The sequence below is a fragment of the Oryzias latipes genome, chromosome 6 (genome assembly GCF_002234675.1).
Source record: "Oryzias latipes chromosome 6, ASM223467v1".
Classification (NCBI taxonomy): domain Eukaryota; kingdom Metazoa; phylum Chordata; class Actinopteri; order Beloniformes; family Adrianichthyidae; genus Oryzias; species Oryzias latipes.
Genome location: NC_019864.2, coordinates 29147656 through 29286296, shown reverse-complemented (window position 1 = coordinate 29286296; position 138641 = coordinate 29147656). Strand labels below are relative to the sequence as shown.

Here is a 138641-nt window from a genome sequence, read left to right as displayed (position 1 = left end):
GGGAGCTTCTGCATGAGGACTTGTGTTGGTCTTTCCTCCTGCGCTCTGTGCTGCCTCAGCATTTAGCCAGGCAGCCAGACAGACGACTAGTCGCTGCAGTTTGTGGATGCGTGAGCAATCCGACAGTTATTGGACATGACAGGCTGTCAGAACTGGGACTGAGTCGAGCGGAAAGTTGGGATTAGCAAGTTAACGGATCCTCTCCTCTTATTTCGAGCTTTTAGACAAAAACAACAAAAGAAAATAATAGAAAAAAAAGGTCCCCAAAAGTTCCCAATTGCTAGAGTCTTCTGGGCTGGACTGCTTTTATCCTCCTCGCAGCATGAAAGCATAAATAACTGAAGCCAGAGTGAAGTTTCACAGATTTCTCAACATCAAAAAGATGAAAGTGAAACAGTCATTTCCCGTTTCCTCAACATGTGGGTAAAACCTGTTCAATCATCTTGTATTCCTGAAAACAAAAAGGGTCCAAATAAAACCAAACCTGGCTGAGCTTAAGTCCTTAAAACGTGTTTTTATGAAAGGACTTTGAAAAAGGAGGAAAACAGTCTGGACTCAATGTAAAGACCTTTTACCCCTGGCAATGCTAAAACGGTCTCACCCGTCTTCTCCAAGCACTTCCATGCCAAAGTAAAAGAGCGCTAAATCGAGCTGGGAAACAGGTGGCTGCATGTCTGCACGCTCCCCGTACACGTGCACGCGGCGCCCACAACGTTTGCCTGCACCACAGCAAGAGTCTTCTTCTTCCTCACCGTCCTCCGTGACCGAGGCCTGCAATCTGCCGACGGGCGGCAGTCCAAGGTAGCTGAGCACCACGTACTTCGTTTCATAGCGGAAACCCTCAGGCACAGAGGCGGTGACGGAGGCACGAGAGGTGGAGGCCGGCGCAGCCATTTAACAGACGTGGGTCAGGCTCTGAGGCGCATGAACTCTCACAGTGAAAGATGGACGTCTCACCTGCAGGAACACAACAAAAACAAATTCTACATACTTATTACTATGGATACTTGCTTTCATATCCACTATTTTACACTTGAGTCAAACTTGGTGTTAATTTACATCATAAACAGAAGTTTATGGAATAATTACTATGTCACGTCCTTCACTTGCCATGAATTTAAACCTAACAAAAGCATTTATCAATGAGTAACAGTTCACCCTTGAGGGATAAATGAGAAAGTCACACCCATGAGGGGAGATTTTGTCCCTACCAAACACAAAAAACAGCACGTGAACAAAAACCTTTCAACTGACACTTTACACGATTATCACATTCTAGGAAAACACGCAAGAAAACCAAAACATCACTTGTTTTAGATCAATTCTCTCGTTTGACATTCTTTTGCGCTCATGTGGACAAAAAGTTCTCTCGTGTCAAGCTAGCCAAAAAAGAACTTCCGGTTGAAATGTCAAAATAAACAGTTCCATATGAAGTGGCTGATATGAAATGACAGTTTTTTCCGTTACAATACTCCTTCGGCTTCTGAAAAGTAACGCCTTTAAGACGCATTTGCTTTTTTATTTTAATTCTGGCTGCGACAGACATTACTATATGGTAGCCGGAGCACCTTAGCTCACGTGAAGCTATGTTAGCAAGATTAACCCGTGACGCGTATGGCGCTGTCATGAAAAAATAATAAAGGATTTCATTATAAGTTCTGGAGTTCTTACCGTCCTGGTCCAAAGGCCGCTAAGTGTGGAGAAAAGACAAGAAATGATGCGACACGGTTTCATGTGGCGACGGCAGCAGCTACAGAGGGCACAGCAGCACTGTGGCAGGCAGCAACAACGTGCTGTCGGTGGTTGAAAAGCGCGCGAAAGTCATGGCGCGTGAGTTCCTTTTTGTTGTGTCAAAATAAAACTTGTTATGCAATAAAATGAGACAACCCTACTAAAGTGGTTCCTGAAATGACAGTAATAATAATGATAATAATAATAATAATAATAATAATAATAATAATAATAATAATAATAATAATAATAATAATAATAATAATAATAATTAGCAGACTCTTTTACGAGTTAAAATGATGATTTAATAAAATGTTTTTATTTTTAAATCACCATTGTTTTGTGCTGAAAAGCAACGTTTATACAATTAGTAAACAAAGTTGAACAAAACTAAAACTTTCTCCAATAAAAGGCTAATATTTGGTAGAAACTAATTACTTTTCATTTATGTTTTTCCACGAAAAAGAAAAAAATTTAAGTAAGTCAGTTTCTGTATTAAACCATATTAAAAATGTAAAAACTAAAAATGATCAATAATTAACAAACACAAAGTTGAAATAAATGTATTTATTTAAAATATTTTTATTTGTATGTCTATTTATTTAAGAAAGAAAACAGATGGCACTTTTATACAAAGGGAAAAACAATCGATTAGGCAAAGGGCATCTGTTTTCTTCCTTGAATTTGATTTTAAGTAAAATCTCACAATGTGTAATGACAAAGGTTAAAATAATTTCAACAAATCAGTCCATCGCCTTATTTAAGGAAGGGTCAAGCTTTAAAACAATAAGTTTTTTATTGTATCTTTTTTAATACCCATTAGAGGGATAACTTTTATTCTCATGCACCACTTGAAAACCTTGACCAGTGTAAAAGTTTTCAGTCTGCGTGTTGCCTTTGCAAACATTACAATTTCTAAATCACTCCAAATGTGATGAACTTGTGGCAGCGTCAGACTAGCAGCATTTCAATTGTATTATAGTTAAAATTCTTATAATTGTTATATTTAGAACAGATCTTACAAATTAAAAGCATAGAAGTGCCCCTTTCTGTTAAAAAACTGCTGAGGCTGCTTTTATTTTGAAGGTTTCCGGCGGATGTTGAGCTCCAGCTTTGCTGTTTTTCTACCAGAAAAAGAAAACGAGGGGGGTTTGTCTGTCCTCTGACTCCACTTTCTTTAGACTTTTTAAATATATTTATATATTTGTTATTCAGACTCATAATAATAAACCAGGCATGGCGCTGACCGACGCGGACGTTCAGAAACAGGTAAAACCTTTAGTGTTTCAGTTTAAACTTTCAAACTCGACAAAAGCTAACGGAGAAAACTAAGTCAATGTGATTTTAAATCATGAAACTGCACTAAGATAGTTAGTTTTAGCACTTTTGAAAAATATTTTTACTTAAATTAAATTAATTCCATTTAAATGACACGACTGTAAAAACCTTTATCTCTAAATACAAATTATGGGGGAAATGTTCACACATTTGTTTACTTTTTTCTTTACAAACTAAAAGTCAACAGTGAGAAAATGTAAAGGTAAAATGAATAAAAGAGTTTCTCCTAACAGATCAAGCACATGATGGCGTTCATTGAGCAAGAGGCAAAGGAAAAAGTTGAGGAAATCAATTCTAAGGTAATGGACGCGCGCGCCCGTTGCTCCGAATTGATTGTGTGATTGATCAGCGGGTCACGAGCCGAGCGCACGTGCGTCTGTTTTGCAGGCGGAGGAAGAGTTCAACATCGAGAAAGGCCGCCTGGTGCAGACTCATCGAGTGAAGATCATGGAGTTCTTCGAGAAGAAGGAGAAGCAGATCGAGCAGCACAAGAGAATGTGAGTTGCTGCTCATTTAAGGACAAACCTGAGGGGAAAGGAAGGGGGTTTCTGTTGAAAAAGTGTTTTTCTGGAAGTCAGTTTGTCAAAAATGTTTATAGGATAAAAAAAAAAAAAAAAACAAGCAGAACAATAAAAATCTTTGTCCAGAGGCAGCTTTATTGGACGCATCACCTCCTATCATTGCCACTCCATTATGTCAGAACTGAAGATCCCTTGTTTTGTCATGAAGAACGTCCTTCCTGCTGGTTCCACCACCTCTGTTCTAACCGTAAAGATAAACAACTGCAGAAAGGAGAACAGGAGGGTTTTTTTTTTTTTACCTGGACTCACGCCAGAACACTTTCAAGGTTCTTCTGTTCACTGAAACGTCTTTAAAATTGTATTTCCCTCCCAGATTTCTCATATATCCCTATATATATATATATATATATATATATATATATATATATATATATATATATATATATATATATATATATTTAAAAAGGTTTGAGATAGTGTTGTAGTGGTTGGCAGCTCCACCACACAGCTAGAAACCAGAAAGGGGATGAAGCTGGTGAGGGAGGGGGTGTTAACTGTGTGTGATCACTTCATTTTCATATTTTATGGCTGTTTTATTTGCTTTTATGTTAACCGTTTCTGTGTTTTCAGTTTGAATGAATGGCGCTAAACAAATAAAGTTTGAGTTTATGAATGGAGGGATGGAGTCCAGGTCTCGTCCTGGACTGTGGCGATTCTACTCATTTCAGGAATTGCGCAATCGAGGCGTTCTTTCACCTTGGAATCTGCGCCGTAAAAGTATAGGAAACACAACAACAAAAAAATCCTCCGTTGCTACGGACATTTTAAAAATTACTTTTGCCTGTTCTTTTAAAAAAATAGATGACAGCAAGATGACATCAACATCTAATGGTTGCTATGGAGATAAAACCAACAGAAAAGCAGTTGTTTTTTTTCATGAATTTGTCACGAGCAGCTCTGAGCAGGGGGTGAAGGATGTCAAGGGGTCACTCAGCCAGTGAGGGCAGGTAAAAAGAGGGCAGGTAGCGCCTGCGGGCCAAACAACACCACCCGTGTTTTTGCTTTTTTTGTTTTGTTTTGTTTGCTAGAGCATCTGTTTAGGCTCATTAACAGGTAAACGTACACGCCTGTAATGGTAACTAAACACGCCTGACCTCAGAAAACTTCTGCTCTCAGCCAGACGTCCCACTTGATGAATCAAGGCAGGCTGAAGGTGCTGAAAGCCCGAGATGACATGATCACGGTGAGACATCCGTCTTCATGACAACAAACATTTTAGGACTGGAATTCAGTTAAAAAAAGTTTTTTTGCACCATAATTCCACTTCCTTCCTGATCAGGATCTGCTAAATGAAGCCCGTAAAAGACTCTCTGAGCTCGCCAAAGACCCTGAAACGTACTCTAAACTACTGGACGGCCTGATTCTTCAGGTAAAATTCAACAGTCGTCGAGGAGAAAATGCCGTTGATCCCAAAAGGTTGGTTTATTTTTTTGTTTTTCCAGGGACTTTACCAACTACTGGAGCCGAAGGTGACCATCCGCTGTCGCCAGCAGGATGTGGAAATAGTTCAGGTGGGGCAGCGTTGATTTATTTTCATTTTTTTATGAAAGCAGCTGTCGGTGTGACTCTGTTTCTTTGGTCTGACCCGGCAGGCGTCCGTCAGGAAGAATATCCCCATCTACCAGGAGGCTGTGAGGAGCAGCATCGCAGTCAGGATTGACCGGGATCTTTTCCTTCCTCCTGACATGTAAGGTGGTCTCATTGATCCCAAGTTTCTAGTGTTTCTGTTCCCAGAAATACTCCTTATGTCAACTTTAAGTTTCTCTTTTTTGTTTTACGCAGCTGTGGAGGAATAGAAATGTGCAATGAGAATGGAAAGATCAAAGTTTCTAACACTTTGGAGAGTCGACTTGAACTTCTGGCAGAGCAGGTAGGAGTTCATTTGGTGACTTGAAGCTAATCCAGGCGTTTAAAGATCCTCTCTGATTATCTTTTGATCTATTTTTAAAGTATTCCCTGTGGTTCTTTAACTATAAATGTGACGTTTTTAGCTAAAATTAAAAAACGGTGCTGTTTTCTAGGACCTAGTTTGGAGAGTTTGGCAGGAGTTCATTAGATATTTACCTCCGAGTTGTGGTTGGGACTGTTGGTGTGGAGCAAGCCCGCCACCACTTCCCATCATCCATCTATTTACACTCTTCTGGTAGCTTACAGCCCCCCACAACCCCCAACCGCACATTATCAATGACACCTAAATGCCAAGCGTATTTTCACATAACTGTCTTTTTCAAATGGCATTTTTTTCATCTGCTCCCGGTTCACAACAGTTTGAATAAATAACTCCTCAGAAATGCAGTTTTGATTATAATTGTTCTAATATATGTCCTCCATCATCAGAAAAATGCCACAAGAACATGTGGAAAACAACAAAACCATTTTCTTTGGATGGGTCTTTAAAATCAACAGATGCAGTTCCTGTTTTGTGCCACCAGGGGGAGGCATAGCAAGACAAAGTTTGAAGATGGGAATAAAATGTTAGATGAGTTATTTAGACTTGGATACCACACAAAGTAAAAGATAACAGATGATGTCAACAATTTGCTTCATGTTTTAGTATAAAAGTCTAGATCTAATGAACATCTTTTGTTAAATTAATATTTCATTCATACTCTCGTTGCCCATACAGCTACTTGTCTTACTCTCCAAACAGATTGAAGTGAGTTATCCGTCTTTTTTTTCCCGTATTTTCCTCCCTCACAGATGATGCCGGAAATCAGGGTCAGCTTGTTTGGTGCCAATCCCAACCGTAAATTCCTGGATTAATGATGGTGAATATGAAAGTGGGTTGTTCTTTTTCTAAGTCCCACGCAAACTTGGCTCTTCAAAACTTAGGAAGATGTTGTCGACGGTGACACCGCTCCGCTTCTGGTCTCTGGTGGAGGGAATGAGGGTCTTCTTCTGCTGGCATCTCTGTCTTCCAGCCACGACGACGCTCTGCTGTCACTAATGCGCCTTAGGAGCTTTAATTACAAACTGAAGAAGGATTATTTTACGAGGTTATGTGAAGTAAAATGTTTTTATTTTTCTCCTTATGGCTTTCAGCATCATGAATGCTGCTCTCGAGCATCTCTCTGTCTTTCATGTGAACATCATGGGAAGAATCTTCATTTAGTTGATTACGGGTCAACTTTCCCCACCAGCTCTTCAAAATAAAAGCTTCAAGAGTTGGCAGCTCCTGACTTTCTGCTGCGCTCTCCCCCTTAGTTTGATGTAACCTGAAGTATTTTCACACTGACTTGATTCCTGACAGAATAATCCAAATTGAATGTAACTTTTTTTATGGGATTGAGACTTTAGGATGTCTCAAGGGTTTGAAAATCCCTGCGGTCAAAGAAAATGCAACATCAGGGGGCTAGTTTTGTTTAAATAATGGGCTCAGTGATCAACCTGGTGCTCTTTTATTTATGTTAAAGTCTTTAAATATACCTCACTCATAGTTGACTGGACTTTTATTTGATTGCAGTTGTAAGGTATGCATTCAACTGGACTTTATTCAATCTTTATTTTAAATGGTGATCTTAATGAAGTCTGCAATAAATCTAAAGTTGACGATACAAACATTTTGTCTGATTCTTACAGCTTTGTGCAAAAAATAAACACAAAATTTTGACTCTGAGACAAGAGGATTTTTTTATTTCCAGCTTGTGGACCTTTAAACTGCATCCCCTCTACATTCTGGATATTGGAACGGCTTGGAGGCTCCGGCGACAACACAGCGGGATTTGCATTAAAAAAAATTTCCTTCAGGGCTCCAACATTTACAAATGTCTCAGATAATTAAGACTCCGTCTTTCAACAGCACCTCGTTCCTCATTTAGCTGTCTCTAAATGACAGCATTAAGGCCTTGATTATCACCTCCTACACTGATTTTTTTCTTTTTTGTTGTGATGTATCAAAAATACAAGTGTCCGTTTTCTTTTAAGCCCAAGAAAGCTGCGGGAAATGAACCCTGGCGGTTCCAGCAGTCCAACCTTTGACCTCTAAGCAGGAAGGGACCTTTGTGTTGAGCTTTATTGTTTGCCAAAACGGGTATTAAAGCATTACAATCAGATTAGCAGATGACTTAAGAGAGGCTTGACAGGAAGCACCTTCCTGAGCAGCAAATTAATCCAAGATCTGGACCTACAGCGTGTGGCGGGGAGGGGGGGTGTTAGCGTAGTAAACTGAATATGTTGGCCAAGCCTCTGAGCTCACATGTTATGTCACCTGAAATTCAGGCGGAAAATGCTATTTCTGACCTTACGTGAGGATGGAAGAACCAAAGAAATGGTGGGATGGCATTGCCACAGGGGTCTGCGAGCTTCAACACTTAAAAAGAGCCAATCGGGTTCATTTCTCATTGACTAAAACCCAACAGGAGCCACAAAGTCTCTCTGCCTCCTTTAGGAAAACAACAAAAAAACACTAGTTTTTATTTATCACGATTATGATAAATATAAATGAACTTTTTTTTTGTTTTGGGCATAAATAAAACCATACAAATAGAAAAAAAATGCAACTTTTTTCCTAAATATGAAATGGTTCATAATTTTTGACAGAGGTTCACGTGACTTCATTTCAAAATAAGACACCAATTTATTCATCTTAATGCAGAAAATAGTAGGTAATGTTATTTGAACATTTGTGGTGCCTCTCAGACAGAAATCAGAGCTAATTATGGACCCTTACTGGATTTCTGGACTTTACGGCGCACCATGAATTCTTGAATTGTTTTTAGAAAAAAACAGAAAATCCACCCAATAATCTGGTGCACCTTAAGTATGAATCCTGGTTGATTTTCTGTAATAAACGGCGCTCAAAATGTTTTAGTATGCCTTCAATAAATGCAGCTTAAAGAATTGTTGGAGGATTATGGGTAGTGTAGTCTATGGCCTTGCGGGGTGATAGGTACTGTGACTCATTTGACTGTTTAGTTTAACTTGATCCTCCTTGTAGTCCAAAAAATTTGTAACTTTTTAAAATAAAAAAGCTTTTTTCTTCAACCAGAGAGCCACTTGGGGGGTGGCAAAAGAGCCACCAGTGGCTCCGGAGCCTCAGGCTGCAGACCCCTGGGTTAATGTTTGGCCTCATTCTACATGCAGAAGTTCTTCATTACAACCAGAAAATCATTGGAAATGAACCGGCTCTGGCATATTGCACAAAGCACCCTTCTGGGAAACCCTGACTGAACATTTAGATTAGTCACACGCGTAAAATACCTTTTTTTTTTAAAACAAAAAACCTGTCTGTCATCGTGTAAGATCCTAAAGATCTTTTATTTTTAGTAAAGAACCATTCTATGATCTTCTGTGCTTTAGCAGAAACGTATGTAAACATCTCTGTTTATTCTGTGCACCGTGTTAATATAAACGACACATACGTGGATGTAAATGCCTTTTCGCTGCTATCCAAAAAACCCCAAGGCTGTTTCTCCCACCCCAAGAAAGTAGACGACCTGTGCGATGCCAAAGAGAGGAGCGATGACCAGAGCGCGGCACGTCGCACCCTTCAGGAAGGCGGACGGGCCTTCGCGCTCCAGGATGCGTCTGCAAGGCAACACCAAGACGACGATGTCAGGAAGACGTTCCAGCACGTGCTGTGCTGCAGGTCGTGACCTTACCGCGTGCAGTCCACAATTCCTCTGTACGTGTCTTCGCCTTCGCCTTTTTGTAACGTTTGCAGACGGGTCTTTATCACTGTCCACATTTGAAGCAAAAAAAAAAACCAAAACTTAAGTCAACTTTGGTATTCTGTCCTGATAAATGATCAAATCAGAGGAAGAATAGAACATCTTAGAAAATTTAAAGTTGCCATGACAATGGCTTCCACTGATAATAAAAAAAAAGACTGGATGGATTTTTTTTCTCCACTCACCATCCAGAGGCGTCACAGCCACAGCAGCCACGGAGCCGGCAGAACAGCCGGCCGCGAAGGACTGCCAGAACGGCGCCCGGGCCTGCGTCTCAGCCTGGCTGCCGGCGCTGTCCCGGCCCAGCGCGTTGAGGTTGGCGAACAGTGGGAAGTAGATCATGGAGAAGGGAACATCCCTGGGAAAAAAATAAAAAAGAGCGTTTCCCTGACTCGTGGGACTGCGGACAAGCAGGTCATGAGGGACGTGAACCAGTTTGAGAGGAGCAATAGCAGCAGACATCGCTGCAGGACCCCCAGGGATCAATGGTGATTAGGGCTGGGAAATATAACAAGTGATGCAGTAGTTATGTAAGCTGAAGTCAGATGATACCGTTAATATTGAGGCAGTGTAGCATCAGGGCAACGGAAGAAAACTAGTTTGTAAAACTGCTGGATCACAGCGGAGACATCACTGAACATTTCATCTCAGCATCTATTAGGGACGCCATGAAAGCCATCCATGTGTTTCACCGGCTGGGTGGGCAAACTTTTCGACTGGTGGGCCACAAAGGGCTCTAAAATGTGACGGAAGGGCCGGACTAGGAGCTGATCAGTGGAGCGTTTTGGCAATCTACCTCATAAGAGAAGGAAATACCATGCTTTAATTTGGAAAAACTTGAAAAATCAGAATGTGGCGGCCAAAATATTACATTTTTTTATTTGCTCCAGTCTTTATGCTACATTTCAGAACAGTGGCTTTTGTTCTCATTTTAGTACCAATTGCACTGATGGGTTGATGTCCCTCGGTGGAAAAACACAAATATAGAGAAATGCTGTGTTCATGTGCTGTTGGAATGATTGTAAAAATTATTATCCGGCTCGGAAAACACACGTAAACTTTAAAGATTATTCTAGTTTGGCGGGCCGCATATGGCCCCCGGGCCGCAGTCTGTCCACCTCTGTGTATCGCCATGGAACCGAACCGTGACAAAAATGTATCGCTGCATCCCTGCTGCATCCCATTAGGTTTAAAGTCTGTGCTAAATTTCGGAAGGTTTCATGATACATCATTACATTTATTACATTAGTATGAGCCTACGGGTTTTTCTTGCTAATTAGCAAATTTTAAAAAAGAGGAATTTTTCTAATATTTTTGTTTTTTTACACAAATCATATAAAACTGTGACCCAAACTGAACTCAATCGTCAAGAATCCTCAGCATCTACTCACGTTTGTTTGGAATTGTCATAAAATTGAACAATTGTCCTCGTTGTGATTGTAATGTAGTTATTCAGTAAGTCAAAAATAATCTTAGGAGACACAAACCCTTTATTGTCGTTGTTTTGGCCGGGAAGTGGCTCAAATCCTTCCAGTTAGTTTTTTGTTTGAGGCATTTGTTCCGATGCATTCATGGTCATGAGAACTTACTGCAATAGTTGTTTAGGGTCATGTTGAGAAGTTCTGAGATAACAGTCCATCTGCATAATTTCATCTGTTTTGATATTTACCAGCTTAAGTAACAAAACAGGCCCATATGATGATGTTACCACCACTTTCATTACTACTGAATGTTTGAGTTTCGTGCTTTTGTTGCACTTTCTCTTTATCCAACCTCTTTGTTGAACTATTGGGCTGAAACTCGGCTTTGATTTTTGCACCAGATCTTGTTTTACTGGATCCAGAAACAAAGCTGCTCCTACAGAACATGAGCGGCCTGTGGATAAGCGGACACCACTGTCTGCTTTTCAGAAGCTCCGTTTCAGGAGGCCTATGGGTTTGTATCTAGTCTTCAGAATCTATTTTTTTTTGTTTTGTTTGGAAGAATCGTCCGCTGCTTTGGTTTTCTTTTAAAAATTGGCAAAAGGTTGAAAAGGTGGAGGAGAAAACATTATGGAAAGATGGATTAGCACATTAAAAAATGTTGTTAAGTGTGATGAAACACAAAACACAACATTATTGTGTGTTTTTTTTCTTCTTTCTGACCTCATTAAGGTAGCTCCCGCTCCCCTGTAAAGGCCCGCCAGGCCTCGGGTCTTCAGCAGCTGCGCAGTGATGCTGGTGGCGGAGGGCCGCTGTGGAGGAGCTGGCTGTGCTTGTGGTGGAGGCGCCACTAACGATGGGGCTGGACCAGGAGCAGCGGCCTGAGCTGCGGCCGACACCGGTCGTTGTGCAGCTGACGGGGGGAACACAAACCGTCACAAAAGCCAGAGGATCTGCTGGAGCAGCCGCAGAAATTCAGGAAAACTCACCAAGCCGCCCCGCATCTTGCAGCTGGATCTTCAGCATCTCCATGGGTGTGGTGACCACCACCTGGCAGGTCCCAGCCCCACAGCCAGCAAGGACCTCCCCCCAAAGGGGCAGATGCCTGGAGACACAGAGTCATTGGTGGGAGAAAAAAGTTAAGACTACAAGAACATCTGCATGACGCTGCTCAAGCCATGCAGTGGAAACTGTCTAGGTGGCTGGAAATGAGCAAGCATTGACTTAAATGTGATTATGTGTAGCCACGGTTACCTAAATCCTAGATTTTAGCTGTTTTTCCTTCAGATACTTCACTTTACAAAAATAGAAAGGAGTAAAGATTACCCATCCTTCGACAGCTTCTGCCTGAACACATCGTTCGCTGCCAGTTTGATTGCTTTTTCTGGTGTGACTAGGGTCAGGTTCACTGCTGCCCCTGCAGGAAACGCAAAAAAACCATCAGGCATCCTCAAAATAAAAAGGTCCAGGCAAAGCCAGCGGCTCCGGCAGGCCGCTAAGGACCCAACGGCATCAAAAAGCAGGAAGAGACTTAAAGGATTTCAGAGTAAACACCAGCGTAGGCGGCGAGGCTACCACCTGGAGCGGTGGTGGCGTTTGTTCCCTGGATTAGGACGCGGTTTAGGGACACAAAACTTACCCCTGTAGCATCCAAAGTAGCCCTCTGAGCGCACCGTCTTAGCCAGACAATCAAACCTACCAAAAGAAAAGGGGAAGATAAACAGCATCATTAACAATAATCACATGTATTACAATAATATATGCATTCATTGTCCTTCTTCCTCCTCTAATTTAAATAAGGCGTGAGATTATTGTCAAAATGGGTGGAGAAATCCTTTTTTGTCTTTAAAAAAAAACAAAAAACTTGTGGAAAACTCTTGTGAGGAAAAGTTATCTAAGCTTTTTTCCATCTCTGACTCAGAGCGGAAAACCACAGACAGGACGGCTACGCCCAGGCAGCCTGCAGTATTGATGCTCTGCAGAGATATGCTTCACATTTGGGGTCAGTGTGTCCTTTGGGGACACTGTCCTTTCTTCGATTATGCTATGGTTTCAAAAATATCAGCTTTAAAGACCCACTCTGGTGGAAAAAAATCCTGTTTTTGGTGTTTTTATGTGGTATTTTTCTGATGATGGAAAACATATTTTAAAGGAAATGAAGCTCAAAAACGCGTTTCTGAGTATTTCATCATTCAAATAGTCGTGAATCTGGAGCAGATGACAAAATGTTGTTTTGAAAAAACAAACAAACTGTTTTTTTATTCCCACAACCTCCGTGCTCTGCTCCATTCTGATGCATCCACTTACAGACAAACAGATCAATTTACGTCTTTGTTTTCTTCGTTTGAGCTGCATTATTGCTCCAATATTGCTCGCCATTTTTTGTTGCACCAGTAATGTTAGGTTGGGGGGCTGAGGGGCTGTAAGCTAGTGGGAGAACGTGTAGCCAGATCATTCAGTTATGGGTAATGGGAAGAGGGGCCGGGGTTTGCTCTAACGATCACAATTTGGAGGTGAATTTCTAATGAACTCCTTCCGCCCTGGAGAAAATATGCCAAAATGACACAGTTTTTGAAATAAATGTTTTTTGTGAAACATGGCAGTGGATGCTTTGAAAAAGGATCAAAAGATGATCAGAATTATTTTTATTTATTATTCTTCTGTAATTATTATCACTTCTGTTTGTTTTTTGTTTTATTTTAGCTCCTGGGTTGAGTTATTCAGTATAAGGTAAAAGTTTTATTGTATTTTATCCTAAAATTTCACTATCAATGCATGAAATCAGTTCTACGTTGATGTAGACTGGGATTTAAATAGACATAACAATGAAACTATGCTTTTGGAATAACTCAGTTACTATGTAAATGTAAATCTTATGATCTATTGAATTCATTTTTCTATGAAAGTGATTTTTCTCAATGCAAACAATTTTTTTAATTCCCTTTTTTAAAAACAGATACAATCTCTAATCTTACATGTTTGAATGCCTGATAGTTGACACTGAACAAAACTAGCAGTTTAATCAGTTGAAAATGATCTTGCATTGGGTTGTTAACTTGCGATGACCAACTGAACGGAGTCGGGTTAGTCGATAATTGACCTGTTTGGAAATGGGACGGAATAGTTCTGGAAGCAGATTAGCCAGTCAGGGTCACGGAAATCCCACTTACATTCCTTTGTAGACTTGGATTCCCTGCTGGTTCTGTAGGCGGGTCTTTGCCAAGTCAATAGGAAATACACATGTCACGCCGACCAGGCCTGCCACGCCCCCATTAATCAGCTTAGCGGGGAGACTGCAAAAGGGATCAGCGTAGGCATGCACACACATATAAACAGACCCGGCGGGACCAGGCAGACCAGACAAATGGTGCAAATGAGTTGGCCAGTTATGGAAATGTGTGCAAATAAAACAGAGACGCTGATGGCCTCAGCAGATTCACACGTTCAGAGGGTTTAAAGGGTTAAAGGGACTTGTTGTTGCAAACCTCACCTCACTTTCTTTTCTCCCATCCTGCCAGCTCCTCAGGAGGCCCCCGCTCCTCTCCTCCTCCTCAGCGCAAACCCCAAAGTCGCCAACAGGTATCAGGCCTCACCTGTCCAACGGCCGAGGGAGGGAAGGGAGCCCCCCCCCTTTCCCCTCTGAAAGACCAGGTGCTGAATGTGTGTTTCTTGGGGGGCCAGCCTTTCTGCTTTGCTGCACCTCACATGAAAACCAGACCCCTGTCTCACCGTCTGAACGCACAAACATGCCGTTATTGGGGATTTGCCCTTCAATGCGAAGCAAATGAGAACAATTCAGTCACCGTCGGGTCTCGCTGCTGCTTTGAGGTTTTTAAAAATCCCCTCAAACATTTGGAAACGTGGAGTACAGAGGAGGAACAGCTAGAAGGGGTTGGATGGAACAAAGAGGGCAGAGCTTGAAGAAGTCAGTGGGACGTTGAGGACATCTAAAGTAAAAAACCTGAAAATAATCATCTGTTCTTCTAGAAAGTCCAACTAATGTGTGAAACCTCCTGAATCTCAGCTCTTGTTTTCTTCTCATTCTTCGCTTCCTCTTCTTTCCAGTCTCTAATTAATCTCTTTCTTAATCTCTCCACCTACACTCTGCCTCTATTTTTACCTCAGTAAACCTCAGCCAGATCCCTGCCCGACTTTTCCACAGTCGTGGAGACGATGGATCCTACTACTACTAGGGATCTTTTTTATTTTTTACTCTTTCGCTCATGAACTCAGTCTTGCCTGCTAGTGACATTCTGAGCATGCTTTTGCGCTGAGCCTCTTTCTGAGAAACTTCCTTTCAGCTCAGCAGTGACGCTGCCAAAAACCCCAAACCAGAGAGGCTCACCCTCCCAGCCCAACTCCAGCTTTCCCAAAAGCAACACTAATGCAGACAGTTCACCAAAAACCATTCTTTTCCAGCTCACCTGTGCTGAAGCATCCCACCGCCGGCTGGATCCGTCCTCTTCTCTCCCAGAGCTGGCAGCAGTGGTAGTCAAGCGAGAGCGATCAGAGAGAACTGCCCGCCGCTCAGGGGCCGTTGCACAAACACCAGCATTGTCCCGCTGCCTAAGTCCCTCCCTCTCATGGTGACTCCCTGTGGGACAGCTCATGGCTGCCCCACAAACCCCGCAGAACCTCTGGGCTGATCATCAGCAGCCCCCAAAAGGCTGTCAGGGGTGGCAGTGCGGCCTGCCGTCCGTCATCCTGCGGATGGATGATGTGGAAAGTCTGAACAAAGACACGAGAAGTTTCCTCAGTGTGACCTCTGTGGGCTGCATTCATTTAGTTACGTAACACCTCCACAGACTCACTGAATGCCGCCAAAGAATTCCAATGACTACCGTCTGTAAATATCCACAAACTAGTTCTCTGAACTCTTTACCTTTTTATGCATTGGAATCTCTTAAAATGAAGAAAAATAAAATGTCTTTGGTTTCACATACATTCAATTATTCCTCCCCCCCTCCAACAAATGCACATTTCACTCACATTTAAAAATGTATGTTAGCATTAATGTTTATTTATAAATATGTTTCTGATTTAGAAAACAGGACAAAAAACAGACGTCTTGGTTAAGACCAGCTACTATTAAAATATGGATTTTTTTTGGGGGGGGGGGGGTTAAATACCAAAATAGTGTTTAAAATTCCAATAGTTTTCACTGCACAGTAAACTCTTGAGACTGCTGACAGATGTCCAGACGTCGTCCACGGACTTCACAAAGAGTGTTAAAGAGTGTTGTGTTCAAGTACATCAAAGATCCACTCTGATGAAAATTGTGTTTTTGATGTTTTTAACATTTTCTTGTAGCATTTTTCTGAGGATGGAGGACACATTTTAAGAAAATTAAGCCCGACATTGTATTTCTGAGTATTTCTTTAGTCAAAATGGTTGTGAATCAGGAGCAGAAGAAAAAACGAAGTTTGAAAAAGAGCTTATTTGTGACAGAGGAAATAATAAAGAAAATTATAGTCTAGTGTAGTGTGTTCGCAGTCAGTGATGTTTTGTGGTGCTGCATCCCCTGCTGCTGTAGGTCCACTGTGTTTTCTGAGGTCCACACTCAGTGCTTTTATTCTGGAGAACTCCCTGCTGCCCCCTGCTGGCGAGCTGGGTGTGGTACCTGCACACACTGCCGAAGGTCTCAGAAGCTGCAGTGTTACCTTTTTTAATTGGAAGAAAATAAGTGAGAACATAATGACGTTTTTATTTATTTTCTAAATTTTAGATTATCATTATAGGGTAATATTATATATATATATATATATATATATATATATATATATATATATATATATATATATATATATATATATATATATATATATATATATATATATATATATCTGTGCTTAAATTTGTAACAAATGAGTCAATTTTTGAAATGATTGAAGAAAAGTAATTTTGCATTTTGTTAAAATATTGTGTTAAAAATTGTTTCAATTTTGCCCAAACTACAATGCACTTTTCTTTTGAATAATTTTTTGTTTTGTTTACATCAGTTACATGTATTCACTATAAGATAAAGACTGCTGTTTGATTAGATTATTATGTTGACAAACCAGGAGCTTTATTAATTTCTCTAGCAGAATTAAATCTAAGATTGTATGTTGGATTTTACATATACGCCCTATCTAACTTATGCATTTTATTTAATTTTTAGTTTTTAGGTGCTTTTTATGAAAGTTTTTATTGACTCTGGTAGAGATCCCTTCCTAATAATTTAAAATAACTGTAAATGGTCATTGAGTGATGCACTTTTCTGGGAATGCATGCATTCATTGTGTTCCTACCAGTCCCAAAAACACAAAATTCAATTAGTGTGTCAAATCCATTAAACAGAAATTGCACACTATAATTGCACGATATCTTGATACTAATGAAGTTTTCTATTTTTAGAAGAGTTGCAGTTTTATGGAGCAAGGAGTGTAAAAATTAACTATGCGACATTTACATGTAGAAATTGCTAATATGTGAATTACTATTTAGCATCTGAAGTACATACCTTCAGATCACAGGTAAACCTAGAGAAATTGTGACGTAAACGCAGCACGTATGGAAAGACGTGTTGTTCACAGCATGCACTTTTCTCAATGGAACAGCAGGGGGAGCTCCTGTGCAGCTCATGCAGGACTTTCACTTCTCGTTGTTTACAAAATGTTCCTGAACTTTTGCAACATGCGCATTAATGATAAACTGGGCAACCCTCTGGTGTTTCCTGGTATTTGTTAACAGCATTTTTTTTAAATTAACTAAATAGTTGCTGACTGCATAGCTATTTCCTAGTACTTCCTGAGGAGTACTAGGAGGAAAATGCAGATTTCATAACTTACAAACAGAGTAGGATGACACACAGGGTCATGTCGGCACACAACAGACACAATCGTAACTGCCAGTGTGACTAATCCAAAAACAAGTCACTTGGGTTTGTCGAAACAAGTTAAACTTTTTCACTTCTTGAGTCATTCAACATTCATTCCCTTTAAACGGTGAGTGTAATATCTACTCTGAGGGGTGTGATTATTTATTCCCTGCTCCAAATAGTACCATAAGAGAGTAAATGTGTTCATAAAATCATATATTAATTACATGTTAATATTAAAATAGATTAATTAAGATTCCATCGTTTTGCTGCATGTTCTTATATCTACTTTGTCATGCTTGGCTAAAATGATGAACCCCCCTATTGTGAGTGTAGTGGTACGGTCCTTCCCATCTGTTCGGCTCAGTTGTAACACTGATTGAAACAGATTGTGGCGCTCCCTGGGTCGCAATGGCAACTACCCCAACGGGGCGGCAGCGGCAACTTTTTCTGCGTTTGTAATGTCGCGGGAGCTCAGCGGGTCGCCGAGGAAACAACTTTCTGATGTGAGAAACCAATGTGACGCAGCGCTACTGGCACCAAAATGACACCGGGATGTGGAGTTTCGGTGGAGGAGATCCAGTCTTGGTGGGAAGTCCCCGCCATTGCCCACTTCTGCTCGCTGTTCAGGACGGCGTTCCACCTTCCAGACTTCGAGATCGAGGTAAACTCCGACCGCCGCCGCCTTCAGCCGCTTCGGTCGGCTTCAACGGCGGAAAAGAGGTGTTGTTTGTGTCAGCGTTTTCGCCCGCGAGCTCCGTCCGTCCCGCGGTTAACCAGCTTAGCTTCAGTCCTCCGAACTTCTCAAACGTTACAATCCGGTTAAGTAACGACCCAGCGGGCTCGTTAGCGGAGCTATGCGCTAGTCTCAAATGCTGACCGGAGTTCCGTAAAGTTGGTCCTAACAGGCTTACGCTAAATTTAGCCCACATATAATCGTTTGTTTCGGTTGGATCTCCGAAGTAACCACGACTCGACCTCCCGGAAAACTTCGGAGGTCGTCGTGGATCACGCGCCGCTCGTTTGTTTTCGTTCCGGTGATAATGTTGAATTCACGCGCGCACTAAGAATAAAAAATAAAAAGAAGAAGAGGGGGAAAAAACAACAACAGCTATCAGTCATTTAAATTCCCACCGAAAACAGTTCCGGTCAGATAAACTAAGTGAAGTTCACGGCACGCGCTCGTGGAGTTTATTGTCTCGCGGGCCATCTGGCTCGGGGTAGCCATAGGGACGCAGATGCTGTCCGTGCATTGTTTGCTCGCCCACTGTCCATGTTGTCACCAGAACCGCGGGTTTGAACGCCCGTTTGTCTCCACCGACCGGCCGTTTTCAGCCGCCGGAGCGAGATCGTACGCATGCGTCGTTACTTTAAGAAGGAAGGTTGTTACAAGACAAAAATACGTTAACTTCATCACTCAGGGGGACCCCCCCCCCCTCCCCTCCCTCTCCAAACACACGCACGCGGACACACACCTCCCATTTCACGGATCTGTGCTCCGCTGTTAACTTCTAAACGTCTGTTTAAGGCTAAAACGGGGTTTTCTTAACTAAACGGTTGTGTTTTGGGGATCATGAGGGGGTCACCGGCGCGGTGCCTGTCACCCCCCCCCCCCTCGTGTTTTTTTACACGAGTGGGGGAGCCGGGGGAAGGGGGGGGGGGGCACTGCGCCCACTTTCAACCAGTTCCGTAAGAGGCGCGCGGCTGATCCGTGCGAGTTACTCAAGTAATCGAGTATCGAAAGGTTCTCATTAAGAGAGTACTGGCAAATAAACAACCGGAAACTGTTTCCAGGAGCCCTGTCAAAATAAAAAGTGATTTACAATAATAAGAACTAAAGGAGATGAAATAATACAGAAAAAGCATAAACTATTAATAAAGCGTTAAGTTATTGTTAAAATAAAATGAAAACAAAAGGTAGACCAACTGTAAAATGAACCTTTTTAATCTCCTTTTGGCAAAATTTCCGTTTATTTTTTACTTATATGTAGGGAAATAACTTTTCTGCTGATGTGACTTTAAGTTACACAATTTCCCCCAAACTGCATTTCAGTATTTTTAATCTTTGTTTTCATTTTTTCAGTAATATTTGTATCTGTCATTACATTTTAATACTGTGCATCATTAGAGTAAATTCTTCTGTTTTCCCTTAAAGACCCTTTCTGATCCACTCCTGCTGCTCTGCAGATACTATGTCCTAGAAAATGACCGTTTTTTTTTTGTGGGGTAGGGGGCTAAAATTGGTATAATCACATTAAAAGACCATTGGAAACACTTTCAGTAGATTAAAAACTAAAAACTGACAGCAATGGGACTTTAGGATGGTTTTCACCTGTTTTTGGTTTATTTTTTCTTTTTAGGTTAAGTTATTCAATGCACAATAAATCGCAAATGTATCGTTATCGCCATATCAAGCTGTACAATATGCATATCAAAACAGATGGCAAAAACTGTGATAAATGATGACCTTAAATGTGCTTAAACAATCTTATGGCAGCTTGAAATATATAAGGAATCAAATAAATCACTTTATGCATTTGACCAATCGGATGGATGCCTTTACATTGTTTTATATGAATGTTTATTAACTTCTTATTAAACATTATATTTTACTTCAGACAAAACTGAATAAATCAGATGCATTATGGGACTTTTATTTTTTAAGAAGAGTCCGTTCTGCAGCAGCTGACTGTGTAGACACCCCCTCCCTCACCCACATCAGCACAGATCACGGGCTGCACCCCTCTGCTGGGTTTCGAGGAAACATTAGATTGATGTGGTGTTAAAGCACGGCATCGCTATTGGACGCAGGAGGAGGTCAGACAGAGTTCTCAGCTCACAGCTGGTTGTGCTTTTAATAATTGCGTTAGATTAATGTTTACCTCTTCACGCTGGCAGCTTTACTGGCACACTTGTTGGGTGACAACTTAACTTTAATCCTAATGACGTTGGATTAAACAAAAGGAGTGTGATTGATTTAAGCTTTTGCTTCACTGTCAGTAGGACTTTTAAGTCTTGTTTCCATTGAGCGGTATGGTCCCGTACAGTTTAGAATGGGCCAGGCCGCTCAGGTGAGCGTCATGGCACATGTGGGCTGAAGCTAACGACAACAAAGGAGGTCATCCAGCAGGTCATTGGCTTTTGGTTCTTCATAGATGCAAAGCATTTAATGTCGTTTGAGAGAATGTTGCAGGCGGTGAAGAGAAGCTGCTTTCTTGGAGCTTTATTTTGCAGTAATGGTCTTCATGGGTTTTAACAGTAGCTCCGCCCTGACCGGTCCGTGTCATTTTTCCATGGTACAATTCGGTCTGGCTTAATGGGTCCATTTCATTATGGATACGCTCAAAAACTGTACCGGTCTGCACCAGACTGTACCATACTGCTCAGTGGAAACAAGGCTTTTTTTTAAGCCTCACAGAAGATCAGTTTTCTCCCAAATCTAAGTACAATCTGTGGTTACGTTTTATTTTAGTTCAGGCATGTTTAGTGATCTTGATGAAGCCAGCGTTTGAATTATATTTGAAAGATTCACCTTCCCATTGAATTGTTTACATACATTTAACCTGAAACGACTTAAGCTAAGTTTGAAAGACATTCTTACCTGAAAATAAGCCTCCTCTAACACAGGTGAATGAATGGTGGCGTTGAAGTTTTCTCTTTGCGTTTCAATATTTGGTTTGTAAAGCAGACTTTTGCATAGATGCCACTGTTAGGTTGGGACAAACATGCACTCTCGCCTGCTTATAAAAATCAATCCTTATGATTGCTGATTTACACGGTCAAATGTCTCCAAAACAAATGTTACTGCAGTCTGGATTTGGTCAGAATTCTGTTTACTTTTTGAAGACTTTGTGCGGTCTAAATGGGAGGAAACCGTCAGGGCAGCATGTTTGTTTTCCTTCATGCCACATAGCTGCAACAAGGCGAGCTGGCCTGTTCACTTTTGTGACTGCAGGAGTTTGCTGACGCTAACCGGCCTTTGTTTAGACTTGAATTCTCTCCCAGTTTGATAAGAGGCGTCTTCAGGTTTCAGGTGAATTTCTGGGAGTCCTCCTGCAGTTTTAGTCATGTGAACTTAAATCCTATCTGGGTATTTAGCTTTGGAAGAGGCTGCCATTTGTTGTGACATGGTGGGGTGTTTCTTTTTTTTTTTGTTGCCATATTATGCTCTTTACTTTCCTCCATTTCCTTTCTTGACATTTTATATACAAACTGCTTTATGTCTGTTTGTCTCGTTGGAGAGCTCTGTCCTGAGTACTGATGAATTGAAAGGAGTAAGTAACGGCTTTACATCGCTTGATCTGCTTGAATAAAACCGCTGAAACCAGACTGCAAACCCCCTTATTCCTGTTTTTGTTTTGAACATCTTTTTCCAAAAGATCCTTTAAACATTTGTACAGTGCAGTTTTCCTTCTCCTCCCTTCACCTTTGGGAGATATGACCCCCTCCTAAAGGGTTGGGGTCAGCCCTTTATCCTTCCATAATACACTTTATTTTTACAAAATAATGAGGGTTTAACCAAACCTACAGATTATTTTAACAGAAAAAACCTTTCTGTGCAAATGTATAGGTGTTTTTTTTTTACCTGTTGTAGTGAGCTGTGTTGTTCCTAAGTAAGTAAATCTTTATTTATAGCACTTTTTGCAGAGAACGACTCACAAAGTGCTTCATAATGTTAATACAATTAAAAATCAGAGAAAGAAGACAGAATGGCAGAGGGAATCTAACACAGGTAAAAGCCAATAAAACACATTCAGGCATAGAAGTAAACAAACAAAAGTGAAAATAGGTAAAGGAGAGCTTTGAACTCAGTCGAGTTTTAAAAAACACGACTGGGTCAATCTGGCGCAGAGACAGAGGGAGGTCACTCCAAAGTCGGGGAGCGACTGCCTGAAAGGTGAGGTGGACCTCAAGGAACGTCAGAAATATAGATGATAGAGGATAAAGTTCACTAGAAAGGTCAAACAACCTTTTCATTTGGGTAGTTAGGGTGATTACAAGACTAAAAGTGTACACTTTTTTGTTTTGTTTAGAGGAGCATGATCAACAAATGGGGCGGCCGTGGTGCAGCGGTAGGGCGGTCGACCCATGATCGTAATATTGTAGGTTTGATTCCCGCCTTACACGCCCATGTGTCGAAGTGTCCTTTGGCAAGACACTGAACCCCACCTTCCCTCTGGTGGGAGGTTGGCGCCAGTGTTCGGCAGTGGAGCCGCCATCAGTGTGTGAATGTGTGTGTGCATGGGTGAATGGGACTGTGACTGTACATCACTTTGGGCCTTCAAAGAGGGTAGAAAGCCCTATATAAGTATACGCCATTTACCATTTAACAAATGCCATGTTTCACACCACACGTCCCATCAGCCAGCATTTCAGGTACCTCTTTGTTCTTGAGCAAACTGCACCACCACAGAATGGCAGGGCTTATTCTTTTTACTCTTGCGAGGCGTCTTTATGAGTGCTGGATGAATGGAAGGGCGATTTGGAGCCTAAAGCCTCTGAAAGAGAGCAGCGGTGCTTTAACGGGCACGTTTTTGACACCGGTACAACACAACTGCTGTGTGAAAGCGGGTATTGTTTTTCCCATGGTCTTTTCAAATTAGCAAAACATAAAGTCAGGGATCTAGTTGGATCTATAATTGTGACGGTATTGTGGCAGCTTTTACAGGGATGGTCAGTGATAATGGATGCCGTCTGCCTTACGAAGCAGCTCCTTGCACATTCACTTCACCGTCGCTTGTTTCTGTTTTTAAGCAAAGCAGAGAAGAAAGTGATTAAAAGAACAAAGAGGGCAGAAAGGAAGTGGAAAACTATCTAAAAGATGAAGCACGTGTATTTGAGGAAGTGATTTCTTCTTTTTCATACACGAGTGCATTTTCTGTCAGAACAGACGGCGTCTACACATCATCTCATTGACTCGATCAAAAGACAGATCAAATCAGAAAAAAAACATGAAGAGTCTTTGTTGTGAATCTGACTCGCCAACATCTGCAAGAGACTGTTAGAAAGGTGATTATTGATTTATTTTGTGTGAAATATCTTATTCCCTTATCCGGTATGAACCATGAAAAACCAAAAAGTTAGATGATTATTAACCAATCATGGCTCTTTTTGTCCAAAAGTCCCAAATTTTTAGTGACTGTCACTTTGCTGTTTCTGTTTTTATGGAGACACTTTGGTCAACCAATCAACTGGGAAAGATTGAAATGGACAGAACTGTATTCACACATCTTTTATTTATATTGTGATACTTCAAAAATGTACATTTTGCAGTTGTTTGTGCACATAATGTCTATCGAAATCTTATATTTATTGTACGGTGACTCTCTGTTTCACTGTGTTTAGAGCTTCTACTGAAGGACATGAACCCAGCCTTGTAATGTCTGAGAGTTGTTTAACAACGTTTACAGGCTCAATAGGGCAGGAAAGCGTTTTTTGGGGTGACTGGCACCATAGTACGCGCGATGGATGCAGTTAGCTCAGTATTATTAAGAGTTTGGTGTAAATACCAACTGCCACTTACACCAGTGACTCATGTCTTTAAGTCATGGTGTTTACTTTGTCGACTCTATAATTATTATGTAGTGTAGTTTAAATAAATACGTTCCTTTTCTTTGTGTTTACCTTCACTGCTGAGTTTTCTATTCATAATAGATCTACACATGACCTACATGTTATCTATACAACTGCATCATGTTACCTAAATTGTGATTAATTTCTGTGAAACATTTCGGGTGCATAACAAGGCTCTTGATCTGAAAAAAACCACAGAGATGCGTTATGAAGACGGAAGAAGAGTGGAGTTTCAGTCTGCGCAGATTTTCTGAGTGTTTTCTCTTTCACTCTTTCGAAACTCCTTGTTCTCAGATTTGTCGTGGTTACGTCATGTAACAAACGGTGTTGCAGTGACTTTCCATACAATTTGAAAGTACTATTAATGGGAGTATAACCCACATAAAGACGGCCCACATTTAACCAAAGTATTTTTACCCTACAGGATAATATTCTCCTTTTGTCTGAAAAATTCAGTTGTTTTATTGGACAGGTCTTGTAAAAGTAGATTTCAGACAGATTGAATCTACTTCCTGAATGTTCATGTGACATATTCTAAATGCCTTTAAAACCGCTATGAATGCTTTGTCTTTAAATATCTTTATGAATTGTTGCCTTGCACTTCAATCTCAAGTTAGTTTTCTCTGATTTTTCTATTTAAATTTTTGTGGCTTTTATGCCCAAACAGAGTTTCCCTTGAAATTGATGATGTCGAGTCTGTTTTCTTGGGTTTTGCTCCACACAGAAAATGAAACCTATATATACTGTTGAAATACTTTGTGGCTGGAAACGCTGCTGCTGTTGTTTTGATCACATGGTGCTATTGTGGGTAAAATAATGAAGGGAAAAAAAAACTGCAGGTGCGCACGCCCGTGTTGGTTTTTAACGCACCTGGATGTCACCTTTGTCGTGTGAATTTGCATAATTCTCTGCCTGCTATTCTGCACGGGTACCACTGTAAATAGCTTTACCATAAATACAAAAAAACCTTACAGCTGATAGAAGTTTTTTTTTCTTTTCTTTCTGCCTTTTCTAATGTTCCACCCTCCACCATTTGTCGGCTCAAACTCATACTTAGCAGCAGCCTCCACCAAATCCTTTGAGCCCCATCCCCTTGCATCACCATGACTAAACCCCAGATGGTGGTTCTTTCTTCCCCTTCCCCCTGGAGGGTAGAGGCTCTTCACTCTCACTAGATGCTGCTGCTGCTGTTGTTGGGAGGGGGGGGCTTGTGTTTGTGTGCGACTGGAGAAAAAAAGTGTGATTGTAAAAGAAGAGTTAGGCTTATTAGACCTGACAAATAAGTGAGAGCAGGCTGCCAGCAAGCATGTCCTCGTTGTCTAGACAGCAAGTGGATTAACGTGGGAGAATGGCTTCAGTGCTTGTGAGTTGCTCAATCGTGGCTCAACTGCAGACAGACATGCAGTCTCCCAGGTTCCACTAATTGTACGTTGTAATTGTAGACACTTGCTTAATCTGTGTTTCCATTCTAGACTCTGAGGAGGCTTTGATGTGTGGCCAGAGAAAGCGGTGGTGATGCTTATGATGCTGTGAAGCCTAGAATGACATGAAAAACGTGTGTGTGTTTGTGGGCGGGACACAGGCTCTTTAATATACATGTTAAAGGACGGCATGTTTACGTTTTGACATAGACTCAAGATCTCTACTAAAATTGTGATGCCAATTTCTGCCTTGCGTCACGCTAAAGCCTTACTCCAATCACCTTCTGATCTATTTTCAAAGTGTTCCTGGTTGTCTTAAGTAAGTAAATGTTTATTTCTGTTGCACCTTTCCCAGATAAAAATTACAAACTGCGTCACATAAGTTCATTTGTTCATTCATCTTCTTCCGTTTATTCCCTTTCGGGGTCACCGGGCTGCTGGAGCCTATCCCGGTCACTTGTGGACGAAGGCAGGGGACGTCCTGGACAGGTCGCCAGTCTGTCTCAGGGTGCATCACAAAAGTAAAAGTAAAAACACAAATTTCCAATCATGCCTTTGTTTACACACTCTCCCACTAGCTTACAGCCCTTCACACCCCCAACCTAACATTAGCGGTGAAACAAAAGGACGAGCAATATTGGAGCTATCCAGCCGTACAGTTTAGATCCAGATTCCAGCTCAGACGAGGAAAGCAAAGACGCTCATAGATCTATTTGTCTGCAGGTGGATGGTCAGAATGGAGCAGAGCAGGGAGCCTCGGTCTTGACATTGTAGTTCCTACTTTATCAACTCCTGATTCCCAACACTTTTTATAAATCAGGATTCAGGAATGCAGTTTTAAGCTTACATTTCTCTTCATATGTCCCCAATCATGAGAAAAATGCACGTTAAAAACGCCAAAAACACAATTTTTGTTGCAGCGAGTCTTTGATTTTTCCTCTGGTCTTTTGACCCATCTTCAGTTCCGTATTTCTCCCAGACATCAACCTTTGACACCTTCCTCTCCAGATCTGACTAATGCCCCTGCTGCCCCTACAAACTCTCTCATCAAGTGCTCCTCAAGGATCAAAAACCATTCGTCATCTCTTTTAAATGCCTTTACTCATATGCAAAGTGAGGGGCATGGTAAGATGCAGCAGCCCCTTCCCCCATTGTGACTGACAAGCAGGAGCAGCAATACATGCTTGAGATGGGTTCACGAGTAGGTGCATGGGGCACATGCCCTTTTCTTTCCCTCCACCGGCCCCATTGTTGCAGCTCACCACGGGTCCCTCGCACCATCTCCAGTGAAGGACGCGTCTTCAGTTTCACTTTGTCTTTCTCGGTCTTTGCAGCTGGATGCGGAGCTAAAAATGAGAAGTGACAAAAATGTCAGCATAGCTGTTCTTATCCAGTCTGAGTACTCTGCTGTTGATGTGAATGTGCTGCCCAGAGGTCTGTGATACATCTATTGGTTTGTCCACATGCTTTAGGTTTTCGTGAGCCGACCAAAATGAAAGAGAAATTCAGTCCAAAAGGATTTTCTTTACCTGGAATATGTTGCTGTTCTTTACTGTAAAGTATTTGATAGAAAATGATAGTACAAAGACACTGGGTTGAAGAATGTTGGCCTACAGTATTTGTAGTGTTAGTACTAGAACAAGGATCATGGGAGATGTGTTTGACTTTTGACTTTCATTGGCAGCAAACTTAATTTTCTTTTCATCTCGGTCACCAAAACATTGTAGAGGATCACTATGACCACTGTCACCTGTTGCTGCAGGACAGATAAAATGTCACAGTAGACCATCGTGAACACAGGCTTTTGGGTTTTATAGGATGGTGTTAACGTCACTCTGAACACAGAGGCAAAGAAAAGGCTCAGTATTGTTGGATTTGAATGCTGGTTTTGGATACAGTTGAATATGGTACTTCAAAGTCTAGAGGGCTGGATAGACGCCTCTAGAGCTGCCTTTAAAGAGTTTGAATCTGAACGAGAGTATGCACTGAGCAAAGTAAAATCATGTGATTTTGTTTACCATTTTACCACGGAAACACACTTTCATGAACTCCTACTGGGTTTGATTGCTGAATGTGAATCAAAAATATTTATATAAATGGGTGAGAATATTCTTTGTTTACGTAAAGTGTTCAAACTTAGGATACTTAAACATAAAATTAATTATTGCTTAAAAGGGAGTGGAAAGAAGCAAACTTATACAATCCCACCCCTGTTTTCAATTTTATGGTTCTGCTCAACATGGTAGAACCCACAACTACTTTCTACTTGAATTACTCTATTTCTAGAATCCAGCCCCAAACTGAGTGGGCTGGTCGACTATGGCAGCCTAAAAATGAGAGGACGTCTTACTCTTTGCTCATCTTTTCCTAGTTTTTTTATGTTGTCGCATAAAAAAAACGGATAAACGGTCAAAACGTACAAGGACTCTGCTGCTCAGTCTCTAAGTTTGTTCTACAGCTATTAGAGAAATTGAGACAAATGCCTTACGGTCATTCTATTCCGTTTTGAAGAGAATATATCTTTGATTTGTCGTCCTCTGGACTAAACAGATATGTTTGGCATGTCTTTGACCAATCAGTGGCCTGGAGTCTCGTAACGCTGTAATCCAGTCCTTGTCAGCGTGTGAAGGACAGTTTAATGTCAAACACAGTTGCTGTGCTTGACATTAAATGCATGAACCTCAGTTTAATCCATTTAATGTGAAGCATGGCAACTGTTAAAAAAAGGAAATGCTGAAAATCAATGTCCAAAACAAAATCAGACTTATGTGAAAAATATGTTTACTAATCCATTCAAAATGTAGATGAAATGAACAGTCCAGGACATGTATCAGTACCTATAAAAAAGACACTTCCAAACTACATAGCCAAAGATCTAAAGGCTTTTGAAAGCCTAAGCCGCATTTCCTTTTTGAGGGCAAGTTCTGTGGAGGAAGATGGATTGAAGTCCGGTGACAGAGGATCATAATTCACGTAGCCTAAAAGAAAAGTGAACTATTAACTCCTGTTAATGCAAATGCAAGTGGAAAAAGATTCAATAAATCAACAGGCCAACCATGTCTAAATGTGTGGCTAGTTAACCTTCATGCTTTAATCACTGGAAAAAAAAATAGGTCATCCAACGTGTAAACAAAACCAGCTGATGACCTTACTCTCTCACTGCTGACAAAGTATTGGCTGCACAGCAGGATAGACACGGAAGGTGTCTTGGTAGTAAATTTCTGCAATCCATCTATTTTTTTTATCAATAAAGACAGCAGATGCTCAGGAAAACAGTTGTATGTTTTCTTTTATTCCATCTAGATTGTGGACATCAACTGGAATTTACTATGGTTTCATTTGACACTCTATTGATCGTAATCCAATTAAGCAGCAAATCAGGTTACTACCAGTGTTTTGCATTACACTCGCAGCCTCTGTCTCCAAGACACAAAGTAGTCTGTCAAAAACCTGTTTTTAAACCAGAAGGCTTTGATCTATGGAGCCCCGCTGGAGTCAGTCATGGGATCTGTACATGGATCCTCCAGAGAGGTGAGAGTGCAGTAAGTATGTATCACAGCAACGCAGGTGACACTCAGATTTATGTAAAAGCTTTACTCACAGCAGGTAGGTGTTAACCAACAGACCTGCCACTACATATAACAGATGATGAAGAAGACACACAAGTTTTTACAGTAAACATAGATGTGATTAAAACAACCATGTTAGGTTCTCTGAGACGCTCCTCAATGTTCAGCATCAAAGTACATTTCTGTCATGCTAGTCTCAAATGAGCCACTCTGAGAAATCTGGGGACGAGCCTTTTGGTGGTGCCCAGAGTCTTCCTGACAACCCTCCCCTTTCACAAAGTCGAGGCTAAAAACTATTTCTATGTCTTTGTGTACGTCTGGTATGCTACTGATATGCCCGAATTTACTGAATGCTCCCTAACTAAATGACACTATAGTGGCCTGGATTTTAATGCAATTTGGACACAGGCTCACTACTTTATCACTTTTTATTTTTTTCAATGCCAAATATGACATCACCATCATCAAAGCAAAAACTAATGACCATTTTACAAAAACCAGATTAGACGCCCCTACATTGTGGTTTCAGTGACTAAAATCAGGATGTTTTTTTTCCCATGCAAAGGTTAACGTAGGTGTGAATATTCCCAAAGACCCTTGGGAGCAATTGCCCCGTTTGGGAGTGTCGAGACCCACTCACGCAAGGCGGACTTCAAAGAGTTGAGCTAACAAGATCCTGTCCTTTGTTACGTCACGTCTTTTGTTAGATGCGACATTGAAACATTTCATGGTGTACAGCCAATTACAAACTGTCAAAAAGGCTTTCACTCTGAGAATGTCTTTTTTTTAAAGTGGACTGAAATCGAGTAATCAATGAGTGCCAGTTTGTTCTTTTTGAAATGGCCTTCACGCTTTGTTCATGTGAAGAATATGCAGGTCCAGGGGTACCTCACCTGAATCAGGAAGCTCAGTTTTATTTGAGGAAGTAGGTGAAGTTGTTTCCTCAAAGCTGTAATATTGTAAATAACAAGACATAGATTGGAAATACTGCTTTTTTTTTGTCTTTTCTTTGAGTCATTCTAGGATTTTGTAATCGGAATACATTTTCCAGGTACACCAGTCTTGTCTGGAGACCTCAGACAGATGTGTGTGGCAACAAGTCAAAAGATGCTGATGCTTTCATCTGATTAGCTGAACCGTACATCCTGAGGATGTGAGGGCGTTTTCCTGTGGTGTTACGACTTTGCATGCTGTCATGTGGCAGGAGGTGGTTACGCGTGGGGGTGGAGGGTGTTGTCAGATGATGACTTCTGAAGGAACCAAATGTGAGCCGGGGGGGGGGGGGGGGGGGGGGGGGGGAAATAAAGAAAGACGTAGGAGAAGAAGAGGGGAGCCTTTTACACAACAAACAGGTCTCCCTTCCCCCTCCACACGTCCTCCAACTGTTGGTGATATAGACCCCAGAGGAGCTGTTAAGAGCCGTGGCATGGAAAGTGTCTGTTCTCAGTGGAGGGGCCCACCCCCCTGATAACTGCAGGCTCCGTTAACCTGCAGCGAGCTGCTGATACCACGGCCGCCCCACCTTTATCCCTACTTTTTCCTCGCAGCTAAGTCATAAACACACAAGTACTTTGTTTTTGAAAAAATAAAAAGTAAATTACTGAAATTATTGGGTCCAATTGGGAGTCTTAGTCTGAAATAGAGATATTCTTTTGCATTTATTACTGTTATTTTATGATGTGACTCTTCAACTCTTGAGTTATTTGTGTCTAAGGTGCAAAGGTTTCATATTGCACCATCACAACTATTTTATTTGAGATCACAATTCCTGTTCATTTACTACAGTCCTGATAGTTGAGGCAGGCCGCAAAGTTTGGTCCTTAACTCGTTTAGTCTCAACGACATGTCTGTGTAGTTGGTTCTCTTCGATAAGGCTAGATCAAAATTATGTGTTAATTTCTTTGTTTTTGCCTCCTTAATGTAATAATTTTTTCTGTTTCACTGACGTCTCCAAAGTTTGTTTTGTATGCGAGTGTTGGTTGTAGAAGTATAGAAGATCTTTTTTTAGGTAGACAGAAATATATTTATGACAACAATGTAAATTACTCACTGTTACTTCATGTATTTGTTGATATTGAAGAAAAAATGCCCAAATATTCATAAATGTAGATAGACTACCAATTCTTTAGCTGTCACTCGGATAAATTATCAGCATTGATGACCTGCTTTATTTGGATTGTTAACCTACATACATGCGTTTGTTTACATGAAGAAATTGTAAACACTTCTAAACATTTAAACTAAATTTATAAAAGAGTCACTGATGAATGGACGTATACAGTGAAGCAAAAAGTGTTTTGGTATTTCTTCTCTTTGGACCTGTCCACGGTGGAGAGGTCACCGCCCCCTGGCTAACACACAACCACTTTCTGCGTGGAGCTAGCAGTGATCAGCTAACACTTTCCTTCTATATGTACAAATGCTCATCCATCTTTACAAAAATTCGGTTGTTGTTTGTTGTACGTGGGCGAAATGCACGCTGCAGAGGCCGACTATGAAATGGGCGGCGCCCAACAAGGAGAGAAAGGCGGAGCCTCAGAGATCAATTCGTCTTGCTTCTGGTTAGAAAAACTAGCTGTGTAAATAACTAATAGTTCATAGAAAAATTGTTCTTTAGTGTGCCAAAGGTAAAACATCATCATGCATATAGATATAGTTTACTTGAAAAGGCTTAAGAATGATAACAATAAGAAGAAACATGTCGTTACAGACCAAACCCCTTTTTGTAAGTGCAATAACTTAAACAATCTGTCCTGACAAATACTTTTTACTTTAAAAATAAATGTTAAATTAGCAAATGGCTCTGACTAATATCCTCTCCCTAATAAGCAACTAAATTAGCCACCTAAGTAACTCAACATGTCCACACTTAATTCCAGACTTTTCAAAACACGTGAAGCATCTGTGAAGGCAATAAATGTGGGCATAATATTTTATGAGGCAGTGAGAAATGGGGAAAGGCTTGCATTCAAACTACTTTAGCCTTTTCCACTAAAACCAATAGAAACGCAGCAAAGCATCCAGCCAGGAAAAGCCAGAAACTGGCTGGAGTGTGGAAAATGTGAGATAAGGACGATGATAAAAGGAAGCGGGTGATGCAGAGAATGCAGCCGGGTGTCGTCAGGGGGATAATAAAATACCTCAGAGGCCCTCGCAGACACCGGGAGGAAAAAGGCGAGAAGAGGGAAAGAGGTTTAACTGGTGAGAAGTAGAAAGAGAAATGGCGGGGGAGAGGTGGTATACCCTCAGGGGGAATTTGTAATTGCAAGCCAGACCCACCAGGAACGGAGGTGATGACACACCTTTTGACTAAGCCTTGACTCACCCTCCAATCTTTCTCCAAATATGTGAAGTGAATGGCCTGTTTTGCCCACAGCAGTAGTTCATCATGGAGTCTAATGGTTCAACAACAGCCATGAAAAGAAAGTACCATGCACCCTCTGTTGGTATAAACAGAGATTTTTGATGTTGCATCTATTCATTGAGATTTGCAGAACGTAGACCAGTATCACCCCTTAGGGCTTTTCGAGATGGGTTCATATACTATTTGGGAATCCTCTAATATATAATATGACAAAATAAAAACCCAATAAATATGAACATTTTATAAAGACCACTTGGTTGATTTGTAAGAAATTACATTCATTTTTTTTGTGGTCTCTATTCACCAATCTAGTGAACATCGATGAGTCTCTGATTCTTCGCAGAGACTAATGGGAAATTTCCAGGGCTATGGATTTTGGAATTGTAGATTTGGCCAGCCCGACAAAATGGCGCACATTGGATATAATGTATTGTAAATAATGGACAAAACCAATGAGGTTCAGTGAAGGCATAACAACGGTTTACACAGAGGCTGGAAAAAAACATTTTCCTCCTTGTCTTTTTCGTTGAATTGTAAGGAAAGTTTTGTTTGTTTTTAACTAAACCAAGGAACTTTGGTTAAATTCAGCCTTTATATTGCACCTCTGCAGGTCTGAATGCACGATGTACCAATTCTTCCCACCTCTTTTACGTCTCTTTACCTCCTTGTGTGAAAGTGAAACAGCTGAAACCAGATCTCTGGGAGCAAGTAACAAAACGCTGCCTGAATCTTTTTAGAAATGTAATGCCATAAGGTAAAAATGCTGCTTTTTTTTCACCTGCAGTTTCTATTACTCTTTGGAAAAAGTGATGTGAAACAGGAAAAATACTGTAGCGTTTGTTCAGGTTAAACGTGTCCATGAACAGATTAGGATTGGGATTTGCATGCATGCCGCTCGTTCCACTTATGTTTTGTGTTTGTATTGATACAAGCAAAAGTTCCCAGCAGGACAAACTCCAGGCTCACCGCGGTTCCTGGCAGACTTTTATCAAGCATTTGTCCTGGCCAGGCGGCTGTGGGATCGGCAGAACGGGTGGAAAACCAAAGAAGGGCACACGGCCAAAATCGATCCCTCCTTCCTTTTTGCTATCTGATGAGATGTTATGTGGCACTTCAAAGTTCAGGTTGGGTGCTGTTAATTCGTGGGTTGCAGCAGGGCCTCCAATCTAAACGTATTCCCCCTGCTGTGGCCCCGGGTCCTTTCAAACTGTGATCAAAGTCCCTCAGAGGGGGGCTCGCTTTAGCTGACGAGGAGTAAGAGATTCCAAAAATATCTGCATCTTTTTCCGCGTGCTTGTGTTTGGGAGGATGCACATATTCTCTTATTGGCTTTTGTAGCTGAATATTTGACTATAAGAAGAAAAGACTACTATTTAAATACAAAATGTATGTTAATAATTAAATGAATAAAAGAATTCCTGTTGGAGTGTTGTTTACCTATGAAATTAAAGGCATGTCACTCCTTTTTTTCAATGGAAAAAAAAACCAACCTAATAATCTATTATCTTCAACCACCATCCAGCTGCCGTCCATGTCATTTCATTTGTACTTCCAGATTGAAACTAAGCCATTTGATGTTTTGCTTTTGTCAATGGCTTGACCACAACATGTCTGATAATTGACTCATTTCAAAATCTGTGCATCACTGGGCGATGCATCACCTGATGCACCTTCAAATGGTTGACATGCTTCGTGTTAAATGAGCGTTTTGTTCATAAACTGCCGCAACCCTTTTGTAAACTATCGCCACTCAGTAGTTCCATTTAAACTCCTGCTCCGTCCATCAGGTGTTTATGTTGTTTCCTCAGGGGACACGGAAAAAGGGATCAGTTTGCAAAACTATCTTCAACAAACTAGTTGAAGATTTCCATCTTTTGAAAATGAATTGCAGGACAGGTGATATGATTACTGAGAACTTCACTGTATCTGTTATCTGCACAGTACTTTTAATAACTAAGAATTAAATTGTTGTATTGAGATGATGGGAAAATATTGAGACGTATATCCACCAGCCTTCGTCACAACTCTGACCCCCGTGTTTGACCCTCGATCCACAGCAGCGCTCTCCTATGCAGACCATTTACTAACACCTTGAGACCACAGATGCAGAAAATTAGGATCATGGGGAATTAGTTCTTCTATCCTAAATCAAAGCTGACAGCCTGAATGGAAGCATGTGGTTTTTTTAATGGTTTCAAACAGGAAAAGAAATCTTGATTCTTTTTCATTGTTATTTCTTGCAGGTCAGAATAATTGAATTCAATACATAAAAAAAAAAATGGTTTTCACATTTTATTCTCTCTGTACTTTAATTTTTCTTTGGGGTTCCAAAGCAGAGGTTTGGTTTGTATATCTTGATGTTTTGGTTATCAAAAGACTCAATAGTTTACTGCCTGAACTGGTTTCTCTATGAACTAAATATTCAGAAGTTCAGTTTTATCTGTTTTGTGCCAGAAAGCGACTTTTTTTCCATCCTTTTACACCTGAGACATGGAAGGCTTTTAGCGGTTACCTTCAAATTTGATCCTGGTGGAGTTTTCACAGAAGCAAAGCAGAGGAGCAGAAACAAACGTCTGTTTTTCCGTACATTTTTTGTTTTCTTTGTTGCTCGTTTCTTGCCCTGGAGCAGAAACATTTATCTTATCCCGTTTTTCAGCTCCTCTGTTCCTCCTCCTCTTCTGTTTGTCATCGTGCTGACTTGTTGACTCCTGCTTTCCGTCCGTCTCCTTTGCCAGAAGGTGTGCACGCTGACCTTTGCTGGCCCCTGAGGTCAACCCGGTTCCTCCTGGGACAGGGCAGCCTGAGAGCAGTCGTGCCTGCTCGACTCCGGATCTACTTTTTTTTTCCTTAAAAAAATAGAAGAATGTGCCTGTTAGTGCATTACTGAATAGACTGGAGTAGAAGATGACATCTCTATTTAGTAGAAGACTATTTGTAGTTTGTCTCCTAATTTACCCCATTTCTTCTTATTTTCTTGGCTTTCTGGCATCATTGTTCAGGGTTGAAGCAGAGAAGGGGGGAAATGGTGGCTCTGTGCCCCCGCTGGCTGCCATCTTTCCTTGGTGCTTTCAGAGTTTTCAGAGTTTGCTCTGCCGGTTACTGCCGCTTCATAAACTCTCAATGGTGAGCACACAATGCCAGGGAGGAGAGGGCTGGTGACTGAACTTGAACCTGTGCTGCAGCTGGACTAAAGACCAGCCAGTTCCCTTCATCTGTCCTGGAGTCTGCCGGCTTACAGTTTGGCTTTTTTTCCTAAACCCGCCTTTCGTCACTTCTGAGAAATGTCCCTTCAGTCTTTTATAACTGCAACTTAATATTTTTGTCGTTTAAAGTGTTGTGCAGCTTTGTTCTCTTGTTTGGAAAGTGACTATGGTTGTAGATTTTCTTTACATTTTTTTTTTAAATGAGTGTCTCTCTTCTGTCCAGGAGCTGGAGAAAGCTGTGTCCGAACAGGACTTGGACTTTCTTGGGGACCTCGTCACCTGTCTGTTGCAGGGATGCTACCAGCGCACTGACATCACGTAAGTTCAACATAAAAATTTCCCCTTTTACTCAATGTCATTTATCTTTAGTTGGCAACGTTTTCGTTTTAGGGCAGCACAATATGTGATATCTTTTTTTTTATAGTTAAAAGATACAATTTTAGGTATACTTAACTTTTTATAGATACTAACCTAATATATTGTCACAGCGCGGCTGTGTGTGTGGGGTTGGGGGGGCGCGCGACACATTGTGTTTTTTCGTAGGGGGGCCTAGCAAAAAAAACAATTTGATAAGCACTGAATTAGGGGATTAAAAATCAAAAAATGACGACAATCTGCATTTAATCAAGAGGAGATCTGGCCTTTCAAACGGTCGTGCCTCGTCTTTGGGATCCCCTTTAATTGTGGCAGCATCAGATTAATTCTTTAAAACCCACGTTAAGATGTTTATATTCAGAAAGCTCTGATTTGATCTGCGTTTCCGTTGACTATGAAATTGCGCATATTGGATTTGCGATAATAAGTTTATGAAATGGAAACATGACAAGTTCGTTAAAAAAAGCTCATTTACCAGGAAAAAAAAAACTTTTTATGTGCTTGAAAGAGGAGGTTTTTGAGGCTTATAGACAAATTTCTCAAAACTGCAGTTGAAACACTTTTTTTAAATGAAATGAGTCATGTGACCAATAACCGGATGGCGATGTGCTCCTTGGTCGGAACTGGCTGCTTTGGGCGCTGCACCGCGGGCGCCACAGCTCATCCAAAGTTAAGAGTGTCGTGTGGAATGAATGGATGGATCCACAGCTCCTCTGTAAAATCACCAATCACCATTTCCCAAAGTGGCTTAATCCGTAGCCCCTCCCACGTGTAAGAAGCTCGCCGCTCCACGGCCTGAAGAAGACGCCGACGTCTCCTTTGATAGATGATGATGAGCGCTAGAACTGTGGCAGAAATCTGAATGTTTCGGTTGTCAATCAAAGGATTGTTCACGTCTGTCGCCATGTTTTTGATTGACTTATCGCGTGATTTGGTTTGCGTTTATTTGTATAATTATGATTTAATGGAGACAGTGTAATTAGGAAAAAGTTTTTTTACATTGCTAGAATTTAGATAAGGTTTTGTTCATATGACTGATGGAAACAGTGTTTGAATATTCTGTCTGTGATAGGGTTTTAGTTTTGTGTGAAGCACTTTATAAATAAAAAAAGTACTTATACTGTACTTTTATTGTGCGTTACAGTAAAATGTATTTAAACATAGTATGTTGTTTTTATTTAAACTTACTTTAATTGATCATATTTATATTGTGTATCTTCTGAAGTGCAATTAAAACGGATGTTTTGTCTTTAGCCAGATTTATGAGTTTAAAGTTGCATAACGGCCATGATGAACCATCAGAGGTGCAGTGGAATCACTTTAACTGCTGGCCGGGTTCATGAAGATGCCACAATAACCCCCACCTTCTCATCCAGATCAAATGAGTCAGAATCACCAGGAGCCTGATCAGGAACTCTTGAGTCACAGGGCTGTGGTGAGAAGTGAGACACGGTGTGGGGAGGGAAGCTGCTGAACCGCTGAAAATGAGCTTTCTCTTTCATTCCTGCACGGTGGGAGAAAGTGACGGGTCTGTTATTCAAATCCACAGATGTGTTCGGACTGGCGGGGCTTTCCCCTGTTGGAACCTCCCACTCTCCCGTCTCATTAGAAAACACTAAATAGGTGTAGAAGGAGAGATCCAGCCAGTTACAGGAAGACAAGCCGGCCTTATTGGACTGGACAGGCAGTGGCATCTTGGGGGTGGTGGCTGCACAGCTCTGGCCTTTTCATCCACATGTGAAATGCTCTGTCAAAGGGGGGGGGGTGAAGAAAACCAGCGGAGAGCTGGGGTGACGAGAACGGAGAGCCTGAAGCTGTGAGAGAAGAACACAGTGCTCTTTCAAGATAAGCCATTTTCTCTGCTCCCCATTCAGTGAGTGCCGGTGTAAAGACGGTCACAACCCCTGGTTCTTTTCTTCTGAGGTGGAACTAAGGAGTACAGAGTAATCTGCTCCACCTGTACTTGGCAGAACCCTCACAGAGCTCCAATACAAACCCAAACTGACATTCATCAAGAGTATATTTCGGGATTTTCTTCAGCTGTCATTGTGAAAAACTTTGCTTATGTTCATTTTCACATTAAGTCTCAGAAATCGCATTAAATAAAAAAACAAATCTCTGTCCAAACATTGAAGATATTTATTTGAAGACCCGTATTTTTTTTTCATATCGTTGTGAATAAGGAGCACACAAACAAAAGAAAAAATCGTTTGAAAAGGATCCTATTTGTGATGTACAAACTACGCTGGGCGGGGCCACAAGCTTCCTGCTCCGCCCCTTTCTGATGCATCCACCTGCAGACAAATAGATCCATGAGCGTCTTTGTTTTCCTCGTCTGGATCAGAGCTGTACGGCTCCGATATTGCTCCCATTTTTGTTGCACCCTTTATGTTAAATTGTGGTTGTGAGGAACTGTAAGCTAGTGGGAGAGTGTAAACAGAGAGCTTTCAGCAACGGGGAGAAGAAACAGGGTTTTTCGGGTTCTAAGTTCACTTTTTGGATTTGAATTTCCAATGAACTTCTGCTGCTCTGCAGAAACTATGTCCTACAAAACCACATAGGGTTTGGGATTTTGGCTAAAAATGGCATATTCATTATAAAAAAGATCAGAGGTAAGGTTTTGAAAATCGATTGAAATGTGATTGAAGTGGGACTTCAGGCTCTGACGTCTGCTAATTAAAATACAAAATAAACTTCTACAGGAGAAGGATCCCAAACGGAAACTTGACTTTTCTCCTCCGTTGTATGAAAATGTGATTGGGTGAAATCCCCAAACCAGACGTTCGCTCTGCTCAGCAGAGCAGAGTCTGACTCCGCTGTACCCTTCAGCCCCCAGACCTTTGGCGGTTACCTGGACGACATCATCAGCTACCGCTGGGAGCTGGAGGAGGGGAAGCCCAACCCACTCCGGGAGGGGCCCTTCGAGAGCCTCCTGCCTCGCACTCAGGTGGAGCTGCTGCATCGTCTCTGCGACTACCGGCTGGATGCTGCCGATGTTTTTGACCTGCTTAAGGTGAACTTCTCAAAAACAAGCATTTATACTGTTTTTTTTCCTTATAACTAGAGTCTATAGTTGAGAGTTGGATTCTTTAGGGGATTCTCCCTTCACCGTTGAAGTTACTGTACATTCTGATGTTTAGATGCGAACCTCATGGATCTGAAGAGGGGAGGAACCAGGTTCCTTATTCTTTCTTTAAATATCAGGTTTTTCTAACTTTTTATTCATCGTCTGCAGTTATTGATCCATACTTGACAGATATGCCTTCATTACATGCAGTATATTAAAAGTGTACACATTCACCTCAAAAGGCCAGATAGAATTCAGTTTTTGTTTCCTTCTGAAAAAGCTTGGCTTTCATGTGGTTTCTACACACACACTCCTCTTCTGATGCCGAAAGTTTCACGTCAACATCTACTTGGAGAAAAGCAGTGATTTATTTGTGGTTCTTTGTCAGGGTCTAGATGCAGACAGCCTGAGGGTGGAACCCCTGGGGCAGGACGGGGATGGAGCCCTCTACTGGTATTTTTATGGCACCCGTATGTACAAGGAGGAACCTGTGCAAAGGTGAGAAAACAAGCAACACATGCTTTTTACCTCAAGAAACCAACCAGGTTGCATTTATTAAAATGTATTAGACTGTGGATCCACTTGGGTGTTTAGAAAATGTCAAATGCTTTCAATTTACCACCAGTGAAATGTTTTTATTTATTCTTTGTTTTATTCTCCAACAGGGAATCTGATCTCTCAATGCCTGAGAGAAAGAAAAGGGGGAGACCCCCCAAAAAGAGAAAGTTTGAAGACGCTCATTTAAGGTAAGAAAAACTAAAAATATCAGCCAAAAACACAAAGGGAAACGCCAACAACCTAACCTGTTGTCTTACAGAGATGTACGAGGTTTGAGTTTTCAGACCTCCTAATGGAGCTGATCATATGGTGACCTTTAAAGGGCCTAAATATTTATCCAAATTTTTTCCACAGTCCAGGTGAATACTAAATTCTGATTGGCTGCAAAATGTCTAGTAAATAAGATGCCTAATCAGGCATTCACTATGTAAGGGTTAATGGCTGACAAAGTGTGCATTATCACCTTTTAACACACGCCGTGGAAGCCTGAACTGTCCTCCGCTTTCCATTGGAAGGTTGGACGAAGTGTGATAATTCACACTTCAAAGGCCATTAACCCGCTTATACCATGGTCACTTACAAAGAGAAAAATAGTAACCAGTTTTTAGTCCTTAATTCTGTTTTTTTTTCTCGATTTGGATGGCTTTTTTTCACGAAAAGCCGACTATTTAGATTCAGCAATATAAAGCTATAAGTTCACCTCTGTCCGCTTGTTTTGCTTGTTTTTGTCCAGATGATGAAGCTAGAGGTTGTTTTAAAGAAGCCAGCGCAGTGATACAAAACATTATGCTATGTGACCGGAACTACATTTTTCACCCTGCTGATGTCACTGTGGTATATAACTTTTTAATCCACACCCAGCAGCCAATCAGAATAGAGTATTCACCCGGACCATGGTATAACAGAAATGAATGGATAACGCGGAGGCGTGAAGCGTCGGACGTAAAGCGGACGGCGGTTACTTCTGTGAAGTCGACTCCTTTCTGATTATTGGCACCTTGTAGGGCATTATCTCGCTTATATATTCCATGGGCACTTATGAAAGGAATACATTATAAATCAGTTATTAGTACTCTAATCTTGTTTTTGTTTTTTTCACTGTACACAGACAGACGGTGTAACACATTGTCATGTTAACGGCTACAGAGGAATAATGTGTGGATGAAAGTGGTATTTATGCTGAATGTCATGTTTAGAAATCAAAGTGATCCAGGACTCTACTTGAGGACTTTGTTTCTTTGAAACGAACTTTTGCCTCATCGTCTGGTCAAAAACAAGCGGTAAGAGGTGAACCGTCTTTCTGAACTGACGCTTTGGATCTCTTAACTTGACATTTTGCACACAAACCACTTTCCTACCGCCGCTTAGTCCTCATACAGCAGCTGCAGATGAACGAGCTGGTGGTTCCATAGCTGTTACCATGACAACCACTGTGTATCAAATAGTTTGTTTCTAGTAAAAAAAAAACAATTTAAATGTTAAAAGTATGAAGATTCAAGTGCTATATTGTTTCAATATTAAATTTTTCTAAGTGACCATAGTATAATGGCCTCAGATATTAATGAACAAGCTTTATTATCATTACAGACTTGAGGTCCATTTGTCAAAAATAAACACAAAATAAATAAAAATTCATAAAATTATAAAAACAATAACATGAAATAACTGCTTCAGTCAATGACCACGAGCTGTAGAATCATGAAAATGGTGTGAGACGCTGCTAATTCCACTAAAAAACTGGTCCTATGGAGCAAATGTGCCATTATTCTAGAACAATCTCATATATTGTTATGCTTTGTTCAGAGTAATTTGGTTTTGTGTTCTTTTGTGTATCAGTGAGACAGAGAGTGAAGATGCAGACGACAAGTCAGAAAATGGGCTGGATGACTTTCCACCGAGTCCAGGTAAAAGGATTTCAGAGACGGCCGTTAGCCTGATTTATACTCAGTTCTGCTTCCTTAAGTAGTTCAGGAAAATCTGATTTTTGCTAAAGAGAAACCAGATTTTTATGTTGTGTGAGACGGTTGTGTTGCGTCTGACCGACATCCTGTTGTGGTGCTTATTGCAACATGGCTGTCAAAGCCCTGACACAGGAGGATTTGAGTGACTTTTTCAGAAGCTCAAACTTTGTCTGGAGTCCAGATTAATTTAGATTAAGAGCATCATAACCCCTCGATCTGCCCCCTTGTTGTTTGCAGTTTCTCCATCGGAAAGCGGGTCAGATCAGTGAAGAATTGATTAAGTTTGGGTCTTTGTGAGGCTCTTTAGCGACCCGAGAGCAGATTTTTCTCTCCAACTCCTTCTGGAAATTGTTGTTCAAACGGTTCTTGTTAAGATTACACATCAAGCCGTAAGAAAAAAGTCAGACCGGGGTGAAAATCAGATCAAATTCTCATCGTACTAGAAAAAATAGCTTCAAATATTATTAGGAAGCCAAGAAAACTCAAATTACGACTTGAGTTTTACTGTAAAAGCAGTTGTGATTGAGGCAGGGCTTTGGAACGCACTTTAAGTTATAAGCGCAACCAAAAACGTGCTATTTAACACGACGATGACTTGATTATCAAACGTGCTTTTATGACCTTTATCTCTCAGCGTCTTAACTTAACGGTCTGTCCCCTTCGCCGCTATCAGCTCGTGAAAGAGGCGCTTGGTCCCTGGTGTGCGATACGGAGGAGCAGTGGATCAAGCTGGCCGACAGCATCAAGGACAAAACATCCCCGCAGGACCGACACCTCTACCGCGTCATCAGCCAAAACTTCCTGCCCGAGATCCGCAGCATGATCGAGCACAAGGTCAGACCGCAGAAACGCGCCGTCATCAGTCTGCACTGCCTCGTTTCATAATGTCTGTCTTTGCACGTCTTTAAGAAGTGCTTTTATACTTTTTGTTAGATCTTCAGCCATGAGCGTGTCTGTCTGTCCATAGGCCTAAATCCGGATTTTTTTTTCTGGTGTTACATCAAATATATCGTCCTGTTTTGAAAAATGTACAGACAGGGGGGTCTGTATGGAATGTATGGAAGCAAAACCATTTCCTGCAGTCTTTCTCAGTGTTGCTCCGGTTCACTAGAGCTAATTCCAGTTCAGCTTCAATGATGAAAATTATGTTTTATCCCAACCGTTTCTTTTGTTTTGTGAAATCAGGGTCATGTTTTTTCAATAAAGAGGACGGTGATCTTTTATGTATTTGATAAAGTATGGGTTTAATCAGTGGCGCCATCTATATAACTAAATACACGCTCAGTTCGTTTTTATTTCTGGACAAAATAAGTTGCACCACTTTTAGATTAAAACTTAGTGGCGGTTTGTGGATAAATGTTTGAATTGTATGATTTTTTCTTTTTCTTTTCTTTCTTTTTTGTAAAGTTAGGCAAAATTTATTCTCTCCCAAATCCGTTCCATGTCATTCTGCTCTGAAGCGTTTGTTTAATTTGCTGTGAACGCAAATCTTTGCCTGATGGAGGCTAACTGGGCGGTGCTGACCCTGATAGCGGCTGACGTACACAGGCAGAAAATGTTTAACCTGAAAAGGAAAATAGTTGTTTGAGTTGAAGGGAAGTCGTGTTTCTGTTTGTATTCGGTCTCTGAAACACAAAAAAATGTCTGTTTTTCTAATTTAGCTGCTCTTTTATCCTGGAGGATGTTTGTGTGCTTGTCTTGATGTAACGATGTAAACGTAGGTGCGGCGTCGGCTTTATAGCCTGAAATCCTTTCTCCTCCGTGGGACTGGGACCGCTGTCAACAGCCATTTAACGGACCGCTGACGACCAGCAGGAGCCCACCTTGAGGCAGGACGGGGCCTCTTGAGTGACAGCTCTGCTGTGCCGGAGCATTCTCTCCACTTCTCTGTGGCGACACCAGAAGCCTTCTGCCTCGCGTGGGTGGGGGCTGCGCGTCTGCGGGGGTAAAAATCACAGAGCCTGGGGGAACACATCAGCGGCAGAAACGGAGCGAGCTAATGAAACGTGGACGCTGCCGCGCCACACGTCGCAAACAGGAACATCTGTGTTTCCTTTTATCTTCTTTCCGTCTTGCTCCCCGCCCACTTCTTCCTTCCTCTTTTATCTCCACACTTGCACGCCATTCGCCGTTCTTGCGTAGAAGCTTGTCCGTGTTCGTGCAACAGATGTTCGGCTTTGGCAGAGGGCGTCCTCTGTCCCGGTCCCTCCGTTTGCTTGGAGTGTCTCGATCCCTCCGTCGGTTCCAAGCATCCACATGTTTGAGGAGAAAGTCTCTGCATGCAGGTTGGGACTCGGCCTGATCATTATCATCATCCTCAGGGAGAGGAGAAAGATCACAGATGGACCAGAGCAGAAAAAAAGAGCAGAGCTGGTTACTCTAAAAGTCGTCACGTCACACGACTGCACGCATGTTGGTCAGTTTGCTGTTCGGGCTCATAGAGAAATGTAACAGGAGTGCAGTCTTCCAGTGTCTTACATTTAAAAATGCTTTTTTGTTATATATGTGAAGCATTTTTCATTCAGTCTTTGGTCGACAAATTCATTCATCTGCCAACAGACCATTCAGGTGCTGGTTACTCTCAGAGGGGGGTGGGGGGCAGTGTCAAACGCAGGTTTTCATCGACAGATCAAACTACATCTAGAGTAGGGCTGCACGATATAAGGAAAACTCGCAATATGCGATCAATATTGCGATGACAATGTAACTTGCGATAAATGAACAAATGGCAAAACAACCCAAAGCATCATTTCTAATTTCACTGCTACAATTTAATTTAAAGAAGAGTCAACATAACTCAAATTATTCCATAACATCCATAACAATGACCCTTGTTTACATAGGAGGCAAACATCTAACATAAAAGTGCTCCAAAACAAATAAATAAATAAAAAAGCTCCATCTGATTGGTCAACAACGTGAAGGCGTCCATCCGATTGGTCAAATGCATAAAGGGATTTATTTGAGTCGTTAAATACTTCAAGCTGCCATAAGATTGTTTTAGCACATTTAAGGGAACCATTTATTGCAATTTCCACCGATTTTTGCGATTGCGTATTGCACAGCTTGATATCGCGATAACGATACATTTGCGATTTATTGTGCAGTCTAATCTATAGTGTGTCGTTTTGTGTTGCTCTAGTAGGGTTATGAACTGATGCATCTTCAGTTTAGTCTGTTGGTCGTCTTTTAACAGGAAACGAGCAACAGGATCGACTTTCAGATTTTATTTTTTTGTTTTTATAGACCCATTCTGATGAAGTCTGGTGTTTGTTTGTGTCTTTAATGTGTTCCGTTTGCTTTTTTCTGACGACAGATCTACAGAGAATTAAGCTCAAAATTTCTTTTCAGAGTTTTTTTCTTAAGGAGCAGGGCCATAAGCTTCATGGCAATGGGGAGGGGAAGGGGGGGGGGGTTGCTCCGAGCCAACAGTCCCACCTACAACTCAAAGGGAAAATCCAGCCGCTCTGCAGAAACTATATCCAAGACAACGACAGCCAATCTTTGATTTTTGGCTAAAAACTGTATCATCACATTAAACCCTTGTGCCATCTTAGATGACCCCCCCCTTCTATTGACGTCTTCTCCCTACTATGACAAAGGTGGATAAAGGTGGAAAGATTTCATGTCATCCATGGACACCAGTGAAGATCACAAATCATTGAAGAAAAAAGGTTCAGCGCACTGTCTAGAGGGTCTAGATGACCCAATGTTAAAGTGCTTAGGATAGCACAATGGTTACGAGACCACTGGGGACGCTTTGAAAGTATAAAGTGTTTTGGAGCTGGTTCCCATTGTCCATCTCAACTAATTAACCCCCCCCCCAAACTGTAAAGCTGCTCCCACAGTTTAGTTTTTCATGCTTTATAGTTTTTTATTTGATCATCTTCACTGTTTTATCTATTTTAGTTTATAGTCTTTCATCTACCTCATAGTTCTTACTCTGTTCACACTTTTGAAACATTTGCTCGCTTGAATATTTCTCCATGAAGCAGATTCCAGAGCAAACCTTCTATTGATGCAGAAAACTGTTCAAATTCATTCCAGCACACTTTTGGGTTTTTCACTTGTTTGTAGGAATGACGATGCGTTGAGTGAAAGTTTTCTTGTTTTGCCAAAAGCTTTAAGCTGGAAATCGTGACACAGGATAAATGTACGTCATCTGGGATCACCAGGAAAAGAAGAGGCTCACATTAATTCTTGACCTCTTTCTTCTTCAGGAACAGGAGCTGAAGCAGAAACTGCTGGATCCGCCTCCAGTCCGCATATCGCAGCGTTTCTCTGAAATTCACTTCAAACGGGAGGAGGTGGGTCACGATTCGTTTGCTTTTTGTTTCTTGTTTGCTGAAACTAAAATGCACGGAAAGACCTAACAAGATAAAGAGCCTGTCCTCCGTTTGTTCATCCAGGAGGGTCCTGGGGTCATCTCTGACGAGAGGAAGAAAGACGAAGAGCTGGACAGGCAGGTCATGCTGGCCGAGCAGCGGCGAGAGGAGGAGAGGATTCTCCAGGAGGAACGTCAGAGGGAAAAGCTGGAGAAGATCAAAGCCGTGGAGGGTAACTGGAGACCACGGTTGTGTCCGAATTTCTTCCCTAATCACTCTATAGCGCGTTCTTCATTTTCTAGTGCTGTCTAAATCTTCAATTCCAAAATCTAGTGCCCTAGAAATTTCCCAGAAGTCTCTGCGGAAAACCAGTCTGCATCAATGCTCACTAGATCAGCGATTATAGACCACAATGCATTGCGTCGGAACAATTTTTGCCCAAATAATCTGTTTAAATGTATTTTTTTTTTTTACTAAACCATCGACGTTTTTATCTTCAGAAGACAGTGGCTCATAAATAATCGTCGCAAAACGCTCAATTGGATTTTAACTTTGTCAATGACAATCAATGACATCATATCCGCAGTAGTAGTAAGTAATGAGCGCTGTGTCCGAATCGCTTTTAAAATTCAGGGCTACATCGTTTTTTAGTAGTTATGGGTGGGAGTTGGGACACAGCCCACGTCTTCCACTTCTGTTTGTACACAAAACATATTTTTTTAAATGCAGCCGTAACTGCAGAGAGCTCGCACTGATAGGAACCTCCTGGTAAACGCCGGAGAATAGAAAAGGGGAGTTTGTGTCAAATAACAGGAAGAAGCAACACTTCAGCATCCTTTCATCAGAGAACCTGTCAGACGCGAGAGGCAGAATGGAATGTGACGGCCAGTCTTTCCCTTTTTCATTGTTGGAGCTCAGCTCAGGACGGCCCAAAGAGAGGCAGTTTCCCTGGAAGGCTGCTGATTTATGGCACATGAAGGAAACGTCGAAGCTTCTACTCACAGGATCTCGTGTCATCTATCAAGGGTCTCAAGTAGCGACGGTGCTGCATTTGAAGAGCCTTATGAATGCATTATAGATGAACAGCAGGACCTGTGTGTGGACTGCATATGTGGATTCCTCCCTCAAAGATCTTTAATCCACTCAGCAGGGGGTCTGGCAGGCCCCTCTGCCTTTCATGTTGAAAGATAAAGCAGTGATACATATGCGCTCATCTGTTCCGTTCTTTTGATCAACCGGGCCCACGAGAAGTTGGCTGATGAATCGTTCCCTTTCTGCTTATCTGAGCTGCTGACAAGCACAGTGGATTTTCATCAGCTGTTTTCAGCAAATAGAAGTTCAGACTGTTACTTTAGGGCCTGAAAAAGCAGCTTTTAAAAGATTTTTTTAATTACATTTTCATGAAATCTTTTCTCTCAGATCGAGCAAAGAGGCGGAAGATGCGAGAGGAAAAGGCCTGGTTGCTCTCTCAGGGCAAAGAGCTGCCGCCTGAACTCCTGAACCTGGAGCCATCTTCACCGATCGCCAGGACATGCAGGAATAAAGAATTGTAAGAAACTAAACACCTTATTCTGTCTTAAAAGACCCTCTCTGATTATTTTCTTGTACCATTTCGAAAATGTTCCCAGTGGTGATAGTGCTGTTTTTAACCAAAATGAAGAGGGAAAAAAACTGTTTTTTTTTCTGGGTCATAGTTTCTGCAGTTATTTAGAACCTCACCTCTGACTTGTGGGTGAGACATTTGCCCATAGCTGAGATTTCGGAGCGGGGAGCTTGAGGCCCGCTCAGCCTATTTTCTATAGAAGCTCTTTTTCAAACGGCTTTCTTTCTGCTCCTGAGTCACAACAATTTGAATAAAGAAATACTCAGAAATGACCTTTTAAGCTGACATTTCTTTAGCTATGTCTTATATATTATATATTACTCTCAAAATGCCTCAAGTACTTGGTAAAAACAAATTTTCATCAGAGTGGGTCTTTGAAAAAGCTCAATTTTTCATAAATTATATTTCTTCACTTTTCAGCTACGACATTGACGACGACTACACTGCTCTTTACAAAGGTAGGATTCCACAATCTTTTTTTTTGCTCCATCTTGACTGATACATGTTCTAACATCTGATCTGCCCCCTAATCTTCAGTGCTCGAGGCCCTAAAAGCTCATAAGGATGCTTGGCCTTTCTTGGAGCCTGTTGACGACTCCTATGCCCCCAATTACCATGAGATCATCCAGGTACAAATGGAGTCATTGTCTCTTTTCCGTACTAGCGACTAAATGACCACCAAATCTGTCCTGTAGTATCTGTTTTTATGCTCTGTCTCTGTGGACAGACTCCCATGGACCTGTCCACCATTGAGAGGAAGCTCAACGATGGGAAATATGTTGCCAAAGAGGAGTTTGTGGCCGATGTGAAGCTCATGTTTGAAAACTGCGTTGAATACAACGGAGATGACAGCGGTAAATCTTTTCTACTTTTGAACCAACAGTTGTTTCTTCTATGTAAGCACAGACCAATTCTACCAAATTCTCCTAATTTTGTGTTTATTGTGGGAAAGAGGTGTGAGCATTCGATGCCGTGAAGTCGCAGTGTGTGAAAGGAAAGGGGCCGGTCTCTGTGGGGTTTTGGGGCTGGGCCCATTGGAGCTTTGACAGTGATTAATGGGGGGTGATTGAGTTGTGCTCGACTGCTGCGGGACCTAAGCCTGGCAGTGCCGGAGAAACATCTCGGCCCCTCGGCCTCTTGTCTGCAACCATCCATTCAAAGGAAAAAAGTCTCCCCGGGGATTTGGAGGGGGGAGGAGCGTAGTGGGGTGGCTCAGTGAAACGGGGTCAGCCGACGCCCTCTGACCTATTCCCTTAGCTGGGAGTGAGACTGAGCTCTGTGTGATCAGGTGAAATTAATATTAGTGTGCTTTTCTTCAGCTTCTGTTTGGGAAAACGTGTGGAAGAAGGTTCAAAATCAGTTCAACTGAATGAATTTAATTTGAACAAAAAAAAGGTAGGAAATTTGAAAACAGTTTTAAACTCAAAAGAACACTGGAAATATTAAAAAGGGGGGGGGCTTTCACAGTAAACTATACCCAAATATATGATCATATATTACCTTTGGAACACTAAAGAACAGTTTATCTGTGAAATGAGTTATTTTCGCAGCTCGTTTTTTTGCCTCAAAGTAAGTCGACCTGATCTCTGAGGCTCCGCCTTGCGCTCCTCGTAGGAGCCGCCCATTTAATGACTTAATGCTAGAGTCGGCCTCGGCAGCGTTTCCGCGTTTTGCCCACCAAAACAAACAACATCTGAACTTTTGACTGATATTGTGAATGTAAACGGAAGGTGTTAAGCCGATCACAGCTAGGTCCACAGAGAAAGTGTGTGTGTGTGTGTGTGTGTGTTTGCCTGGAGAAGGAGCTGGCGGCGCAGACTCTTCCTGGAAGGGGCTGGTCCTCACTTTGTGATGTCACAGTGTGAGAACCCACTCGTTTTATGGTGGATTGGGAGGGTTAGCGTAATGGATCGGTGCTAGCTGACCTGAAAAGCCGCCTTTCTCCACTTCAGAATCATCCGATTCACGGTAATCGTGTAAATGGTTGAAGAGTTCCGGCACGTCAAAGACTGTGTGTTATGTAGGGATCGCCAGTCCAGTGTTAAAGTGTTAAAGTGTGCAATAAGATGCAAAAGACCTGAGTTTTTCCATAATATTTTAACATCTGTCCTCAGAGTACACCATCATGGCGGAGTCCCTGGAGCGGTGTTTTAGCCGCGCCCTATTGAAACACTTTCCCTCGGAAGACTGCGACACGGATGAAGAATTCCACGTCAGCCGAGAGGAAAAAGAGCGCAAGGACAAGAAACGAAACCGCAGCAATAAACACTCTGGACCCGAGAGTTTGATCAGAGCGACGGAGCAAGTCCAACGGAAGAGAAATTTCCCCGGGGGCAAAGGCAACGGCCCTGCCGAGGAAGAAAACCACAGGAGAGCTAACGGTCCCGGCTACCCTCTCAGCCAGCTTCCCCAGCAGCACCCAAGAGGCATGTACCACCCCGGGCAACAGGTATCTACTGGTCACAGCTACTTGGTTTGGTTGTTTTCTCTTTTCTTCCAAAAGCTTTTCTACACTTTTAACTGTTTTTTGTTGTTGTTGTTTTTTCTTAAAACAACCTTTTCTACAGTTTCACCACCATCCAGCTGGTCCTCACGGACCTCACATGTATGGCCAAAGAATGACGATGGATCCTCGTTTCACATACCCGGTTCATATTCCCAGACATGGAGACCCCAACTTGAGCCACATGTCTCAAAGCTTTAACATGCAGGTGCAAACTCAGTCTCCTGAAATGACAATGTGTCGATGTATGTTGAGGATTGAGGGTGTGAAATTAGTTTCTATCTTTATTTTGATGATTTATAGACCCACTCCGATCATCTTTCCATCTGTTACCAATGGGGTTCTGTTTCTTAATGATGATGCAGTTTTCAGCCAAAATAGGACAGTTTCTTCAGCGTGGCAGGACTTAATCAGAAATTCACCTTCAATTGTTGGCGGGACTGTTGGTGTAATAAAAACCCACTCCCCTCCATTGCTGAGAGCTCATGTCACAAAAAAAAAACTGTCACCACGTGATGGGGAGTCAGAATCTTCCAAATTATATGCTGCTGCCCGATTTTTGCCGCTGGCAGCCTGCCGCCCCGGGGTATATAAACTGTCTTTACCAGGGCCGCCCAATTCCAGGCCTGGAGGGGCGGTGTCCCACTGACCGATGTTAAACAAAATCGCCTGGTCACCATAAAATTACACTTTTTTTTTTTTTAAATCGATTCCGACATCTACCAGGTAGTCTTAGAGCCAGCCAGCTTACAGTCCCTCACATACCCAATTTTTATATTATTGGTGCAACTAAAATGGCGAGCAGCATCGGAGCTATCCAGCCGTACAGTTTAGATCCAGATTCCAGCTCAGACGAGAGAAACAAAGGCGTTCATGGATCCCAGCGTATTTTCTACGTCACAAATATGATCTTTTGTCACCAATGTTTTTATTCTGCTCCTGATTCATCACGAGTTGAATAAAAAAATACTCAGAAATGCAATTTTAAGCTTAACTTCCTTTATTTATTCCTCCATCATCACAGAAATGCACAGTTTCTTATGGGAGTGGGTCTTTAAAATGTGAGAATGGATCAGAACAGTATGAATAAACCTAAATATATCATCTTTTTCTCCCCCCTAGCATCATATGGGTCCTAGGTATTCTATGGGCCCAAACCCTAATCAGCAGCAACACTCTTACATGGGGCCGGCGTCATTGGGTCCGCGACCTATTGCCCTTCAACCTGGACCCCCTCCTGAAGCCAGCATGTATCCGTCCCACCACTATCCAGAGGGCCACCCCATGCATCCTATGGGCAACAGGTTATCGGGTCCTGAAGGACCGTCTCAGCACAGCTTCTCCGGTTTGAGGCCTTCCGGAATGGGCATGCCAAACATGTGGCCTGCTCGCAATCACCAGGGCCCAGACAGACTGAACGGCATTGGGATGCAGGATCCCAACCTGGGGAACCAACGCAATTTCGCCTACGGTGGAATCCCCCCTCCAGCTGGGCCCAAACCGTGGCCTGAAGCCGCTGGATACCCTCATCCCTCTTCCAGCGCTCAGTATCAAATGTCTGGAGCAGCCGGCTCTTTGGGACCCATGTCCTCACACCCCCCCGTCCCCCATCCAGACCCTTCTGGCCGGACTCGCCTGTCGTCTATGCTGGAAAGCCCAGAGATGCTGGCTATGCAGCAGCTGTCAGCCTCCTCTGGACCCCCTGCTGGTGCCCCTCCTCAGCACAGAGGCAACTTTCAGCAGCCAGGGCCCCCATCAGGAGTTGGCAGCATCCCAGCAAAACAGCCCCCCCCTACCCCTGAGGTTCAGCTGCTGCACCCAGCCAGAAACAAAGGGCCAGACAGCCACCCTGCTCAACCGACAGACGTGGACCCCAAAGGTAGCGTTGACCTTCTTTTTGCGGTATTTCCGCCATCTTTATTCTTCTTCACTGAAATCCTAGTTTGCTGTTATTTCCAAACAGATCTTTTTGTTGCTTTTAATGCTGTCATGTTAATTAGCACATCCCACACAGTTGTTCCCTTTTCTCTGTCGAGAGCGCCATGCAATTTGATGTGATTATTTTCACAGTTGGTGTCAAATTAAATATTCATCGATTCAGTTCAATTCCTGCTTTTTTGATGATGCAGAACAGATGCATGCTTTGAATTCAGCTTCAGGAGCAAAGGTGTTCATCATACCGTTTGGACAGTTTCAGTTGGATGTCTTGGTGTCCTCCCCAAATGTTTTGGAAGGTTCTAGAGAGGAACAGTATCTCAAGGGCCGGTTCATACGCCAGAGCGATTGACCATCGCGTCAATGGTCTGTACCACAATTGTGCAGTCTAGCTTATACTAAGGTTGGCTGGTTTTGCTTCCAACTGTCCACGGTAACTGCAATGAACTTTTGAGTGGCGTTTATACTTTTCAAGCCTGATCGCGCAGTGGTTTCCAGTGTTTCACTGCTTTGGTCATTTGTTTAAAGTGATATATAGGGAGATTTGCAGAGAAGGTCGGTGGTACATTAGATGTTTTGTTTTTTTGTGGTATTATAAAGCCAACATAAATAACTAAAACAGTTGAATTTGAAACGATTTTCCAGCTGCTCCATGTCTTAATCGTATAAAGCTGAAGTTCTGGTTGCATTAGAAAGTAAATATGCAGTGAAAATGTTGTTTTTTATTTTTATTTTTTTGAACTGAGCCAGAATGACGTAATGTCTAATCCCTCTTGTATCAAGTATGCAGTTATAGCGGCTGTTTGTAAAATCCTGGGATGTGGAAATGGCGATTTTTCTGGATTGAGTTTGCTCCGCCATCGCGTCTTCTAACCACTTGAAATAAGTTCAGGTTGAATGGCGCAATATGCACGCCATTCCACTCCCAATGGCTAAGGATGTCATCAGCTTGTTTGACATTTCGCAGCGATTGGGGCGATTCCGTTCAAATCAAATCCAATCAAACTGTATTTATAAAAAGAGCTTCTCATATATTGCGCAACTTGAAGTGCTTTAACATTTAGAACACAGAAAAACACAATATTACAATAAGTATTGGCAGAACAAAGCCTCTCTATAAGTTTTGGTCCTCACCTTAGGGAGAACTAAAAGTCCAGCCCCGGACGACCTTAAGGTACTTTAAAAGAAGATCATTGAAATACGAAGGCTCAAGACCATTAAAACATTTATAAATCTTAAAAGTCAATTTGGAAAAACGCACAAGGAGCCAATGCAGCAATTTAAAATGGTTGCAATGTGTTCCCGCCCCCTGGTCGTGGTCAGAACTCGCAGAGTTCTGTAATAGTTGTAGGCCTGACTTTTTGGGTAAACCAGAGAGCAGGGCATTACAATCGACTGAAGATAAAAGCATGCATCAGCACGTCTGTGCTGGCAAGAAAGAGGAACGGGGGGACTTTGGCAGTGTTTCTGAGATGATAAAATCCCATCTTCACGACATTATTAATGTGTGGAATAAAATTTAGCTCAGAGTCAAAAAACTACCCCCAGGTTTCTCACACAGTGAGATGGTGTAAAATTCTGAAGGTGTGGTAAAATCATCTCTCTCTCGTCTATTAAAATTCAAATTTCAGTTTTGTCCTGGTTGAGCTGTATGAGGTTTTCTGCCATCCACGACTTACATCAAAAATTACAGTTTAAAAGAGTGTTAATAGATTCAAGGTTATCAGGAGACGCAGCGATGTAAAGCTGTGTATCATCAGCATAGCCGATGACCCTACGACAAATGCGATAAACTGGTCGGTTTATCCTTCACAGTGATTTGTAATTGCTCAGATTGCATTTGCTCAGGTGAACGGCCACCTTAAGGAATGTCTTTGAAAATTCAACATAGGATTGTCGAGTGTATGTGGTGCATGTAACGTGAAGTATTTGTGAGGATAGTAATTAACCCACAGACAGCCCACATCCACCCGGAAGGGCAGCTGTAACTCAGGCGTTAGCTTCCTTCACAATGATGTTAATTTTTCTTCTGTTCTGTACGTCAACAGATCCGTCGCTGGAGGGAAACATGACGGCCAACATCATCTTTGAAAATGGTTCATTGCAGAAAAACTCCTATTCCATCAATCAAGAGCGCCCGCTCATGCTCAGCGCCACACACTGTGGAGTTCGCAGTCCGCCGAACGCAAACCCGAGCAGGTCAAAGGAGGAGTCCTCCAGGCTGGGACTCGCACAAATCTCACCTGAGAGGTGCAGGCAGAAAGTGGACGGCCACTTTCCCACGCAAAGCAGGGGGGCTGCTTCTTCTGGTCCAAGCAGCACAAGCTCCAATGAGCTCCCTGATGGTCTGCAGGGGAGCCCACACCCAGAGGCTCCCAGTCCCGCAGATCTTCCACAAAACCCGCCGCCAGTCCACGTTACTCTGGCCCAAATACCAGACCACAAGGAGGATGCACGCCTGCAGAGTGAGCTTCAAGGGACGATTCAGAAAGCTCGTGCAGCTCAGAGTGTTCTGCCCCAAAGCCACTTTGAAAGCTCCGCCCAGCAAATCACGCAGAATACGGAGCAACCCAAGTCCCTGGTGCCTTCTCATCACATGCCCCAAAGAATCTCTCCACAGTGCCCCACGGAGAGCAGCCCCATGCATGGGATGCCCCAGACGAACACACAAACCACCCCTTCTGCCCCACCCCAACCTGTGCCTCTCACTTCTTTGCCCCCAAGTCACCCAACTCCCCAATTACCCTCCCAGCCAAGTCCAGCAGACCACGGAAATCAAAGGCCCAGTGAGCCCACCAGCAGGCCACACACAGGGGCCGCTGGCGTGTCTCCACACCACGCCGCGGTGACAGCCGGGCCGCCAGCCGGTGTTTACAAACACCATGCTTTCAGCCCAAACCACAACCAGATGGTGGGTGGGAGCATGGGAATGCAGACTCCCCATGATCCCAATCCAGCCATGCCCCCACCCTCCCACTGTCCGGCCAGCGACGCCGTGGGCCAGTTTGGTGTGGGGAGCCCCTCACATCCGCACTATAACCAGGCAAACATGGGCAGGTCGGTGCCGCCATCCACCCACCCATATCACAGCCAAATAAATGCCCTCTACAGCCCTCCGCCCCACCCAAACTACCACCAGCACGCCGGGGCGGCCTACTACAATGTGCCTTCCCAGCAGCACCCCAATCCTCATGGCAGTCTGTATCCGCCACACCAGTACCAACAGGAAAACTATCTGCCCCACCCCCAAGCTCAGCCCCACAGCCACCTCAATGGCAGAAGAGGCTACCCCCCCAAGGACTGGCATCCATCTTTTTATCAACCCCAGCAGCCGATCCCACCCAGCGCCTACCTGCCCGGTGCCAGCGCCAGAGGGGGCGGTCAGCTGAAGGAGAGCAGCATGTCTCCGCTCGGTTCTGAGGGCTCCGGTGGAGCCGCCATGCTGTCACCCGGTCACGTGACGGACGCAGGACCGCATTCTGGAGGCACCGATGAAGGCAAGTGCGAAAGCGGGGGTCTCTCTGGTGCGGGCAGTGGCAGCAATCCACCAAGACGAGCCCAGAACGAGAGCTCGGAGCAACCCGAGAGTCCAAAAGAGATTTTGGACCTGGACAGTCACAACGCGCTGGCTCGCCATCGCAGCATCCAGCCGCTTCAGCAGCAGCATCCGCCCGCTCCAGGCGTACGTCTGTCTCCTGGGTTCATGTACGACCCCCGATCCCTACACCCAGGGATGCAGCAAGGAGGGGTCCCCCCCTCCTGCGACGGTAGAAACTCTTATCCCGGCCAGCCGTACCCGGACCCCGGGCGCTTTGCTGCGCAGAGACCCCTCCCACATCTGATGGAGGCTCTGCAGCGGCCGCAGCATCTGCCCTACTCCCCGGGCCAGACGCGCATGGCCATGTACAGACACGTCAGGCCTGGGGGGCACTTCCAGGGATTGATGGTTCAACAGAGAGGACAAGGACCGGAGCGCTTCCTGCACCCAGGGTAAACCGCTTTACGGAGTGTGAGATTTTGCAGCCGTTTTTTTTTTAAGTGGTAAGAAGATTTAACCTTTATTCATTTTCTCTTTGTAGACAACAGATGATGACTGCTCCAGGCAGCCCCAGAAGTAAACAGGTGTTGTGAAGGAAAACATCAGAGTACGTTTGTGTTGCACCATATGAAAAACATTGCTGTAGTTTCCTTTTTAACTCAATTTAAGACGCTTAAAGTCTCGATGACTTGAAATGCTGGAGGATCCGAGACAGTTTCTGAAATAACAGTCTTTGTCTTTCTCCTTTCAGATAACTCGTGAATCTTCCTGGAAATGCAAAGAGCTGTTCTGACTGGATGACTTCGATGAAAGCACCTGGCCGCTGGTCTAAGACGACAGGTGAAATGTGAGAATCAGATGAGCCGGCGTCTCCCAATCCTGCCTCCAGACTCCACGGCGGGAAGCTCTGTGGATCCCAAGGGAATTCAACCCACACCTCTGTCGCTTGACGACACGAGGACACTTCCAACTATCGTAACCACTAGGTCAACCTTTCGAGCGCAGGAAGACGCCGCCTTTGCAAACACTGGACCGCCTATGGATGTAGGAACATTTTTGAAACGGAACAGAGCTACTGACTAAACTGTGACCAAGAAGAAAGGGACTGCTGGTTTTATTCCACCGTATCTTGTAAACTCAGGTGTAGAAAAGGAGGTACAACGAGACCCAATCAGCTCCTTACGGTTGCCTTTGTTTTTTTTTTTCATTCCTTTCTGAATGTATGAGTGAATGTGTAGACAATGCAGCACAACACTGATCTGAGGAATGAAGCATTCAAGCTCACTGACTCTGCACCCCAACTCTAAAAACATTATTTTTAAAAAGCAGAATATGCATCTTTCTGAGCTGCCTTCTCTTTGAAGAATGTCCTGGCAGGGAGGGGATGATGGTCTAAATGAACCACAATCTCTGCTATGCACTACTGATTCTATCATTTTAGTCCTACTAAAGCTGAGTGGCCTTGGCTAGCTCCACGTTAGCCGTCCTATCTCAACGCAGAAATGTGTGAAAGGGTAAAGTTTGTGGGGTTACGACTCCCACACCGCTGAGATTTCCCAGCAATCGTCTCAGATTTACGTTTTCACGCCTCGGTACGGAGAACAGAACATCGTCTTTCCCCTCTGGTGTTTCTTTAGGTCCGTCTTCCACGTCGTTGAATGTCTGCTCCTAATGTCAATACTAAAGTTATCCTCAGGGTGTACAGATTATAAATATACGGGTATTGTTGTAAAAAAAATGATTTAAAGGTGCGGCTGAGCGAGGATGATCGGACTGCTTTTGACTCTGTACATAAAATGGATTAACTGGAAAAATGAAACCTCCTGATTTGTTTTTGTAATCCCATTCCCACCAGAAATCTTTTGTAAAAGTTGCATCCTTGTAGAAGCTGTTCTTTCAACAAAACTGGTGATCTACTTTAATATTTTTTAGGTTTAGCAGCAGCAAAAAGAATGAAAAACATGAATCTACCTCACATAGCCACTCTGTGGCTTCTTTAGAGTCCTTCTGCCTTTTCTTCAGTCTGTCAAGCTGCAGAAGGCTCAACGTTTAGGATTTAAGCAGCATTCGTGAGACATAAAGGTAATAGGGAATAGTTTTAGGGTACTTGAAAAGCTTCTGGGGAGGGGTGCAGCTGTGGTGCTGACTGACCAGCTTGTTAAAATCGGCCTTTTTCCCCTTAAAGTTGTGCTTCAGATCTCAAAATCTTTTTTTTTTTAAATATATTTGAAATGGAATTTGCTATTAATCAGATGCCCACCGGTTTATGGAAGCAGGAAGGTCCGTCTGGGGTCTGCATCGACTCAAAACAGCCTGCACACCCACTCAGCAGTTACCCTATAGGTTTAGAAATGAATTGTAAGGATATTCTTAAAAATATGATTTTAGAGGCTGAGAGACAATTTTGTACATTTCTGTTTTTATTAAATAGAAAACTTGAGTGACTCAAATGGAGCCACAGAGGAGGTAGTCTTCATTTTTGCTGGTATATGTATGAAGGGCAGCGGTGTCCTTTAAAAAAAAAAAAAAAAAATCAGATTGGGATTTCAGTCTATTGTACACACAACTGTTTTTATGTACAAGTGTGTTGATGTTGTGTAGAATGGACAGCTGAAGGCCGTCAAAGAGGATTCGGGTCTTTTCTCTGCTGTTGTCTCTGCTGCACTAGTGAAAACCATTTAGACGTGAATAAATGTGAATCATATTTATTTGTTTTGTTTTCAGGAATTTTTGTAAAAAATTTTTTAGACTTGTCTTAATATAAATGTGGCGTCTCGCTCTCTCTTTTTTTCCCCTTTTTTAAGTGGCTGCCCTTTACCTCAGTAGCATGGTGACATTGAGAGGGGGAGGCGGGGCTTAATTTTGTTTACATGTTCTTATCTGACAGATTATTTTCCAATCGGAATGGAGTATTTTCTATACTGTATTAGAAATAAATCATTTTTCCTGAACAGTGCTTTTCGTGGTCCTTATTTTTAATCACTGAAAACATTTTATTTTATTTTTGAAAATATTCTTAGTTGTGCCGTAAATGTATAATGTCCAGAGACGAAATAACAAAACCAACTTGAAAGATCAACGTTTATTTTTCCAGCTGTCAAATGTTTGCAGCACCGCGACTTACAGACTGCTGCTACTCATGTGGCCTGCAGGGGGAGGTGTTGTGCAGCTTTAAATGTTTTATAACATGTCCCTTTGTTGTCCGGGTTTAAAGGAGACCAATTTTGGTAGCGGGGCGCAAACAAATGAGACATTGAACTCCTGAAATTGAGACTAATTAAGCGATTTGTTTTATAACGGAACAGAAAAAGTAATATAAACTATAAAAGGTGCCTAAAAATCGTCATTTGGGTTTTTACAATAACTCCGTTAAGAAAAAAAATCATAAATTTGCGCATGCGTTGATTTCATTTCACGCGTCTAAATTCTTTAAAGATTTTTTTCTCCTATTGTTTCCATTTTTGTTTCAAATTTTACATTTCAACCATGAACTCAACGTGTTTTCTCCACAAACACTGTGACGAAATTTCCCCTTATTTTTGTCTTGCAGGCAAATGTTTACACAATTTTGGCTGCCTTTGACCCAGCTCGGCGTTTACAGTTCTGTATTATACGGTTGCCTGCAAGTCTACAAACTGGGAAAAGTGCCATATGGTTGAACTAATCGGTCAGTCTGTCAAGCAGACCCCACGGTTGTTTTTAACGCGTTGTCACCGTCAGGATTCTTGTTTTTAACCGTTTTGAAGGTCGTCGTGTCTACAGAAAAACGTGCATCTTTATGTTCAGGTGGGTTTATTTTAGATTTTCTGATTTAAAGCAAACTCTGCCGGCATTACTGTTCGGTCAGCTGCTGCTTTGATACCTAAAATACGCATTTAGGTTAATGCGTCTTAATGAGTTAACCTAAATGTGGGCATTACATTTTTTTTATTGGTTTAACGTGTTCCTCATAGATAAGGGATAAATGTTACAGCGCTTGTCATGCAAAGTCCTCGTGAATGCGTGACAGTGCGCATGTGTTGTGCAGCTTCTCCTTTGTCTCTACTGAAGTTTATTTTTTGCTTCAGCCAAAAGTCAGTTCTGCAGACTCCTGGACCGGACGTGAACCTGCTCCGCGTTTCCTCCCATCATGATGCTCCAGCTGGGTTTGGTTCTCAGCCTCCTGACCCACGCGGTGTCCATCCCTGACCCCAGGCAGAGGGAGGCTCTCATCCAGCTGGAGTCCTCCATGCAGACCGGTGGGCAGATGGTCCTGACTGATGCCGAGCAGGAGCTGGATGTCCGCCTCTTCAAAATGAAGCAGGGGGAGATGGCGAGGGCCGCCTTTCCTCCCGCCATGCATTTCTTCAGGGCCAGAGACCTCATCAGGAGGAGTCCCATCTTCAGTCTGCTGCAGAAGATGCCCAAAGGTGCACAACCAGGCTGGAACAAAGCTGTTGTTGGATAAAAGTCTGCTTCCTTTTCAGGATCCTGGTTCCCCCGGATCAGTTTCAGCTTCCTTCTCGTCGCAGGTGGAGCTCTTCATGTCCACGACTTCTCCATGGTGGATGTGGATTGGTTGGTGAAAAATGTGACCTATCGGCCGCACTGCTATGTGTGCTACACCGACGATCAGTCCATCCGATTCCTCTTCTCGTCTCGGGGACCCGAACCGCTCCCACGCTGCTCAACGTGGATTCTGCTGGAAGAGCTCCGCGCCAAGATGATCAACTCCACAGACCTGGACAACAGGTGAACCCTCTGCGTTAACCTATCTGTCATTTGATATTTACTGCTGTTGTCTTTATTTAGCAAATATTTGGACTTCTCTTGTTTCCTCATTCTGCATCCACATCCCACACATCTACATTTGTTTATCTGATGAAATGCAAAACCAATTTTTCTGCCAAACATTTCCTCTGAACTGCATTTTTTTTCAACCATAATCTAGATTTTTTTTAATGTTGTTTTTATATCAGTCTTTTTAAATGAAAATCCAGTAGAAGTCCAGAACTAAACAAGTGTGAAAGTTTGAACATTATCCGTAAATTTTAGACAAAATTCCTGCAGGACATTCACAGACATTGAAAAAAACTAACTTTTTTTTTTAACCTAAACCTGCTTTACGTACTTTTGTTCAAATAAATAAACAAAAATCATTATTTAACTACTGAATATTTATTATAGAAAGCCTGTTTCTCAGCAATCTGTGCAAATTGTTATTTTAGCATAGTAAGGCATTTTAAAAAACAATTATTTGTGTGTTAACTGTTCGTTTGTGAGAACAGTAGCGATTTAGCGTGACGTCACCCATAGAACATGGTTTACCTCCAATGACTTCATTCAGTCTGCATATTTTCCTGATAAAGAACCATTGTCTGTACGTGAGAACTTAAACCAGGAAGTACCAGGAAGCCAACATCCCATAGACTTTCATGGAGAAACAAACAGCTGTTATGCTACGTTCACACCGGCCTCTGCAGCGCTCAAGCCTCCACTTCCAATGAAAAGTCTATGTTTAAGTAAATGCACGTTTGCGTATGTTTAAGTCAGTTTTCTGGCTCCCCATACAAAAACGCGCAGCCATTGAAAGCTTGTTGAAAGTTAAACCTCTTGGACTTTGACCAATCAGTGACTCAGATTTGGTGGTGACAAATGGGTAATTCACAGATTTACCAGCCGCTTGAAGATTAACTATGAAGGATAAAAGGAATAATTACAGTTTATGCCCGGCCAGAATTCTATGACACCAATTCTTATGTGGATCGGAGTAGAGCTGTGAAAGAAAAAGCCAGACTTTACTCCAAGTCTCTTCCAATTGTGAGTACATTCACTAAAAGCAGGTAATGACCGTCCCATGTAAACATCGTATGCTAAAAGGACATTCACATGTTCATAAATGAACGTCTATTTATGGCGTCTTTTTCACGAAAACATGGATTGATTTCTTTTTTATTTATTTAATTTTATTTTTTATTATTTTTTATTTTGATTCGATTTTTTTTTATTTTACATTATTTTTTATTTTACATTTTTTTCTATTGATTGACTTCAGCTCCGTCGCTCCACTTCTAAACCAGAAATCCTCAGTGAGCAGTGACTGACTGGTCCAAGTCGGTCTGAGTCTGCGTTTCCATGGCAACCACTTTAACCCAATGGGAGCGTGCTTGTTGGAAATCCACACCCCTAACGCTTGGTAGCGGGTTACACGACATCTGTCAATCAAACCCTTAAATGTTCCACATGACACCACCTGCTTATAATAAGGCATCTGATTGGTCCGTTTATAGCTTGAATGTCTGGCACTAAAGAAGTCCAGATCTCACATACAGCCGAAAGTAAATGTTGATCTATAAAACAGTCCTGTATTTGTCGCTCTCAGCATCAAGCGAAACCTGACGCTCTTCACTGAGCAGGATCCAGAGGTGGCGTATCCCAGTCAGGACGTGGTGTGGCGCCGCTTTGAGCAGACCTTCTTGGCCGTCTGGGGGCTGGTCACTTACGCGCCGGTCTTCAGGGACTATTACTACGAGGGCCTCACTCAGTTCTACCTGGATAACGTCATGTACCTGGAGCTGCGCGCTCTCCTCCCAGAGGTAGGACACGTCCCGGGGAGCGCTCTGTTGTCCGGCCTCCTCGTCTTTATCTTCACGCTCTGGCTGCTGCCGCGCAGGTATACGAGCTGGACGGCAGCACCCACGACAGAGCCTGGACCCTGAAGACCTACCGGGACGTCACCAAACGGTTCAAAGCCCAACACCCAGACTTTTTTGGAGCTAGAATCATCTTCACAGTCCACAGGTGGGGACCCTTAAAATAAGCCTTAGATCCTTAATTTAATAAAACCTAAACTGTCTTTTGTTGTTCAGAGGAGTGAATCTGTCGGTGATGACCGAAGCCATAGAGGAGGCCATGAAGCTGCAGAGCAGCTTCCCCGATACTTTGGCCGGGTTTGACCTGGTGAGGCGAAGCAGATGTTCTCAGAGGAGCAGAAGGAGAGAGACGCTAACGTTGCGCTCGTGTGCACAGGTGGGCCGGGAGGACAGCGGCAGACCGCTGTGGTATTTCCGAGAGGCTCTGTCACTGCCTGCAGAGAGGGGGGTCGAGCTTCCTTTCTTCTTCCATGCTGGGGAGACAGGTGAGCTCATCGGTCCTGGATGTTGAGTCACTTCATCAGATGGTTTGACAAATGTTCCACAGAAACATCCAAAAAGCTCACTTACTACAATAGAGAAATATAGGTTTTAGGGTTTAAATTCAGGTTCCTGTGTGCATTTTTAAGAAACAAACCTTTAAATGGAAAGAAATACACTTTTTAAGATGACATTCTAGTGTTTATGAGAATATTCAGCTTCTGTGGTTTGATGAGATTTTTAAGTCTGTCTTTTTCCATTTTTTTGGTCTAGATCTTGAAGGCACAGATGTGGATCAGAACCTTTTGGACGCTCTGCTCCTGAACACGTCCCGCATCGGGCACGGGTTCGCTCTGGTTCGTCATCCTGTAGCCAAGGATCTGTCCAGGAAGAGGGGCGTGGCCGTGGAAGTGTGCCCCGTCTCCAACCAGGTACGCGAGTCACTTCTGCGTGACTGCGGGTCCTCCCTCGGCTCTGGTTTCACGTCACGCGTGGTCTGGTTCAGGTGTTAAAGCTGGTGAAAGATCTGCGGAACCATCCGGCAGCGGCGCTGATGTCAGAGAACCACCCGGTGGTCATCAGCTCCGATGATCCCGCCCTGTTCGGCGCCGCTGGCCTCTCTTATGACTTCTATGAAGCTTTCGTGGGCTTAGGAGGCATCAAGTCCAACATCGCGTCCCTCAAACAGTTGGCAATGAATTCTTTAAGGTAAGGCTCGTCTAAAATTCTTATAACAGACGTGGATTCTTTTAGAGGAAGGAGATGGTATTGGATTAACAGTAATCTGGTTCATTTTTTTCGAGCGTTTATTAGAAAAAATATATTTTTTCGTTTTTCAAAACAAGTAATTCGGTGTGTTTTTAGAGAGTATTTTTTTGTTCTTCGAAGTAAAATTTCTGTGTGAGCTTTTTTGACAATAATTTTTTTTTGTCACAATGTGTTTTGTTTGTTTTTCTAAGTATTCATTTGACTTACCAAATTTTAATTTGTTTTTTTCTCAAATTCAAAAATTTCTAAAAAAAACTTTTGATTTCCCCCCCCAAAAATTTGGTGTTTTTTTTTTAAATATTTTGTTTTGTTTGTTTTTCGAAAGAACTATTGGGGGAAAACATTTGTAACAAAATAGAGGTTTAAAAAGAAAATATGAAAGAAATTTGAGAAATAACAATAAAAATAATTATATTGGAAAATAATCTTTAAAAAACATTATGAAAATCAAACTGGAGATGAGGAAACATCTACAAAGCACAATACTCTCTTGTGGTTTACTGTAGTAGAATGACTAATGATATTTTTGTTTTATTTTTCAAAAATGAGTGTCTGTGATGTAGTTTAGGTTCTTTTGTAGTGAGTCGTAGATCAAACGTAATTGATTTACTGGGATGCTTTGGAGTACTTTGTTGACGGTCCCTGGCTGTCTGTGCAGCATCACCTGTAGGAGGCGGAGCCTATTTAACTAATTACTCCAGTTCTCATTTATTTTCTGCGTCATTTCTAACAAAAATAAATTTTTCATGCCTGACAATTGGTTTTTGGTCACTTTCTCGTTGCCAATCAGCTTGTAGTGTTTATTATAACTAATTTGAAAAACGCCAGTTTTCTTACGTTTCCACATCTTTCTGACCTTTCACTGTTTGTTTTTTTCCTGTTTTTTTGTAGGTACAGTTCTTTAAGCCAAAGGCAGAAGACTGAGGCTCTGGTTCTGTGGCAGAGAAGATGGGATAAGTTTGTGTCTGAACATGTTTACCAAAGCTGAAAACACAGTTTTACCTGTGTGTGAAGAAACCAGCAGCACAGCGGAATAAATCCTCTTTTATTATGATGAGCTTCCTGATCTGAGCTGACAGAGGGGGGGATTGGTGAGATGTTTGTGGTTGAATACTTCTACAAAGCTAACATGGAAAGACTGTGAAGCAACAAGGAAGACGTTTTAGGAGGAAAACGGATGAAAACAGACAGAAAAAGGAAACATGTTTTCTTCAGAAAATGGAAATGCCATTAAATGTTTTCTTCCGTTTTTTGCGCAGAGGGAGTTTTTTGGGGATGTTTTAGGTTGTTGCACTTCCTGTTCAGTTGTGTGCGTTTGAGTGATATATGTCAGGGCTACTTAAAGCTTTGTGTTGTCATTATGGTTGTGTATTTTTCCTGCTAGCTTTGTGTTTGCTGGTTTTGTGGCAAATTATTTGTCAAACTGTATTTTGTGGAAATGAACAACTGTGGCTGTGATGCAGACGACCTTAGGAGGAATTTGAATAATAATAAAAAAAGTTGAATTCTTGTTGGTGAAGCAGCGGCGTCGGGACTCTTGGCAGCTTTTCTGGCAGAGTTTCGTCGGTCACCTGCTGCAGGTGTTGAACTTGAGGAAGAAGCTCTCGTCGATCTGCCCCCTCTCGATATCCGGTTTCCTGTCAACGAGACGAGCGACAGGAAGCAGATGTTTCAGACGCCACAGGCTGGGCCGTGAAGGTTGTCTGGGTCTTACTGACTGCTGTTTGTGCGTCTGGGCCAGTTGACCGTTGGCGCTGTCCAGCTGCTGCCTCAGCTGCTTGCCCAGCCTGGCCTGCCGCCTCTCCATCAGCAGAGCGGCGCGGGCGGAGTCCAGGCGGACGCGTTCGTGGCGCTCGTCCTCTTGTTTTTTCTCCATCTCTATTCTCTGCACAGAAATCAGCAGAAGATCACCTTTTTTCTTTTCTTTTTTTTTAAAGACTTTATTTGAAAATCCCATCAGTGATTGGCATTTGCCGTCACCTTCTTTTCCTGTATTTGGTATTTCTGGAACTGAATGACCTGCTGCACGGTCTCAGGGGGGGGTCTCACGTCGGCGCTCGGACTGAAACCAGGCACCGCAGCCGTTTCCTGATCATAATCAGGGTCATTTTGCTGCTTTCGCCGATGTTTCTCTTCAATCTGATGGAAAAACAGAAGTTCACTAAATAAAAACAAGTTGAAACCTGAACAAAATCCTGACATTTCTTGTTTACCATGGCCAGATTGTAGTTTTGAGTGGCAACTGCGGCCTCTTTCCTTCGCTCTGCCTGGAGATGCAGATGTTCTCCTGCTCTGTTGAGTGTTTCTTCTCTGCTCCGGTTGTGTCTCTGCTCTAAAGTCAAGAAGACGTGAAGGTGTGAGCTCTCCTTTGGGCTCCGGCGTCTTCATGGAAGAAGAAACCACCAACACCTGCCTTCCTCCTCCTGCTGACTCCTGGAGGCGTCGAGCTCCGCCTGCTGCTGGATGAGCCACTCTCTGAGCTGCTCCTTCTGCCTCTGCTCTCTGCTGCTCTTCGTCGGGTCCTCCCCCACCAGGCCCGGGAGGATCATCTGAGCGTCACTCTGGTCCGTTTTCTTCCAGCTGTCCGGGTCGTTCAGGTCGAACTCTCGCCGCGTTTGAGGCTGCTGGTTCTGAGATCTGAAGGTCTCCAGAGCTTTCTGCAGCGCCAGCTTCTGCTTCGTCTGCCGGTTCTGGAGAACAGCGGCGGCTTTACTTTGATGGAGCACATCAGCATCTGGGATCAGGAGGGAAGAAAGCGAGAAGCAGGGATGGACAATATTTATTAGACTTAAAGTAATAAATTTACAAGATTTAAAATAGTAAATTTTACATAATTTAAAGTCGTAAATTGACGCCTTTTTTCTCATAAATTTACAAGATTTAAAGTCGTAAATTGACGACTATAAATCGGAGAATATTGACCACAATGCATTGCGTCGGAACAATTTTTGCCCAAAAAAGGTATTTAAATGTGTTTTTTTAATAAACCATCAAGGTTTTTATCTTCAGAAGACAGTAGACACATAAATAATCTTTGCAAAACGCTCTTATAACTTAGATTTTAAATTCGTGAAATCGATGTTGTCATATCCGCCGTTTAAAAAAAGAAAAGAAAAAAGTACAGAGCGTGGTTTCGAAATTGCTTTTAAAATTCAGGGCACTATACAGTGCCACACTATATAGTTTTTTTTTAGCAGTTAGGGGTTAGCATGGGAATTTGGACAGAGCCAGAGACTTCGTTAAAACGCAAAGTTTGTTTGTGTTTAGCTTTTGTTGTTGGCTTTATCATAAACAAGGAACAGCGCCCGGAGTGACGATATTGGAATAAAATATATTTAGTTCAAACTGTTTTATTATTGAAACAAATCATTTAAAGGGGTTAAAATTTTCATTTAAAAACAATGTTGTTGTTGTTTTTGTAATTCTTAAAGAAGCTTCTACTGATGATTTCCTAATCCGTGTCAATAACATTGATTTAGATAATGGGGGGGAGAAGCAGAGGGGCAAAGCCCCCGGCCCTCCACCCCCGCGGCTCCGCCCCTGTATAAGAGTGACGTGAGGAACCCACCAAAAGCTGCTTGTTCCTGTTTGGCTTTTCCTTCTTGTCTCTTCTTTTCTTGCACCTGCGCATCCAGGACTTCTGTGTCGACCTGTCAGACATGATGTTTATTGTCTTCTACAGCTTTGCTCGTAGAGCAGACGGAGATGTCGAGTGCGGCCGGACGCCGGGAAACTCACCCCCATCGTCCTGAGTTTGTCGTCAAAAACTCGCAGTCGTCTCTCCGCTTCCCGGTGGCGGCGCCTTTCCAGGCTCAGTCTGGCCTCGCGCTCGGAGCTCAGCTCAACATTCATCTTCTGCTTCACTTTACGGACAGATACGAGCTAGAGATTCCCGTTTCTGCGTTTCAAACACACGCGTTGCTTGGCAACGGGAGCACTCGTGACTCTCCGTAGAACTTCGTTTATTCCCGGTGTGTGCTGTTTCGTTTCGTACTACGACGGAGTTTAAGGGCCAATTTACAAAAAAAAAAAAAAAATTATTGATTACGACTTAAAATTTCGTAATTTTACTTTTTTTTGGTGGCCCGAAAAACTCGTAGTTTCGAGCTTTTTTTAAAAAAAAATATTTATTTATTTATTTTTTATTTAAGGCTTTTAAACACATTCAAAAATGGTCAAAAACTGAACATGCTCCCCTGGTATTTGTCTGATGTTGAATTATTTATTTATTCAAAGCATACGAAAAATATGCCGTTTATAAAAGACTGTATTTGTGACATAGAAAATACGCTGGGCGGGGCCACAAAGCTCACTGCTCTGCTCCATTCTGATGCATCCACTTGCAGACGACTGGATCCGTCTTTGTTTTCCTCGTCTGAGCTGGAATCTGGCTCAAAACTGCACAGCTCGATAGCTCCGATATTGCTCGCCATTTTTGTAGCACCGCTAAAGTAAGGTTGGGGTTGTGAGGGTCTGTAAATTAGAAGGACAAAGGGAAAACAAAGGGACGATGGGAAACAGTCCCGCCCACAATTCCAGCTGCCGCTCTGCAAAAACTATGTCCTGGAAAACAACACAGTTTTTTCTTTCTTTTCATTTTGTCTAAAAACGCCATAATCATAATTAAAATACCACAGGGCACGCTTTGACAATTGATCAAGAGATGATTATTTATGTCAATATTGCAAAAGTATAAGCAACTTTTCTATAAACCTTTGACATAACAGCTGGAGTTACCTAATTCTATTTAAATAAGTGATGCAAATTATGAGAAAACGTTCATATTTTGACACCCAGTAGAAGTAAGATAACACATCAGTAAACAAATCAGGAGTTTATTTAAAAAAAAAAAAAAACAAGAACAAGAGTGGTAGTTTTTCCAAACTGGTAAAAAAAATCAAACATTTGAAGCTTTATACCAAAAAAAAAATGTATTTGGATTTTAACTGGACTCCTTGATGTGATGCTGAATCCTCCAGCTCTGTCGTGTGCATTCCTGAATAATAAGCATGTAGTGATAGTTTTCTCCCTGGCTTATCTCCAGACATCGGTTTGTCGCTTTGTTTCTGATTGCATGCCCCTGCAAAGAGGACAGAGCCAGCATTAATGTTGCAGAAACCAATAAAGTCCAGAATGTGCTACAGCTACCTGGCTGAAGGTCCAGTGCACGGCTAGCTTGTTCTGCTTTGCCAGCTCACAGCTGTGCAGAGCGGGAAGGTTTCCAGAACCTGGATCCACCAGGCAGCGGTTTTTGTTGTATTTGTGGGATCGAATCCCTCCTACAATGATTTCGTTTTCAGTGTTGTAAACACAGAACTGGTGAAATAAAAAACATATTATATTTGTTTATTGCCATACATTCCTTTCTTTTCAATTTTTCTTCTTCAAACATCACCTGCGTTTTCTGGAAGTGGCACTCGTAGAGCAAAGGAATGTTCCCCGGAGAAACGCCTTCATCCACACAGTAGTTTGTCAAAAGGCTGTTCTTCAGCTGCGGGTTCAAATACCTCCAATTTAACCGCAAACATTTTAGCCCAGCGTTGTCAGAAGTGTTTTAATAAAACTAGGGAGTGGTGACAATTGCTGAAATGAATCTTACCACTCCATAGCCCCGGATGTTATCCCATTTTTCCAGACTGGAGTACACATTATCCAGGTACCATCTGAAGGGTTTACATCTCAGCTTTTCTCTGAGGTCTTTCCTCTCGGACACGTCACCTGTGTCAACGCCATGATCCTGCGTGTAATTTCACGAGAGTGTGAGTGGTGTGCTTGGTGCAAACACAAAAGGCCAAATAACATCTCCAGATCTAGTCTGAATGTAGCAACATGTCCCAGCCTCAGTCCAAAGTAGGCTGGACGACATGAGGGGAGCTTGTGATTTGCGATATTGGCGATTAAAATTCCGATGACGATGTAACTTGTGATACATGAACAAATAGCAAAACATATGAATGCATAATTTCCATTCAAGTACCGCATTTTATTTTAAATAAAAGTCCAAATGGCCCTCGTCTACATAGGAGGCGGGCATCTAACATCAAAGGGGTCAATTCGATTGGTCAACAGCGTGCAGTGTGTAAAGGGATTTATTTGATTCGTTGAATACTTCAAGCTGCCATAAGATTGTTTTAGCACATTCAAGGTAACAATTTATCGCAATTTTTGCCAACTTTTGCGATACGCGTATTGTGCAGCTTGATCCCGCGATAACGATAAATTTGTGATCTGTTGCGCAGGCCTAGTCCTGAGTTATGTTCACGCCGGGCGTGTGACGCATGTACACTGGACGAGCAGGGAGGGGCTTCTTCTTTTTAATTTTCTTTTTCTACTGTTTACTGGCACATGTCCGCCACCTGCAGTTGGAAGAGGCTCGGTGTGAAACGCCCAAGTGGTGAAAATCTGGTGAATCTTTCTCCAGGCTTTTTCTTTCACAGCTCCATTCCTATATGTGAAAGACTTGGTGTCATAGAATTACGGCCGGACACAAACCACATTTATTAATTTCTCATCCATGATCCATGATTTAAACAGTTCAGTGAATTAAAACAGACACTACCCATACGTCACTACCAAATCCCCCGATTGGTCAAAGTTCAACCGGTTTAACTTTCTTTTTGCGTTCAATGGCAGTGCGGTTTGTACTTAAAGCTTAAAAACAGACATTAAAAGACTTTCCGTTGGAGGTGGTTGCTTGAACACGCGTTTGTAGACCTGTACGGGTGCTGTGGGTTTTTGGCTTGTCCGGGCCCCTGGTGGGTCGTTGAGAGGATCTCTTTGTGCGGTCTGCAGGATTTGTGGGGGTTGAAAAAATAAAAAAAAATGTGGGACTCGCCTGCTTTTCAGCTACCCTTGTGTGCTGTGCTCGCTATAGCCTCTGCGTGCCCGTAGGAAAAAAAAAACACACTGAAATTTTTGCTGTACGGGTTCATCAAGTGGTCTACAACCTTGTGCCCCCCCCCCCCCGATTTTTCTTGCCCACAGACAGCTCATATCCACCCATTGGGGTTGTTTATTCATGGACCTGTTGGAGAAGTCATTCTGCGCTAAAAACGATCAGGGTTTTGTCCTTTCCTTGAATTGTGGAGACAAATTGTTTATGCAATGCTTCATATTGCTTTTTCAAAAGTTGAAATTTTCCCCACAAAAAAATCATTGGACAAAGAAAGAATCTGGAATGGATTATGGCATCGCCACCAACCTGAGAAATATTTAGTCAATTATGACTTTGAATTGGATCTTTTTAGTGAAACCACTTTGTTCATAACAGATAAGGAGCATTTTTAACTCGCTGCTTGATTAATTAATTGAAATTTACATATTATCATCTAAAATTATCCGGTTCCGGGTAAAGAATCGGACGCCTTTTGCCTCCTGGCTGCTCTCACGACGACCTTCGAGCGACTTAATGACCTGAAACTGTGTTGGTGAGGCATAGATATCTCATCAAAGCTACGAACCGGAAAATGATAACTCATGTAATGAAAATGGTTACGGTGGAACAGGGATGGGATTTTATAAGCAATCTTTGATTTAATGTCCTAATTATCCTAAGTTTGAACGTCTTTGGATGAATGTATAACTGCTGATTGTGGTGTTTTGTGCATTATTCTTGCTTGAAATAAACCATTTTGAATAAAAAAAAAAATCAAAAGGAAAACTATAAGTTATGCCTCCAACCTCAGGAGGAAGATTCCAGGCGATCTGTACATTTCTCTTGTATTCATCCAACCAAACTTCTGCGACCCTCAAGGCATTTCTCCTCATGGACAGGGTGAGGTCAGGCGCGTAAGGCTTGTGTGACCTCTCGATGTGAGCGATCCTGGAGCAAGGCACTACCTCTACACTTCCTCCACACAGCCACACCTGTGCAGACGACACACCGTGGTTGTTCGTGATCATGTGAACAACTTATTGAAGTGACGTTTACGGTTGGAAGAACTCACACGGATGCCCAGCTCAACGTTTTCCCCGCCGTAAATGGTCATTCCGCCGTCGAGTCCGCCGATTTCTCCAAGGAAACGTCTGTCTGCTGCAAAGATCCCCATGACAGACGGACTCCTGAGCAAAACAGACAGAACTGCTTGGGTGATCCCTGAGACCCTCGTGGGGTCTAAGGTCAAATTCATCTGGTTTGGTAAACGGACACACTTTCCAGGCTGCGATTCATCCTTCGCCTTCAACCAGTCGGGGCTGAAGGGTTCGTACGTGCACCACAATTCCCAGTCAAAGCCGTGGGAAAAGGGGATGTATTTTTCCACATGCAGATCATCAAAATGGATCTTATCAAAGACGGGGGACACCACAACGGTCCTGTCCACTTTGATTCTGGCCAGCAGGGGTTCAGCCCTGCCAAACAATCCAGCCAGAGGACAGACATCAGTTCATCAGCAGCGCCGTGCCCGATGAACACCGGGACCACCACATTCCTGCTTTTACACTCACCAACCCTGTGTGGCTTCAATGTGGGCGTCCAAGATGGCCACAACATCGCCGGTGGCGTGCTCCCACCCGGAGATCCGGGACTGGGACAAACCCATTTGCCTCTTATGCCACACTTTCTTAACGAGTCCGGGTCTTTCTTTGTGGATCTCACTGATGTAGTCTTGTAAAGGCTTCCCAAGGTCATCTTATAAAAAGATTATTTTAAACAGTTCTGGTTTAGGGGTGGTTTACATGGATTACTGCTTTATTTTTATTTTTATCTTAATTCAAGCTTAGCTTACTGTAGGTGCTGTGGTCATCCACCAGAAGGATCTCCTTCAGCAAATGTTGTGGCGTGTGGGTGATGATGCTTCTTATTGCCCTTTTAATTACAGAAAGAGCCTCGTTTAGGTAGATCAGAACCACGCTGATGCTGGGAAGGTCTCTGGGATAATTCTTCAGACATCTAAAGGTTGGAAGGAGATGCTATGGTGTGATTTTTATTTTTTTATTTTTGTAAATGAGTGCTATTTTTTATTTGCTAAAGGTACCTGTGATCTCGCATGTCTGGAAGCTTCCTGTCAAGTGGAAGTTGATTGCTGAGGAAGGAGTTGTATCCGTACAGCTGGAAAAGAGCTTCGGCCTCCTTCTGCTCCTTTTGTGACAGACCGTCGCCCCATTTCGCGAACAGGACTGAGTTTGGATACAGCTTTGGAACCACAATCTTCGGCTTTTCTTCAACCACTTTTGGAAAAGCTGGATGTGCAAAACTCTTCTGGCTAGATTCTTCTATCAGCTTAGCTTTTTGAGGAGATTTGAGAACATACAGATGTTTTAGAGTCTTATTCTGGGCAGACTTTGATAGAACAGATTACTAGTATTTGAACCAGGGACTTCTTTCATGGAGTGCTGACCCCTACACCACCACGTAAATTGCTGTTCCAAAAATTACTGTATTTTTTCTTTTTTGCACATGATTCTATCTGCACAGATTCTGATTTTTTAAACTGGCTATTGAGATCAGAAAATAGGATTTTTTTTCCATGACCATATCCTAAAAGCGAAGCTGAGAAACTCTTTTGATATATCGATTTTGTTTTACTTATTAATCATGAACACAAACCAGGGGTCTGCAACTTTCAACACTTATAGAGACGCAGGAGACACAAAATCTTCCTTCACCCTTCAGAAAGGTACAGCACTGATTTCTACTCATATTATGGTTACTGCTGTGTTAAATATAAATAAACTGTTGGGGTTTTTTTTGGCATAAAAGAAACATGAAGAGAAAATAGTTTCCCCACCCAAAATATATAATAATTTTTAACTTTTCACAGATGTTCTCCTGACTTCCTTTCAAAATAAAAGACCCAGGATCATCTCAATGCAGCAAATGTATTAGTAGGTAGCATAATGTTGGCAGTGATATACAAAGCACTGTTTATCTTACCGTTTGTGGTGCATCTCAGCCAAAAATTAATAAAAGTAACAAAACTCAAATTAAATCAGGGCTAATTAGGTGAGACTTGTCATTTTTTTCAAACCATAAGATGCACTTAAAATCGTTTAGTTTGTCCAAAAACAGAAAATCTGCCTAATCATGCCTTAATTCTGGTTGCGTTTACTGACATCCAATTGATTTTCTGTGGTACACAGCGCTCAAAAATCTGTTAAAATGTCTTAGTTTGACTTCTGATCCGTACTCTCCTTCAACTGTTTATGAAGAAGTTGAAGAAAGTTTGAGTACGTTCTTTTAAAAAAAAAACAACTTTTTTAATCTCCGGAGCTTCAGGTTGCAGACCCCTTTTTAGTTGCTGACGTTAAGATGCAAGTTTAAACTGAGACACAGGAGAGTGAAATGATAAATTTATCAGTGTTGTTGTTTATCAAAAATCATGTGCATTTAAACTACAATCCTTCTGTCAGGTTACAGTCATGTCTGATCCTTTTATTATATGGAGTCAGCCACCAAACTGTTCCAAACAAGATAAATTCAGTCAGTTTCAGCATTTTCTTTTCATAAATCACATTCAGGAAATGTTACTCACCCATTTTGTTTAGTGTTTGTTCAATTCTGTCCAACTTTGCGTTCACTGCTTCCTGATCTGCAGACGTCTCTGGAGGATTTGCAGCTCTCCAACTTCCACTCATGGAGGTGATGGAGTACAGCAAGACGAAAACAACTCCAACTATTCCAGCTCTAACAAAGGCTCTCATTGTGTTCGCTCATGTAGAATAAAATAAAGAAGTCCTGCTTTCTTCACCACAACAGCAAATCCTCACAAAGAGATTCCAGGCCACATTTTGAGAAGGTGATCTTCAGATTAAAGGTTTAATTCTGTTGTCTGGTTAGAAATGCAGAATTCTGTGGAACACGTTTGCTTTTCCGAGACAAACCGAAGAAGCCGTTCTCCCAAGCCGCGTACCTGAACACGAGGGCAAAGGTGGACTGATCCCTGAACGGTTTCAAAGTACATTTCAGTCCTCGCTGATATGGAGAATGCTTGAAATTAAATTGGGTTCCTTTCCAGGAAATTAGAGATGGCTCACGTTTTTGGCTTTTTAATTATTCCCTGTTTGTGACTTTTTGAAACAAATCCAAAATCAAATCAAACTAAGAACCTTTACTTTTGACAAAAGGATGATTTTTTTAATGATAAATCTCAGGAACTAGAATTCCAATCCCACCAACAAACATGAAATATCTTTAAAAAAAATGCACTTTTTTCATGTCGAGATTCCTTTTTTAATGACATAATTTCTGGTTCAAACCAAATTGTGGATACTTCTTTATTTATGTACAGAAAACAGGTAAAGAGAAAGCATTAAAGGAGCCCTCCTAGACTGTAGTTTAATAATTGACGGTCTTGGCCGGCTTCGTCTCGTCCAGCTCTGCTTCCAGGTAACGGAATCGGCGATGCCGACGCAGGATCTCGATGGCCTTCTGCTCTACAGAATTAGCAGTGATGCCCAAATCCTCCAGACCCGGCAGTTCGGGATACTTCATGTCGGTTGTGTGAAACTGGGAAATAACAGGGATGATGGTGGTTAGTTTTTTCTGATTTTTGTCAAATTAAACAATTGATTTAAAGGATAAAAAGGCAAAAAAATACATAGATGTATCATATCTATTACAATTACAAGTACAAAGCCCTTAAATGTATGTTTGATCCTTTAAAAAGGCTCATACCCTGTCCACTTTATCCGGGGTCGTCCAGGGCTCAAAAGGATTCAAAGCGAAAAACTGTGCAGCCAGACTAAGAGGAAGAAGAAAGTCTGAGTTAAGAGAAGTCAAGCATCTCCAACAACCATTATTACATTCCATTAATCATTAGTATTTGCTAAATAAAAAATGTCTCTGGTGTGTAGAATTGTAGTTTGGAGATTGTACAAATGTGTTCAGCAGCGACTGAATCTTCTTCGTTCTCAGCAGGACTGAAGGTTTGAGCGGACCTGATGCAGAATCGGGCTCTTACTGGTAGAGTGGGCGGGGCAAAGGGTAGGGCACGAAGGGCCTGTGCGCCACGGCGTAGATGTACTCCACCAGGTCGTGGAGAAGATACCGGTTTGGACTTGATAAAACAGAACAAAGAGAAACATTCAGGGTTTTGACTTTTTAAAGAAGAGGAGAGGAACTGAGGACCCTAAAGGTTAAATTTATTTCATTATTACATAACTTATGTTGACTAAAACATACTTCCTTTTACAGATTACAACTCAGCGAGTCATTTTATTGGTGAGGAAACTGCAAACATACCCAACAAGCGCGAACGTCTTCCCATTTGCATCAGGGTCTCTGGCTGCGTTAATAATGGCCTTTCCCACATCGGCCACCTAAAAGAGAAGGAGTGCATTATAACGGAATACAGAACAATTCCAAATGCTACTAAAGATTTGAAGGTTTTTACATATACGGGCTGCTTTACTGTCTTCTTCCCCAAAGCCATTAAAGGAATAGCATTGCCAAACCAGCGCATGTCTGGAAGCAGATTAAAAATCAAAAGACAAATTTGCAGCCAACATGTAGAGTCATTAAAAACAAAAGTTCTTACTTGCAAAGTAGTTGAAGAATCTGTCCTCTCTTCCAAACATTTCCGACGGCTTCATGATGATGGCATCAGGAAACTCCTCCCTCACCACCTGTTCTCCAACAGCCTGACGAACGGAAAACAAGATCGACACTTTTCTAGGCACTTGAAAAATCAGACGTTGCTGAATGTCAAAAGCTTGCTCGGCAAACCTTGTTCCTCAGGTATTTTGACGGGCTGCGTATATCGGCGTTGAGGTGCGACAGGTGGATGAACTTGCTGATGCCCGCCTCTTTAGTGGCTCGTGCCAGCTGCTGTGGGATGGTCACGAAGACATCTTGGAAGCTGAAGTTTCTTTAGGACAACGGGGAGAAGTACGAGACGGTAAATTCATGCGACAGTTTGGAATCCAATCCTCAAACGGTGCACGCAAAAAGCAGTTAGTGCAGACCACTGTACCTCGTCTCCCATTCTCTGCCAACCAGGTTGATGACCACATTGGAGTGCTCCAATGCCCGCTTAATGGAGTCTTTGTTTTTTGAATCCCATTCCTGACAAAGAGCAAGCATAAAGGAACTGTTTACTGATAAAAATATAGATCAGTAATTCAGAATGAAAGTTTTAAAATCTTGAAATGTTGCCGGTACATAAATCTGTTCAACCGCCTTACCAGGAAAATGATTTGTCCCAGATCCCCCATAGGTCGAAAGTACATGAGGTCGTACTGATCACAGCGGTGAGGGATGATAATCTGAGAACCCATGCGACCTGCAAGCACAGATGAGATCAATCCTAAAAGGCAACAGTCTCCAACACATGAAGGCGTCATTCCACCCTCTCCAATGAAAATTGTGTTTTTCACATGTTCTTGTGGTATTTTTATGATGACGGAAAACATATATAAAGAAATTTAAGCTTAAAATTGCATTCCTGAGTATTACTTGATCCAAATTGTTGTGAATCAGGAGCAGACGGAACAAAAACCACTGGAAAATGCTTGTAACTGTTACGTTGGAACAAACTACCTGCTCAGCTCCATTCTGATGCATCTAGTTGAAGACAAATACATCCATGCACATCATGGGTTTCCTCGTCTGAGGCCTAAAACTGTACTGGTGGACAGCTCCAATATTGCTCAACATTTTTGTTGCACCGGTTATGTAACGTTGTGGGACTGTAATCCAGCGGGGGATAGTGTAAACAAAGGGATGATGGGAAAGGAGGCCAAGACGAATCTGCACCAACCGCCCCAACCTCAACTCAGAGGAATTACTGATGATCTCCTGCCGCTCTGCAGAAACTAAGTGCTAGAAAACGATACATTTTTGAATTTGACAAAAGATGATCGGAGTGAGACTTTAATGCTTGAAACCACATGTTTTCCCCTTATATGCATAAAATATATCCATGCTACTTTAAGCTATCAAGAAACGTCATACCAAATTAGAAAGAATGGAAAAACCCACCCAGCCGGTTGACCACATATCGACCTAGGAAACCCGTAGCACCGAAGACAGTGGCCGATATTCCGCTCGATGATGAGCGTCCTCCTTTCCCCTTGGGGATGACAGCATGGTGGACCTTCCTCTGCTGGACTGTGGTGACAGAGGCTGCTGCTAATCCAGAGGGGGAGCAGCTGCCTGTCAGGACCAGAGGAAAAAACCGGACAGTTAGCGCGAGGGTGAATGTGGGTTAAGTGGTGCTTTTATTTTGAAAACAATAGGTTTTAGATTACTTCACCACAGCGCAAAGAAAAGAAATTAACTGCGACGACACCAAATATGTTGTCATAATTGCATTTGTGTTTTAAAATACGAATTTGACCAAAAATCACAGTCGCAAGAGCTAGCTGTCTCTCTTGCTAGCATAGGGTTAGCTTAGCCTGTTAGCAAGGTCACTGCTGGAGAGTATGGTTCAATGGTTAACACGTAAGAAAGGTGATTATAATTAACACACTACCTGCAATGACTAATAACCCGCGCGCCCATACATCTTGTGAATACTTCTGAAACGATACTTACTCGATATCCTTGGAAGGACACTCGCAGAGCGGCTAATCAACACCGCGGTCGCCATCTTTCCGACTACGGCAGACGGGTTGGCTCAAAAACAGATATGTACACATTTATTTTCAACAACTACAAAAAATAGTATAATTTTACCAACAGACGTTACAATAATAGATAGCAATAGGAGTCCTTCATTTTTTTCACTCAACAAATTTTGTTAAAAAACATCAAACAAGTAAATTCTGAAGGGAAAGAAAGAAAAGAAAATGCAAATTTATGCAGAATTCAATGTACTGAAGTGTATACGGTCACAGTACAGAAGCATCACAAAAAGAAAAATGTTTAACAGTAAAATTTCTAAAATAAATAACTAAAAAATAGATAAAAAAGCAATGTTGTTGCTAAAGCTGAACGTACCTGGCATCAATAACTGAGCTTTGAACTGATTGGTCGTTATCCCGGAAGAACGGCCGGTCACGTGCTTCCCCCCCATCCGCAGGAGAGGGCTCATCAAGGAAAATTGGTCCAGGTGCGCCTAGGCGGTCCAGTTCTCCGGAATGGTACGATGGAGCTTCAGGTTTGCTTGATTTGTTTGTTAATATTTTTGCTTTTTAACCCACATTTTATATTCGACTGTGAGCGTGTTAGAGGTTCCTTATTGAGACCATTTCTGGCAGGAGAAGGTTTAGTTCCTGACACCTTTTTCTCTGACGGAAAAAAACATTTTGTTTTGGTGGGCTTTTCAAGAAGTTTTTATTATTTTTTTGCTCCTTTATGAATTCATTTACAAATGTAAACTTTTTATTTTATTTCAAATAGTAATGTAGCTTAATGAACTATACTGTATAGAGTCCTAAACATATTGCAGTAGTATGTTTTCATAAATGTAGTTTTTCCTGCTGGATTTTGTTGTTCTGTTGGATCATGGATTTATTGGATGTTGTTCAGGGAGTTAACAGATTTTAACTTGGTTAAACAGATTCACTCTAGAAATATAATTGACTCAGTATCATCATCAAAATTAATGAATAAATACTGTGAAGTTCGCCAGATAAGAACAAATATCTCACACAAAACATGTTGCTTAACTTCAAAGTTGTTGGACAAAGTACTTTTAAGTAAAAAGGATTTGTAAATCTTTAAAAGGGGTGACTTTTTATTTAATTTTTTTTTTAACACAGCCATGTCTAAAAATAAACTCCTGTGGGATGTGACGTGGAAGTTAAGCTGGGTGTTTTCTGGTTTGAACAGAGTGTAACTGTGGTTTTACTCCCATCCCTTTCCCAGGATTCCTTGCTGGAAGAGCGTGAACTCTCCTGGAATGAAAAGTGGACACAAAGCACACAAAGAAACAAAACTAAGAGGTAACTGACTGTTGAAACACTCTGTTCAAGTTACACCGCTGAAAGATAGACGGAGGCTTTGGAAGTGCAGCTCTGGTACTGAGTTTTAGGTTTAAGAAAAGGTTTTTGCACCCACAGACTTCAGGAAGAGCGTCAACCTGTAAGTGGCCACCGTGCCGCCACTGTCCTCTCCTTATGGCCGCCGTGCCGCCACTGTCCTCTCCTTATGGCCGCTGTGCCAAAACTAACCTGGCTCACGTTCCCTATTAGTGGGTGAGCAATCCAACGCTTGGTGATACAGTGGTATGAGAAAGTTTGGCCCCCCCCTGATAATTTTCAAGATTTTTCTTCATAAATCATTGGTTGTTTGGATCATCAATTTCAGTTAAATATATCATATAGCAGATGAACACAGTGATATTTGAGAAGTGAAATGAAGTTTATTGGATCTAAAGAAACTGTGCAATAATTACTTAAACAGAAAAAGCAGGTGTGTAAATTTGGGCACCCCGGTTGTTTTATTGATTTGACTACCTTTAGCAATAATTATTGGAACACAAAATTTGTTTTATAAGCTCATTGACCCTTGACCTACATACACATGAGAAGAGGACTGTTAAAGAGCAAGTTTTTCTCTTTGCATCTTCTCTGAAGAAAAATATCTGAAAAATCTCAGGCAGAGGCGAAGGATGGTGAGAACAACCAAACTCAACCCACAGAGCAGCTCCAAAGACCTACAACGTGATCTGGCTGCAGATGGTGTCACTGAGCATCGTTCAACCATTCAGCGCGCTTTGCACAAGGAGATGCTGTATGGAAGAGTAATGCAGAAGAAGCCTTTTCTGCACACATGCCACAGAGTCGCTTGAGGTACGCTAAAGCACATTTGGGTGTAAAATGAACAATTCTGAAAACCATTCAGCTTTATTTTGAAAACCAAGCTATGGTTTGGATCTACATGGGGGAGTAGTGTCATTATGGAATGTCAGTTGAATGGTACCTGAAAAGGTAATTTACATTTTGGTGAGATTTTTTCAAGTTGAATGTGGTCGTTTTAAAAACAAAAGCTCTGGAGAAACCATGCCGTATGATGAATTTGGGACTTCTCTACTCTATTTGGGTTTTGTTCTTAAAAAGTGGGCTGCATATAAAGGAAGGAAGGTCAGACTGAACTGAAACTTGTCCTGATGAGTGATAGGTGGACATTTCGAGCCTGACTTGGTTAACATTTTCAGGTATCTGCATAACTTTATCGGTTAAAGCCACTTTGCTGTAAACAGTGGTGGTCTTTTGAGGTCTACATCAACTTGGTAGCCAATTCTGTTTTTACAAGAACTTGTGTGGGAGTTAATTCATCCTCGTTTAATTTATTAAACACTGTTCAGATGACTGGGTTGACTGTTTTATTTATTTTTAGTTATTTTTTTAAAGATGAATTGTGTCATGCGTCTCTAAACACCGGTTAAACACTCCTTAAAAGCATGCAGAAGCTGGCTCCAGTGTTTGGCTTCTCTTCTACCGTTCTTAAAGTTTCCAATTGTCTTTCTTGTGGTAGAATAAACTGCCTCTGAATGTTTTGGGAGTTTTCTCTCAAGGCTTTTAGTTATTCGCACATTGTTATTAGTCAAAGTCACTTTGCATTTAACATGGTGGGCTGGTGAAGTCCACCTAAGTTTGGTAGCCGTGTTATTCCACACAAACAGGTGTTGAATAGTTCATCTTTGCCATTTTATTGAAGGAACTCCGCTCGGCACCAAACTTGGTTGACTTGAGTTCCTGTTGGTAAGGTCTAAAGAACGTCAATTTGAATGGTGCTAAGCAGCTTTTTCTTCTTTCAGTGTTTGGGTGGGAGTTGTTCACAAATAGTAGTCCCACGTAAGTAGCATCTAAGATGAGATGAGATGAGTTTATTGATCCCCGGAGGGAAATTCAGTTGTCTCAGCAGTCAAAACAAGAAATATAGCAGTTAGAAAACACAAAGTAGCATGGAGTAAGAACAAGATTGTAATAATAGAAAGTGGAAGTAAAAGTACACGTCTGACTGCTGTTGGGACGAAGGACCTCCGGTATCGTTCCTTAAGCAATATGGCTGCTCAAAAAGTAAGGTCAGGTCAAAGGTGGGTGGTGAGAGCAGCAGTGGCGCCTAGACCAGGGCGGCAAGTGCAGAAGTGGCGCGCGAGTGCGCACAGCGAGGGCGGGTAGCTGTGGACCATACGACGCCGCTCACAGCTTATATTCTTTTATGATTAACATCGGCTAATACTATAAATAAATAAAACTATATTAAGCATTCAGACACTAAACGGATAATTGAAAAATTATTTCAACGAAAAGGTTTTAAAACATTTTTATTATTAATTTTTATTTCGGCAAATAAGACATAAATGATTTTTTTCCCCGTATTTTCACCACGTTCCTCAGGAAATCAGGTTGCTTAGCTGATGTATAATAAAAGAGCAGACCTATCTTCCCCTTTAAATCATAAAAAACAATCAGAACAGTTATAAAAAGTAAGTCAGAAGTTTGCTTGTTTGTTCAAACTTCCGTTTCATGAAATGACGGGGATCCTAGCATCACATGGTGAAAGGACAAAGCGGCTCCTAACGCACAGATGCACACAACAGTAAAGTGCAACATTTCTAATACTGCAAGGCACAAACTAGAATCTGCTTCCTGTTTCTAATATAAAAAATAGGAATTCAAGACATACAAAATTTCTCCGAAAAATAACATAACAAGTAAAACCTTGTCTAAATCCTCATGACATTTCAAAATAGGTTTTGTGGTACACATGTACAGGAAAATATGTACAAAAACCCTTTTACAAATACACACTGTATACTTGTTTGTTTAAATTATTGAATAAATAGGAAAACAGATTTAGAGATTTCACAATAAGTGCAACAGAACTGTATCTTACACATGATAGGTACATCACAACTTTGTTTTGTTGTTGTTAAAAAAAGATTTGGCTCAGCCTTTATTGCAATCAATGTTTTAAAAAAAAACCTTAAAGTTTGCTTGAACTGTCTGCCCAGTGGGAAAAAGATAGCAAAAGAGTTTAATAGCTTTTTAAAGCATGCACTTTTTAAAAATAACCATGTCATAAATTCTGTATGTGAGATCCTGACCTTGAGTTTCAATGCACAGCAAAGAGAAATACAGGAAATTGTTCATATGCTGCCAAAAATTTCAAAATTACAACAGATCATTAAGTTTACAACCGAACAGAAATTAGGAAACGGAACAAAATACCACGACACGACTACTCTATGTACTTACTAAACTTTTATGAATCTATGTTTACAATGATAAACTGATGATGATCCTCTTTTAAAATCATCCGTTCGGTTATTTTGAACAGTTTCCCCACCTGCTATCCTTCTTATCGTGACTTTTCTGTATTTCTCATCAGTGTCTAAGTTTAGCATATTTTTTTTACATCGTAAGACTCAAATTTAAGTCCCCATTTATCCTTTCTGACTCTCATCCTTCCATCTATCTCCCTGCAGATAAAAGAGCGGAGCGCTAAGACTTTGTGGGCTCTTCGCTGTCCTCCCTGTCCGTGTCGTCCTCTTGCTTGATGACGATGTGAACAGACCTTTCCCCGCTGCCTCCTGGTTCCTCCGAGTCTGTGGAGAACTTGCTGGCGCTTTCACACACCTCATCCTCTGCAGAAGCGCCGATGGGCCTGAGACGCTCCACGGAGGCCATCTTCGATTCACCTGTGGAACTGTCCCTCCTCAGGCTCTCCTTGCTGTTGCTTTCTGGGCTGACTTTCTCTGATGTGCGGGGAAATGGAAATGAGATTTGACGCTTTTTTTGTTGGTTTTTGTGCAGCTTTTCCTTCCAGCATCATTGGAAATGGCTTCTGCTTACCTGACTTGCTGTTGGCTTGTCTGTCGGCGCTGGTCGACGTGTCTGAGGTCTTCTTGACTGTAGTTTTCGCTCTGGATCTGACTCTATTAAAATTCCCTTCCAGGATCCATTGGTGCTGCAAACCCTCATCAGGAGTCATGCGCTTTGTTGGATCCCAACTGAAAAGTAAACACAAAGTTCATGCTAGGAAACATGTTTTAGAAGGAATTCAGGCATTAAGTATTTAACAGAAAACGCACGTGAGGCATCCTTTGATGAACTCCAAAAACAGAGGATCAGTCGTCTTCAGAGCAGCCGACAGCTCCTTGGAGTTGGGCCTTCGCTTCTTCCCTTTGCTGTTAGTGATGTTCCTCGGGTTTCCTTTAGAATCTGCACCCAACATGCATATGTGCAAAAGATACAAGGGAATTCATGCATCTTGCAATAAAAGACAGTATTACAGAGATTGAGGCCTCAACTGGATGACAGAAAAACTTCTCACCAAAGAACAACTTTCGTCTTGAAGCTGACTGAACAAAGTCATTTGGAGGCATTCCAAGAACCTGTGAAGAATAAAATTTACCTTTTTAAGTCTTCAAATACCTTTAACAATCTTTTACACCACTTTTTTTCCTCTTTACCTCCATTATGCAAGCTATCTGCTCCACCTCACTCTCTCCAGGGAAGAGAGGATAACCTGTGTGGAGCTCAGCTAGGATGCAGCCGAGACTCCACATGTCGATGGCCATGCTGTAAGGGTGACCCAGGATGACCTCCGGCGAACGATAGAAGCGACTCTGGATGTAGGTGTACACTGAAATCAGAAAGGTCAAGCCGTTGAGTGGCGCTCTATGGGCTGCAGGCGCCTATACACCAGCTCTCCCTCCAACCCCCCCAGCCAACTTTTTTCCAAAATTCTCTTGGTTTTATTTCCATAGCAACCGTTTTGTCTTTTGTTTACCCGGGGGTTACGAAGAGGTCTGCATAATCCTGAAAAGAATCGGCAAAAGTAAATTATTGGATTTCATATTGTATATTATATCGTTTCGTTCAGCTTGAGCCAGGGATTCACATAATGCATTTCGCAAGATTCTAGTAAAAAAAATATGGGATCGACAGGGGAACGGCCCTTTTGTGAGGTCACCACACTCACGCCATTCCATTTCTACACCTTATTCCAACAGTTTTCACAGAGATGGGTTTGAATACCTATGAGTTTAAATTTGTAGAAATTACTTGGTGTCTTTTTTTCTTTTTCAATTTAAAATGGTTGCCTCTTTCTGAGGCCAACTGGGGTGTCATAATTTTTTGGGGTGGATGGGGGTGTCCAGTGAAAAATGCCCAAAATTAATTTTCATTGGCTGCTAGGTGTGTGCACATTTTGGTGAGTTTTGAGTATGTGGCGCAGGTAAAATTGTCACTCAAAGGCGCAGAAAGGAAGAATTGCAAAAAACAATCTGGTGTTTCAGTCCCGGACTGCTGTGGGACGTCATTAGTATCACAAGACTTCAGATGCATGTCCATAGAGCTGGAGTCAGCTGCTCTTTTTATGGTTGCACAATAGTTTTATTTGACCTTACCTCTTTGCTGTTCATAGCAACTTGACCCAAAGTCGACCACCTTGATGTTCCCTGGCCCTCTCTGAGACAGAAGGATGTTCTCCTGAGGTGACAAAAGAAGCAAAGTTGAAAGATTTCACTGAGGCAGTGCAGCACTCTAAAAGTCCACCAGGTGGAGCTAAATTCAAATCATTGAATTGAATGATGGCGATTCAGAAAAAAAGGTGTCTAGTATTGATGACTTCTCCTCTATTTTGCCAGAAGGGCTCTGGGCAGAGCAGAGAATGTGGTCCGTACCGGCTTCAGGTCGCAGTGGATGATCTTTTCCTTGTGCAGCATCTGCAGGCACCTCAAAAGGGCGTGGGCGAAGCGGCGGATGAGGGCCAGGCTGAAGCCCTGGAAGTTGTTTTTTTTTATCAGCTCATACAAGTTCACCCTGTCAACGGGAACAAAGAATGCCTGTGATTATTTTGGACGCCGATCTAGTACTTGGGAGCTTAATTTACTCCATCTTCCCGGTTACAACGGTCTTAATTTTCCTGCCAGGCTTCTCAACAGCCATGATAAAACATCCACTGACTGGCGGCCTTGGCAGTTGGGATTGTGCTGACATTCACAGGCATGCAAATGCGCAGCGTGTATTATCCTGCTATTTCTTGCTTCCTCTGATGAGCATAAACGTCTTCTGCAGGGCTGGAACTTGATCTTTCACACCATGAAGCAAGATGAAGTAAGAGATAGGGTCGAGGTCTTAGCTCAAGGATTCAATAACCGTAATGTTAGACAAGGTGCCTGTCCAAGACGCCTGCTTAAAGGTCATTGAGGTGGAATGTTCCACAAAACTTTGTCCGGTTGACACGTATAAACCAATTAAGAGGTTCTTCCTAGACAAATGATGGCTGACTGTACCAAAAATCTAGCAAAAGTTAAGTAGTTTTAGTATATTTCGAGGAATAAACTCACTCTTATTAATCAATTGTTTTTGTTCATTTACTGACCCCAGGAGTTCAAAGGAGATGCAGAGATGATTTCTGAAGTAGAAGTACTCCTTCATGTGGATGACGTTGTGAAGATTGTCTTTGTCTTTCTTCTTGATCACCTCCAAGATCTTCAGTTCAACAAGAGCTTGGTGATGAAACCTGCATAGGTTAGAAAAACATTTCCGTTTGTTGATGCCCATTAGCTCCAAAACAGGAAGTGCTAATTGCATTTTTGAAGCAGTGCTAAAGCCCAGCGGCCCCTGCGTTTTAACTACTGCCCCTCGGGCTTCGGTGATCCTCCGTGCAGCAGCGACGGGGAAAAACAACACCGCGAGGCTCAAACTTCTATCGGGCTAAATCTGGTGTCAACAAATTGGCAGACTCTTAAGAGGTAAAGTGATCAGAGTGTCCGCATGCAGGGAAGAAAACCTGCAATCAGATCTCTGACAAAAGCCAACAATTTACCTCTTGTACCTGATAAAAAGCTTGTTTCCGTTTCGTAAAGTACAACATCCCCAAAATACATTTCCATTAAAAGATGGATGACGTAACCGTTTTTTTCAGGGAAATAAATGAACCGATCAAACTAAAACCGGATAAAAAGAAACATATGCGTCACCTTTTCTTATTGCGAATCATCTTGATGGCTACAAGTTCGTTGGTCTTGTGGTCCAAACATTTTAGGACCTGCCCAAAGGAACCCTTCCCGATGACTTCCAGAACCTCAAACCTGTAGGCAATGTGGTCATGCAGCACCTGGAGGACGACAGGAGGAACGCGGTCATCATCTGGACATGCTCCTGACAATTGTTCCTGGGTGTGGTTGTGTCTTTGTGTCGTCCTGGGATGGATCCAGAGTGTACCCCGCTTGCATTCTGCAGTGGCTGGGATAGGCTCCAGCAACTCCGACCCCCCCAAATGTTTGAAAAATGGACTTATGGTTCTGTGAATCAAATTAACTTGTAGACCATTTTTTCTCTATAGTAAAAAAACATTTGTTTTTAAACTAATAAACGGGATAAATAATTTTTTAAAAAGCTTCTAATCTTATATTAGATATTTAAATCAGGAACATACGCAGCATCCTCCACCGTTACCGTTTTCTGCCCTTGGCTTTGCTTTAAATTGGTGGACTTTTAATCCAACAGTTTATCGAAAGGCAGCTTCTAAGCATGAAAACGTTAATGCCGGGTATTTGCACCTTACCACTTTAATGCCTACTTTAGCTTTCTTTTTCGTTTTTAACAGCATCTGTTGTATCATGATTTCATTTCAACATGTTTTAGGACAGTGGTACTGGAAAAGTTATTTAAGTATTCCAAACCTATAAATGTAGGATTTGTGCTGCAGCGTCTGAAATATATTTTTAAAGCAAATTTATCAGATTACCTTAAAAATCTCCAGGTTACCCCGCAAAGCAACTATTAGGAAATGTGTTTCCATTTTGTTAAATGCTCATTTCATTTCTTTTTTTTTTTAAACCAAAAATATGTTTCTTATATTTAAATTTTAATATTTGTTAAAAATCTCAAGACGCGATTAGAATTATTTTAAAATTATGTAAACTATGCAAAAATAAAACTATATATAAATAAACTCAATAGAAGTGGGATTATATTCTTTTCACTTGCTCAAACTCACTTTCAAATGAATCAACCTTTACTTCACTAATATTGAAATCTAAATTGATGTTTACTATCTGTATGCATTTTAGCAAAAAAAGTCTGTGTAAAAAAACACTGTCAAGATGATGGCATCGGCTTAAATGTCTTATCAATATCTTACTTAAAAACGGAAATGTGTTTGATTTGTTTTGTAATTTTCTCATTGTAGAATTTGTTTATTTTTTTAGTGCTATAAATGCAAAAAAAAAAAACAATTGTTATGAATTCTTCTACTTCCTGCCTTTGTGAATGTTGTAAATGGTTTCTGAGGCGTTACCCTGATGTAGCTCCCGTGCTCGTCGTCGTATCCAGAATTGTGCGGCGCTCCCTGGGAACCCTCGATTTTCTGGGAGCCCAGACCCAGAAACCAGACCTCGGCGTAGGCATTGATCTCCTCCTGCTCGAACTCCGTCAGCCGCTCCTGGAAGTTGTTCAGAGCCTCTGCAACAGAAAGTCAGGAGGTGATGGACAGAATGAGTCAGTGCCATATTGATGGGATTCCTGCTGAGTGCAGAAGACTGAATCCTCTAATGCCAGTTTGAAAGCAGATGCAAACAGTTCTGAACTCTCGTTTCTGTGGTTCGGCTGGACAAACCTGAGGGTGACATGGGTAACCTTTGCCCCTCACAGGCTTTCTCCTTCTCCATCTTGTTGCTAAAAGTCTTGGCGTTGCGGGGGACTGGCACCCTGTCGATCGCCGCTCCGAGCCGCATGGCGAACTGCTGAGCGGGCTTCTGCCGCTCTTCCTGCTGAATGCAAACACATCAGCTGAGTGGAATTGCTAAGAGCAAAGAAAGTAATTACAGACGGGCTGTAATCCACTGCAAGGCTGCTCTCCGTGCTGACTGAGAGCCTCACCGAGTAGTTGTTCTGACCCCCTTTGTTGGCGATGTGGGGCAGGATGTTGTCGGACTGCTGATGCTGGTTTTTGGCATTGCTGACCATCACCTGGACCACAGGGGGCTCGAGTTGAGGCAGCGTGCCCCGATTAGAGCCAAACTTCTGCAAACGAGATGTTTCCCTTGAGTTTAAAGTACAACTAATAAAAAATGGATTACACTTTTAACTGTTTAACATTCAAGCAATGTATTTTTTATGGCTGCCAGGTTCAGTTTTACATGCATTATCTTGTATTCCCCATTTTTTTATTTTATTTTGTTGCCTCTATAGCGTCTCGGATAACCTGGACCTCCAGCAGGTAGCAGCTGGAATTACGGATCTGGGGGAGAGTAAAATGGGGACAAAGCCCTGACAGAGCCTGTCTGTGCTGGCATTGTGGGGGAGACGGACGGCTCAGCCTGGTTTTCTTTGCCTGCCACTCGTTCTGCTCTCGGAGCACGATTACACGTGTAGCAGCCCTGCGAGGCTGAAAGCTGGCAGTGACGGGCAAAATAAGATCCGCCAAGTTGTTGGTGGAAAACCGGATCTATGCTTGTGCGAGTCCTTCTGCTTCTGTTGTTAATCATTTACAGGACAAACCCTAGAACAAATAAATACACCTTTCGTGTGAATTATTGATTGAAAAGCTAATTCATGCAGTGAATAATTGGGATTTTTCAATGTACATGTGCAGGGCTGCTGCAGGATCTTCCAACCTAGTCATGACGCATAGAGATGCAGCTAAATATAGTCAGAAGCACCTGCCACAACAGGCAGGATGCAAACAGAGAAACAAGTCGGAAAATAACTGGTCTTAATAAAGAGCTTTTGAATCCATGTAAACTAATGAGTTTGTGTGCATATTATATATCTGCACCCACACACATCCATCTTTTTGGGCCAAAATAGATAAGAGAAACAGTGGAAAGGCACAAATTGAACATTTGCAAACGGCTAAAATATGATAATGACCCTGAAAATAATCCGTCATTTAAGGTTTTTCTAAGACTTCAGGCACATCTCATGACAAATATAGAAGAGGAGATGACGTTGCTTTGGTGAAGCAACGTATTGTATGTTTGGTTCTGCCGGGTTGAGGCTGACCTGTGAGCAGGGCTGAGCTGTTCCAAAGCGGCTGCCCTCTGCCGGGAGTCTGTGCGGGTGAGGAAAGGCCTCCGTTCGTGACGTCTGTGGGAGGAATGGGAGTGATTCACGAAAAAGCTCAACAGTTTTAGAATCTGCGTTTTTTCCCCCTCAACCGTCCATAAAAATAACACCCCTACGACAAATCTCTCACATTTCCTCCTTTAGAAACGTCGAGGAGAGATGATGATGCAGCTCAAGTCAGATTTAGGGATCTATTTAAAACAGAAGGCAGTGGATAAAAGGAGCTATGTTGCTTCTTTCTGCCTGGTTTCTCCAGCCTCTGACTATGTGAGTAGATTTGAAACTAGATGAGTAAAAATAATGCTTTGTGATCCCAAAATAGATCACTTCTGCAAAAACCCAGCAACAGAGGTCATCCTTCCTCCAGAACTTCTTATGTATCCTACGTACTTGTTCCTCATGTGTCAAGAGGCCAAAGATGACCTTCATGGCTTCCGTTCAGGAGGATTTTGAGGCTGAATGACCACATTTGGGATGATTATGGACAAATGGAACCAAGCCAGCTTACACGTGCGTTAATAATCAGCAGGTGAGCGTGCAGCTGGGATGGGTAGCCCCGTATGGGGTTTAGAAAAAAAAAAAGCTTGGGTTGTGCTAAACTCCCTTTACTCGCCCAGCAGAGGCAGCCGTGGGAGAGGCTGATCTGAGTATAAGTGGTTCGCTGCTCTCCCAGCTTCCTATCTTCCTATCTCCAAAGCATTACTCCAACCTGGAGTTCACATCTCCTCAGGGCTCATCTTGCATCTGAACTGGTTTCTTTGTGTTTCTTTTCAAACCCTGGATGCGACACTTCCATCCCATTAAAGTATATATTCCTCATTGAGTCAGTGAAACCACATGTAACCCGACAACAATCATGTAGTCGTGTTACATGTCAGGAGAACTGTTGTGTCAGCAGAAGCCATGTAGGTCAGGGTGACTCTTTTTTTCTTTCTTTTCTGTTTTCTGCTCTGATTAACAAAGGTTTTCAGTAAACGAACCACATAAAAGGCACGAATGTCCGTTGGCTTTCCAGTCATCAAACTGTGACAAGTTTTTATCTTCAAAAATCCAAGTTTGGACCATAAAATTCCCCACAAAGAGACATAATCTAATCGATCCACACTAAAAAAAAAAAAAAAAGCATGCGCATCTTTAATAAAAAATGAATATCTAATGGATCAAAAGTTCAAAAATGTAGTTTGAAAGCGAAGAAGAAAAGATCACATCCTCATGCTCGAAATTCCTGGTTGGATCTCAGATGATCCTTGCTAACGTGCGAGAGTGGCTTTTGCTCCTGTGGGGTCAGTTGGTCAGAAGGTCAAACCACAGCAGTCATGTTAAAAGTTGAGCAAACATCAACAAACTGTAAACGGTGTTGTCTGACCCTATCAATTCCGAGATTAATTTCCAATTTTCAAGCACCATTTCCCCGATTCTGCTGCACTTTCCAGATTTGGGTCCTTCTGCCATCAAGCTGAGTTACTCCACAGGTAATCACCGATTAATCCATGTGATCAACAACTGCATATTAATAAAAAAAGTCATTAAGATCCAAAAACAGCAGGAGTTAAATATATCAGTTTCCATGTAGGGAGTGAAAAATACACCAGAACGCATATAGACTTTCAGAATCTGTCAGCGAAACAAACTCGGAAGTAAGTGGGCAAAACAACGACTGAAATAGAAATGGATCAGATTTTTCAACATTACTCTACTTGTGTTCAGGAGATGGGTGTTGGTCCACCTTTGGAAGGTTTTAGGATGGGAGGAAATGAAAATAATTTCAAAATAAAAGCGTACATGGAATGGGCAACAACGAAGTTAATGAAAATCCTCTTTTAGTTTGTATTTAAAAAAAAATCTAAAATCCATTGCACAGAAAACATCAAAATTGCACCCTAAAGACAAACGGATTTTGGCGAAACGGAGCAGTAAAATTACCTTTAGATCCTGTGTTTGCTCACCTTGGTATTTATTTCTGGCAACATGCTCTGTTGTCGGTTTCTTTTAGCTATCCAGACTTGGCGAATTATTAAATCCAACTCATTTTAATCCAGATCTGCGGGTCCAGCCGCAAAACCAAAACGAAATTTCCTCGAGTCCGACTTCGAGAGGAACACTGAATAACAAGCGATGAGTAAAATCCCGATGACTGATGAGATCCCCCTCCCGAGGCAGCTGCCTGCACCCCCGGTTTTACGCACACGGTTTAGAGGCGCTGTCGTCAGAGGAGATTAGCGCGCCAGGCAAGCTGTTGAGGGTCCGTGCGCCTTGACGCGCCCCGCCAGGACCCAGAAGGAGCCACCACCTGTTCACGTTTCTGCCGCTGACAGCTGGGGATATCCCGATTTAGGTCCGATTATTGTCCGTTTGCTGGGTTATCCGCCCTCATGGCGATGCGCCTTCCAACTCCAACGTGACAAAGCGCGAGAAAAGACGGTGGCTTTGACACTGACGCGCGCCCTGACCACTCTGTGCACTGGAGCGAGGAGCGCGCGCGGGCAGACTGTTGCACCCCCCCCTGCTCTTATGAGAGCGTCTCATGTGTTCTGACCAACGGTGAACACCAACAACACAACACGAATCCTATTGTTAATAAACAATCAGGTCTACTAACATGAACCAACAGACTTCATTCTAGGAAACCAAAGAGTTTTGGGCCAAATAATGACCCGCAGCAAATAGTTTCTGGATGTTACAACACTAATAGTTTTGAGGCCTAAAACTAACTTTTGATTTCCTGGAACCAGAACCAACATTTGGTTCTGCCAATTCAAAAAGAAGCCAGTTTCTTTCCTGTGACTAATCTCGTGGAGGGAAAACAACTCAGTGGTGATTAGAAGTACAGGAGATGAATATAATATGACAGGGTTGTTATGTAATAGCATAACAACTTTGTGACCACCTTGGAAATAAGCCTCAGCTTTAGGGATGAGCCTCTTCAGAGGAAGCTTATTATTGCACCAGCAGCAGCAAGTAGTGTGTGAGAGTGCAACAACTTCCTACATGAAGTTCAGAAAAGAACCGCCGCCCAAAATAAAACACGTTTAGACATTCCAGCACAGCTGAGGAATAGAGAACTTATCCGGAGGGTTTTTATGTCTCTGCAGTTCATTTAAGACCGATTTAGAAAAGTGTAGGAGATGGAGCTCACCGTTGTCGCACAACTTTTTCTGTGTGATGTCATCAGCCTCTTATTGTGGAGGATTTTTTAGCCTCCTAAAGCTTTTTGAAGGTCTCCTAAATCGCTTTAACGAAGCTGAGGTCGGATTTTTAATAGTTGTTTTCCTTTGTTGTTATGGCATTCTCATGCCTTTTGTGCTAATTGTCATTTAAATTGTGTGTGTGTGTGTTAGGTAGTTTGTAGGCTGAGAACCACATTTTGCAACATCAGCAACTCAAACCCAAATCACCAAGACACCACCACCATGCTTCAGACTAAAAATGAGGCATTTTCCTCACATGTTGATATTGGTTTTCACCAAAGTTGGCAGTACAGGTACATCAACTGCTGACTTCTTTTTCTTAAACCAAAAAGCGTTTGTTCAGCAACCATGTAAAGCAGAGGTTGTTTGTCAGTTCTCCTGTTTGTACCAGTTTCAACATTAGTGTTTAGTTACATCACTATGAATAAACTTAGCTTTAAAGACCCACTCCAAACATTTTTGAGCTATTTTGAAGCGTTTCCATTGGCTTTTTAATTATTCTGCAGAGGGACAGTACTTCCATAGAAATTTGTAACCCCCCTTCTCCTCCCTGTAACTGAGAGCTCTCTGTTTACACACTCTCCTGCTAGCCTACAACCGCTCGAACCCACAACCTAACAACGAAGGTGCAACGAAAATAGCAAGTAATTTGAGTCATTCAGATGTACGGGTTTGATCCAGAATCCCGCTCAGACGAGAAAAACAAAGACGTTCGGGGATCTATGTAACCCTTGTGCTGTCCTAGGCACTTTAACGTTGGGACTTGGGTCATCTAGACCCACTAGACAGTGCGCTGAACCTTTTTTCTTCAATGATTTGTGATCTTCACTGGTGTCCATGGATTAAATGAAATCTTTCCGCCTTTATCCACCTTTGTCATGGTAGGGAGAACACCTCAATGGAAGGGGGGGGGGGGTCATCTAAGATAGCACAAGGGTTAAGTAGATGCATCAGAATGGAGTGAGGCGGGAAGCTTGCAGCCTGGCTAGCATATTTTCTATGTTGCGATTTATTATTTATTTATTTAATTATTTTTTTTAAATGGCATTTTTCTGCTCCTGATTTACAATTTAAATAAATAAATATTCTGAAATGCAATTTTAGGCTCATTTTATTTACATATGTCCTCTATCATCTGAAAAATGCCACAAGAACATGTTAAACACACCAAAATATCATCTGAGAGGATCTTTCCCATCATCAAAAAGAAATCTAAGGACTGAATGACCTTTAGGTGAGACGGTTTGACATTCGCTGCAGGAAACTATGAACTTTTCTGAGTGTCTTTCACAGATTTGTACTCTGGAACGACAAACCTCTCTTCTTTGGAAAGGCCACTGAAGCCTTTGCCAGATCGCTCAGCAGCAACAGATGTTTTTTTCTAAGATCACTTCTGATGACTTTTCCTGATATGTCACCTCAGCAGTGGATGATGCAGAACACAAAACGAACAAAAGATTTCCTTTTACAAAAGCAATTGCTTATTCTGGTGATTTAAATAATGATGAGACAAAAGCTTGAAAACATAGATGCATTTAAGCTCAAATGTTTTTTTAAGCTGCTAGAATAAGGTACATTTAAGGGTTCTTCAACTTCTACTTCAAGTAAACCGGGCGGATAAGACACAAACTCTTTATCTTGTGGCATCAGTGCTGCAGGAAGAGAGAAGGAACAGCCCTCCAGCAAATAGAAGCAGCTTAGTCGAGCAGAAACTGGAAACTGTGTTGCTTGGTTGTCCATAGGTAACTGTTAAACTGCACAGTTCACCTGGGGAGTCACCATGTTGAGTGTATTTTGTCACTCAGGTGACACCTATAGCTCACCTTAACAACCAGACACCAGCATAGCACAACACTGTGTGTGGCTAAAAACAACAGCAAAGGAGCTGACCCGATGGTGAACTTGAAAATGTTGAAAGAGTGACATCTGAATAAACGTACCTCAGGCTGGACCCTCCTGCTCCTTCTCCAGCAGCAGCCCCGGAGGAGGCTAAACCCACAGCAGGTTGAGGAGGTCCCGTCTTCCCACATAGCACATCTCCCCCATGCTGTCGCACCCGCAGCCCACTTTTACCTTCAGACGCTTCCTCCAGGCAGTTAAGGAAGAAGAGGATTCCAGGTAGTTTTGACCTTCAAGACGAAACATCCCTCTCTGATTCCCTCTCCATTTTTAGGTCTCCATCATCTTCTTGTTAATCCAAATTTGCTCCTATTGCAGAACTTTTTCTGCAGGTCCTTCACAGTCTTCTGCTGCGCTCTGGACTTCTCTGCATCACATCTTTATTTCAGCTGACGTCCTGAAGCCTCTCTGCTCTTCCCTGACAGTTTCCTCACATTTCTCTGCTCCAGAACGCCGGTGACAGACAGAAGGAGGATGCTGTTGCTATAATCACTGAGGAAAGAGCACTCTGTGGGTTCCGCTGCCAGTGACGCTCAGGTGGGACTCATCTGTGGACCCACCCTGAGCTGGAGGAAAGCAGCAGGGGGCCTGGCACTTGGTTCCCCGTCAAAGATGCTTCTGTGTTGGGGGTTTGGGTAGACAGACACACACGACCAGGGACAGGTGCTGTAGATAAACATCCCATCACACTCCCAGGTGGTGCTCCTCACAGGGCTGAGGAAGTCAGACGAGCAGGAGGCGCAGCACTAATGGGCCTCCCATGTGGCTCCTGCAGACGCCTGCGACTTTTCTCCGGCTTCGCGCTCGCCTCTGTATCCTGGAGACAAAGCCGGTGGGATGTCGTCCCACCTCCCCACCCAGCCCTTCCATCTCTTTTGCTGCTTTGCACAGCCACAGCCCGCTGAGGGATGCTGCGGTCTTGCTGACAAATAGATGCCCCCCCCCTGACTTTCCCCTTTCTGCAAACAGCAGCAGAAAAAAGTTGATTTGAAAGCAGGAATAAAAGCAGAGGAGGGTTTTTTTTTTACTGCAGAGTACAACACTAAAACTACTATTTGTTAAATTTTCTTTAGGATGACCAAACTATTCCTAAATGCCACTTGTCTATTTAACCTGTGGTTATCAGATGGGTTACAGAGCAGCCTTTAATCTGACATGATGTTTTCATACCAACAGACACTCCAGAAATAAATGCGCGGATCTTTTCTCGCATACGTTCCAGCTTCTCACTAAAAATATGAGCAGTAAATCAACATGTTGCGGTGACAGGAGAAATCTCGCTATTCTTGTATCGTGAAGCAGCAGGGTGTACTGTATTTCATTACTGCCACGTCAGCCAGTTTGGACGTGTGGATGTACAGTAGCTGCTGCATCTCTTCCCGTTGGGTCTTGATTTTGAAGTCATCAATAAATCAGCCTCGCTTTAAGTGCTAACAGTCACTCAACCTGCTGATGCCTCCCACAGGTGCAACTGCCCTGAACCATAAGGCCAGATTTGGCTCCACTGCCCAGCAGGTGGTTTGGACGCACTGCAGCCGGACAGATGATCCTTTTCTGAGACACCGTGTTGGCTCTGGCAGGTGTCACATAAGGTAAGATGAAGCGAGTCGGACGGTCATCCAGCACAGACAATGTGGGCAGCCTGACCTGGCTGGCCATCGGCAGATCGCGGCATCTGCAGGTTTAGCAACACAGCAGGTCTCTCTGTGACAACATGTCAGATGTAGGTCAGGTTCGCAGGTTGACACGCACGTACACTTAAACACACACAGCGGGCAGACAGCGATTAAACCGTGACTCCCACGTTAAATGTTAATGGGGCTGGAAATAAATTTAAATGAAGTGCATGTTGACAAAGTGCTTGCTGTAATGATTTCTTAGCAGTCTATAAAAGAGAACCTCGGATGATTGTCCTCTCTGAGGCTTAAAAAGTTCCTTTCCCCAAAGCAAAACGGAAACATTTCTGGCGGATTATGCATTCTTCTTTTTGCAGGACTGACCTCCTTCTGTTTCAGAACAGCTGGGTAATGTTTGGGAAAATCTCTGCACATGTGCTGGTGGGTGTCTCAGGCAAAAATAAAAAAAGGAAGCCATCCTCTGGCCATGACTAAATCTTATTTGTGGAGATTTTCTCCCCAACGGAGTGGGGAGAGCAAGAAAACAAATCAACTCCTCAAACAAGAATACTGCTGCAGCCAGTAGGATTATAAGCATCATGTTTTTTTTTTTACAAAAACGTTTCAATGAGTCTGCAAAACACCGTCCAGAGGCGGATTAGATGTTTACAGATCATCTCTGACTGAATAAACAGAATTAAATGTTTGCTCTTTCTCAAGGTTTTTTGCTGTTTTTCTGCTGCAGACAGAGATGGTGACAAAGTTCATCTCAATCAATCTCAGTGTCCTGGTTTCACTGAAGAGTGGACCGCAGAAATAAAAGTGTCAGAAAAAAAATGAATGAAGGCATGAATTATGACATTAATCTAAAGCGCACAACGTAAAGTTTCATTTTAATGCGGAAAATTGCCAACTCCAATCATTTTTTGATCTGTCATAAAAGCGTTCCCAGTAGCCTTTTAAATATAATTATGCTGTTTATTTATCAAAATCAGAAAAAACCTGTCGTTTTCTAGGACATAGTTTCTGCAGAGCGGCAGGAGTTTATTAGAAATTCACCTCTGGAAGTAAGCCTCCGCTGATATCCATCATCCCTGTGATTACATTCTTTCTCGCTAGCTAAGGACAAGCAACAGTAGAGCTATCCAGCTGGACAGTTCTGAGCCAGATGCCATCTCAATTGATGTATGTATTTGTCTGTGAGTGGATGCATCAGAATGGAGCAGAGCAGGGAGACTTGGGCCCGCCCATCTCTGTTGCTTTCTTCAATCTGCTCCTTATTCTTAATAAAGAAACACTCGAAAATACAGTTTCAATCCTAAATTCTTGTATATATTTCCTCAATCATGAGAAAAATGCTACAAGAACATGTTAAAAACACCAAAAACAAATTTTCAAAAAAGATCTTCAAAGCTTTCATACAATGAGGAACTTTTTTTTTGTAAACTCACAGCCTCTTTTATTGTGAAACTTAATGCATTTTACTTAAAATATGTTTTCAGCTTTAAACAAATGAATTTGTCAGAAAACCCCAAAAAAATGAATGCAGAAAATACGTTTTCGCTTATTTTTTAGATAATCTTATTTATGTATTTGTCCCACACATGTACTATATTTATAACGTTAAAAATACTTTTTTTTTTCTTAAGCTTTAATTCTTTGATATAAAGTCATTATTCCACATCAAGTTACATTTATTCTATTTCACAAAAAACCTCTTAATCCTAATTTTTACAATATGTTGTATATGTCTGGCATTTAGTGCAGTTGTAGTTAAACCAAACCAAACTATGATACTTCCACCAAATTAATAGTTTAAATGGTTCAGATACAGTTTATTGAGCAAAGTTTATCTCTAATAAAAAAGGTGTTTTTTCTTTCTTTCTGTGCGTTTGGAAATATTTACAGTTTAAATTTAAAAACTATTACTCAGGAATTTAGCTGCTTAAAAGTCATCCTGGACATAATGGACATCATTTACTTTGCTGTCCACATTGAACAACTGCAAAAAAAGAGAAATAAATGTGTATTATCATGTTAATATTACTGCTAATGTGTGCATAAATTTAAGAATGGATTTAAAATGTGTGGCTGATGGAATTAGATCAGAATTAACAACAAAAATACTTTTTTAAAGGTTCTTTTTTTCATTCTAAAGAGGATTTCTAAATGATATAAAAGCTTCAAAGTACCACAGCACACATGGGGTGAGATGCTCTTAATCTGAATGATAAATACAGCAACAAGTGGAACATTTTAAGGATATTATACATTGTGAAGAACAAAGATCAAGATCCCTCTCACCAGACAGTGAGCTTTATTTTTATGCTCCACAGCGTTTTCAGTCTTACCTCATCCATCCTCCTTTCATCTAAGATCTTCTGCTTTCCTGTGTTGGAGTGAGGCTGGACCCACGGCCCCATGTCTCCTCCTTCCCTCCACACAGTAGCTCTGATCAGATGAAGTTGGAGACCAGCCTGTGAGACAGCTGGGGCAGGTGTGGAAAGTAAATTCCCCCACTGCTGTGCATATCAGCACAGTGTTAACCCCAATGCCCCGCTTTCTGCCCTGCCAGGTTTAAGAACCTGAGGATGCAGGTGACGTGCATGCATCACCGGGCCTGTGCATGTAATGATGGCTTAACATGTCTAGCACCTTCGGTGCAACACACTTTATCTTCAAATGGCGTTTATATTGCATGCCGTCTCCTAAAAATATCCCAGCAACAGGGTGTAAGTCGCCACATTTCATTTTCCATTTTTACCTCTCCCAGAATTCCCTCCCTTGCTCAGCTTTCCTCTCTAATTGCCAGAACTGAATGTCATGGTTGCATCAGTTCAGGGATTTTCCCTCATGCTTCTCAAGCATCTGTGCTGCCACGCTGATGGACAAAGACGAGTCCATCTCCTCTTAGAGAGAAAAGGTGACACTCTCATGTCGCCTTTTCAAAGCAAGCTTTTGTCGTCTTGGCTACAGAAAACCCCATTTAATCAAATAACACGTGAGGCAGGTGTGGATTATGAGATTTGCACGTCTGAACGCCAAAAATAAGAGACCAGACTGTTCCAGCTTGGAGAGTGCAGCTAAAAAAATGAGATCTGTCCAGCTTTATCCTACCAGGTACAAGACATCTATTAGATAATTAACAGACATCCACTGTAGATATCTGCTGGATGTTTCAGACAAATCTCTTTCAATACTCTGTTAAAGGTCTACCAATATTGTTTTGAACGATATCCGCTTACAGAGGCCTCCTACACATCTACGCATAGCCGTCTAATCTTTGGATATTTTTAGATCCTATGAGGGTACTTTATTTAAAAATAATACCAGACGTGAGAGAAATACTGCAGTTTTACACCTATCCATCTTCAGAAGCTGCTAAATCCATTTCGGGGTGGACTGTTTATGAAAACTGGAGCGAGTGAGTCTGACGTCCCCCATAGAAAATGTTTTACTTCGAAAGAAAGTCGATTCAGTCCGTCCGTCCCCCCCCCCCTGATATGGCCATGGAGCAAGAAATCATCAGTAAACGATGATCGGTCCAAGTCGGTCTGAGTCATCGTTTCTATGGTAACCACGCTGGCCAATCAGGAGTGAGCTTGTTGACAGGCCACACCTCTACCACCTGAAAGCGAGCTACACGAAATCTATCAATCGAATCTTTGAACATTCGATGTGAGACCAGTTCACCTGTGAAGCATGTTTTTGGATCACCGTTACAATGTAAAGCAATGTTTAGTATGATTGTTTTAGATCGATAGATAAAAACCAAATGACTCATAAAATATAAAATTATGTAATTTTTAACGCACATCTGCAAATGCCCCTTTTAGTGTCAGTCTAATAATTGGTTTAATGCTACAAAGCATTCAACCTATTGCATTCAACCTATTGCATCAGTTCAGGAACCTATTCTTTTCCTGCTTCTCTCTTTATTATAGTATTTTCCACCATCTCTTGATGCTTAACTCCTACAATTTATCAGCTATTTGAACAATTTAACTATTCAAATGTTCAGCTCCTTCAGCTTTTTCCAGCGTTGACTTTTGGTCCTTCAAATCCTTGAACTTTTCAAGATATTCCAGAATACATGGGGGAATCCTTGAAAACCTTTGTTTTTTTTATGTGGTGCAGATGTTCGCTGGTTTGATACCCGGCACTGGCATTTTTCACAAAAACATCTTTTTTGTTATTGTGCTGTTTTCACTTTATTTATGGTCAACTTTGATAATTTCTGGGGGTTTTGCCAATTATTACCCTTTAAGTTTCATTTTCATTCTGGAAAAGCAGCTCCTTCTCAGTATCTTCTTCACACTAGTCCAAACACCTGGAGGTTTGGTTTTCTGTCCCTCATAAATCCAAACGCTCACTACTTATTCGACTATTGACATGATGGTGTTTTTCAGCATCATGTACCTCATGGTTCCTCACCACACCGCACATCCACAGGTCCAGAAGCTTCCAAATTTTTTCAATTCAGAACAGAACCTTTGAGGAACTCTGTGTTTTTCATGTCAACTTGGACACTTCTTATGCTTTTTGCATCCCCGTCCTTCACCCTCTTCACAGCTGCGAGCCGTTTCAGTGGACCTCTATGACCCGGAGGGGGATTGAGCAGGTACAGATAGAGAGCTGCTGACCTGTGCGCGTCCTGCAATGGGCGTGGATTCCCTCCTCATTTAGTACTCTCTCTCCAATGAAAATGACGTTTTGGGTGTTTTTAACATGTATTTCACTAAGGACATTTAATAAGAAAATTTAGTTTAAAATTGCATTTCAGAATATTTCTTTTTCATATCAAAAAGATCGCATTTGTGAGGTAAAAAATACGCTGGACGGGCCACAAGCTCCCTGCTCTGCCACGTTTTGATGCACCTGCAGACAAATAGATCCACGAACCGCTTTGTTTATCTCGTCTGACTGGAATCTCGATCAAACCTGTACGGTTGGATTGCTGTGAAGCCATTTTTTTTGCACTACTAATGTTAGGTTTGGGGGACTGTAAGCTAGCGGGAGAGCACATAAACGGAGAGCCCTCAGTTATGGATGACGGGTAGGGGGGCGGGGTTGCTCCACCAAAAGATGATCTTTAAGGACAAAAGTGTGACTAAAGCAGAGACCTATCAGAACCAATACTCCAGTAAAAAACAAAGAAGAAAACTTTTTACTGGAAAAAAAGACTTAGTTTTGCAGTAATAACATAAATAAGTTTTTGAAAATGTCCCATTTGTCTGTTTAAATGATTTGATCATCAGAATTAAATGAAACTGGCTTTGAAAACTTAAATGACTAAAAATGTGCAACTGAATCATTAATCCTGTTTGAATCCTTTTCTTCACTCTAAAACAAACATTTTATTTTATTCCAGATTCTGTTCAGGTTGCTTAACTTTATCAAAAGGTTGTGCAACAAAATATTAACTTATGGGAACCATCATTTTTGTCCAGCCCTATTCACTAGTTTTTTTTTAAATAATTCTGTTAATAAACAACTCAAAAGTAATGGCTGATTTTGATTATTTAAGTAAGGGTTAATGGCCGACGAAGTGTGCGGTTACTACTTTTTAACGCACGCCGTGGAAAGGACGGTTGCTTCCGCGAAGTGCGTTAAAAAGTAGTAACCGCACACTTCGAAGGCCATTAACCCGCTTATACCATGGTCACTTACAAAAGCAATACATAATAACCAGGTTTTAGTCCTTAATTCTTGTTTTTTTTTTCGATTTGGATCACTTTTCTCATAAACAGCGTACTATATGTTACGTGCGCCGCATCACGTAACATATAGTCCGCGTCGCGCAGCACCACCGCTGCAGTCAAGATTCGGCGATATATATATGCTGATCGTCCCGATGGGTTGAATAAAGCATCAATTCAGAGGGAAAGTTAATCGCTTACCGCTTGTTTTTGCCCAGATGATGAAGCAAAAGGTTGTTTTACAGAAGCCGGCGCAGTGATACAAATCATTTAAGCTAGCCGACCGGAACTTCTTTTTTCATCGTGCGGTTATCAGGTTTTAACATACCCAGCAGCCAATCAGAATCGAGTATTCAACCGGACCATGGTATAATTTTCAATAAACTTTTATTTGTTACTTTTGAACGTTTCAAGTCATTTCAGTGAGCATTGTGGACTTTCTTTCTTTAACTGAGGGGGTACCAACAATTTTGTCCACCACTGTAACTTAGCTGAACTACTTTGCAATGAACCCTTTTTTTGTGTGACAAAATGAATTCAAACTCAGCAGAACATTAGCATTTCTTATGGGATTTGAAAATATAGATGAGCCTCGCTCATCAATATTTCATCTTAATTACAAAGATCATAAAAGTGAAACCCCACAGTAAATATTTGAATCGAATCTTGCTCCTTGGGAAGGAAAAGCTGTTGCATTAACATTTTTAAACCTTAATGTTTTTCTCATAAACTGAACTCGTTTGACACGACTTTAGTCTCTACTTGTTAAAAAAAAACAGGTTGTTTTAACACTTATGAGGGAATTAATGAGTCAACCTCCTCTTATATAATGGAGCTTTAGCTAAGACCAGATTGCGCAACAATACTCCTGAGCCTATGGAGACGGAATGAGAGGCTCGACGGGGGAGGACGCTGGCGGTCCCCGAGCTGCATGATTCACTGTTAAAGAAAAAGCGACACTTGGCGGAACCAATCCATGCACTCATTAACCAAACTCCCTGGGGGGGCTGTTTCTACCCAGCATTCCTTGTAGTCCAGGGGACGTTTCTCAGACCGAGTGTCTGCCGTCACCTGTCTTCAGCTCCCTCCCTTCCCCTGCGGTCTGACCAGCACCGGCCTCGGCTGCGCGAACCGGACCCTGTCCAAGGCTTTCATGATCCTGTGAGGACCGTGTGAATAAATCATCCGTGGTGCTGAAGGTGCTGCCATGCCTGGGACTATTTCGGAGCCACATTGAGGCTCGGACGTTGACAGGCGCTGGCCATGTGACCGCTGCTGCTGCAAGCCTGCCGGCGGCACACATCACACAGCTGTGCTGAGTCAACAATAAAAGCGTGACAGCACATACATGTCCTCATACAGAGACAAATATGTATGTTGGTTCTAACATATCTCTTGCAAACCCACTGATGAGCAGAGTTTGGCCAGAGCCCTGAGCTCTCTGACAACTGATATGCAGCAGAAGGGAGCTCTTCCTCTGAATGACCCGCTTTAATTCAGTGGGTCAGGTGTCAAGTGGGGACAAAGCTGTGATGAGAAACCCAATCAGGCCCGGGCTCATCAGAATTAAAGGGTGACACACTCCACAGTGGGCGGCCCAAATGCATGGCTCTGCCCTGACAACCAATAATCCTCCACAGGTCTGCATCTAACGCCAGAAGAATCTTCCTCTGCTGTTGTTCAGGTCACAATTTAGAAGTTTTTGAAAATATGCTTTCTCTTGTAATTGTTTGTAGAAAATTATGAATAATTTATTTAGCCTTTTCTGCTGTGAACAGAGACAGACCTTAACTCATTTATTGTTGAGTTTTTGGAAGTTTTTTTGCTGCTTCTCCTGTAAACCTGCATTATTTATCATAAGAACAAATTAAGATTTTTGGTATTGAAAAACTGAATTTAGTACTGTCACATTAACAATTTTTAATTAGACATTTTAAATGTAGAACAATTAAATAAATATTATTTCTATAATAAAAATATATATAAAAACAATTTTTGGTTTATAAACAAAAGAAAATAATAGAAGGAACTTAAGTATGTATTTGTTTCCCTCTTTGTAAGCAAATTTTTCTGCTGTTGTCCACAGTTTTTCATGTTTAGTCTTTCAGATTAATGTAAATAACAAGAAAACTATTTCAAATAAGGTTTGACTACTATTAAAACTCAAAGACTTTCTGATAACACAAACTTTTACAACTTGACTGGAGCATATTTGCCTTCTAAGGAACTTTAAGTGAGGACTCCTCATTAAGCAGAAAACTAAGGTAAAGATGTTATTTCAAAAGGATTTCTAAAAGAAATCCAGCCTGTAAACTGGGTTATTACTTAGCAAAACCTAAAAAAAAGATTTGACAAGCTGTGGATCCACATTTTGAATATCAATATATGATATCTAACTCTTCTTTTAAAAGAAAAAACTTGAGTCACTGACATATATTTTTTTAATGCTCTAAACTGTTTGTCAAACATGAACGTAACAGAACTCTGTGATAAAAAGATTCAATAACAAATTAGTGATTCCAGTGGAAGAGACTCAAACAAAAAAAAGTGTGCAGACGGCTCACTTTAATATAAATAGAGTAAAAAACAATTGGAAAAGAAGAAAATGAATACATTCTAGCCGCTCAACATTACAAGACGTGTTTATTAAATTCAGGTTGTTTTCCTGCCAAAACTTTGATCTCCGTCAGTTTTCAAAGCTAGAAATCGCTTTTTTTATCATAGCTAACTCTTCGCTAACGACGCTTTCCTAATTTAAACCACTTTTATGGATATTCCCAGCTTCTAATTTATGCAATTTGCTTTGTTATTCGCTTCTTGGAACCCACTTTGAGCCCGAGTGAGCCTAAAGCTCCAGAACCAGAATCTCCTCCTGACTACCAGAAACAAAATTATGTTCTGTTAAAAAAACATTCTCAATTCACCAAAAACTACAAGTCCCAGATCCCCACCCCTTTACAAATGTCCTCTGTAGAGAACAAAAGGAGGTATTTGAGTAATATGCAGTGGATGGGAGATATTTAGGTTCAGAAAAGTCCTCTACAGAGGACACACTTGCATTGCCGGCAGGCAGTAGGATCTGCCCATGTGCGGCTGAGCTGAGAGCTCTCGGATTTTTCCAAGAAGAAAACACGATGGGGGTCACCTGCGTGTCAGAGCTGAACACCCACCCGGGGGTTTAGTAGTTTTCCTCTTGGGAAAAAATGGGAACAGGACACCTCTCAGATGGTTTAGAGATCCTGGCCAGGAACATCACAGGGCAGGGAATGTTCCTTCATAAATCACCTCTGCTGAGCTCGCACAATCGCTCAAATAACTTTTATTTTACGGCTGTGAGATGAAAGCAGGGTGTCTGGTTGCTCGGAGGCGTTCTGTCACCCAACAAAAACACGGTCAACGCATCAGCATGGAAAAGGTGACATGCGGCTTAAGAGCAAGGAAGTAAACAAATCAACAACAAGACAAAAGAATGTTTAACCAGCTCCTTACTGAAGGAATTCAGATGATATAAGCATCAGTTTAAGCCTAAATAGAATAGAACAGAATAAATATATACATTGAAAAATGAAAACCCATTCAGAAAACAAAGTTTATAGTTTCTGCTCCTGTGGATTTTCTGTAAGCTACAGGGACATCTTGTGGTCATTTCCTGTACATCACATTCTTGTCTGTTTCACAGACCCACTTTGCTGATTTTTCTTTAAGCCAAAAGCAGTGCAACCTTAAAAACTTTAATATACAAAATTTATTGAGTTATTCGAGATGATGTTCAATTTCAAAAGATTTTGTTCAAACTAGAATTTCTTAACTCTAATCAGCAGTGTGTGCATTTTACTTTGAAAGCGAGATTTTGTGCGACTCTGCTTAGTGCAGAGTTGTTGTCTAATTCCTTTAAAGATTAGTATTTGATTCTTATTTCACACGTATTCAGGTGTAACTGTCTTAAAAGTCCCACTCCAATTCTATTTGGAAACATTCCCGGTGGTCTTTTCATTATAATAATGCTGTTTTTAGCCAAAATCAAAGAACCTGTGTTGTTTTCTAGGACATAGTTTCTGCAGAGCAGCAGAAACTTACAGCCCCTCACATCTTCAACCTAATATTACCAGTATAACAAAAATGGCGAGCAATACTGGAGTCGTACAGTTTTAATTGGTATTCCAGCTCAGACAAGAAAAACAAAGACGTTCATGGATCTATTTATTTCCATCCATCAGGATGGAGCAGAGCAGGGAGCTTGAGTTACGTCACAAATACAACGTTCTTAAAACAGCTTTTTTTTGTTTAAGATTTAAAAGAAAAAATACTATGTAGTTACATTTTGAGATTATTCTTTTTCATTTATGTTCATCATCAGAAAAATGCCACAAGAACAAGATAAAAACACCAAAAACACAGTTTTCATCAGAGTGGGTCTTTAAATGCTTTTGAGCAAATAAAGACGGAATATTTTTATTAATAATGTTTATTTAGAATAAAAAGCACCGGTTACAGAAAATGGTTTAATGTTTCCTGTTTTCAGCTTATTCCTCTGTATGAAAGCACCAGATGAATATTAGAATTTATGACCAAAAACTGAAAGATGTACACATTTTGTCTCAAAATCTACAGAATATTTAAATACTACGAAGAGTTTTACTTTAGAACAAGAATCAGGCGTATTTCTTTTATCTTCAAAGAGTTTTTAATCCCTCTGAGAAAGAAAGGTTGTCTTATTTGAACCTTAAACCAAAGGATGAAAATAATCTGTAAATTAGAAATTTTTTGAACGGACATTTCTATGAAGAATATACAAGAAAGTCTGAATAAAGATGATTGTGGAAGTTTTAATGCAACAAATATGAGCAGATTTCTTTGTTCTCATTTGTTTAGGATGTGACAGACCTCAGATTAAGGTCAGAGCACAGACTTCTTGTAAACTGAGAAATAATCTGATGGGCACAAACATTTTAATAAAGAAGTACAGTTTTTTTTTTCCTTTTTCAAAAAAATATCAGCTTAACATAAAACTTAATGCTTGCAGGGAGTTTCCTCTATAAAATAAACTATTGATCAATCCCAGCACCCAGAGCAAATTTACCTGGTAAAAGTACGGGTAACAAGCGATAGAGCATGCTTGAACATTAAATTTATAGAGGAGAAGATCATCTGAAAAACCTAATTATAGCTGTGTTAGGCTCAAATCCTCATATTTTTTATTTCATTTATCTTAAAATTTAAAAAAAAGAAGCTATTTTTTGTGCTAAACATTTACAGCTTTGGTCTTTTCATTTGATACTCTATATTTTGTTCAGATAAATATGCATCTATATGGTTAATTTGGCTGAATAATGTATGAAGACGTGAGTTTTGCCTCCAACTTGTCATGAGACTTTGCAAAGAAGACGACGTGGTGGCTTGTCTTTAAAAAAAAACAAGTCAGATCTGGTCTTGGTTCAGGCCTGAGCAGATCAAACCAGAACGATTTGATGTCGGAGGCTTTGTTGAACATGTTCATGTGGGAACTGCCGAGAAAAAAGGCCTTGTGGTTAAAAAAAAAAAATGACACTGCTGACACATTTTAGCCCAGATGTTTGTTGTGATGTTTTTCAAAGCCGACAGCATTGGTGGAGCTGGAACCTGTGAAGGACAGAAAATGTCATTTTTTGACAAAAGTATCTTTTTTTGGGGTCACATTTTTTATTTATTTTTATTTTCAAAGCCTTTACCCAAGTAGTCTTTGTAGTCCTTGAAGTACTTGTGTCTCAGACCGCGAGCATCTGGAACAAAAAAGAACTGAATGACAAAAATCCGATCTCACAGAAGCTGCACCCAAAAAGGAAGCAGTGTGAGTAGAATGTGGTAATAAAAAAAAAGAAAAAGTGTTGTTTGTCATACCAGAGTTGGCCCTCTGCTTGATGCACTGGCCTCTGTTTGGGATACCAGCTTCAGGGTTTCCCGGGTTGATGATGTGGCACTCATAACCTGTGGGGCAGTGGAGAGGCTCGTCTCCGTCTTCTGTTGTACTGCAGGCCTCAGCTGAGGAGCAAAACGCACAAACCATGAAGAATACACGGCAACAGAAAAAGTAGAATCAAGAACTTTTGTGGATTTTCGTTTAATTTTTATTACTTCCATCCATCAATCCGTAGTTTTTATCCACTTTTGTATAACTAGGGTCTTACAGGTTGATATGTTTTATCCAATATAGTGCAGTATTTTCGTCTGTTTCTTTTAAGACTTGGTCTTTGCTTTTTTCCGGTGGTATTTGTACATGTTTTTTTGTCTCTACGTGTTGGATTTTTATTATAAAACAAAAAAATAGTTTGAGCTCAATTTTTGCAGTAAAAAATTGACAAAGTTTACCACTGGGAATAGAGCTTTTTTTGACAGTTTCAGGTCTATTGAGGAATGAGAAATATCGGAAAAATAGAAGCAGTTCTTAAGGGATGGATGTCAAGCATCGCCAGAAAAAACAGTTTTAAAGAAGTTAGTAGAAAAAAAAGCCCAGACTGAAGACCTGTAATATTTAAGAAAAAAAAAAAAAAAGATTTTTTTGAAGAGGCTTGCATAAAAACATGTCATGAAATACTTGTGTGCAGCTTTTTTTGTTGTTTTCTCACATACATACAATAATTTTTGCTAAAAAAGCATAAAAACTTAGCATGGTGGACAAAATTAAGCTTTTTATTCTCAATAAGTTAGAAAAAAGGATTGCGTCATGCTCCAGAACCAAAATCAGAGACAAAATCTGACTTTTTTTAAAATGTTATAAAAAAAACAATTGGTAGAATTCCAGGGTACAGGGATGTGCAGTGGTTGGCGCTCGAGAAGGCCCTGGTTTAAATCCCAGCTGGGTCCTTTCTGTGTGGAGTTTGTGTTGTGCATGCATGGGTTTCCTCTGGCTTAACCTTATGGTCCAAAAACATGCCTATAGCTCCATTGGTGTCTTTAAATTTCACCTAGGTGTGACTGTGTGTGTGCGATTGTGTTGCCCTGTGACAGACTGGCAACCTGTTAGGAGTGTACCCCGCCTTCACCCAACAGTAGTGACCCCGTGACCCTGAAAGGGATTCAGCGGGTTCTGAGGATAGACGGATGGAGTAGAGGTCCTAAATCTTAGGATGAGGTTGGATTGGAAAAGCCATATGTGGCATTCATTGATTTTCTGACTCTTAGCGTGTCTACTCACCCTGCAGAACCTCCTCAGGCCCGTCCAGCAGCCAGCCGTTGCCCCCCAGCCATCGAGGCTTAGGCTGCACCAGCCAGTCCAGCACTGCTCCAAACACAAAGAAATTCATCTTCTGTTGTTGAAATCAAACCTTTCTGGAAACGTAGAGCCAGTTTCCCCTGATCCAGCTGACCTGGCGGTGGCTGAACTGACTCCAAGCAGGCGTAGATGCAGCCGTTGTAGCAGCATCGCTTGTGGCGCTCGCACTCGGAGTCTGAGCGGCAGCCAGGAACCTCGCAGGCTCGCTCGGGCAGCATCTGCGGCGGAGGTGGACATCTGTCATTCTTCTGGTGGTGGGTGGACTGGGGATGACCAGGGTACTCGTAGTCCTAGTCATACAACAGAAACAGAGGGTCAAGGGTTGTTTTTCCTCTATTGTGCAAAGATTTTTATTGTTTTCTGTATTTATAGGTGATATGAAGAACATGAGAAACAGGAGCAGTGGTTTTGCAGCACATAAATATATATAAATATACAAAAAAGAGGTGCGTGGCAGCTAACGGGACGTTAACTTTAAGAAAATTATAAGAAAGCCTCTTTTCTCTCGTGACAAGTTTGAAAGTAAAGAACTTCAGTTTGTTTTCTTCCATTTAAATCTATTACAGTTTTAAACTAACACATTTTGTGATGTTTTTTTTTTATTTTTCTTTGTTTTAAATGAACAGGTTAAATGAGATGTGGAAGCTTTTCTGTTTGTCTTTATTTTCTGTGATTCAGATCCTCTGAACGTCTCTGCAGAGGAAAGATGCAAAAGTTGACGAGCTCGACTCTTTGAAAGTCCTTTTCTGACCTAAACTCTGGGTGATTAAAGATGAGCTGAATTTGTTGCGTCTTTGACGGATGTTTGGTCTCTGACTGTGGGTTCAAAGTGCTGCTCAGATGTAGGGATGCCAGGAAAAGCCTTTGTTTGACTGATCCTTCAACACATAGAGGTCCACCACAGGGAGCAAACAGGAAGTGACTGCAGTCTGGAAGGAGGCCCCGTTCATGCTGCAATCACTGTTTACAGTCTGACGTTTGATTTTTCCTACTTGTTACCGAATGTGAAGTAAGCGGCCCTGATGTGTGGTAAAACCTTGGAAGAAGCTGAAGTGTTTGTTAGCTGTTTCAAATGGTTAAGGTGTCATGTCTTGTTTTGTTGGTTTAGTACTTAGTGCTATTTTCAAGAGTGATGTTAACCTTTATTCATCTGCTACCTTTAGGGGGCGCCACAGTGAATCCCATCTGCTTCAGGCTAACTTTCTCCTCTGCATCCTCCTCACTCACACCTGCTCTACATCCGTGAACCTCCTCTTTCCTGGTAGCTCCAACATGCTCACCGTCCCTCCTCTGTCCAAACCATCTCCATCTGCTTCCCTGGATTCATCGCCAAAACATCTGCCATGAATTCTGAGGAATTCATTCCTGATCCTTCCCATTCTGGAAAATCTTCATCTCTGCCTCCTGTTTCTAAATCCACATCACAGCGGCTCTCCACAGCCTTTCGCACAAACACCATTTGTTAGTGCAATTGACATTAAGGAAAGAACAACAGTTGTTGCTCCTTACCAGCAGACAAAAGTCTCTGACTTTAATTAGATTAATGAATGGGTTACACAAAGTCTGCTCTGATTGGATAATTACATAACGAGCACAGTCCCCTCCCCTTGTCTCATTTCCGATCGGTGTCTCCTGCAATCCCAAATGTTCACGAGTGGCCTTCCTGTTTGTGTTGCAGTATTGTGTGAATAACACATAAAGGGACTCTTTGGTTTTGGCAATAACAACAACATTCTAACTTTCCAGTTAGAACGGCTCACTTATTTCCCTTCACTCTCCAGGCAAATGTGCCGCCTGTCCTCTGTTTTCATGCCGCTGCATGCTGAGCCGCCAGCGGTGCTCTGATCCTGAGCTTTATCAGACGGTCCTGCTCACATCCCTGTGATGTTCCACAGTGTTTATTTACACTCCTGTCTGCCCAGCCGTACAGGCGCCGCCAGCGGGCCTGTCTGTGATGTTCATCTGCTGGCACATCACTTCCTCTCCTCTAGAATTCTTTTCTTCCCTCTGCATGGTGTTGAAAAGCAGTGTTTGTGTGTTGTTAGCCTTCAGTAGCTCCTCTTTTTCAGTCTTCTGTCTTTTCTGTACTTTCGTGAAGCACACAGAAGGAGACCTTGTCTGGTTCCACGACTGCTCCTAAAGCTGGGATCAGGCTCTTTTCTGGCTAAATCCACAGAGCCTGGTCAAATACAAAACAGCTTCTACTTCCTATTCCAGCTCAGTGATGCACATGTGCTCTTACATCCTCTTTTTTTAATATTTAGTTTTTTTTTTTTTTTTTTTTTTTTTTTTTTTTTAACTTGTCCTGTCCAACAGCTAGGCAAACAGATGAGAGCTGAGGGCCTCTTGTGTTGGACATATTTTATTCTAACAAGAGGGGTTATTCATCTTCAGACAAACCAAAGGTATGTCTGAATAAACCCCTTTTGTAATTGAGGCCAAACTTTATTAATTTCAATCATGTTTGAAAATCTTTGGTGTTGGACCGGACGGAAAAGGAAAGAGGGGAACAAGAGAGAGGGACGTTAGAGAGAGGGGGGGTAGGAGGGTGATAATAGGAGGGGAAGGGGGGTAAGACCATGAAGCAGCATAGAGCAGGCAGGTTTACTGGTTGTTTATCGTTACGGTACGGTTCAAATGTAGTACAAAAAGGGCGGGGCCTGTTCACACACACTCAAATATTATCAACACACCTGCTAGCTGCAAAAATGTCCACATGTCAACATGTACACAAAACAGATAGTGTTCACGAACGCATACTTATGCCTTTAAACCAACTAGTGTGAAATCTTTCATTCATTCAATCATGCAAACTATTAGTGCAAAGGTGAGCTAACACCTGTGCTCAGGTGAGTGTTTATGTTCTTCTAAAATGGATGGTGGAATGTGAAAAGAAGGAGGAGGAGCGCCCAGCCACCCCCACACCCATACCCCCGCCGCAGCAGCAGCGGCAGCCGGAATTCCCCCAGCGCCACACGGGAACAGGCAGGGAACAACCGCCCCCCGGGCGACCAAGACCGCCACCCAGGCCAGGGCCAGCAGGACCGCCGCGAGGCCCCCAGAGCCAGAGAGCAGGGAGGCGCAGAGGGAAAGAGAGCGCCGCCCCAGCCCAGCCAGGAAAGCAGCCCCCCGCCGCGCCGGAAGAGCCTAACGCAGGGCCCCACCGGAGAGGGACGCCCACAGCCCCAGACGAGCACCCCACCACCACCCAGGAGTTCCGGGCATCCCCCCGCCCCGACCCCAGGTACGAGCCAGGACCCCCCAAGGGAGACCCGCTCCGCACTCCAGGCAGCCACCCACCCGGCCCACGGTTGGTCCAGGTAGGAGCAAGGCAGGGGCCCGCCGCCCCCGCCCAGGAGGGGGGAACCCCGGGGAAAAAAGGGCGGCCCATAAGGGATGTTATAAATATGGCCCGACCAGGCTCGGCCATGTTGGAAGTTTGGCGGGGCCCAGCGCCCAGGGGCAAGGACCAGGACCCACCCCCCAGGGACACGAACACCCCCGGCTCAGGTGTAATATGAACCCCCCCACCGTGCGGAGAGAGCACCGCCGGGCCCAGGGAGCCGGCACCCAAGGGACACGGCCGCCATCGCCAAGGGGCCCACACCCCCCACCAGGGACGGGGTAGGGGACAGATGGACCCAGGTCCCACCTTCCTTGTAAAATGTGTGTGCGTGTATGGGTGTTTGAGAGGGTGTTTGTGTGCATGTGTGTGTGTTTATGTTTGAATGTATATATTGAAGGGGGAGGGGTGTGTGTACTAAGGGGGGTGCAGTTAAAATTGGCGAGTAGGGCACTAAGGGGACATCTCCTGATTACTCACAGTGATGTCCCCTCACCCTCCACACCAAGGGGCCCTAAATGTCTAAGGTGCGGTTAAAATTGGCGGGTAGGGTGCCAGGAGGACATCTGCTGCTTGCTGGCAGTGATGTCCAAGCACCCCCCCTACCAAGGACCCTACGTGTCTAAGGTGCAAATAAAACCGAAAGAGGGGGGGCCCACTCCATACGGCAACCATAGGAGGGGGGCCACTCCCAAGTAGCCCCCCCCCCAAGGCGCATCGCAGGCTAAACCCCCCACCCCCCTCACCGTAATATGAGGTTATATAAGGAAGGGGGTAAGTTTTTTAACAAACAGATTAACACATGTCTTGCCTACAAGGTCGGCAACACTAAGAGCCATCCAGACCCTTTTTTTTACAGACCACAACCCAGAAGGAGCAGCAAAGTCTTACATCACCTTTATAAATTATTACACTATTTTGTATTTATGTAACTGTTATTTTACTATGATTATAACTAAACTTTTGCTTTTTGTGCACAAAGAGAAACGTAAATTACAAACAGAAACCAGAATTGTTTTTAAACAGCTCAAGTGGAAAAAGGGAATTCATCTTAGTAAACCTCAAGTCTGCTTTAGCGGGCTGGTATCTGTGGTGGCCCTGAGGTGCAAATCACACCAACGAATCAGTTGATGCAAAAACTTCACATTGACAATTAAAAAGCCATCATAAAACTGTTATTAGTAAGATGCATTTGTAAAAAGTCAAACATCAAAGATTAAATGTCATCATTCAATCAGCAATGTCCCATAATACCACGTTTTTAGATATACTTTTTTATTTGTTGCATTTCTTAACCTTTAATTTAGATTTCTGAAAATTGATTTTTTCCAAAACATTTCCCTTTTATTTATTTTTTAATTTTTTTGCTTTTATACTAGTTATTGTAATCTTTAAAATGATTTTGGGTTTAGTGCTTTTTGTTGATGTGATTTGCCCCTCAGGGCCACCGTAGGTATCCTTCTCTTCTTCCAACTATTGTTGTTCACCTGACTATAAACAGATCTTCACTGGTTAATTATCCAACAGAAAAAAGTGGATAACTATGTCCAAGTGAAAAAAAATCCAAATAAAACTATGTCCAAGTATATACATTTTTTCTTCAGGACATTGCTGCTTCAAATTTATTCTAATAATGAAAAGATCTTACAGAAGATGGAAGAAAGAGAAAAGCGCCACATGTGGTTCTGCAGACCAAGGTGGCGGATCCCTTCAGAACCAAAGGGAGATCGGGACGTGAGAAAACTCAGCTTTTTTTATGAAATACTTGAGATGAACCTGCTCTTCTGTCCCTCTCTGAGCTCCTCTCCATAACCCCTCCAGCTCAGTACCAAAGGTCAACTGATCAGGTCAAGAGGAAGCTCAAAAAGGGAAATCAAATCGTTTGTATAATCCACACATTCTGGTTAAATGGTAGAGGAAAATATCTATTTTTTGACCAGCGAGGTTTTTGCAACTGAAAAACAAAAAGCATGTAGTAGATTCTCTCCCTCATTGTTTTGCGGTGCATGTTTCCAGCTTTATTTCTATTCTGCTCCAAACCTGAAAAACCAGATGGTTTGTGCCAAGTTTCCAGACTGTAGAGCGATTGAAAATTGAGGTTTGTCATCCAAAATCTTCAGCCCATCATCACTACAAAGACAGTTTCTCTTCTAATAGCAGCTTCGGGCCAAATCAAAGGAAAAAAAAAAGAGAGAACAGAACTCACAGCTGGTCTATAAGTTTTCTGTTTGGATTTATGTAAATGTCTCAGTGCTGTTGGCTTTATATAACTCAGTACAAAAATGCATGGACAGTTTCTGCAGGAAATCTTCCTGCAGAGACTTCACTCATAATGCAGGACCTGTGCAAAAGTTGTCAATATCCTCTGATTTGGTAAAGAGAAAACATCTTTGGTGATTATTTGCATCGAGACAACTTATAAAAACGAAACCCGTATGTGTTTAAAAAAATACGTTGTTGTTGGTTAAAAGCTTTCATTTGTAATCTAGATACACAATCTCCAATATAAGTTTGCCAAACATATACGGTGCAGGTCTGTGGCCTTGGCTTGTGCTCCGTTCACCAATTTTCTTTTCAAGACTCGCCATTACGTTAAATTCTCGGCGACTGTAATTTTTCTTTCCGCACGGCTCCTTTATGAAAAAACATTGAGGGTTTGCATGTGTGGGAATGAAAAAAATGAGCAATGCAGAGATGAAAAAGGTTCAAACTGCATCTCCACAGCCTTCTCAGCGTGTTCCAATTACAGCCGCTTTGAAGCAGAGGCCAGGAAGACGGGGCTTCTGGCTCGTCCCGAGGAGCGTGTGGACAACGGAGGTCGGTGCACACGGGCAGGCGGGGAACGGGCGGAGGGATAACGATTTCACATCTGACAGGAGTATCAAGATGAGACAGAGAATGGGCCAGTCGGGGCATAAACAAGTCAGAAAGTGAGAACATTGAGGCATGAAAGGTTGCAGCGAGGAGATGAAAGCAGCACGCCACAGTGAGCCCTTGTTAGAGGCGATCAATCAGCTCAACTGAGCTGAGTTAACACGCAGAGGCCCGGTTCTGCAAGTTCAGTTCCTCCCCTAATAACACACTGCACAGACCCCATCTCTGTCTTGCACACCAACGGTGAATTTCCTGCATACCCCACAATTACTCATATGGAAACTTGGAAATTAGCAACTTAATTCAACCTGTTGCACTCCCCGCACTTCTCGTTGTAGGAACTAGAGGCACAGATGTACCTTTTCCATGTGGGTTTGAAGCGATATGTCCAATTTTATGCAGTGCTCACATTTTTTTGTAAAAATCCCAAAACTTGTGGACGTTCTTGGTTTTTTATGCATTTAAAAAAAAAACAGCATGAGAGCATTTAAGTATAAGACCAACGTGAACCTGCTGCATCGACGTCCTGCTTTGATTTAATGCAAAAATTCACACAAAGTGTGTAGCAGATACTGCATTTATGCAGTTCAGCTACATAATTAGTTCTTTCACTTTTTATATTCAGAAAATAATAAATCTATTTTACATATGTAACAGCCCCCATTTATAATGGGGTATTTATTGTCAGCTTATTTTGACTTTCTGTATAGATCATTTCCAAATGTGTTCAATGTTTTTTTTTGTGTGTTTAGACTCTTGGATCAATTTATGCTTTTCTCTCTCGTTTTTTTCCTTTTCCTTTTAGCTAAAAGCCTCAGCTCCACTTGACCAATGTCTCACCTCAGTCCTCATGCCGCTCTGAGGTGTGAAACATGCCTCTGCAACAGAACCAGTTTTGTCCTGCGGTGCTTTGAGCTTTCAACCACTTTTGCTTTGGGAGACAGTCTGAGCCACATGGACAGAAATCCACATTCTTCCAAACCGAAAAAGAAAGTCAAATAAAGTGCCTCACCTTATGGCTGAGCCCTCTTTTCCTCATTCTTCTGGCATAACTTCCTGTGGAGAGCACCAGCAGGGACAGCAGCAGCACCACAGAGCCTGGCATGGTCTGCGTCCTTCACCCAAACTCCAGTCTCTCGCTCTTGAAGTTCGTTCCCCCTTTATCTTCTTCTCTGATCCCAGAGTTTGTCCTCTCAGAGCGAAAGCGTGGAGTCTTCAGTGCTCATGCAGCCGGTGATTACACAAGCCTCTCTCCTGCCCCAACAGGAGCTGCCTTGATATCCGGCTGAGGAATGATGTCGATGGGAATGACAGAGAGGCGAAGGGGAAGGGGAAAGTCCAGAGGAGGTGAATAGAGGCGGCGAAGGGACGGGAGCTGTCTGGTAGCGCTGAAGCTGTCTGCTGGCACATGGGAGAGAGGAGGGGAGGTGAATGCAGGGAGGGGGAGAGCGTTAGAGAGGGCAGTGTGGGCGAGACCTCCCCTTTGCCCTCTTCTTGTATCTAAAAGCACATCTGGTGCACATTTGTCAGCATTGTTATTGTGCAGAGGGGGCATGTTTTAAAGAAAAAAAAAGTTTTCTTTCACAAGCGTCAGCTTCATAAAAAAGTGCAGCCGTTTATACTCCCTTAGGGATTTTACGGCAGGTAAACACCTGTAAGGGTGAACCTGTCCGTGCCGTTTTGTAACTTAACGTTTGTGCCGCAGAGGCTGCAGTGTGATTTCAGAGCCGCTGACCCATGCAAAATGAAGGCATGTGGTGCATTTCAGGGAATAGGGGGCCTCTCTTTCTCCGTCTTGTGCTTCGCTGGTCTTCTCTTCTTGCATATCTCCCAAGTTGCTTCCTCTCAAACTAGGACACCCCCCCCCTCCCCACCACCACCACCACCACCCCATCCAACCTCAACGTTACCTCAAAAACCATCCCCTCCCCTTCGCTCCATTCTCAGTGTCTTGCTCTGAAAGAATGCTAAGCCTGCACAAATCTGCGGCTTTATTAGTTTTACAGGAGCAGGGCTCATGTCACCAAGAGGCCCCCGGCTTCATTTACACAAAAGACAGAGTAAAGAGAAAGAGAGGATTGGAGGGGGGGGGGGGGGGGGGGGGGTTGTAGCAGGACGGGGATGGCGGAGGCTGCATGAATGAGTGTGGAAATCAGATAAGTGAACCAGTCTACACAGAATTTCTTATCAAAAACTTGGAGATGTGCTTTGAAGTGATTTATCCTTTAGGTGACCCTGTCAAGATACTGTACAAGTAAATCCTCTTATAGTCCCACTCCAGTTGTCTGTTTTCATTTCCATTTTTAGCCAAAAGCAAAAAAACCTGTGTTGTTTTCTGGGACATAGTTTCTGCAGAGTGGTGGGGAGCTTACAGCCCCTTACACCCCTAACATTAGAAAAAGATGGAGAGCAATCCTAGAGATATCCAGCCGAACAGTTTAGATCCAGATTCCAGCTCAGGCGAGGAAAACAAACACGGACAGCCGCAAGTGGATGCATCAGAAATGGGCGGAGCTTTTGGAGTATTTTCTGCGTATTTTTTTCGTCTGCTCCTGATTCACAATGATTTGAAAAAAGAAATACTCAAAAATGCAGTTTTAGGCTCAATTTTCTTTGTCCATGTCCCTCATGATTATAAAAACGTCACAATAACAAGTAAAAAACACAATTTTCGTCAAAATGGGTATTTTCATTGAAAGATTGTAAAGAAAAAGCTAAAAATAAAATAACAGGTTTAAAGAATTGTGAGTGCTCCATCACAAAACATTTTATTTTACTTTTTGTATTAAAAACCTGAGATTAAAAAAAATACAACAATCTCTTTTTTAAGATGCAGCCTTTTTTCAACATTTTCTGTGTATCCCCTCCAAACTGTAAAGATAGATCTGGAGGAAAATGTCTCCCATCGTTCTTCCCGAAAGCAGGAAGGCGTCTCCGACTCTGGCATTCTTTGAGGGGAATGGAATTTTCATGCCTGTTTTACAGCAGCAGCTGGAATGCTAACTTCTTTATCCTGTCTGGAATGCATGTCTGAAATGGAGTTTTACTAAAAGGAAACAATTCATGTACAGATGAGAGAGGACACAAGCTAATTGGTATGTTTAAAATCCAAATATGGCAAAGACAAGCTAAAGAAATGAACATAGAGACACGTTTGTCCTTTTTATTTCTCAGACTGGTGTTGTGAAAAGTCTGAACAGGTGGACACGTAACAGATTAGAGAGTGGAGGAACCCCTCAGAGATAAACGGGGCAAATTGATAATCGATCTGTTCCGCTTGAAAGACGCTTCTTTCGTCTGACAGGTTCTCCCTGGAGGCTGAGATGGACTATGCAGGATGGAGGGCGAGCCGGTTTCGTATCAAATGCTCCTCCTTTGTGACTGTCGGGATGAAGTCCCACCTGAGTCGTGGTGCAACAGTGTGTCGGTGCTCAGAAATGGGTCAGACTCAGAACTAGGCAGGTGTTCCTTGGCAGGTGATGTGCACGTGAATGTGTGCAGCACGTGTGTCATAATGGAGCCCAGCTTGTGCATATGCAGGAAACGTGGCCTTCAAGGACTCGCAGAGATGCTTCCAGAGGTTCTCCAGAACAATGACAGCTTTTCAGTTCGTTGGGCTGATTCATACGACAGCTTCCACCGTTTCACCAGAAAAGGCCCTAACCAACACGTGCAAGGCATTACATTCAAGTAGCATTGTAGTTTTTGCCACATGTAGTCTGCAGAAGCTTACGGTCAAGGCAGCGCGGAATCACACTGCTGGAGGAAACACGTGAAACAACGGAAAAGGGAAGAAAGCGCAACATAAATGTGAGTCCGATGGGCGAAAACCACAAAACTGAAACTCCTCCGAACTCTTAACTGCTGAATATTTGTACTTTTCTGTCACATAATGCAATGTCATGCTAATTAGGGAGATGTAGAGTAGCACTTTGAAAAAAAACATTTTTTTACCCAGCATCCATCTGAGCATCTGGGGTTTTATTATTTTTCCTCCCTGCTACCTGAAAACCCTCTTTTATCACCTGCCAGTTGCACTTTGATTCTCCCAATCTCTCCCATGTTCTTTCAGTTCTTCCCATCTATTACCCAGACTCCCTTTCTTTTCAATACTTTTTTTTTTTAAAGAAAGTGTATCTCTCGTGTTCCCTCTTTTTTTTCAGTTTCATTTCCTCATAGAACTGGAAGCATCATTTCCTCATCCATCCATTGTGCCATTCCTTTTTCCAAGCGTACGCTCTCCTCCTTCTTTCACCTCACTCATAGATGGTCTTCTATTCCATCCATTCCTTTTCCTCCTTTCTTTCCCATCAAGATGTATTGACTAGTAGTGAAACTAGCTTAAGCCTTAATCATATACATCTGTACAGGGGTCGATCCGTACACATTTTTCACCAGAGAGGGTTTTTTTAAAAATAAATTACATGCCCCTGCTTTATTTTGTTCTGGAAATGGAAAAGGCAAACATGTAACAAGGTAACTGAAAATGTAAAAAAAAGGCCTTAAAAAGATCCTCATTTCAGTGTCACAATACAGAAGCTCTTTAAGGTCCTTTGTGGTAAATCAAGGCTGTCATTCTGGGGTCAGAGGTCAAACTGAAAAGTCGCAGGTCAACTCTTACTGGTTGAACTTATGAAAGTTCAGCTTAGCAATGTCTCTGATATATTATGTCCTCCTTTCAGCATTCATGCAGTATCTGTAATTTGTCTCCAATTTATTGTGACTTTTGTCTAATTCCTTTTTTCACTTGACTTAAAAAAAAAGATTCATGAGAAGAATTAAGCGCAGTTTAACTCACATAATTAATTGTGAGGAACAATTAAAAAAAGTGTCTCGTTTCCATGAATCCTATTTAAAAAGTGAGAGCATTTGGCTTCAATGCAGTAATGGGATTCATGAGCAGCTGTTGTGTTTATCCTTGACGTAATCAGTGTGTTATGCTTTGTAATCCAGGCAATAAAACAAAAAAAAGGGCATAGAAATAAAAATAAACTTGACGTAAATATTGTCCTCTTGATTTTTGTAAATGTTTTGCCAAAAAACATAGAGAAAAATTAAAAAATATATAGCAGACTAGAAAACAAAAAACACATATGTGCTTTTCTAATGATAAAAAACATTATACGAGCTTTCAGTTATTAGTTCGGCTTTTTAAAAGTGTGAAAACACAGTGAAGTTGATAACACGAGTGTCTTAAATGTTTGATAGTTCAGATTTTTAACATAAAATAAAAGAAAAATCGAAAAAAAGAGTCTGGGATTTATAAGAAAAAACAAGATCATAGCAGAAACTCAAAGAAAAAAACTCATTTTTGGGCAATAAAAACTTTTGATGCCAAATTCTTGCGAGCTTAAATCTTTTGCTGGGCTTGGACAGAGATCAACGGACTAATAACTTTAGTTTCACATCTGCCTTTTCCCTGAGTCCGTCAGTATTGTTTTGGATCAAATCACATAATAATTTCCAGAAGATGTCCCCAAATGTTCTTCAGAGTCGGTCTTTTCCTGACAGCTCATGCCAGCAGAAAACCAAACGCTCACAAAACTTTCACGACTGAATCAACACTTTAGGATCAGGTGAAAGACTTTCTTGCTGGATTTAAAATCTCTTATTGCAAAAAAAAAAAGGTGTTTTAACATCTTGTAGCATTTGTCTGTTGCTGGAGGACATATAGAAAGAAAATTATCCTCAAATTTGAATTTCTGAGTATTTCTTTATTCAAATTGTTGTGAATCAGAAGCAGACGAAAAACTTTTGTTGGAAAAAGAGCTCATTTGTGACGCAGAAAATAAGCTGGGCGGCCCACAACCTCCATGCTCCGTGGTCTCAGCAACGTGGAGGAAAGGGGGGCGGGGTTGCTCAACAGCCAGAGGTGAATTTCTAATGAACTCCTGCTGCTCTGCAGAAATTGTTTCTGTATAAAACGACTATTTTAATATGGCAACACTTTGAAAATAGACCAGAAATAGATCAAAAAAGGATCAGAATGGGACTTTAGCCCTTGTGCTAACTTATGGAGTCCAGATGACCCCACCCTTACACTGACGTGTTCTCCCTACCATGACAAAGGTGGATAAAGGTGGAAAGATTTCATGCAATCCATGGACACCAGTGAAGATCATAAATCATTGAAGAAATAAGGTTCAGAGCACTGTCTAGTGGGTCTAGATGACCCCACTCCCAACGTTGAAGTACCTAGGATAGAACAAGGGTTAACTCGACAAAAACCACCTTGTGTTGCCGTTTTTCTACAGTAAATCAGTGTTTTTTAACCTTTTTTGAGCAGAGGCAGCAGGGCTCGACATAGCCATTTGCCCGCTGGCCAGGGGCCTCATTTATAAAACTTTGCGTGGAATTTGCGTCAGAAGTGGCGTACGGATGAAACACAGGACGTGTTTTCATATTTCACAGAAATATTTGGATTTATAAAACCGTGCGCACGCACATCCTACGTATCTTTCCCTTAATAAATCACAACCAATTCTAAATGCAGCTTCTCCGGCTTCATGACACACCCATAGTTGCCCATAAATAGTCCGTGAAACGCCCAGAAATGAATATTCATTGATTCCGAAACCATGGGACACACCGAGAGGAAATAAAAAAAATGTAACTTCACTCAATGTGAAGTAGAAGTTATCGTTGGCGAGGTGGAAAAGAGGAGAAAAGTGTTGTTTGGAGGGCACAGTGTGGGCATTACTAATGCCAAAAAGGCACGTGAGTGGCAGACGGTGGCAGACGCCGTAAATGCTGTGGCCTCACAACCTCGGACCGTGGCCGAAATAAAAAAGAAATGGTCAGACATCAAAGTCGAGGCAAAAAAACGTCTGGCGCTGCAGCGCCAGAGTGTGCCTGCCACGGGTGGGGGTGGGGGGTGGGGTGGGGTGGGGGGGAGGGACGACACCGGAGCTGACCCCTCTTGATGAGAGACTGGCGGCAATAATTGGGGAATCCCTTTAAAGTGGAGTGGTGACTGAGGCGCTGGGGGACACCGACGCGCCAGATGCACCGGGTGACACACCCCCAAAAGCCCGCAGAGGTCCAAGAGGACGGCTTGAGGAAGTCGGAACCGGCTCATAAGCCACTCGTCCTCGTTTGCCAGCAAGTCTTCTTGCTGTCTAAAGATGCGTTCACTCCGAATTCTTCCATTTGCCACATCTTCTAAGAGCGCAAGATCAGCCATTGTGCGTCATTACGCATTGTGATGGGGCATTTTATTTCCCTCCATTTAATTACATCTGACAAGCTACAGATGTCGGTAATAATCCACGTGGAAATGGGAAATTGATCAGCGCAAATGTAATTTCTTGTTCCTTTCTGAATGGTTGAAACATACGCCATACATTGTTTTATCAAAAATAAATCAAACTAAAGGCATATGCATGAATACCATAATTCTGTAGCTTATGAAGAAATGTTTTACTATGAAAACAACTTTCCCCAGTGGACAATTAGTACGTCTGTCTGTCTGTCTGTCTGTCTGTCTGTCTGTCTGTCTGTCTGTCTGTCTGTCTGTCTGTCTGTCTGTCTGTCTGTCTGTCTGTCTGTCTGTCTTTGTCTGTCTGTCTGTCTGTCTGTCTGTCTGTCTGTCTGTCTGTCTGTCTGTTTCTGTCTGTCTGTCTGTCTGTCTGTCTGTCTGTCTGTCTGTCTGTCTGTCTGTCTGTCTGTCTGTCTGTCTGTCTGTCTGTCTGTCTGTCTGTCTGTCTGTCTGTCTGTCTGTCTGTCTGTCTGTCTGTCTGTCTGTCTGTCTGTCTGTCTGTCTGTCTGTCTGTCTGTCTGTCTGTCTGTCTGTCTCTGTCTGTCTGTCTGTCTGTCTGTCTGTCTGTCTGTCTGTCTGTCTGTCTGTCTGTCTGTCTGTCTGTCTGTCTGTCTGTCTGTCTGTCTGTCTGTCTGTCTGTCTGTCCTGTCTGTCTGTCTGTCTGTCTGTCTGTCTGTCTGTCTGTCTGTCTGTCTGTCTGTCTGTCTGTCTGTCTGTCTGTCTGTCTGTCTGTCCTGTCTGTCTGTCTGTCTGTCTGTCTGTCTGTCTGTCTGTCTGTCTGTCTGTCTGTCTGTCTCTGTCTGTCTGTCTGTCTGTCTGTCTGTCTGTCTGTCTGTCTGTCTGTCTGTCTGTCTGTCTGTCTGTCTGTCTGTCTGTCTGTCTGTTCTGTCTGTCTGTCTGTCTGTCTGTCTGTCTGTCTGTCTGTCTGTCTGTCTGTCTGTCTGTCTGTCTGTCTGTCTGTCTGTCTGTCTGTCTGTCTGTCTGTCTGTCTGTCTGTCTGTCTGTCTGTCTGTCTTGTCTGTCTGTCTGTCTGTCTGTCTGTCTGTCTGTCTGTCTGTCTGTCTGTCTGTCTGTCTGTCTGTCTGTCTGTCTGTCTGTCTGTCTGTCTGTCTGTCTGTCTGTCTGTCTGTCTGTCTGTCTGTCTGTCTGTCTGTCTGTCTGTCTGTCTGTCTGTCTGTCTGTCTGTCTGTCTGTCTGTCTTTTTTTTTGTCTGTCTGTCTTTGTCTGTTGTCTGTCTGTCTGTCTGTCTGTCTGTCTGTCTGTCTGTCTGTCTGTCTGTCTGTCTGTCTGTCTGTCTGTCTGTCTGTCTGTCTGTCTGTCTGTCTGTCTGTCTGTCTGTCTGTCTGTCTGTCTGTCTGTCTGTCTGTCTGTCTGTCTGTCTGTCTGTCTGTCTGTCTGTCTGTCTGTCTGTCTAATTGCACCTATACCTGCTCCGCCAGACGGACACACTGACGAGAATATCAGTTTTGTACATTATTTCGTTCTGTTAAATATATTATTTATGAGGATGAATTGCACAACATGCCAATATTGCAGAACATATTTCACTTTTCTTTTTGCAAATATGTGTTCATTTGAATTTCTGTTGTAATTTTCATTAGATTTTTTTTTGTTTATTTCACTGCTGATCGATCAAACGGGTGTTCGTGTAGGCTGTTGATTGTGAGACTTACTTTGTGAAGTCTTCATGTTATTTATGAGAGGTAGTATTGTCATTTTCACTTTCACGTGTTTCTTCCATCTGCCGACGGTGTCGCCGATTCTCATTTCACCCGTTTTTGTGCGTACGCCTGGGTCAGAGCTTGCGTGAAGGACCGCACATTTTCCCGTCAAGTTAGCTTTTTATAAATCTCAATTATTGCGTAGAGAGTGGCGTACGCCTTCTTTTGTGCGTACGCAACGTTTATAAATTATGCCCTGGTCCTGTTTCTCGAGCAGTACGGACCACAAGTATTTTTCACTTGTCCGCTCGGGCCTCTAAAATATCTAACAGTTAATGTATTTTTCACCTTTTTCAATAAAGTATATTTTGCGAAAATGTGTAGATTTTACCTCGTCTTCATCGCTTTGAAAGTTTGATGTCCGCCATGATTGTTCTGATCACGTGGTGCGCACGCTCCGCAACAGCGAACAGTGTTAAGGCCCCGTACAAACCGGGACGAATTTCGCGCGCGATTTTCGCCGACGTTTAACGCCTCGTGACTAAACAAAGGGCACCAACGAGAGTGTGCACACCAACGCGAAAAAACGCCACGCGTCAAAGCGTCAAAAAAAAAAACGCCTCGGGTTCGGTTTTTTTCGGGTTTTTTTCGTCGAAATCTGTTCGACCAATGAGAACGGCGCTTTTGCACACGTGTCTGGAGCCTCTGAAGTTACAGTAAAACACAACTTGGGGGCGCTCAAACACAAAACTGCCTTGCTGAGCACACATACCAGCGAAGAAGATAGACGCCGAGTTGCATCTACACAGCCGCGAAGAAATAATGACGGACATTCTAAAATATCCCCGAACCAAGCACCAGTTGGAGCTACTGGTGCTTGAAATATTCATGTTTTCTTTGTTTGATTCTGACAAGCGCGTAAATACTTGCTCTCATTAGTAGTATGGACAGCAAGATATTTAATGAATGCATTGAAGATGAAACTGTATGCACTAAGCTTTAAGCTGAATGTCATAGAATCAAAGGCAACTCCAAATACCTGAATCTCAGACTCAAATGCAGTAAAATGTCAAAGTACTTCATTTTGTTTTCCTTTACAACACTGTAAGCGGTAAGTATTTCTAGTCAAAAGCTGAATGATCTCAGTAATTTAATCTTATTTAACTTTTAAATTATTTAATTTAATTAAGTAACTTAAGTAACTAAAAAGTAAATGTAACTTTGCAACTTTAAACAAGTAACTCTGCAAATTTGAACAACATAACAGTAATTAAGGATCTAAAAAGTAAAAAAAAAATAAAAATAAAACTTCTTAACTATTGATTACGAGCAAATGTGAAATAGCAGTGATTAGAAGCAGCATGAAAACTTCTTCACTAGTGTTACCTACTACACTGCAGCGCTCTCTTCAAAAAATCTGAAACAGACTAGAGCAGATTTAAGTTGGATATGGTCTATTTTCAGTCATTGAAAAGTGTATAAATAAGTGCTAGATGTCACCAGAATGCACCAAATTGCACCATATTAAAATTGTCCAGGGGGGGTGTGCCCTAAAGTAGCGGCTTCCGTAGCTTGGGTGCCGCCTGCGCCGGCGGGTCACGCTGTGCGCGGTGTCGGGGCCAGTAACTTTCAGGCAGGGCCAGTAACTTTCAAAAACTGCTGGCCCTCTGGGCCAGTGCAAATTTCTGGGCTATGTCAACCCCTGAGAGGAACAAAAATTTGTAAAACATACTTAACCCTTTAGTTTGTATTAACAATACTCAGTCATTCTCATCAAAGTATTTTAATCAAAAATCAAATAAACATAAAGACATAAAGGTAAAACATTTTTTTTTTTATAATTATTCGTTTTTCTACCTCCTCAGTAGGAATCCTGGGCCTGTTCGGATGAACATGGAGCTGATATCCTGGAAATGTGAAATGTTTTTTTGGGACCAAATTTGATTAAATGTAATAATTGTCCATATTATTGTTTTGGAAAAAGAACGGCAAAAACGGCTCAAATATAATATTTTCCTCCACATTTTTTTCAACGTTCCATTTTTCTTTTCCGTAGCTCTATTTGAGTTCCTCATCTTTGTGCTCTCTTTCCTCCCACATCTTCTAATTTTCTTCTTTCTGTCGCCTCTCTGTATCGTGCTCTTCAACACGGCAGTGACTAACAACTCAGCATTCATCTCTGTTTTCTTAAATGTGCACACAGACAAATATGCTCCAGAGGAGATAGAGTGAGACAGAACGTGAAAGAAATCACAAATGTGTCATCGACCCTACTTAGACGTCTCCATCTGATCTTTCTGGGATAATATGAGCTTTTTTTTCACCTTTCTTGCAGACAGGTGTTCCTCCATACATTTAGGAGCCTAATTTTCTGAATTTTTGACTAAATTGAGACGGAAAGACAAAATGTAGACTTGCTGACAGGCCTGTTTTACTCTGCAAATATATGTTGTTGTTCAGTTAACCCTTGTGCTATCCTATGACCCCACCCTTCCATTGACGCGTTCTCCCTACCATGACAAAGGTGGATAAAGGTGGAAAGATTTCATGTAATCCATGGACACCAGTGAAGATCACAAATCATTGAAGAAAAAAGGTTCAGAGCACTGTCTAGTGGGTCTAGATGACCCAACTCCCAATGGTAAAGTGCCTAGGATAGCACAAGGGTTATTCAAACTTCCAAATATTGCTAACCCGTTGGCGGACCAATATTTAAAACAAGATTCCGATTTATTTAGAGCAAAATTTAACTACGTTTTTCCATATAGAGAGTGTACACTTAACCCATGGGTCACAAATATTGTCACTATGTTTTTGGATATTTGCGTCCACCAGGACTGCTTGTATGGGAATAGCGAGTAAATTCTCCTCCATGTCTTTCCATATAGGTTTATAGTTCACATCACACCAATTAATCACCGTCTTCAAGAAGCATTCTTTTTTAAATCTAACCTGGAATGTTCGCATAAGCTCAAACGGTTGTTTTGTGGCCGCATGTGTTTTGTTTATTGTGCTCCAACCCTCCTTAACTTCTTTGTAAGCTGCTTTTAAACCACTTCCTGGTGATATGTGGACTTATCAGAGACGACGTGTGCTGGTGTGAGTTTGTGTGTTTGGTTTTATTGTGGAGCTTTGATGAAACATGGATTCCGTCTTTGTTTCGGTCTGAAAGATCGAAGCCTGGTGGTGTTGTGAACAGATGTCGTTTTTGAAGGTTTCTCTCTGCTGTGTGTGTTTTTGGGGTGGTGGATCTTGTGTGTGTGTGTTGTGTGTGTGTGTATGTTGTGTGTGTGTGTATGGGAGGTATTCCAGTGTGGGCCACTGTTTGCATGCTTGCACTGAGAGTTTGTTATATTTCGGTTTGTGGAGGGTGACGTGTTTATTTTTGTGAGTTACTGGATATTTGATTCATTCTGGATTCAAAATGTGTATATGAGGTCATTTTTGATTTTGGTTGAAAGATGTTTTTTCTTGATGATTGCGCATGACAAACACAGAGCTGGAAAATCACAGGAGAGCTTTGTTCACTGGATGTGAGATGGAACTGCAACAAGTTAGAAAACGGTCATTTTGTCATTTTCAATTTTAACTGCACACAGAAATAAACACTCCAACACACACACATGCTCACTAAGACACATAAGGAAGGTGGGACCCCTTCTCTCCCCTACCCCATAGCAGGCAGGGGGAACCAGGCCCCTCGGCAAAGGCGGCCGTGTCCCTTGGGTGCTCACTTCCTGGGTCCGGCGGCCCTCTCTCCACACAGGGTGGGGGATCCCTGAGTTCTCTGGCAACGCCATGAGCCGCGGATCACACCACATCTGATCCTGGGGGTATCTGTGTCCCTGTGGTTTGGGTTCTGGTCCTTGCCCTCGAGTGCCGGCCTTCTCCAAAATTTCAACTGTGGGTGAGCCTGGTTGGGCCATGTTTACAACACTCCTTATGGGACCCTCTCTTCTTCTGGGGGTCCTCCTCCCGGGCAACAGGGATGTTTATTTATTTATTTATTTATTTAAGCTTTATTTAATAGGGACAGTGCACATTAATGAACATCTACCAAACAATGATAGGCGTAAACATGCTGGATTATAGCAATGATGCTAATTTGCATCCATAGTCCCTAGGCAGGAAACATAAAACAGGACAAAACAAAAGACAGAATCACAGATACAATAAGAACACAAGAAGGTGGTACATTATGAGAGTTAAAAGTCAGTGGCTACAGGACTGGTTTGCTTTCAGCCACTGCTTGAGCTGTGTTTTGAAGGTCTGTAATGTTTGACACTCCCTGATGTACAGTGGAAGACTGTTCCACTTGTTTGTAACACTTGAGTGTGTGTGGACAGGCCCCGCCCCTTGTAGATGTACTGTACATCTGAACCTGACTGTAATGAGTATAAACATCCAGTAACTTGTTGCTTTATGATGCTTTATGATCCCCGCCCCAACAGTTATTATGGGATTGGAGCATTTTGTTGCAAAGTGTGAACATTTTCAATTTTTACATTTTCCCACAATATGGGAAAAAACTTATTGGAGCGATGTTCATGAAATTTCATAGACGTCACCAGCTTTAGTCTACAACCACGACCTTTGACCTCAACCAGGGGCTACCATCTTGAATTTTCAAAAAAGCAGATCGCCTCCTATTTCCTCGAGCATCATTAGGAAGCTGCCTGGAAAAAAAGAAGGTTGGTTTTAAAGTTTGTAGGCGTCACATGGCGTTAGCATGGCGAGCATGCAAAAGTGGCTTCTCCCTCTTGCTCATCCCTTTTTTTACTCGAATATTGTGGAAATTTAATGCATGAGTCACTGTCTCAAGATGGACAAAATGATGTAACATACAATATAAACATATAAGGGATGTGGGCGTGGTTAACAAGAAACCTCTGTTGACATAGAAATCCAAAAGTTTTCTTTTCCTAAAAATTTCCTCGACCAGTTCACCCCCCCCAGACGACCAAAAAAAGAAATGGTTGCTATGGAGATTAAACCAACAGGAAAGCCGCCATTTTGAAAAAAGTTTTTTTTTTTTTTAAAGTAACCTGTTCTATGCAGTCCTGATTAGGGTGACAGCGGCAGAAGGGGTTGGTGAGAGGCGCAGATCCTCCCCTCGCGGCTCTAATTTAGTATTTCTTTTATATTTTACTTTAAATTGGCTTGATGTTCCATTTGGTTCTAGTTTTTGCTCAAACAATTAAACACATTTTTGAAAAACGTTTTTTTTTAAATTAAAAATAACATAAAATTGTACGAGCTGCTTGGATTTTGAGCAAAAAGCATCATCTCCACTTGTTCAATAAAGGAAGACCTGAAACAAACAGGCATTCATCGGTCTACCTAAATGACTCCACTGCTCTTAACCGAGTAATCTTATTTATACAAAGGAAGATATTCAACATGGAAGCAATTGTTTTTTTTGTTTGTTTCCGGAGTAAAGACCAAATCAAATTCCCTCTGGAACTCTAAGCCCTTCATTTTTTTACGGACTTTCACCGTATAAATTTTACTGATGCTGGAAGTTCAAGGCAAAAAAATGCAAAAAAAGACGACATGGAGATGGTATGTTTGGAGAAACTACCAGCAGAAAGTGTCTTTGGAAAACAGAAAAACTGTTTACCACAACTGAAAATTATTTACCTTTGACTCTTGGGTCTAAAGCGTCCTGTCTTTTTGAGACAGGCTGTTTTTGTAACACAAAGTCTTGACTCCATTCTGACTAAAAAGGTACTTTGAGATGGCGAAGTTCCTGCAAACTTAAAAAAACAGAAAGAAAGTGACCTAATTAAAAGGTTGAAAGTTAAAGGTTGACACAGTTGGAAATCTACTTTTATTTATAATAATAACTAACATTTTAATTTACTTTAATTTCAACTGAAGATGAGTCAATTATTGTACAAGAAAAGATGTTTTTACCCCTTTTTTGTTTTTTCAACTCTGGCGATACCAAGGAGGCTTCTCGGATTTTGAGGCTGGTTTGACTTTTATTTTGTTTGTTTTTGTTTGGGTTGCAGAAATGAACAGCAGCCAAAAAAGAAGGAGAAAAAAGGGTTGCTATCTAAATTAACATTTGGCTCCTCCATGTTTCAAATCTTTAGCTTCCAGCAAAACTTCTGTCAACTTGACCAGTTCTAGAGGATTTCTCTTTTTTTGTGTGTAATTGTTCTTTGTAGTTTGATAGAGTTGATGCTGTGCATTTATAGTATAACAGTCATCTATGGTATGTCTGTCCAAAGTTTACTATAATTTATAGTTTTCCTTATTTTTCTACTATTTATCAACTTCAGTTTTCCTGACAATTTTTGTCACTGATATGAACACAAATCTAGATTTTTTTTGTTGCTTGGTGTTGAATCATAATCTTTGTAATCCCAGCAGCAAACATTTCTGAAAGGTTCGTGTAGAAAATTGAACGCACCCGGATTTTCTCAAATTGCTCTAAACTTTGAGTGAGATCTGCCAAAAAAAGGTTTGCATCTTCACTGACCTGAAGGACGTCCACTTATTTTCTGACCAGATAATTCTTCAGCTGTTTGGTGATCCTGATGATGATGATTATTATTATTATTGAAAAAACATGTTTGGGAATTTTTAAAGCTTAGTTTAACCTATACGAAGCCCATTGAGACGACTCTTGTTGTGTATACAAATAAAATTCAATTGAACCTAGCTAAGAAACCAATTTAGGATTTGGCCAAAAAAGAAAAATATTAATGGAATCCTTAAGGGGCTTACGGATCATATTATTGAAATGTATTGAAACTAAATTTAAAATGGCATCAAAGCTTTATTCTTATTGTGTTTCAGACAATCCTACTTTGTTTGCTCACCACTGGGAAGACTGCGGGTTGCAGTATCAGCAGCTCTACACTGGGGGGCGCCAGAGTTCACCTTTAAACTTTGCAAATGTAGCAAAAAGAGGGTTGTTCATCAACAAAGTGTTTTTTTTATTACAGTGCAGTAAAACTTTCTTATGACCTTAACATTTTTTGTGACATTATGCAATAAGAAAATTTACACTATAACCAGTGTACACCAACAAAAGCTTTATAAACAAAATCTGCACAGAAAGAAGAGTTTAACATCAGACTTTGTGGTAAAGAAGCAGCACCCTTTACATGTTCTGTTCGAGAAAAACCTGCAGAATATTGTTAGCTACCAAAAGAGAGACATTTTTTCTGTTTGAGTGGTTAGAATGCTCCAAAAACGTGAACGATTCATTCATCTCTAGAGCTGTGTTGCTACAGTTATTTATTTGCATTTTTGTTGCTATTTTAAAATCAAAAACCTGAGAGTGTTTTCATGTCATGTCCACATCTTTTCCTTCAACTCTGAAACTTTGTCCCAATTCCTCTGTTTCCATATCGCTGAAGATGTTTTTTTTTCTCTGATCCTTTTGCATCATGAGATTTAAAACGAGCAAAAACAAAGCGGAGGTGAGGAGGGCCACTCCAGACATGAGGAAACCCGTCCCATAACTGTCCATTTTGTCAATAAAGAATCCTGAAAAACAAAAGCAGACATTAGTCACATGAAATGAACCATGCAGTTATTTTAAAAATAACGTGTATATTGAACACCTGCTAATAAAAGCACACCCCACGCGATGACACAGACTGTCAGAAACCAGACTTTTTACGGCCCTTTCCTCTTTTTATGGTCATAAATTGGCCCTTCTGTTTATAAATTGCACACTTGCACAACTGCATATTTGCACACTGTGACTACCTCTCATCTGATGTGTTCTGTTTGTCCTGAGCTGCTCGAATCCTGTTACAGTTTACATTTATTGATAATAAATGACGCTGATGATATTCTAACACAGCCTTAGGTTTAAGACCCTCAGAGTGCAAAAGTTTCATGGAGAAAAAAAAATCATTTTAAAGAGCCTCCATGTCAGAAACGGAGCTAAAAATAGAGCACTGCCTTGCTTTGCATCATTTCTGGTTCCGTTAACAGCGAACTATATGTGAGGTCACTTCCAGCCTGGAGCATTTAAGAAATACAACATTTACATATTTACATGAGGTGCTCCGCTGTGGAATTAACCAGTTAAACTAAATTCTGGGAGGAAAAAAACATAGCACTTTTAAAAAAGAAGGAATTTAGAACTTTTTATGATTTACTAAATGACATGCGTGACAGATTTACAAAAGGACATATTTTTGCGGTTGAGAACATTAGCTTAAACAAAATCGATTGCCTAATTATTCAGTGCTTTCTGCTGGAGTCGCCTCATTTTTCTTGTAAAGGCTGCTTTGACAACAGCACTTTGTTTTTACCCTCAACTGCTTTGCCTCCATTCAAAACAACCAAACTTTGAAAATGAGGAAAAACTTTGCACCGCCCTCATTATTCTGGTAATTAAGACAGCAGAGCAGAAGGGCTGGTGCTTTCGCCGGCACTTATGTGTAATTTGAACACATTACAGTGTGTGTGCTTCCACCATGTAATGTACTGCTGAGAGGTCATGGTCATTTCACATATTTCTGACATTTGTCACATACGACGGCCTCCTCCTGACCGTGCAAAAAGCGATATTTTCTGCCAGAGGTGAAAGTTCTGCACAGAAAAAAGCGAGAACTCGCATTACTCTTCCCTTCACTGCGTTTTTCTCGACGTAATAGACCAGCCTCATTGGACATCCATAAAATAGCTTTACATGAGCCATCCAAGCTTCAGATGTGTGAATGTGTGTCATTTTCCACCCAGTTGGAAGGGCTCCCCCAGCTTATTTACTGCTAGATGTGGTCAGAAGCAGGGCACTTTCTGCTGGGGCTGCCAAAGGAAGCAGCTATTTCCCAGGCTGTACTTACTGTAATTGTTTAGAGGATTGGGATTTGAACGTGGATCCATTACGACATTCAAATTCTTAGCTGTTTCTATGGCGGGGTTGTTGATAGAATGTGCTGCAGCAAATGAAAATGTCACTGGAGCAATGATTCCAGAGGAGTTTGGGATTTTTTGGGATGGTTTGAAGCAGAAAGAAGATAACCAACATCGCCTTGTGTATATTAATGGGCTCCAACTTTGCCAAACAGCCCTGTAAATGCTGACTGTGTCTGTCAGTCAGAGGTTTTAAAACATCTATCATGTAAAACGAACAGAATCCATAATCAGCTAGAGTCCCCTTTTGTTTGGCTCATTGTGCTGCAGATCCAACACTGAATGATGACTGAGCATGTGTATTGTCCAAGGTTTAATGTGCTGGAGGGACAGCGTCAACAAAATGATGGACTGCAGATCAGGGTTTGTTTCCAAAGCTCTTAAAATAGAAATGTTTGCATTTTCTAAATGAATGCAGTTGCTGGATAATCTCTGTTGCTTTGAGTTTATTTCCAGCCTGCACCAAACTGCAGTGAATCACAGGGGAATCTCTATCAAAGTCTCAAAGCTGGATTTCACGTCTCTTTGAACTGTGCAGTTGGCTGACTGAGTTTCCCGTTGGATCTGGAAGCTCACCAGCGATGGGCGGTCCAAGCAGGCCTCCGCTGCTGCGTATTAGCATGAAAAACCCCAGCGCACTTCCGAGCCTTTGGACGCCCACTACCTCCGGCAAAACTGTGATGTGGATGGCAACTGTTGCTCCATACACCAGGCCGTGAGCCGCGCTGAAGGCAACCAGCTCATAAAACGTGGAGGCCAGTGGGCAGAGGAGCAGCACAGCGCCGAGCAAGACCACCGTAGCTGTCAGCTGCTGCACCTGGATGGAGGAAGAAGACAGGTATTGCATCAGTATGTCAAAGGTCACATGAGAAAGTTCAGGCAAATTTTATGAGAGCATAAAGTTAACATCTGCTGCTGGTTACCTGTTCAGACTAGGGTCTCGATTTAAAGAGCAGTAGAGTACATTTTTCACACTGGATTATTTATTGGTGTTTTAATCCTAAAGTCTTATTCCTGAAAGTATTTTACCAACTTTTCTATTTGTACATGTGTTAGGCTTCAGTGACAACTGCCCTTACGAGGGGGAGGGGGGACACAGGTTGTCAACTGATAAGAAACAGTCAAACCTGCATGAGGCTTGCAGGTGACCTGCACGAAATTTCAAGGTCGTAGAACTGCCACCACATTATGGGGAGGCGTCGGCAAAATCTTCAAGATTTCAATGCCGCTGTCTGATTTTTGAAAACTGTTGGCGTGGTCATGAATGTTGACGGCGGCAGTCAGGGAGCTGTCAGTCAGTCGGGGATGAGGCGGCCACAAGGCAGCAGCAGCTGGATTGGCGAACCAACAATGGCTCTTATGATGTGTAAATGTCACACACAATTTGACGAAATCCTTTTTTGTGTTCCCTATTTTCATTTGGCCATTTTACACAAAATAAATACATGAATTTTATAAACTTGTGTTACAGGGGTGTCAAACTCAGTCGCACAGGGGGCCTAAATCCAAAACATGCTTTAGGTTGCGGGCCAAACCAGATAAACAGTTAATATTAAATTTACACAAAAGCTAAACATTTAAACCTTTAAAACTTAATGTTTTGAACATAAATCTGAAAAAAACCAGGAACCTTAATCCAGAATAAATCAAAGTAAACTCTAAATATTGTATAGTATTTTTCCCTCCAATAGATTCTGTCAAAATTATACAAATATAAACATGCTGCAGAACAAAACAAACAAAGCCTGGCAAAATTTATTATTAGAAATAACAAATCAAATTATTCCGTTTTCTTTGCTTTTTTGGCCATTTTTTTTAGAGCTGGACTCCTGTCATCATTTTTAGCAATAAGTTCATTTCTGCTTGGTGTGTGACGTCCTGTGTGTGTCTTTGTGAAATGCATCAGAGGGATTAGATTTTTAAAAACCTGTTATTGTGAATATAATTTTTAGGTCTTGAAAAAGTTTTGTGCAACAACAGTAAAAATCCTCCAAAACGCCTCAATGCATTCATAAAGAAATGATCAATTTTTTATTTATTATCTCAAAAAGCACAGCTGTTTTGCTGCCTGCATTACCTGCTGTCTTTATGTCAAAAAGGTTACTAACACTACATAAACAAAAGGCAGACGTAAAAAAATACATTTTATATGGAAAATAAAGAATCAAAATGTCTACAATAGTTAATAAAGAATAACATTAATAGCATCAGCAGAGTAAACTAAAGGCACGCAATAATCCAGGTGTTGCGCAATTGAGGCTGTGTTGCTCGCTCTCTGCGCCCTCGACCCCTCCCCTTTTTCTCCACACACATTTGCGACACCTTCTCAAAGACAGGTGAACGTGCAGCTGCAGGGGGCGCCAAGTCGCATGTTTCAGGCCGTTCCAAACTCTGCGACATAACAGATAATAGGAAACTAAAAGTGGCAAAGATTTTTTTGTTTTTCCAAGCACTGACTGGCCGCCCCCTTTAAATTGCCCGTATGGGCAATTGCCCGGGGTGCCATACCTAAAACTGTTACTGGACTGCCCCCACTGATTACAAATGCTCACACATGGCCACCTCCTAAAAACATGCATTTTGGTTGCCGCGCAGTGGCATTTTGGGATATGTGACCAAGGCGTAACAGTGACTAAGGGTTGAAGTGGGTGAGACACAAGCTTGTTGTATGGATCTTTTGTTTTTTTGATGCCTCCAAATCCAGTGGGCTGTGCAAGAAACCTGTCAGTGCTTTTTATGTGATAAATGCATGCTCCCTCTGTGCAGAGGGCACTTAAATGTAGCGTGCACACCCTGTGCGTGTGGGATTTGCTTGCACGTTACTAACAACTAAAGCAGCTGTGTCACAACTTTTTGCAGGGAGTATCAGATTTGGTGAGGTGGAAATGTTTGTGGGCAAACCTTCTGGCCAGCGTCCTTTGAATTATTTTAATAACATTAACCTCTTAAGACCAAAGCTTGTGTGTACTCGTGCCTCAAAAGTGTGTGTAACTTACATTACCCTCACCAATACTTCACAATACACTTACCACATGCATTATAACGCTACACTCCGATTTCATAACATCCCTTGGGGTAGCCTTGCAGGAACTGCAAGACACACCTGCGCTCCCCTTAAGATGCAGCCGCACTTTTCTATGACCTTCCTCGGTCCAGACAACCCAAAACCCACAGTACCGGTACGTGTGCGTGTCACTAAAGCTTAAGTAATGCTGTGTGTCTATCAAAATATTTGTCAGAGTAAAGAATTGTTGGACATACCGTCTCCACCAGTCTCAGGTTTGCCACCCAGCCAAAGACCACTCTTCCAATCAGGTCCAGCACAGCAGAAATGGACATGAGAGCAGCTGCCTGGTACTCCTCAATGCCTTTGCTGCGAGCGTATGGAACAAGGAACAGAGATGGGGCAAAGAAACCCAGAGCGGCAAATACTCCAAACATAGAGTAGATCATGAATCGAGGGTTTGTGATGAGGGTATAATCTACATATTGCTGGACTCTAGTCCTTAGATCTCGTTCCCTTAAACTGGTAGAGTCTTCTGCTAAACTGGGTTCCACCTCAGTATCATCAAGACATTTCTTAGATGTTTCCTGATTGGACTCCTCTGTGTATAGTTCTTTCTCTTCTTGAATACTTGACTTAACCTCATCCAATATGTCCTTTAAGAGCATCTTCCGGGACAGGCCATCCTCCTCTGCCTTCCCTTCATTGACACATGTGACGTCTCTGGTGGATTTTAAGGGTCTTAGTAGCAAACCGCACACACACAAGTTTAACTGCAAGGCCCCCATGATTAGCAAAGCACCCCTCCAGGAAAAGCTGTTTATCAACAGCTGGAACATGGGGGTGAGGATAAAAGTAAGGATGCACTCTCCGGCGCTGGCCAAGGCATTTGCCACCGGGCGTCTTTTATCAAAGTACATGCCCAGCATCGTCACTGTAGGGGTCCATGTCAACGCGTAGCCAAAACCTGGAGGAAAGTACATAGTGTTGAGCACCTTTGGTGTTTGTAAAAGAGTTGGTGTGTTGGTGTGATTGGATGTTACCATTTAGGAAGCCTACTGTTAAGTAGAGTTGAACCAGGTTGTTGCCAAAAGACCCAAGAATGGCTCCTACACTGCATATGAGTCCGCCTGCTATCACTACAGAGCGATGGCTGTAGCGGGAACTCAGAGCCGACGCCAACGGCGCTGTGGAGCACAACCAAAACATAGACTTGTTTCTCTGACCAGGTGTCAACTCAATTTGGCTGCAATTTCATGAAAGTGACCACTACGATCTTCTTTTTGTTCTGTTATTCAGAATTTTTCCACTTTTTAAAAAGCAGTTACCATAGCAACTGTTCTTTTGTAGGACAACATTTCTTTCATTGTTCCCAAGTAGAACTCTCTAGAGACTCATGTTCCAATAGAAAACAAAGTGGTTACCTGCAACGTGAATGGTAGCCACGGCAATTGAAGTGATCCATGATGTTCCAGCCGCTGTGGTTCCAAAGTACTGCTGGATCTCTACATAGAAGACACCGAAGGACTTGACCACCCCAAAGGTCAGGCCGAAGACAAAGAAGCACGAGACCAGGATGAACCAAGCATAACCGCCGTCAGGTGCCACTGCCCGTTCCACCTGGACTTTTTTGTTCCAAGCTTTCCCTGGAGGGTCCATGTTGAATTGTTGAGTCTGAAATGAACATCTATCTAAAAAAACATACGAGGATGTCATTCAAGGTGCATGTCTGCACTCCAGAATTCTGTGTGGTGTATGGCACATAAAGAAGTTGTGTGTTTCATGCAAGGATGGAAGGGCAATGACCATCTGTCTCTCCAAACAGAATCAGGAGGCCACACTATTAAGATGGGTCACTGACAACTACTCCTAGATTGCCAGAAGAAACTTGAAACCTTTTACGTGACAGTCTGGAAAGAAGGAGTGGTTGGAAAGGCCAAAGGGGTGGAACTGGGATCCATTTCAAAACTGTTTTTAGATGTTTGGATTTTAAAAATACAATTAAAGCTTAAGGATTAAGTCTGATAATAAAAAAAAAATGTGGATACTTTGAAAGTATTTACCTTGAAAATGTTAAATTAGAGATTATCCGTGTAAATTTGACCCAAACTACAACAATTTGAGCAGTAAAAAGTCCAAAGCCTTTATAATATTACATTTTGCTATGTTCTTAATTCATGTTGGCTGCAATGTTTAGGGAATGGATTTGCAGCTCTTACGCAACAGCAGCACAAAAGATGACAGGACTAAAAACAAATGATCAGGTTACACGGCAACCTCAGCTGTCCTCTGTTACCCTCATGTTTATGCAATCAGTCATGACACACAAATGTAAAAAGCAACCCCCGTTACTTTTACCTCTGTTAAGTATTCTCCTCATTCTGTCCCTTACAAAATCAGGGGACATCCACCTATCTATAGCGAGAAAGACTGAACGCTTGAAACATCAGAACGCAGACAGTCTGAGTCCAGCTCAGACTCTCTGTCTTATTGTCAAGTAGCTTTACGTTAAATTGCTAAAGATCGCAGCAGAAGAGTTAAATAAACACTGCTATTTTGGAAAAATCTTAAAAACTTCT

The 138641-nt window shown here is 42.0% G+C and overlaps 11 protein-coding genes and 1 long non-coding RNA gene across 25 annotated transcripts in view; 4 read left to right on the top strand and 8 right to left on the bottom strand.

The window, feature by feature from the left end:
* bcl2l13 (BCL2 like 13) overlaps positions 1-1829 on the bottom strand; it is a 10105-nt gene extending 8276 nt beyond the window's left edge. The window contains exons 1-2 of one of the 2 annotated variants that reach the window (XM_004069848.4): positions 1672-1829; positions 753-957 (exon numbers count right to left, since the gene is read on the bottom strand). In XM_004069848.4, the coding sequence (XP_004069896.1) occupies positions 753-894 (142 nt within the window). In that variant the 5' untranslated portion in view covers positions 895-957; positions 1672-1829. The remainder of the gene's footprint in view (positions 1-752; positions 958-1671) is intronic. The other variant, XM_020704270.2, reaches the window with a different exon arrangement.
* A 1018-nt stretch (positions 1830-2847) lies between these two features.
* Positions 2848-6829, top strand: LOC101155846 (V-type proton ATPase subunit E 1). Of its 2 annotated transcripts, XM_004069847.4 has the most exons (10): positions 2853-3000; positions 3303-3368; positions 3457-3566; positions 4767-4833; positions 4930-5019; positions 5093-5161; positions 5243-5337; positions 5433-5520; positions 6351-6418; positions 6483-6829. In XM_004069847.4, exons 1-9 carry the CDS (start codon positions 2968-2970, stop codon positions 6411-6413), a joined length of 681 nt encoding a protein of 226 aa, XP_004069895.1. In that variant the 5' UTR covers positions 2853-2967; the 3' UTR covers positions 6414-6418; positions 6483-6829. The 2 variants fall into 2 exon arrangements, with proteins under 2 accessions (XP_011474795.1, XP_004069895.1); XM_011476493.3 differs by having other exon boundaries at positions 2848-3000; positions 6351-6829.
* Positions 6830-7261: 432 nt separating this feature from the next.
* On the bottom strand, positions 7262-15488 carry LOC101160478 (mitochondrial glutamate carrier 1). 4 transcript variants are annotated; one of them, XM_023956076.1, is made up of 10 exons: positions 15165-15486; positions 14231-14472; positions 13911-14033; positions 12380-12435; positions 12067-12157; positions 11730-11845; positions 11464-11653; positions 9505-9677; positions 9251-9326; positions 7262-9176 (listed from the first exon to the last, which is right to left on the bottom strand). In XM_023956076.1, exons 2-10 carry the CDS (start codon positions 14248-14250, stop codon positions 9035-9037), a joined length of 987 nt encoding a protein of 328 aa, XP_023811844.1. In that variant the 5' UTR covers positions 14251-14472; positions 15165-15486; the 3' UTR covers positions 7262-9034. The 4 variants fall into 4 exon arrangements, with proteins under 4 accessions (XP_023811844.1, XP_023811845.1, XP_023811843.1 ...); XM_023956077.1 differs by having other exon boundaries at positions 14231-14379; XM_023956075.1 differs by having other exon boundaries at positions 13911-14472; positions 15165-15488.
* A 2451-nt stretch (positions 15489-17939) lies between these two features.
* On the top strand, positions 17940-58550 carry LOC101160234 (cat eye syndrome critical region protein 2). Its single transcript, XM_011476491.3, has 19 exons — positions 17940-18263; positions 35953-36047; positions 38934-39117; positions 39560-39669; positions 39837-39917; positions 41566-41633; positions 42364-42524; positions 45911-45997; positions 46100-46247; positions 47435-47564; positions 48039-48076; positions 48156-48247; positions 48346-48472; positions 49733-50067; positions 50186-50329; positions 51244-52000; positions 54105-56046; positions 56136-56201; positions 56346-58550. Exons 1-18 carry the CDS (start codon positions 18144-18146, stop codon positions 56185-56187), a joined length of 4671 nt encoding a protein of 1556 aa, XP_011474793.1. The 5' UTR covers positions 17940-18143; the 3' UTR covers positions 56188-56201; positions 56346-58550.
* Positions 58551-58666: 116 nt separating this feature from the next.
* Positions 58667-64973, top strand: LOC101155598 (adenosine deaminase 2-A). Of its 2 annotated transcripts, none has more exons than XM_020704267.1 (10): positions 58667-59380; positions 59681-60003; positions 60106-60325; positions 61956-62169; positions 62247-62374; positions 62443-62533; positions 62603-62711; positions 62980-63137; positions 63212-63414; positions 64366-64973. In XM_020704267.1, the coding sequence occupies exons 2-10, from the start codon at positions 59724-59726 to the stop codon at positions 64460-64462; spliced, it is 1500 nt and encodes a 499-aa protein (XP_020559926.1). In that variant the 5' UTR covers positions 58667-59380; positions 59681-59723; the 3' UTR covers positions 64463-64973. The 2 variants fall into 2 exon arrangements, with proteins under 2 accessions (XP_020559926.1, XP_011474792.1); XM_011476490.2 differs by having other exon boundaries at positions 59662-60003.
* LOC101155347 (RIB43A-like with coiled-coils protein 2) lies at positions 64680-67411 on the bottom strand. The gene is made up of 7 exons (XM_004069845.4): positions 67213-67411; positions 67043-67124; positions 65888-66208; positions 65688-65806; positions 65455-65613; positions 65193-65359; positions 64680-65111 (listed from the first exon to the last, which is right to left on the bottom strand). The coding sequence occupies exons 1-7, from the start codon at positions 67324-67326 to the stop codon at positions 65042-65044; spliced, it is 1032 nt and encodes a 343-aa protein (XP_004069893.1). The 5' UTR covers positions 67327-67411; the 3' UTR covers positions 64680-65041.
* A 503-nt stretch (positions 67412-67914) lies between these two features.
* Positions 67915-74396, bottom strand: LOC101159988 (probable polypeptide N-acetylgalactosaminyltransferase 8). Of its 3 annotated transcripts, XM_011476627.3 has the most exons (11): positions 73947-74396; positions 72450-72699; positions 72201-72364; positions 71920-72103; positions 71626-71823; positions 71421-71535; positions 71155-71340; positions 69074-69211; positions 68870-68965; positions 68623-68790; positions 67916-68554 (listed from the first exon to the last, which is right to left on the bottom strand). In XM_011476627.3, exons 1-11 carry the CDS (start codon positions 74113-74115, stop codon positions 68417-68419), a joined length of 1806 nt encoding a protein of 601 aa, XP_011474929.2. In that variant the 5' UTR covers positions 74116-74396; the 3' UTR covers positions 67916-68416. The 3 variants fall into 3 exon arrangements, with proteins under 3 accessions (XP_020559920.1, XP_011474929.2, XP_020559921.1); XM_020704261.2 differs by having other exon boundaries at positions 67915-68554; positions 71421-71823; XM_020704262.2 differs by having other exon boundaries at positions 68464-68554; positions 68623-68753; positions 71421-71823.
* A 130-nt stretch (positions 74397-74526) lies between these two features.
* ndufa9 (NADH:ubiquinone oxidoreductase subunit A9) lies at positions 74527-78047 on the bottom strand. The gene is made up of 11 exons (XM_020704266.2): positions 77948-78047; positions 77393-77566; positions 76597-76694; positions 76386-76477; positions 76139-76280; positions 75951-76053; positions 75807-75877; positions 75656-75732; positions 75375-75470; positions 75089-75155; positions 74527-74920 (listed from the first exon to the last, which is right to left on the bottom strand). Exons 1-11 carry the CDS (start codon positions 78000-78002, stop codon positions 74750-74752), a joined length of 1146 nt encoding a protein of 381 aa, XP_020559925.1. The 5' UTR covers positions 78003-78047; the 3' UTR covers positions 74527-74749.
* A 363-nt stretch (positions 78048-78410) lies between these two features.
* LOC105354276 lies at positions 78411-83285 on the top strand. 2 transcript variants are annotated; one of them, XR_908936.2, is made up of 4 exons: positions 78411-78512; positions 79223-79299; positions 79955-80148; positions 82791-82890. It is a non-coding gene; the product is annotated as an uncharacterized LOC105354276 (long non-coding RNA). The 2 variants fall into 2 exon arrangements; XR_908935.3 differs by lacking the exon at positions 79955-80148 and having other exon boundaries at positions 82791-83285.
* LOC101159741 (dual specificity tyrosine-phosphorylation-regulated kinase 4) lies at positions 81610-102022 on the bottom strand. Of its 5 annotated transcripts, none has more exons than XM_020704265.1 (14): positions 101989-102022; positions 89323-89406; positions 88198-88341; positions 87935-88088; positions 87617-87780; positions 86295-86431; positions 85694-85834; positions 84993-85131; positions 84717-84798; positions 83778-83950; positions 83639-83699; positions 83397-83526; positions 83158-83315; positions 81610-83060 (listed from the first exon to the last, which is right to left on the bottom strand). In XM_020704265.1, the coding sequence occupies exons 3-14, from the start codon at positions 88282-88284 to the stop codon at positions 82807-82809; spliced, it is 1680 nt and encodes a 559-aa protein (XP_020559924.1). In that variant the 5' UTR covers positions 88285-88341; positions 89323-89406; positions 101989-102022; the 3' UTR covers positions 81610-82806. The 5 variants fall into 5 exon arrangements, with proteins under 5 accessions (XP_020559924.1, XP_011474789.1, XP_020559922.1 ...); XM_011476487.3 differs by lacking the exon at positions 101989-102022 and adding an exon at positions 98440-98723; XM_020704263.2 differs by lacking the exon at positions 101989-102022 and adding an exon at positions 98440-98723 and having other exon boundaries at positions 87935-88085.
* A 4016-nt stretch (positions 102023-106038) lies between these two features.
* wfdc1 (WAP four-disulfide core domain 1) lies at positions 106039-116684 on the bottom strand. The gene is made up of 6 exons (XM_004069843.4): positions 116266-116684; positions 109131-109326; positions 108959-109042; positions 107665-107805; positions 107496-107546; positions 106039-107406 (listed from the first exon to the last, which is right to left on the bottom strand). The coding sequence occupies exons 1-6, from the start codon at positions 116356-116358 to the stop codon at positions 107348-107350; spliced, it is 624 nt and encodes a 207-aa protein (XP_004069891.1). The 5' UTR covers positions 116359-116684; the 3' UTR covers positions 106039-107347.
* Positions 116685-131098: 14414 nt separating this feature from the next.
* The window catches only part of LOC101159501 (monocarboxylate transporter 2), a 9088-nt gene continuing 1545 nt past the window's right edge, over positions 131099-138641 (bottom strand). Inside the window, exons 2-6 of the mRNA XM_011476482.3 lie at positions 137487-137753; positions 137106-137249; positions 136320-137029; positions 133635-133875; positions 131099-131675 (exon numbers count right to left, since the gene is read on the bottom strand). Coding sequence (XP_011474784.1) covers positions 131473-131675; positions 133635-133875; positions 136320-137029; positions 137106-137249; positions 137487-137721 — 1533 coding nt within the window. The 5' untranslated portion in view covers positions 137722-137753 and the 3' untranslated portion in view covers positions 131099-131472. The remainder of the gene's footprint in view (positions 131676-133634; positions 133876-136319; positions 137030-137105; positions 137250-137486; positions 137754-138641) is intronic.

What these genes read in the sequence shown, in the direction of transcription:
- LOC101155846 (XM_011476493.3), top strand. Translation starts at nt 2,968, where the DNA reads ATGGCGCTGACCGACGCGGACGTTCAGAAACAG. An exon ending in CCCGAGATGACATGATCACG is followed by an intron (nt 4,834 to 4,929) that starts GTGAGACATCCG and finishes CTTCCTGATCAG; the next exon opens with GATCTGCTAAATGAAGCCCG. An exon ending in CTTTTCCTTCCTCCTGACAT is followed by an intron (nt 5,338 to 5,432) that starts GTAAGGTGGTCT and finishes TGTTTTACGCAG; the next exon opens with CTGTGGAGGAATAGAAATGT.
- LOC101160478 (XM_023956075.1), bottom strand. Translation starts at nt 14,068, where the DNA reads ATGTGTGTGCATGCCTACGCTGATCCCTTTTGCAGTCTCCCCGCTAAG. An exon ending in CAGAAGCTGTCGAAGGATGG is followed by an intron (nt 11,846 to 12,066) that starts GTAATCTTTACT and finishes CTGTGTCTCCAG; the next exon opens with GCATCTGCCCCTTTGGGGGG. An exon ending in GGAATTGTGGACTGCACGCG is followed by an intron (nt 9,177 to 9,250) that starts GTAAGGTCACGA and finishes GTTGCCTTGCAG; the next exon opens with ACGCATCCTGGAGCGCGAAG.
- LOC101160234 (XM_011476491.3), top strand. Translation starts at nt 18,144, where the DNA reads ATGACACCGGGATGTGGAGTTTCGGTGGAGGAGATCCAGTCTTGGTGG. An exon ending in TTCCAGACTTCGAGATCGAG is followed by an intron (nt 18,264 to 35,952) that starts GTAAACTCCGAC and finishes TCTTCTGTCCAG; the next exon opens with GAGCTGGAGAAAGCTGTGTC. An exon ending in ACATGCAGGAATAAAGAATT is followed by an intron (nt 47,565 to 48,038) that starts GTAAGAAACTAA and finishes TTCACTTTTCAG; the next exon opens with CTACGACATTGACGACGACT.
- LOC101155598 (XM_020704267.1), top strand. Translation starts at nt 59,724, where the DNA reads ATGATGCTCCAGCTGGGTTTGGTTCTCAGCCTCCTGACCCACGCGGTG. An exon ending in CTTCCATGCTGGGGAGACAG is followed by an intron (nt 62,712 to 62,979) that starts GTGAGCTCATCG and finishes TTTTTGGTCTAG; the next exon opens with ATCTTGAAGGCACAGATGTG. An exon ending in TTGGCAATGAATTCTTTAAG is followed by an intron (nt 63,415 to 64,365) that starts GTAAGGCTCGTC and finishes GTTTTTTTGTAG; the next exon opens with GTACAGTTCTTTAAGCCAAA.
- LOC101155347 (XM_004069845.4), bottom strand. Translation starts at nt 67,326, where the DNA reads ATGAATGTTGAGCTGAGCTCCGAGCGCGAGGCCAGACTGAGCCTGGAA. An exon ending in ACCAAATACAGGAAAAGAAG is followed by an intron (nt 65,360 to 65,454) that starts GTGACGGCAAAT and finishes ATTTCTGTGCAG; the next exon opens with AGAATAGAGATGGAGAAAAA. An exon ending in GCCCAGACGCACAAACAGCA is followed by an intron (nt 65,112 to 65,192) that starts GTCAGTAAGACC and finishes TCTCGTTGACAG; the next exon opens with GAAACCGGATATCGAGAGGG.
- LOC101159988 (XM_020704261.2), bottom strand. Translation starts at nt 74,115, where the DNA reads ATGAGAGCCTTTGTTAGAGCTGGAATAGTTGGAGTTGTTTTCGTCTTG. An exon ending in ATTGAAGCCACACAGGGTTG is followed by an intron (nt 71,824 to 71,919) that starts GTGAGTGTAAAA and finishes ATTGTTTGGCAG; the next exon opens with GGCTGAACCCCTGCTGGCCA. An exon ending in CCTGGAATCTTCCTCCTGAG is followed by an intron (nt 69,212 to 71,154) that starts GTTGGAGGCATA and finishes AATTACACGCAG; the next exon opens with GATCATGGCGTTGACACAGG.
- ndufa9 (XM_020704266.2), bottom strand. Translation starts at nt 78,002, where the DNA reads ATGGCGACCGCGGTGTTGATTAGCCGCTCTGCGAGTGTCCTTCCAAGG. An exon ending in GGCAGAGAATGGGAGACGAG is followed by an intron (nt 76,281 to 76,385) that starts GTACAGTGGTCT and finishes GTTGTCCTAAAG; the next exon opens with AAACTTCAGCTTCCAAGATG. An exon ending in CCCCGGATAAAGTGGACAGG is followed by an intron (nt 74,921 to 75,088) that starts GTATGAGCCTTT and finishes GTTATTTCCCAG; the next exon opens with TTTCACACAACCGACATGAA.
- LOC101159741 (XM_011476487.3), bottom strand. Translation starts at nt 98,511, where the DNA reads ATGGGGCCGTGGGTCCAGCCTCACTCCAACACAGGAAAGCAGAAGATC. An exon ending in GGGGTCAGAACAACTACTCG is followed by an intron (nt 88,089 to 88,197) that starts GTGAGGCTCTCA and finishes GTTTGCATTCAG; the next exon opens with CAGGAAGAGCGGCAGAAGCC. An exon ending in AAGACGAAAGTTGTTCTTTG is followed by an intron (nt 83,527 to 83,638) that starts GTGAGAAGTTTT and finishes TGTTGGGTGCAG; the next exon opens with ATTCTAAAGGAAACCCGAGG.
- wfdc1 (XM_004069843.4), bottom strand. Translation starts at nt 116,358, where the DNA reads ATGCCAGGCTCTGTGGTGCTGCTGCTGTCCCTGCTGGTGCTCTCCACA. An exon ending in GTCAGTTCAGCCACCGCCAG is followed by an intron (nt 109,043 to 109,130) that starts GTCAGCTGGATC and finishes TGTTTGGAGCAG; the next exon opens with TGCTGGACTGGCTGGTGCAG. An exon ending in GGACTACAAAGACTACTTGG is followed by an intron (nt 107,407 to 107,495) that starts GTAAAGGCTTTG and finishes TGTCCTTCACAG; the next exon opens with GTTCCAGCTCCACCAATGCT.